Genomic DNA, 107,791 nt, shown 5'->3' with positions numbered 1-107,791 from the left:
CTCCCTTTCTGATGATGGGGGAATTTTTGAACACCGGTGATTGAATGGAGTGTCACAGAGAGTAAAAATTTGGGGTGGGGGAACATACAATCATCCTCATGTCTAAAAAGAGAAGTGAAATATTGGTAAGGGAGGATTGCCTCAAACCTGCCATGGTTATAATCCTTAAGGCAGTGGGATTATATTGCCATTATCCTACAGTTAGTTAAACCCAAATTTTAACATTTTAACCCCAGTGTGCTTTCTGAGTCTAATTATCCCATGGTCACTTTAAAAGTACATGAGGAACATCTGACTCCTTCCCAGGCTTACCTATTAACAGTTTGGAGTTAGCTAGATTTGGATGCTGGATAGAACCGCCCACATTACTGAAATAACTGAATGCTAGCAAGGGAAAGTAAATTGCCGCTGGCTAAGCTGGGGATGGTTTTTGCAAGTTATGGGCAGCATTCACTAGAACAGCAGCTTGGCATCCTGCAATGACCTGAAAATGGGTGAGTACAGGAGAAACTCCCTCATTTGTGCCCATCTCTCTACCTCCTTTTCCTTGCAAAAAGGCTGGTTTTACTCCTGCAGACTGTTAAGATTTCCTGCAGACTGTTAGGATTCCCTCTGCTCCCTCTCTCAAAACCAGGGAAGCAAACAACTACTAGTCAGCCTAGGAAAGCATGACATGCCCAAGTGACAGCAGGAGTGTTCAGGAACTGAGCAGCTGCTTGCACACATAGGAGACAGCTGCCTGCTTTCCAGCACATGGAGAACAACCTGTTTTGACCAAGTCATTTTAGGACAAATTTTTATTCATCAGCACAAAACTAGACCAAGAGAACAAAGTATTTCTCCAGCCTTGCTGTGACTACTTCTCTCTCTTTTCCATGTGTGTTTCAGGTTATTAGAGGAGCCTGTCTCTTTCCTTTTGCTCTCTCAGACTTTCAGAGACAACACTTAATCACATTTTAGCTGGGCTTATTATTCAGGTAGGTCTGCCTGGCTCCGGGTTCTTAGACAAAAGAGCATACAACTGGAACTTATTAGCATAAAACTAAAATGTCCTTTAGAAAAATGTTTATTGGCTATGCAAGATAACATTCTGTATGTTTCCTCTCAGTTGCTAGAGAGAGCATGTGGAATAAGAAAAATAGAGTAACTCCTTCTCAAGGCTATTTGGTGAAAACACACAAGAGACTTGCAATCCACAGCCAACGTTACAACCTAACGCTGTAATTTTATTTTGCCTTCTTTAACCTCAGAGAAAAAAAAAGACACGCTGACCTTCAAGTGAGTGTGACACCTTTTCCAATTAAAAAAAAAATTCTAACGGGGTAACTCAAGCTTGAAACAGATGTCAATTTCCAATCCAAAATTATTATTCTTGTTCTTGCAGTAAAAATTAATTTACTTTACACATTTTATCCTGTGAAACACCTTCAGTGATTACAATTTTTGGCTCTACTTATTCAGCAACAGATGCTCAAGTGACAATTCTCACCAGGCACGCTCCCCAGAATTCAGGTTCCCAGCAGTCACATCAGCTATTACACACATCACCAGCTCGAACAGAGAGTCACACTTCCATCTGGAGCCTGGGGCTGGCCAGATAGGTAGTAGTGCAGATGGCAGGACAGAACAGTATAGGTTTTAGGTATTTTTCTTGGATATTTAGGATACAGATGTGAGCCATCAAACTGTCACAGGCTCCTTTGTGGTCTGACAAGCTTTCAGCATTATGACAATAGCAACTTACTTCCATTTGCTTTTTTTTTTTGTTATTATAGAATCATGGAATCACAGAATGTCAAGGAGTTGGAACAGACCTTAAAGATCATCTAAGCTCATCTCCCCTGCCATGGGCAGGGATACCTCCCACTAGACCAAGCTGCTCAAGGCTTTAGATGCTGCCAGGGATGAGGAATCCACAACATCCCTGGGCAACTGCTTTCAGTGTCTAGCCACCCTCACAGTAAAGAATTTCTTCTTAATGTCTAACTTAAATTTCTCCTCTTTCAATTTGAACCCATTACCCCTTTTGCTATCACTGCAGCTCCTGACAGAGTCCCTCTCCAGGTTCCCTGTAGGCTCCCTTCAGACACAGGAAAGTTGCTACGAGGTCTGCACACAATCTCCCCTTATCCAGGCTGATATCCCCGATCTCCTCAGCATGTTTTCGTAGGGAAGGTGCCCCAAGGCTCTCATACCCTGGTGGCCCTCCTGTGGGCGTGCTGCAGCTGTGCTTGGCTGTGGCACAGGTACGCGAGGAGGAGATGAAGGATGGACGAGTCTCACTTCCTGTGAGCTCCACCTTCCCATATCTAGAAAGCAGCAGCTTTCTCGCAGCAGGGAACCGGAGTGCTCCTGCCGGTCTCTCCCGCAGCCCCGGTAAACTCCGGCCGGGTTCGGCCGCCTCAGGGGCGGCTCCTTAGGCCCGCCATCGCGGCCGGCCCGTCCCCGTCCCCATCCCTGCCCGCCATCGCGGCCGGCCCGTCCCCGGCCCGTGCCCGTCCCCATCCCTGCCCGCCATCGCGGCCGGCCCGTCCCCGGCCCGTGCCCGTCCCGATCCCCGCCCGCCGCACCTGCGCGGAGGCGGGAGCGAGTAACGCGGGGGCAGCGCGGGGGAAGCGCCGCGCTCCGCCCCGGGCCCGCCTCCGCCTCCGCCGCCCCGGCCCGGCCCGGCCCGGCCCAGCCCAGCCCAGCGCAGCTCCGCCCGGCCGAGCCGCAGCCCGGCGGCCGCACCGAGCCATGGCGAGCGCGGCGCTCCCCGCGCAGCCCCGCCGAGCGGAGGCCCCGCAGGAGCGAGGCGCGGCGGCGCCCGCGGAGACGGAGCCGACGGAGGTGTCAGGCGGGGCCGGGGCGGCGGCGGTGCTGGGAGAGACGGGGCTGGCCGTGGGCTGCTGCATCGCGGCGGCGCTCAGCTGGGAGCGGCCCCTCCGCAGCCTGGGCGGCTTCGTCTGCGCCAACCTGCTCTTCTGGTGAGCCAGCCGAGCCGGGGTGGGCGCCGGGGCCGGGGCCGGGGCCGGGGTCGGGACCGCCCCCCGGGACGGGAAAGCCCCCGCCCGGCCGCACCGCACCGCCCCGCCCGAGCCGGGCGTCTCCTCCCCCGCCCCGCGCTGCCCCCAGTGCCCTCAGGCAGGAGCGTTCCGCGTTCCCCTGCCCTGCTGTCCCCACCGGGGAGCTGCCCGCGCCCCCAGCCGAGGAGGCTCCTGCTCTCCGCCTCACCTGCATTCGCGGCGCTCCCTGCCCCCGGCTCCGGGCCCTCAGCTGAGCGCATCTGCTTGGCTTCTCTCACCGCCCGTGTCCGCCCCAGCCCGCACGCACACGGCTGCCCCATAGCCCGCAGCAGGATGCGGGATGGTGATGATGGTGATGATGATGATGATGGTGGTGAGGAGTTTCAGATGGAAGCTGAGCAGGGCGGCTGCAGGACACCCCGCCGAGAACTCGCGTTTGTCACAGCCGAACTGAGCCGCGGCCCCGCATTTCTGTGCAGAGTTCTGAAACCTGCTGAAATCGGGTCCCGAGCCCATCGGCCGTGCTGTGCTGATGCCCTGGTCCATTACTTTAGAGTTAACTTTGGGTATATGTGCTTTTCCAAATTGGCCTACTTAGTGGAGTCTTTGTGAAGTGGGCACAGCCAGAATGTTACTGCAGTGCACCAATTCTCTTTTGGGACTAAGCTTTTTGTAGTTGGAGACGCTTTAGTTGAATAAGTCCCAGAGATTAACATAGGGATGTGTTTATTTTTGTGTTTCTGCTAATTCCTGTAAAGGAATTAAGGAATAAAGGAATTAAAGGAATAAAGTTGTCTTTCTATATGAAACTTCTTCAGGGCTTTCCCATGATCTTAGGTTTTGCCAATGCCTATGTTTTTTTGCTTTCTGATCTAAAATGGTGTTTTATGCCTGCTTGATCATGTAGAGCGCTTGATAAATTAGTGCACTGTCTAATAATACTGCAGAGGCTCCTACTACTGAATAGTGTTTCTTTTCTTGTGGCTACAACTGCCTCCTTTCCTCTTAAGTGAGTAAGAGGTGAACAAGCATTGCTGCTGATTAATAGCAAACTCTTCTTGGTTCTCTATAACCCTAACAGTGTGATGTTTAAACATCAAATCCAAGTCATAGAAAGAAAACTTTCTGGAGCTTTGTGCTGCACAAGAAAACATCTGCAAATATTTTCAAAATAATTTTATCCTTTTTGATCCCAGGAGTAGTGTGTGTGTGGCATCTAATTTAGGTTGACTTTTATTATCCATCTTGCTCTTAGGTATCCATGGTAAATCCTTTTACTGAGAAAGTTACATGGTTTTGCTCTCATTTGCTGCATGCTTCAGAGGTCACCTGTTCTTTCAGCCATTTGGAAGGATCATAATGCTTTATATTTCTTTTCAACGTGGCTCTGATAAAATTTTCAGCATCTAGCAGAATAGATTTCCATGTCTCAAGGAATAGTAGCTGCTGGGCAACCCGTTGCCCATTTTTTTTTTGTGAGATTTGATCAAAAGCAAGGTATACAATACCTGTATTATTTAATGCCTGTAGGAAGTCTCCTTTGGTAGTCTTACTGGCAACTTGTTATGTGACCAATATTTGAAGTTATTTTATCAAAATTTATAGCTCACTCTGTTACTTTCAAGATGAGTTGGAACAGCAGAAGTCAGGGCACAGATTGCTCATTTTAATTTGGTGGTATTTTACCTCAGAAGGAAGCTTGCTATCCTAGTGCCAGGGAGGTTTGAGAAGTGGAGATGGACTAAGAAATGTGTAGAAGCAGGAATGATGACCAGTAAACCAGTAAAATATGGTTTGAGAGCACCAGGAAAGATCTCGTTAACAAACCTATGAAATCTGACACTTAGAAAATCAAACAGTCATTTAAGTTGAAGGTCACATTTCCCTGCTTTGGTATCGGGATTGTGAGTGTTTGCAGCACAGTATGTTTGCTGCTTCTCCTTTTCTTGTTTGAGATCCAACTGGTCAGCCTGGTTTGTGATGGCTCAGACAGTCACTAGTGCTTCAGGACTGGGAACAAGTGTCCACCCCTGCTGCCTGGGAAGTCTCTCCTAGCAGGGCTTTGTGCTGGCTGGAGCCTGTAGGTAGAAGGAACATTTCCTAGCTGCTGTTTCATATGCCTCTTCTTCCTTTGTCATGTGCCTGCAAGTATCCCTGCCCCATAGGGGGACTCCCAGTGCATGCAACCTCTAGTCAGGATATCTTGGAGTTGAGAAGTCTGTACTGCTGGATGGGAGACTTCTCCCACTATAGCAGCAACAGCGCTGGTGGAAGAGGGAGAAAGGAGGTGAATTTTTTGAATTTTGGAAAAGCAGCACCAGGTCCTTCCATCCATTTAATTTTGTTGGGAGTGTTTTTCTCCTGGTTAGTTTTGTTCTTGTATGTATACCCATCAAAATACTCTGTGTGTAAACTGTTGCAGTAGGAGCTGCTGAGAGTGAACTGTTTCTCTGGTGTTGCAGGATTTAGTTTTTTTTAATATATTCCATTGTAGCCTCTTTAGTGTTAAAAATCTCTTAGCTGTTGTATTGTATATAAGTGCATTTTTGGCAGTTACTGCTCAAATATTGTCCTTGTAAGTACAAGAAATTTACTAACTTAATTTCATTCTGATTTCCTTGATTTTTTAAAATATTCCTGACAGATAATTGTGGACCTTTTAACAAGAGGCTAATAAAGGCAGATAAATCTGGCTATTGAAAAAGCATTTTTCAGTTACCACATCCATTATTTTTTCAACATGAACAGCTTTAAGCCTTTTGCCCCAAATGAACCTGACTGAAAATCCTTAAAATGAACAAGAGTTATACATATATATATATAATTTTGCACCTAACTATCTGAAATATGATTTAGATTCTTGTACTCTATATAATTTGAAGACTAAAGTCAAAATAACACAGGAAAATTAGGCTGGGGTATTTTCCCCTCTTTTACAGCCTTTGTACAGAAAAAGTGAGTGAGTGGCCCAAGAGCAGAGAAGCTTTTTGCTGGTGCCAGAAGTTCAGTCCAGGTGTTCTAAGTGTTAGGCTGTTTACTGATAACTTTCAGTCTTGGGTTTAATCTTAGCCAAATATTAACATTCAGTCCTAAATTTTTAAGCTAGCATTCTATCCTAATTATTATTCTCTGTGTGTGGAATAGAGGGGATAGTGGCAGCTTTTTGTTCTCCCAATCTGTAATTTTAAATTTTTACAAGGTCAGGGGGACAACTTTATTTTCAGTAATTCTGTGCTGTTCCATGTGTTTTGTAGTTTGCAGATATCTATTTCAAATATATGTCTTCTATCTGTAGATAAATGTTTCAAACCCAAGTACATTAATGTCTGCAAGGACATTCCTATATACAACAGTTGCATCTGTTCACCAGTTGCCCAATTTCCTGATTTCCCTAGGATTTTATGTGAAGAGAGGTAGAAGAAAGAATGAAATGTAATAGATATTTTTCTCTTCCTGTCTCCTTCTGGAATGAATTTATTGCATTACCCTGTTTGCTGTTCTCTTTACCAGCCCAAAACCACATTTTTCTTTGAGGATTTTAATATAACTTCTGACCCCAGAAGGTTTATTTGCATGTTACTGCAGGTCTGTTCTTAACAATGTTACATGATGTTGTTGTGCTGGCTCAACAAAGTAACTGACCAACTCTGTAAAATACCAGTCCTTGATTTAGACAGGTGTGCAGGCCTAATTTTCCCTTAAAAATAGTCTTTTGTCACCATCCATACCCACATTTTTGTTTGTTTGTTTGGTCTCAGACTGAGTGAATATTTCCATTATCTGAGCAAAGCAGTCAAGAGAGAATACAGTATTGCTTATATCTGAATTGTCTGTTTGCATTGCTTCAGGTTAAGATTGTGTATTTTCCAGGCAGAAAATTTAATTGTTCTTTAAATGTTAGTAACAAAATGCATATTCAGAATTTTGAGACTTGGTGTGTTTTGTTTTTAAGTATCCAATTTGTTTTAGGAGTTGTTATTGAAGTGTTTGATTTTTTTAAAGTATCCAGTTCAGTTTAAGATTTGTTCTTGAAGTGTTTCTTACTTGAAATCTCTGCTTGGCAATGATAAAGTATACCATGAAGAGATTTCAAAGTACTTTTCATTCTTTAATTTATTTTTTCAATGTAAGAAAGGAATACTAAGCTAAGCATTTCTTTCATGTATTTGCATGCATCTTGTAAGTGTTACCACTGCTATACCTCAATGGGCAGCTTGCCTATAAAGCAAGATTTCTGCCCATTTAGAGAGCAGTGTGCATGCACAATGTATGCTTGAATTTTTATTAGTTACAAGAAAGAAACTGACCTTTAAGACATGCAGCAGCCCTGTTTTACATATTTGTGGACTGTATATTTTTGTTCGCTATTGGCACTGACTGTGGCTCTCACTAGAAATGTAGTCTAGGGGAGCTACTCAGACAGACATTCTTGGTGACAAAATGTCTAATTAAGTGAGAATTGGAATAAAAGAAATCTTTGAAACAAAAACATAAAGAAAAATGCATGCAAGTTAAGTGAGTTGAAGTAAGGCAGGTGTTGATATTCTGAGGCCAATTTGTAGTATGTTGGTCTTCAGATCACTTAATTAAATTTGTAACATCTTCCAAGTCAGGAGAACACATACGGATTTTTCCTTATAGCACTCATGTGCTAAATATGGTTTTGAATTTGGGAAATTTTGGGCTTTGGCTGTTTTTGTTACAGGAAATCTTAGAGCTACATTCATAGTTATTTTAGGATTACTTTCCTGAAATCCAGAGTATCAGGATAGCGCACAAGTGAATGCTCCTGCCTGAAATTCTAGTAAGAGTTTATGTCTCTGATCACTCAAGTAGGAATGGTAGAGTAGGTTAAGTATGGGCATTATTATTTTGTAATGATAATACATTCATTATCAGAAAAGAGAAGAAAATTCTGGCATGGACAGTGAATGGGTTTCTTACATGGTTGCTAGTTTGTTTCTTCTAGTCTGATAGTTCTAACTTAATTTGCTGCCTTTTGCTAAGTCTTTCTAATTTACTGGTATTGAGATTTGTTTTATTACAGCTAGCTATAGTATAGCAAATTGCTGATATTTCTTCAAGCTTAAAAAAAAAGTTTGTGGTTTGTTGTTTTTTGCTTCCTAGAAGGTGGTACTCCAAAAATACTCTTTCTCAAGTAAAGCTGAAATTCCGACCTCAGCACAAGTTGTGATAAAATTTAGGGTCTACTTGTTTTCACCCAGGCAGTTTTGGGTTTATGTTCACTTTTCCAGTACAAATTATGAAAACTTTTCAAGACTTTGGAGTAGAAAAGTGGAGCAGAAAGTTACATTAATTTGATTTAGTTAGCAAAAATAATTAAAAGCCATTAACAGCTTTTTAGTGACAGTTTGCATACTTTTGGCTGAGAGATACGTTTACAGGAATGAAAATTGACATTGTTTAAGAGCCAAACAGTGTTACATAAAAACCTGGACAGTTGACAGCATTTTTCAACCAATACGATGAAATCAGGATCAGTCAGAAAAGAAATCAAGTGGGGTAATTGAGGAAAAGCAAGCATTACTAAACAATTTAGGATCAAATCTACGATGTGAACTTTATGGAGGATGGAAATCCTGAACAAAGGAGAATAGAAATGAATTGCAGCATGGCTTGTGTTTATTCTGTCTTGCTGAAACATACGTATGCTGTGTCTAAAGCACTTGTTTCAAGAGAGAAATTATAATTTCTTTGTGCATTGCCTCAAAATAATGAGACCTTTTAAACAGTGAGTAGAATTTTGAGAACAATGGACGTTTTAGGGGGATATGCTGTGCTCCATGGTAGATGTTACAGGACTAATGCGAGCATTAAGGAAAAGGAGATTTAGGGCAGCACGGTAGAGGTGCTACTGCTCAAACTGCTGCTACTGTATGAGAAAATGGGATTAAGATTTCTTCTGTACTTTGCCCGAGCACAGGTTATTTAAGGTCATCTGGGCATTTGTCTGCAAAAACAGAGCAAGCAAGGTTATTTGATGTTATTTGTTTAAATCAAAATAATTCTAACTTCCATGGAAATATCATCCCGTTTTCACTGATGTACCAGTAGAATTTGATGTCACAGTAGACTCAGAATTTATGTAGTTTGTCATTTAAACTTTCTCCTTCTCAGTTGTGTTTTATGTGCCTGTCTGAATGCAACAGGTTGCAGTAAATCTGATCCAAAAGCACAAATATTGAAACATGATTCTAACTGCTGCATTCCTCAAGAGGTTTCCTTGCAAACAACATGAGATAATTTTGCAATATGAAATTATTAACTTAATCCTATTTCCCAGACCACCAATGTACTTCCAAATGTACCCATTTATACATGTTTATCTTTGGTGATTAAATGCAAACCAATGGAAGGATTTTTCTAATGTTTTTTTCTTAGAGACTTATTGTATTTTCAGTTTGATTTAGTCTTATTTTTAAGTTTAAGAGCTGGTTTCTTGAGTTGAGGTAGTTTGACTTCCTATCCTAGGTGTTTATTTAAGTTAGCATTGTCCAGCCATCTTTGCTTTTGCCCTGAAACCTGTGCAAGACTTTCCAGAGACCTACCCCTTCTAAAGATGGCTGTCAAAGTAACAGTAATTTAAATTTCTGGGAGTCTGGTTCGTAGGACAAAAGGTTTATTTATTATTCAATTTTTTTTTCCCTGCTAAGTTCTAGAAGGTTTTCTGAAGAAAAACTGATTTGGTCTGTGCTTTCTGGCTGAATAAATACGATCCTAATCTTTTCAATGCAATAAGCTCTGACAAATAAGCTCTTTGAATAAAAGATTGATGGCTGAGTTTTCTTTGTCTTAACAAAGAAAGAATTTTTTTTAAGTGATGCAAGTTTTAGAACAATAGGCATGCCTTTCTGCTTGAGGGTTCTTTTTTTAATTGCTTGTTTATTCTTATGTACCTAGTGATAGAATTTTTAGATTTCTGGGTTCTATCCAATGGAACACTCTTTTCTAGCTGGCACATAGGTTACAAATTAGCTGCTTTTCAGTGCTTCATTTCTCTCTGTTTGAAATATCTCCAATACCTAAGTTTTTGGATGGAACTCTTATTTAAAGAAAAACTTCAAGTGCAAAATGGTGCTTCTTTCTAATTTATGTCTTTATGGAAGGCTTTTCTCCACTAAATTAAATGTGATCTAAAACATTTTTAATATACATGTTTTTAAGAAGCATTCTGTTACAACATTTCACAGGTTTTCAGCTAAACAGATATACAGCTTTCTAAGTTCAAGGTACCCAGAGTGCTGGTGTGCATATTTTAAATTTTCATTAATATCAGATGTGAAGTAAATGCTTTTGAAATTATTTTTTTTCAACAAATTATGCTTTTTGGAAGGGTGAGGAGGTTTTTTAGACTGAATTTAAGTCTTTGTTCCTTCTAAAATTTTTGACAGCACATATACAGATGTGCTTTTACATGTAATTCCCTCTCTTCAACACAGATGTACCATTTTTGGTGCATTTTTCAGACATACAGCTTGACTGTTAAATATAATATAAATACAATAATATTGTACCAAATTCTCTTCTATAAAGATATTCTACCAAAAGAAGTATAACTTTTTTTATAACTAAAGTAAAACTACATAACTTACTCTGCCTTAAGTGAAAATCTACTTGTTGTGTAGGAATTGGGAAGGGATTTTTGCACTATAATTCTTGAACAGTTATCGAAATACTTTGGCTCAGACCAAGGGTCTTGGTTTCAGCTGGGATGGAATTATTTTTCTTCCTGGTACAGTGTTGCAGTGCTGTAATTTGGATTCAGTATGAGAACAAACTTGATAGCAAACTGATGTTTCAGTTGTTGCTGAGCAGTGTTTACCCTAAGTCAAGGACTTTCCAGTTTTCCAGGCTCTGCCAGTGAGCAGGTGCACAAGAAGCCAGGAAGGAGCTGACCCAAGCTGGCCAGAGGGATATTCCAAACCACAGTGTGTCATGCCCAGTACACAACCTGGGAGGAGCTGGCCAGGAGCTGCCCATCACTGATCAGGTTGGGCTGAGCACTGGTCAGAAGGTGATGAGCAGTGGTATTGGCAATCACTGGTCTTCCTTGGGTTTTAGTTCTCTCTCTTTTTGTTGTATCACACTTCATTTATTATTGCTGTTACTCTATTAACTTTATTTCAGTTATTAAAATGTTCTTAAGCCCTGGCTTTTACTTCTTTCCATTTTCCTTCCCATCTCATCAGGGAAGGAATAAAATGAGAAATCTTAACTGCCAGCTAGTGTTATACCACAACACCAAGACAAAGGAACAATAGGAAAAATACTGGATTATTAAGTTCTGATTTCCAGCGTTTTGAATAGTCGAGACTTGGATTTCTGTATTTGTAGATAAAGCATTTTGATATTTACAGAGGCTTAGTATGAAAATAATTCATATAGAAGAGCAATTCACATAAAAAGTTGTAAATTTTGTAGACATAAAAAACAGGATTTGCAAACCTGCTTTGGGATTGTTTTTCATTTAGGAGAGTCTAAGCATTAAATTACCTGTAAATAAAATAGAGTTGGATATATATTTTTCCTTCTTGATTAACAGGAGGGCAAACAAAATGATTGACCCAGTGATCAGTAAGCTTTCTGATACTACCTTTACAGTGTTTTTCAAAAATGTAGTTCAGACAATCTACTTCATGCTGTAATTAGAAGAAAACAAGCCCTCTTCCCCTTTCCCAGAACTCTTGCTTGAGACAGTCATCAGAATTTATTGCAACCAGACAGGTGTTGATTGCTCCAGCAGTAAGTGTGGAAGAATGGTCCACATTCAGCTCCAAGCAGGAAACAGTTACCACCAGGAAACAGTTATTACCACATCTTTTCCTTACCCAAATGCCTTCACTGTAGATGTTTGTCTGAAACAGTGTTGGGTGGTCCCCCTGCAAGAGCAAAGTACACACAGCTTTGAAATTGGCTGTTCAGTATTCTCAAAATGCTCTAGAAATATTTTCTGTCCACAGGGGAGAGCCATTCTCTATGTGGTTTATGTAAAAGGCTTATCAGTGTCTGATTGGATGAAGGCCAGTTCTACGGAAAGCTCTAGCTGAAAAGTGTCAGTAAATTTTCACCTAAACATTTTGTGAGGAAACAGTTATATACCAACCTGTGCTCTTTAGAACCCCACAGAATTACTCTGCATAGTTTGACCTCTGATTTTAAGATGTAAATATGAGCTTGTGTAACACAGAACTGAAGTCCACAAGTCACTCATGCAGCCAATAAATGTAAAAACTGATGGTAATGCAAAGCTCCATGCTCACATCTGTGTTGGTGACAGCTTTCACTTATTTATGTGATTATCTGTGGAATTCATCTAAGGATAGTGGTTATTAAACATGTATCTGCTAAGGCTTTCCAGAAATAACTAGCACTTGCTGTTGATAGTCTAATTTAATTTTGAATGTTTTCTTATGTTTTGTGTTTACAAAGTACAACTCATTCATAGTTCTAGAATGTGTTGTAAAAACCCCAAAACCTTAACAGCTGAAATAAAATAATAAAATTAATTTATTTAGCATTTGAAACAATTTGGTAGTCTGTGTCTTCCCTGTATCTCATGGTACAATTAAAAATAGCTTTTGTCATGCCCCATAAGTTTTTATTATGTTTACTGACTGCAATACTGTATGATATTGTTAACCTTCAACATTTCTTACCTGGCTCATGACACTTGAATAACTTTGTACAATCCAGCTTTTGCAGTTAATTGTCCCAGGTGCTCTGGGACAATTCTGGTGCACTGTGAGATACCTGCTTTTTGATGCAACAAATAGACAGTATTGACATATGACCATCCTATACCATAAAGAACTGGAGAAAAGAAGGAGAAGGTACCTTAGGCTACTTTTCTATCTTTGGATTCACCATGATACAGTTGAAGAATTTCCACTTTTAATTGTGGAAGTTGTCAAGTTTTGATTCTTACTTGTGCAGTTTAGAATCATTTCATCATCATACACAGCTTCAGTATAACCAGGCCCAGAAACAGAAACTGGTGTGCCTCTAAGTTCTAAGGTCAGCATCTTACTGAAAAATATTTGCCAACCACTTCTACTAGCCTAAAATAATCACAGAATGAAAATACCATTCAGGTTGGTAGGTGCTTCATGAGGTCTTTAGTATGACTTGCAGTTCAAAATAAGATTAGTACTTAATTCAGATCAGATTGCTCAGGGTTTTGTCTTCACAGCCATCAAAGCTGGAAATTCCACAACCTTTGTGGACAGCCACTACTTAATTATCCATTGATATCGCTCCAATTTCATTTTACAAAAATGGTTTCTCAGTCTTCCACAGTGGAGTTGAGTGGCAGGCTTGGTCCATCACACTTGCATTCTTCCTACATAGAAGAACATAGGCTGGAAGGACATCTGGAGATCAGATAGTCTGGCTTGCTCACCTGTGCTCCAGTTGGAACACGTTGCTCAGGTTCTTACTCAGTTAAGCTTTTGGAAGTCCTACTGCATAGTGCTCTACCACCTGCTTAGCATCTCCAGTAACTCTTTCACTTGAGTCCTCTGGACCAGAAGACATCCTTCCCAGCGAGGCCACTTGCCATCAGGGCAGGGGACAGGCATTTCTTGCAGCCTCAAACCCAGATGGGTGTATCCCAGTCCGTGGCACCTCATGACTGGGTTTTTTTGCAGCCCTGCTCTGCCTACAGCAGAATTTCTTGTCCCTTTGTGTGCAAGCTGTCCTGTTAACTGCTGAAGTAGTTATCTAGAATGTGTAATTCTGTACATTGTTTTAATCTTTGCTTTCCTAAACTCCCTGTTCCCCCCAAAAATCATTCACAAAATACTGCAGAATTCAAGAGGGAAACAAGTCTTGGTTATGTCTCTAGTAATGATTTTTATTTCCACACCACTTGTAGGAGAAATTAAAAAATTTGAACTTCAGTCTGTTTTATTTATTGCTTAAAAAAGAGCATGTTCCATAAGCTTCACTTGCATAGTATTCTTCTACAAAACAGAAGGAGTGCAGTATATGAAGATTTCATTCTAGAGCCTTTTATTTTTGTCATATGTATGTGTTAAAATAGACTGTACTCTTAAGCATTTCTTTTTTTAATTTTTTTAAAGAAAGGGGAAAATGCCTTAACTTTTATTAATAAGCAAAAGTACCACATAAGCTGTTATTCTGGTTTCTGTGCACAATGCTGATAATTCCTAGAAAAATTATGAATCCTGACAGTGGTGGTAGCATAATAAGTGGTTTTCAGATTCCTGCATGTTGAACTAACCATTTGATAAGCTTGTGATAGATATATGCCAAAAAAGTACAGGGGGTCCTTATCAGCTTTTCACCAGGAAGAACTTCAAGGACACAGATCTCTGATATATGGCTCACAAACAGTTTTTCTAATCTGTGTTGCTTTGGCACCTGAGGGCTGACACAAGCTGGATGAGTAAATTCGCAAGGGATGGTCTTCCTTGCAAACATCACAGTCTAGATAAAGCACTAGTAATGTTAAGGCATGGGAAGTTCAATCAGAACAATTCAAAGCTCTCCAAAAAAGTGAAGAATTATTCTTTGGTGACTACATTAGCTGCTTCAACTAGATTACAGTTTTTTTTCCTCAAACATTGGAGCAGGGAGACTGCAGTATCAAGAAGGTGGAATGACATGACTTGGAAGCATCTTTCAGAGAGGATGCTACCTTGTTAATCCTTGTTTGCTAATCCTGCTCCGCATTAGTGCAATTGTTTTTAACAGCAGGTGACAGCTGTGATTGCAGTGAAACTAAGTGTGGTTTAGTTGTGAGTATAAAGTAGGTCAAACATGTTCTGTGCATTTTTTGAAAGATACACTAAGCCTTCTTAGTAAGCATCTGATCTTGCCTTGAAAAGCTAGTAAGATATGTGAGTACGTACACATGTGCACACACTTGTCTATCAATTTTGGTATTGATGGATGTATTTGAGACTAATAAAGAGTGGCCAGTGGTAATTTCTAAATCAGGGTATTCTGTGTGATTCTATAAACATTCATGCACAAGCACCATGAAGACCCTATAGAGTAGACATGGTACTAAGCCATGGATTTGAAGGTCTGCGTTTGTTTAGTCTTCTGCTGCCTAGAAGTTGGATGAAAAATTCTTCACTTGATTTTTATACAGCATCACATCTCAAACTTAACACTTACACACAGTCAAAGATGTTTAATGCTGAAAAATATTACCAAGAAAAATAGTAGGACAACTGATGCAAAGCTGTTACAAGTTTTGATTTATTGAGCTATGATTGGGCAGTTTTGATAGAGATTGCCTTGAAATAATTTTTCTCTACACTTCTCTGGTGGTTTTCTTGAGCTGGCTGAATTATACAAAGGTGCTGATTTTATACATTTATTTATTGAATAGTCTTATAATTCATATTCTTTACAGATATAAAAACCCTTTATATTTGGATAAAACCTTCAGAGTGATCTTATGTATTTGCATTGGAATTCATATATTGGTGTGCTCAGGGTGATTGGTATTACGAGTTCATGTTAAATGTGGAAGTTAGTGGCATGGACATTTTCTTTAATACAGTCTTTCTTTTTGAGGTTTTTGAGGAATACTAGAGCAGTTTGCTAATACAGCAGTGTGTCCTGAGCTTGTCAGGAATATTATGAATTAGGTTTTCTTTCTAAAAATCCAAGTGTGCTCAAAGGGTGCCTCTAGGCTTCCTGCAGTGGCCACTTTTGCTACTATTTTCACTCCCCTTCCCCCTCTTTCTTGCAGATAAGCTCTGCAGCAGAAACTCATTGGATAGCCAGCTGCCCTGTTTTCAAATCGGAGAGGTTTCTTGAAAACCTCTCAGCTTTGTTTGATTTTGTTTCTGTTGGTATTCTCATTTGATCCAGTGCCTTGGACAGTGGCTTCTTACTGGTTTTGGCTAACTTCAACTTTTTAAAGTTAATTGCTTTTACTTAAAAAAATTAACTTGTTCACTGTTTCTATTCAGATCTCTGATATAATGTGCTCAAAACCAGCTATTAAAATACTTTAGCTTTTTTATTTACTTAGTTGAATTTTAATGCATTTTTACTTCCCACCCATTTTTTGTGAGTTAGGATATTTGCCAGTAAAACAGATAGAAGAGCTAATCTCCAAACCCACCTGGATAGCAAAGTCAGCAGTGCATGAGATTATAATTAATACTTTCTGAGGCTAGGTCTGTTTGACTTGACTCGACATGTTCTAAAAATTATGTAATTAAAAACAAAATTCATGAAAGCTTGTTATGAAGACAAGTTTTAGTGTTACGCTGTGATATACGATGTGATACATCTTTGTGTTTGAAAGAATGATTTGTATAAAAATCTTGCTTAAACATAGATTCCGTAGGAAACAAAAGAAAATGTTTACCCTTTTTTTGTGCATTGTGCCAAGGTAATTAATTTTAATGACATTTTAATTTTAATGGTAATTTAAAAGTAGTATTTTCTATACAATAATGAAAATATTTTGTTTTCTTTATTTTCTCTGTGAGTAAATGAAAGTATGGACAAAAATCTACTACAAATTCAGTGTTTAATCTTTGTATCTTTGAATGCCATGCTCAAAGCTCTCAATATTTGCTTCTCATGGAAAGGTTGTGGGGAGAAACTGAATTCAGTTATTGCAATCTGAGTCTATTTTTTCCTATTTATTTTCAGTATTAGTAGGAGCTGTCAGTTTTTGCATGCTTCCAATGAGTTTTAAAGTATTCAACATTTATTTCTTTTTTTCATTTTAGGTTTGTTGCATTGACCCCCTGGAGGGTGTATCATCTGACTTCTCTTATAATACTTGGAGTGTTAATTTTTCAGATAATGAAGGATTTGGTATTCTCAAAGCTAAAAGGTAAGTGTACTGCTAGAGTTCTGTGCTTAATTACCTGCAATTTGGAGCATGCCAATTCATTACTAAAGTCACATCAATATTAAGATTATTGTAAAAGTATTAGCTAATTTTAGAGTGTGATAGTAGATCTGTGATGGTCTATTGTCATTTTCAATCAAGTTTTACTGTATTTTATAGAGAGGGCATTAGGATATTTGTTTTAGCATTAGATGAGTGTAATTGTTAGGGGTAGACAGTCATTCTTGTTCCTTAACTGCTAGGTCTGAAAATGCATTCTTTTCTAAAATACGAAGTTTTCCTAAACTTTCATACTTCTTCCAATATTAATAATGTAATTTTTGGAAATTTTGGGACATCCAATATAAATCAGTGAAATTTGTAAATAGATAATTACCTGTCTTATCACAGTTGAAATAAGAAGTGAGCAGTATTTTCTTTTTACTTTGTAAAGTGTTTAGTCTCCAGAGTATAAAAAGTCTTATGTGAATACAACCACTTTTGAAAGGGATTTTGAGTTTGTTGGCTGGTCTGGTGTTTTGGAGGGTTTTTTTTCAATTTCTGTCCCGTCCTTCATTACCATCTTGAATATTTTTTGACAAAATGCTTATCATAAGTTTTTCATTTTCATTGCCATGAAGATTTTTTTTCAATATTCTTATTTTGCCTTTTGTTTATTGTTAAATCCCATGCAAAGTGTTTGAAAAACCATCTGAACATAGTGCAAAGGCAAGAAATAGTGTCAGAGAAGCATGGTATTCCTCTTTGATGTACTAACACGTTGTTTCTGACTGCTAAAGCCTGTTGTTCCCTGCTGAGTTACAGCAAGTATTTACTAACTTTTCTGAAGGATGATTTACTGGCATTCCCTTTTCTGGGAGTCTTGGTTGCCATTCTGTTTCCTGCTTGAGTATTACAAGCCCAGAGGGCAACTTATAAAGCTAGGCAGAATTTGATTTTTTTAAGCTCTGTGCTGTATAAATCACCACAAACATTGAATGCCTTACTAGCTGGAAGCCAATGATTTAGGTAAATTCAGTTGTACCTGTAAATAATATTTTTGTAGTGACCAAATCCAGGATGTATCACTCTCATGTTTCTGTGATTATTTAACCATTCATTTTAGAGATGAGGCTAGATGGAACCAGGTGACATGAGGAAGACTTCTGTTTCCTAGCTCATAGAATAATTATTTACTGTAGTAAACTTATTTATTTTACTATTTTCTTTGATGCCATTGTAGACAGAGTTTAAGAAAAATCAGGCTCTCAAAGTAATACTGCAGGAGTCTTGTGGTAAAGAGTAGAAATCAGGGAAGTGCCACTCCAAAAAGCAGAAAAAATTCCAGTATAACACGTCTGTGTAGCTGCTTCACACTTCCATCCAGCCACTAGATGGCAAGGCTATTACAGATTCATGAGGAATGTAAAGTGGTTGTCAGTGTGTAGAACTACAGGGTATGTTGATGCAAAAGTTATGTTGATTATCATCTTCATGACCTCCCTCCATGTGGAAATATAGCCATAGAAGTTCCTGGCTTTTTCCATTTATGATTTTAACTGTATGTTAACTTACATTAGAAAGCAATTAAAGAACGGTTACTGCAAGATAAAGATAACATAGCTTTCCTGTTTGACTGATGCAGAGAATTCCTTGGTCATTTTTTCCCAGTTCTGAACATGTTCTATGAATAAAACTTAAAATGCTTTCTGATTTAGTGCATTGTGTTTCATCTTACATTCCTACAATTGCAGGTGCGCAGCTTTGGAGGGCCATCACTGGCAAGTAGGTATTTTACTTTTAATGCATGGTTATTTATTACTTAATTTTTTGTAGCTGGCTTGGAATTTTTTTTAAAGTCTGTTTCCTCTAATAAACTGCTGAATTATTTTGGTCTGAAAATATTTTCTAAGTTTATAGCTGCTTGTTCATAGCTTTTAATAAATTCTTTCTTCTGGTTTGAGTTACATGAAATTATAGATTAATATATCAGAATAGTTCTAGAAATGCTTTTTCATACACTAGGATTGCCATGTTTTTTGTTTTCTGAGAATTCTCCTTTCTTTGAAAAGCAGAATAATACTGTGTTGGTCAAGGAGGTAAATTTTAGAACTTCATTATACCAGTGCTGCTGATTGAAAGTAGGTAAGCTTGCTGGGGTTTATCTTTAAATCAACACAGGTAACTGATTGTTATAATTGCCAATAAATATTAGTTTATATCCATATGAATGAAAATTAATAATTCTGAAGCCTGTTGATTTGTCATTGACCTGTCTTAGGCAAATGTTTATGTCACATTAGTGGAGAGTGTATAGTTTATTTAATTTGTGGCAGTTGTCATTGTTCCAGCCAGGACAAGGTTAATTTTTGCAGTAGCAGAGGGGAGTGGCCAGGACCCAGAGGTTATTCTCTACCGCCTCTCCTCATTTTTCAGGGATGGGGGCAGGAGTCCCTTCCAGGTCGAGTAGTGTGACAGCAGGGTCAGGTGTGGTCAGGGGTTTAGACATGGTGTGTGAATCATTCACCTGCCGTGTTCACTCTGATATTGCTGCTGCTGTTGTTCTTTCTCATTGCTGTTTCCCATAATTTTTTCTTATTTCAATCCATGACCTTTACCTTTTTCGTCTCCAGTTCTCCTGTCCAGCCCTCCACAGGGGAAGGGGTGATGGGGGAGTGAGCAAACATTTATGGTTTGGAGTGTTTCAGTGGGAACACTGAATTGGGGAACAGCATTCCCTAAGCACAGCAGCAGTGTAAGCAATGTCTAAACGATTTGCACACAATCAAATTTCAGAAAAAAAGGTTGCATATTTAAAGCATTATTCTTCTAAACAGATCACCAGAATTTATTAGATATCTGACATAATTTGACAGCATATCCACTGCTACACTTTGTATTATAGCCTGACAGTGAAGAAGCAGTAATGCAGAGTTACAAAAGGGAAGATGCCAGGTTTTGTTCTCCTTCTAGAAATGGATACCAGTGTCATAGAAATTACAGAAAGCAGTTCAGATGTTCAGTTGCTATTCAGTTTCAAACCTCTAAACTTCCACAGGTATGAAATCTCTTCAGACTTTCCTATAAACATGAAATAAAGCAATGTGGAATTGACAACAGCTTGGTTCATGAACTGAGCAGAGTAAAATGCTTCTTTTACTATAGCTAGTGCTGCTTTGTCTATCTCTATAGAGTGGTAGTGTTTCAAAAATTTTAATTGAGAAGCTATTGCTGGGGCACAGTAGATTAGTTAGATATATGTTTCATTTCTTCCACCTATAAATTTGCATAAAATGTAATGCTAGGGGTTTTGAATCTGACTTTACCTGTCTGTTTACATTTGAGAAGAGGAAAGCAAAGAAAGTCAAATTACTTGGCAAGTTGAAAGAAACATAGGTTTTTGTCTGCCTTTTGTTTCCATGAAAAATAATTCTGCAGTCTGATACTTTTTTTTTTTTTCTCTTAGCCCCCAGTTCATCAGGTCTCCAAATCAGAATAGCTGATTTTAATGAAAAGACTATAAATAGTACTTTAAATATCTTGGATTCAGGTTTTCAGTTGTTCAGAGTCCTGGACTTGATTTGCTGTTCTGTGAGGAGACAATGCAGAGAGTGTAAAAGTTAATTTGATGAGCTCACCATAGCTCATGCCCTTGGGTAATATAATACAAGCATTGTATGTGTCCATCTAGCCCAAGCATCTGCTCTCTGAAGGGATCCAGCCAGGAGAAACACGACCTTGGGTAATGTCCTGCATTAAAGCAGATAAACTTGCAAGGTTCTCCTGGTGTGCTTTCCCTGAAGCTTCCAGTTGAACCTTACCCCCACCACACCCCCTCAAGCTGTTCTAGGTGGACCTTCTGTGAGTTAGTCTCATTGCTTTTGTTTTTACAAACTTCTGCTGTTGGCAACATCCTCTAGCACAGATATCCACAGCTGAACCACGTGCTTTGTGAACAGTCTTCTGTTTGTTTACTGCTCTATAATAGTTTGTAAGCTCTTCCTACATTTTTTCTTGTTTGAAGAAACTCTGTATTAATATTCTCCAGTAAACTGTGACTTTCATAAACTTCTGTCCTCTCCTGTTTTTTTCAGTTTGTGACTGTTTAATTGTTCCCAAAATAGGGGTTCTCTGAGTTTTGATGTGTTCATTGTGGTTTTCTGCATTTTTCTTCCATATCTGTGCTCCTTTTTGTTGGGGGGACAGAATTACAAATAGCATTCAGTATTCAGGGAGATCCTTGGATTATATGTTGTCCCTCCCTTCTTTTCATGACAAATCCCAACACGTGATTGGGGTTTTTTTTTACCTCTACAGAGCTGAGAGATGATGTTTTCATGGATATATAATCACTTCAAGGTGATACCTAGTAAAGAAGTAGTAGTAGTAGTAGTAAAGATCAGCTTAAAGCCCCTGTGACTTTAAAAGTTTTTGGGTTTTTTTTTTTCTCTTTGCATTTCTTCACATTTCATCTGCCTTTTTGCAAGAGATCATGTGATACTTGATTAAATTCTGCTGTTCCTTGCAACTGGTCTCTGTTTTTACTAGAATAATTCCTCTCATTTCTCATGACTTCTCAAGCTCCATAAAAGCATGAGATATGAGAGACCTTGTTGAAAGCCTTCTCAGAACTACAGGTGCTTTTTATGGATATCAGTGTTCATCTAAAAGCAGGTTCACTTTCTGAAAGGACAGAAGGTTTGTGATGTCCTTTATAGCTTACATTATGACAGGCATGCATGTCCTTTGTTAGTTTTCTGGACAGTTTGTATAGAGCAGAGATGAGTGTTTAGTGGTTTGCAATTTTCTGGCTCTTGCATGCCTTCCCTAAAAATAGATACTGCTTTAGACACTTTACAGTGCTCTGCCTTAAGGCAGCTTTAAGAGACGCTGTTTGACAATAATGAAATTTCAACTTTTGCACCCAACCTTTCATTTGTATCTTTTATACATTCACATAAAGACTTTGCAATTGTTTGCACTGTGGGTGGGTTTTTCTTTTTCTAAATGCTACTATAAATGTGCCTGTTGATCGTGTTGAAATTGAAAGAACTTCTGTAAGATGTGGATGCTAGGTGCATGGTTCCTTTTCATTTTACTCAAAATTGGATATGAAAAGCTGTTTTCATGTTATCATATATGAGCAAGACGTGCCTAGTGTATCCCTATATCTGGCAGAGAATCACCTGCTCTTAAGTAGCTTACAGAGAAAAAATGTGGTAGATCTGTGATACTTTCAGTGAGAGATAACGCCTAATAAATGTCTATTCTAATAAATGTGTGCATGATTTTTCTTTGGCATCATGACTCTACAACCCTGCATCCATAGTTTGTAACTGCCTTAAGGACCATGCAGACTGGCTGTGTGCAGGCAGGAAAGGATTTCTGGCCCATGCCAACTTTGAAACTCCTTTGGATTTTTTTGCCAAGTATTAGTTGGCACCTGCCAAAAATGTTCTAAAAGCTATATTAATGGTTTAACTGCAGAAGTGACCAATTGCCACACACAGTTTGGTTTATCAAAACAGATGTAGATAGAAGGTAACAAAAATTATCTGAACAGACTCATTTCCTGCCCCGCCTTTTTGTTATGTGGTTCTGGTTTTGAAAATTAATATCAGTCAGTTGCTATCACAGTAGGATGTTTCATAAATGATGGTGAAATGGTAAAGTTCTGGTAGTTGGAGGATGAATTACTGACTGTGACTGTTCTGAAACTTGCATTTTTTCAACATTCATATGCACTGTGTATTTCATCTGCTGCATGAACATTCCAAGTATCAGAGATTGAAGTACTTCAATGAAAATACTGTTAATTTGTGGCACTCGTTTTTGGTCCTCCTTCATCTTTGTTGAGCACTGCTGACTAGTCAAAGCAAGCATAGCCTCACTTTTTTAATTGCCATAACTTAAATATAGAATGCTTGCTGTCTCACATGTAAGATGTGTCTGTGTAAGAAGACCTGTGATTGTATTTCTTATGGCATAATTTAGTACTATTTTAAGTTAAAAATTTCAAACAAGATAAGCTGAACCTTCCTTAGGGAAAGTAGCACCATAGCACCCTTTTTTTCCTAAACTGGTTCTGTTTCTGAGGAGCTGCTGTACCGGTGCCTTGCCTTTTTTAAAAAATAGATGACAGCTGTTAAAGGAGCACTGGAAAAGATCACTTGTTAAATTACTCTTCCTAATTATAAAGCTGTTCTATGTCTTCCTATCCTAGTGAGATTTCTTTGAAATTTGATGCGTCTCTAGTCAGTAGTTGTATTAGAATATCCGCAGAAATTGTAGCATACCTTCATTTCTTGAGTGGTCAAACTTAAGAACATCAATATTAATGCAAAATTATTCTTTTATAGCAAGCCTAAAAAAACCCCTAGTGACAGCATGAGAAGGGACTAAGCTGCAGTCCTTTTAAATGTCCATCAGAGTGTGACTGAAGAGATTAAGCCAGAAAGAAAGGAGTTAATGCTCTGAAGACCAGCAGCTCTACATAGTGTGTTTTCAGTCCCCTGTTATGTTTTATCATTTTCTCAAATCAAAGCTACTGACTTCTGGGAGGAGCCTTCTCTGACCAGTCATGGTGTTAAGTTCCCTGCTGCACTAATGGCTGCTTCAGGCACACAGATTGCAGCAGGTGGGTAGTACTTGCTATTGATGCCTTGGATTTTATCTTTTATATTTTTCAGAACCTCTGCTGCTTAGTATGTAATTCTGAAACTTCATATTAGGTGTTAGTAAGTTCTCTTCACAGGGTAGTGAGACAAAACAATTCCTTCTCAGCTGGAGAATCAAGGACAATGGGTACCCAAAGAGAATCAGCAACAGCAAGGGAAAGGGGGCAAGCCAGGGGGCTGAGACTTCACAGACTGGGGCTGTGGTTGGAAAATTGACCCCAATATGTGGATTAATCAAAATTTATAAAAGTGTAAAAACTAGTGGCCGGGATCCATCTCAGATTTGATTTGGGTGTGGCCCCAGCTGGGCTTTTGCACTGCCCAAAGTGTATCCTTTCAACAAATACCTATTTTATTCCTTTTGCTCTGTCTAGTCTCTGTTCCAGGTCAGCCTTTCCAGGCAACACTATATTATTATACATTGAATGTTTTGGATATAATCCTTTGGGCTGTGACAATAAATCCTGAAGGGGTTCTCCTGGCCTTGTAGGTTGAAAGAGATTTTCTTATTCCCACATGTTCTCCTCTGCTCCCAAGAGGAGGGAAAAAATACAAGTGCAGGACCATGAACAGCATGTCTCATCCACTGCCACTCAAATGATCATGTTAATGAAGATTTGGAATGCTGTAAGAAGAAACAGTAACATTTACAAGCTTTTGGTCCAGGCTTTTAACTGCAGCTGTCTTTACTGAAATGCTTTAAGACTTGATGTTGAAAACCATGGGTTAATATGAAGCTCGGTAGTTAGCTAACTGGGATATTTCTGAAATAATAGCTTTCACTGATAGAAGGTTACAAACAGACACACAGAGTTATTTTCTAAGCCCAGGACATTCCTCTTCCTCACCACCTCTCTCCTTCAGTCTCTTCTTTGTAGATTCTTTTTATGAGAGTTAGCTGTGGTGATACTTGTGGACTCCCAGAGCTGCCCACTTCAGGCAAGCGTTACTGTTTGGTAGGTAACAACATCCATTACTGGGTCAGCTGATGTGATGGATCAGATTCAAATTCAGGTCATAGCTTTCCCAGACCTGAATTCATCTTTTGAGCTGCACTGATTTCACACTTGCATCAGCCCAGTTCATAGACATTTGTATGCATTACAATGGTAAGTGTGTTCTGAAGAACAATATTCTGTGCTAGCAACATTCAGAGCTTGACAGACTTCATGTAATGTGTGACTGCTGGGCTTTTGTCCAAGAAGAAAAAAAAATCTTTAGAACCTAATCATAACTCTGTAACTTGTGCAAAATTATTCCTAATATGTCACTGAGAGCAATGAAAAAAACTCTTCTCATGTTGTCCCTAAATATAAATGAGACAGTTGCTCCTTTCATCTAATTACCATGCTTTGTTTATTATATCAGAGGCTTTACATACCTCTGATTTGCATATGTTTTGCCTGCTGGGTTTGCTCAAGACAATCTGCAAGTCATGTGCTTAAATATTTCTGACGTAGTCTGCTTAGTCTAATTGCATGATCAATGGAGAAATATTTTAAATGCTTTATGAGATTTATATCCTGATCTATCTCTTCCCAAACAAATGTCTCTAGGCTGGTCAGATATACTATGTTTTAATGGTGGCTGTTTTTTCCCTTGAATATATAAAGGAAGCCTAGGGTAGTGAGACAACGAAGGCATTTACAGCCCTTGTGTCATTGCTCCCTGTCAATCTGAAGGCCTGTCTGTTTTGGAGATGCCATTGACTGCTGTTTTGGCTACAGTAAGAAGCTGACTCTTGCCACAATGCACAGGATTACCAATCCACAGCAATAATAACTGCAGGGCACAGGAACTTGATTTATTTACCCCTTGTTTCTCTGAAATTACTCTCAGGCACCGTACGACTTTGTATTCAGATCACTCTTGAGACACCAAGGATATGTTGCTTCACTGTACCTCAAAATAAAAGTCCTGTCTTTCAGGGTGTTGCAAAGAGATTTCTTTGCAGATGAGTGGATTAGGAAATAAGAGGTCTTCTTCCATTAGGAACTGCAACCAGATCAAGGCTGTAGCAGAAGTGTTCCTGTTTTACACTTGTTAATCCATTTCCTTGATGTTATAGATAGGAACAAACATAGTGTAGGCCAAGGGTAGTCATGTGGGCCAGTCAGTACCAAAACATGGCTCCATCTGTTCCAGTTTCTGTTATGCAGTCTCTTTGTCTTGTTTTGGTCATCTAGACAGAATCCAATCCTCACACAGCCCTACACAGCTACACAGTCTGGTTACAGACTGAAGAAAACACTTCCTGTGGACCTACAGCAAGGCAGAGGGCAGAATATAGTCTAACAGTTAAATAGAACAAATAGGCTTCAGAGAGCAAATATTTGCTATTATTCAATGTAATCTGAAGGCATCTGGACTACTCAAAGACTTCCAGCCTTGGTATTTTATAGTGGTTGCTGTTCTGTTCATTTCAGCTCATATTTGTATTGAAAGATATATATGGCTGGATAACGTACCTCAAACAATTCTGGTTCAACTAAGGTTCCCTCAAATGTTGCAATCCTTCAGGAAGTGGATGCATACTTATGGAAAGCAAATGGAAATTGAGTTTTATTTGCAGCCTAAACCCATACTTTTTCAGTAGCCACTATACTGTTCAAATACCAGATTGTATTTGTTCTTTGTTTTATATAATGTGTTGCCACAATTCAGATATGCAGCAATATGTGTGGTGGGGCTTTTTCTTAGGTACTTTACACATAAATGATCAAACCTAATGCAGATTGCAGAAAGATTTGTCTACATTGCAAAAACGTCTCCATGCTTCAATTTTAGCTTTTTTTTTAATATTGTGTGACCTTATTCCTGCTTCCTGGCTAGTTATTTCCAAATTGTTGGCTACCTTTCCAAGTAACATATTCTGCTGAGATTGTTTGTTTTGTATTGATACATGATAAAACCAACGTGCTGATAAAGTTTTTTCTTATGGGAGCAAAACCCAATACTTCAGCAGAAACGCTGTGACTTTGGCAAAAGTGTCACACACACTGAAAAATGTTTACTGCCTTTTTCTATGCAATTATACAAAAAAGGTTGGTGGTTGGTTGGTTCTTTTTTTTGTTTACAGGGAGGGGAATGAGGGATGTTGCACAGCATTTGTAGGTGGTAGAAATAGTTGGCTTGTTTGACTTGTTATTTTTCTTATATTTGCCAGAAATAATATGTAGTGCATATAACCAATTTCTTCTCAGAGTGGTTTGCAAACCACTTTGAAGTCCTACTCTCTGTGGTTCTCTAGTAATTTGGTTATATCTCAATTCTGTCTTAGCCATCACAAGGCATTTTCCTCTCTTCCTTCTCCCAAGAAGCTCAACTCACCTTTCATTATGGAGGGTGCACAGAAAAGTTGAGGAGAAAATGTTGGAATCCTCCTATTTCTTTACAATTACCAAACAAATACTGTATTCCTCTTTCTGTAAGCCTTACTTTCTTCTTTCCCTGTTAGTTAAACATAAAGGTTAAACACCATCTTGGCTGCAAGAAGAGAAACTTCTGAAGAAGTAAGGGCAGAAACAAAGGACTAGCAGAATTGTACTGGGGCTGCTTTAACTGTTTTTATACAAGGATACATTCTAACCCAATTATATTTACAGAAACTGTCATTATTTGTGTGTCAGTATCTGCATTGCTCTGAGCATGATGCTTAAACAGAGCAACATCAGTAAACACTTATATCAGTATTATGAAAAAGACATGACTTGTGCTGTATATAGTAAATGTCTTGTAAATGCATCTCAGGCATAGATCTTTTTTTCTAAGACTTGTAGATAACTCAAGTAGAAGCATTCTCCTTTTCCACTGCATTGCTTTTTTAATGAGTTGTTTCCCATTTTGTGTTTATACACTTGGCTTGTCAAATACAGTGGGTCCCTGATGTGTTAAGGTAGTTGGCTTTGTGCCATTTCCCAGTCTGAGCTCCTGTATATTTTGAACTCTGATTCTGTCCTTTCCAATGTCTGCCACTCCTCCTGGGGTATTGCAAGTCACTCATCTGAAGGATTAAGGCAAATACTGAATGAAAATGTTAAGGACATACCAGTCTCATATAACAAGGCACTTCTAATACCCTGTCCTTGCCCTTTGGTGTAGCTTTCTGATTAAATATGAAGGTATGGGGATTGCATAAACGCTGTATTTTTGAAGTTTGCTTTTAAGTGTCATATAGCAGAATTTCAAAAGCTTTGTAGCAGTTGAGATGTATGCTTTCATCTTGTCTTCAGGACAGGCTGTGTACTTCTAAAAAAGAAATACACCTTCTTTTTCCTTTTTTGGATACTGATAATCCTCCTTGACTGCTTTCACAGCTTCTTAGCTTTGTTAGTAACTTGCTCAGTATCTTTATAATATCCAAGTGAGAGCAGTTGATCTAAAATTGCTTTGATAGCCCTTTTTTTCTAGTTTTACTTCATAAACTGTAATTCCTTGAGAAATTTATTACTCTACTTATTTGTCCCACAATCTTGTCCTTTCCTCTACCCTATTGGCTAGTTGAAATCAAAATTATTCAGAATTATTTTAAACTCTTAGTTCTATTTAGAGAGCTCTGAAAGCATTCCATGTTGTTTATTTTGGGGTTCCAGTACTCAGATACTAAGGAATCATTCAGAAGACCATTATAATGTACCTTTGGGAATTTTTTTTCTTCTGTTCTGGTAACAGAAGCGTTCTTATACAAATATTGAATTAAAAATTTTAGATTCCAAAGAACACCTCACATAGTCTTATTTGCCTGTTGTTTTTTGGTCTTGCTAATCTCACAAATAAGTGATTTCAGTTATAATTTCTAAGCATATTGATTGAAAGCTTTTTGGGGTGGGTGTGTGTTCTGTGTGTATTTTCTCAGGGATAAACAAATATTATTCTTTTATTAAGGATTAATTTCATGAAAGAATTCAAGGCAATTTCACGTGGAGGTTTCAAAAGATCCTTATACCTAGTATTGTAGTTGGACTGGATGACCTTGAAAGCCTTTGCCAACCTAAATGATTCTGTGATTTTACCAGTTTGCCTCCATGCTGAAAAAAAAAGTTTATCTGGGTACTGCAAGATGTGTATTTTTACTATACTTAAACAAAATAAGTTTTTTAAATTTTGTAATACTTTGCTCAAGTGAAGTCTCTGCATCCATGATTAAATGTGTGAAATAAATACCTGACATAAGTGCAGTCTGTGCAAACTGCAGGGTATGCTGCATCCTGTGCAAAAGTAGCTCAGTAATTAATTTCCTTTGTTACACACTGGTAAAAATTAAATGCTACATTCAGCTGGAAAATGTGGTCATAGTCTGTGGTGATGGGAGAATGGATACACAGCTTTTGTTCATCATCTTTTGTTTAAACATTGTGCGTTTTTTCTTCAGCAATTTTCAACATAAAGCCAGCTCTATTCCATGTTAAATATTTTAAAGTATGGAGCTGCAGTCACTGTTCAGTTATTTGTGAGAGCTTTGCTTCTGGATCCACTTAGTCTACAATGCAGTTCTGTTAAAGGCGTCTGTGAGTGCAGGCAAGTGGATTTGCCCACTGAAAAACCTAAGAGCTGCTAATTCTGAGCTGACCCAGTTCTGACATGCCCAGTGGCATGTCATGTGCACCCATGTTATCATCACTGGGGAGAAAATGCCACCTCCCCACTGCTGCCTGCCATCATGTCTTTTCTCATGTCTTTTTTCTGTCACTGTGTTTATTGTAATGGTAGAATATTTATTTTGACCACAGCACTAACCAAACATTAGGTAGAAGATACGTAGAATTGAAGGCATTTTTTTTTTTTTATTTAGTTCAGCCTTTTTCTAGCACTATGAAAATAAAAGAACTTCTTAAAGCTGATGGAGTTGAAAGTAAAGTTATAAAGCACATACAGAAAATTGCAGTAAGTACTCAGTAAGGAGTGCTTAAATCTACTCTTCTGTCTTAGACAAGTGCAAGTATGGCAGGTGCTGCATTTGAATTTGCATATTTGGACGGTGTGGTCGCCTGCTGTTTGGCAAGTTTTCCCAGCTTTCAGCAAGGGAGTTTGGATGTGTCCTTCACTTTTTCATACTTTCATATTTCTTACTTATACAGCAATATTGACACCAGTATTTTTTACCAACCAAGCTAAAGCTTTAAAAATCTTAATTACAGGGAAAACAAACTATACTCTCTTCTGTTTTGAGATGTGGGCCACACTTTGGTTATACAATGAAAACTAAAAGCATTTCTTAAAATACTTGCCTGTCCCATCTTCATGGGTGGACTTAAGTCTGTGAACATCTCTGCAGAGAAAATCTATCCAAAAAACTGCAGTACCATCATCTCAGATTACTTTTTCTGTTTTCAGGGACCCATTGTGAAGCAAGCAATTAGTCTTGTTGTGGAGTGCAACACCCCCACAGAGAGTATCAAATGAATTAAAAGGGCAATATCTGGTTACCTCCTGAATCTAATGAAATGTTTTCTGGCTGTTCTTGAGCAGGTCAGCTTTTTCATGCTAACCGTAGTATCTGTTATTCTTTCCCTATTTTTTTTGTCAAAGCTGCTTGGAAATTGTCAGTACTGGCAGGTACACTTACATGTTGTTACCAATTTTGAATATTACTGCACTTTCAGTATAAATGCTTTGCTTTGGTTGGTTGGCTGGGGGTTTTTTGTTGGTTTTTTTTTTTTTTTTTGTCTTTTTTTTGTTTGTTTGGTTTGGTTTTTTTTTTTTTTTTTTTCTGTTTTGGTATTTTTATTTGTTTCTATTTACACATTGTTATTATAAGTAGAATGCTTCAGCACCAGGGTGTAGAAGGATACACTCTTAATTTGGCTGCCAGCCTAAATAGCATTACAGGAAAACCTGTCCAGGGATGTGATTGACGGGTATTTTGTCAATAAGAAAGTGAAACTTGGAATCAAGTGTATGTAGTTGAAAGTGGCAAAGACCCCTCATATCTTAAATAAAGATTCTTCCATTTGAAGGATCCAAGAGGCTTGGACATAATCTTACAAAATGTCAGCCAAAAAGTAATGTCATGTACTTAAACTCATGTGTTGAACTTACTAGGCTCAAGTTACAAGAGCTGCCTCTTGAAGGGTGGCAACAGCTTTCCCAACAGGCTCAGACAGGGAAAGGAGATGACTTGATTCAGTCACATCATTTTGAACAGAACAACTGGTCACTGCCTCTGTCAGGTCTCATCCCAAATATTTATCCCTAATCCATAAAGATTTATGAACAAGTATTCCGTATTCTAGGGTTTTCTAATTTTTGGTGGGAATCCATGTGTCTTGCAATTTGTGGTTGTGACTAGGCAAAAGTAGCTTCATATCAGTACAGTAGAGCTGACAATAAGTTACTGACTGGAGTGCAATCTTTAATTACTTATTTTCAAGTGGAGATACTGTATTCCAAGGCTTTGCAGACAGCACAAACTGGAAAAAGTCAATTCCTTTTAAAGGACATCTGTTTTCTAGGGCAATTCTCCGAGTCAGCAAGGCTATCTTTTCTAGTTCAAAGACTTCTAAGAGCTTAGGCAGGTGTAGTAAGATGTCTAGACAGTCAGACCTTAGCTGCAGATTGTTGGAGGTTTAAATTGGTTAATAGACAGTAATACTTTTTTTAGAGTACCAAGTTATCAAGCCTTGCTAAGGAGAACAGAAACCTTACATACAGTTGAAACATCCTTCTTCTAACTCTTTGTAGGTTTATATATAACTATTGCCTAGTCCAGAAGCAGCCTGTCTGATTACCACAGAGCTGCTGGATATGTTTGCCTGCCTCAGAGATTTGTTTTGCTTGCAAATGTAATGTTGCTATTTTTCACATTTTTTTAAGTATTTTGAAAGGTACTTTTTTCTAGAATTAGGTGGGTTGCATCAAATTAGTGCCTAAAGTAGCAGAATATTGTTACAACAAGTACCAGACAGATCATAAGTAAAGGATGACTGCATTTTTGATGAGTGTAAGAGTGTGAATGGAATGACAGACCTCAAATTTCTGATCAGGAGAGAGGTTCACAAAGCTGACCTTTTCTGAGGGTGGAGAGTAAATTTAAGCAAAAAGAATAATGTTAAAATGGTCATGTCCTGTGCGCTATGTTTGTTCCATTGCACATGTAATATTTTTGCCATCGATGTTTTTATTCTATTCTTACCACTTTCCATTTTAACAGTTGAACAACTGTGAGAGATAACTTGCAATCCTGAAGTCATTTGACTTGTCATCTTAAAGGGTATTTATAAACTTTAGCATTCAGGGAGCCTGCAGTGTTACCTTAAATAGAGAGACTCCTTTTAGCATTAAGAAGAAAATTGGACTGTTTCATTTTGGAATGGCTTTTCTTAAATCTAAGTCTAACGATGGTTGATGAAAAACTCCATAAAAATGGGTAGCAAGCTAAATAATATTCTGAATTTTTAAATTATCACTAAAGACCGTGTGAAAAGCAAATGGAATAGCATATGCTAAACATGTGAAAAAGATGTTTTTCTCCTGCAAATACAAGTAGCTTTTATCCTCTTTTAACATTGGCCTGTATTAACTTTTTCCTGTAGGCAGAACTGGTGCTTTTGCTATTTTATTTTTTTGAGAAAAGTAGGGTTTGTTCTGCACAAGCAACCAAAAAAAAGTGCTGGTCTCCCAACCGTCTACTGAGTTAATTTCTGTCAAATTTTCAAATTCTAAGCAAATTTTAAAGAATAATGAAAATCTGGTAATAAAGAAAAAGAAGCAAGCGACTTTGATTAATTTGAGAACTTGATAAAAGAAGCAAGAAACATTTCTGATCAATGAAACAAGGTGTTTAGAAATATATACTAATTATTGACATGGAGGGAGGAGGACGTCCTTGCTTAGAATATTTAGAATGGTAATGGTCAAGAGAAAGATCAGAAGAAGTAAAGTAGTCAGGTACTTTCTATAGTAGTCAGGTTATGACCTTTAATTGCATCTGGTTTGCCAAATGCAAGCATTAGATTACAAAACGCATGATGGAAATTATTTATAGGGGACACAAGAACATATAGTTGTAGTGGGATTTTTTTTGTTGTTTTTTTTAATGCTGCAGACGTCTGGGTGGTTGTAACATGAGGGTGTGCTTCCCAGCCCAGCATCTGATTAGTCACTAATTTAGTAAGGAATGTCCTGGCACAGTTGTGTTCAAGCATGTGAGCCTATCAGCAGAATAACATATTATATTCTTTTAGGTGTTTCAACATACAGTTGAGTAAAACAGCTCAGCTGTTTTGAAACAAACTTCATGGTATTCCTTCCAAGTCTCATTTTCTTCTCTTATTTCTTATTGACAGGAGAGATGTTGCATGTTTACTTACTGAAATATATTTCATACTTTAAAAATTCTTAATTTAATATTCAAAATGTTTTGGAGTCTAAATAACACCAAAGATAAATTCTAGACAGCTATAATTATTTTATTCTTTCACCAAGGGAAACAGAAAGTAAAATATGCTCATATTCTGCATGTTCTTCCATTTTCCACACTCAGTGAATACAGATGATCAGACATATTAAGGTGACTAGTTTAATTAAAATTTTCAGAAATAAACATTTGCTGTAGCGCAAAACCACGCATTCTTCCAAGTCAACCTGTATGTTATGGCCACAGCACCATATGACACACGTTTCTTTTCCCTAGCTTAGATTTTCCCTAGCTCCTCTTTCAGAAGTTCAGCCTTTTTTTACCAAGTGCTTGGATTAGTAGTATGATTAATAGATCACTGATGCAGTTGTGGCCATTGAGGTTACTGTAGGTCAGTTCCTAGCAAGAGGTAATGCTTAAGAGACTTTCACAGTGAATAAAAAAAATATCCACTAGTTGTGCTGGAACTATTCTGACAAATGTACTCAAAAGGGATTTGAAAAGGCAGTGAATAGTGGGATGGCCAGGTACCAAACCATTCACAAAAATTGTAACAAGGACCAACTATGAAGAATTTCAGAAGATCCTTACGGGATTCTTTCTCAGGAAGATAGCTTCTGAAATTCAGCATAGATAATTGTGAAGTTATGTAGAAATACCACTACTAAATTCACATATAAAATAATAGTGTCTGAAGGTGACTGTAACCACTTGCAAATAAGGTGTGGTCTCACAAAACCAATATTGATTAACAGACTATATCTACTGTTAAATATCAGTAAAAAGGACATGCAGGGAAAAAAGCAATGACAGTCACATGCCACTCTCGTAAACCTATTTTATGTCCAAATCCTGAATACTCTGTGGGACTGATCTGCTACCTTCCAGAAAACGGTACAGGAGAAAAAATAATCCAGAGCACAGCAACAAGGTTGATCAAATGCACAGAACTATTTCCTTATGAAGAACAAGTAAATGAGGTAGGACTTTTGAAAAGAGAAGATGAATAATTAAAGAGAAATACAATAGAGTTCTCTCAAAATAACATGTGCAACATGCCTTCTCTCTCACACTTTTGGAATGAGGAGGCATCAAAATAGCAGACAGAAGGCTGAGGAAAAATAAAAATATGCAATAAGTTTCAGAAATCCTTTACACATGATTGTTTTGAATATTAGAACTATAGATGGATTTTAAATATAAATTACAGGACAGTTTTTTAAAAGAAAATTAATTGAAGGCTTTTAAATAAAAAAATAATCTCTGGCTTTGGAAGTCTCCAAGCTGCAGATTTTTGGAAGCTCTGTTGTATTTTGTGGAGCTATCATTATGTATTACCCTATAGTTTTATTCTGTTGCTTAGGTATCCCCAGGTATTCAGTTTTGGCAAGCATTAAAGACAGGGAACAGGGCTAGATGGGTCTTTGGCAGATCCAGTCTAGCTTGTCTTGGTAATACAAGCATTAAGTTTTTATTCAGTTAAGTGATACAGCAAGATTGAAATAAATGTAGCTATTTATATCTGTATTTGCATATAAATTGTATATAAATGTTAAACTCTGAGAAATCCGAGAAGGGCACGTGAGATAGCTGTTGCCCAATTTTAGATGGAGTGTCTGTTGCTACCAGCACATTCCAAGGAAGTTGCAAGGTCAGTGTGTACCTTAACATTGCGCTTTTATGCATTTAGGCATGAGATCAGAGTAATATAATTAATCAGAGCAACAATATCTGAGGTTTGCATGTCTGATCTTTAAAAAAATACTGTTCTAAACACTTGTAGCTCAGAGCACAAACTGAGATGCGTCTGAATAATAACTGTATGAAGTTCTCATGTCAGGGCTGTAGGGGAACAAGCTGTTTCTATTGTATTCACCATAAGCAGACAATTTCTTTAGAATGTGTACCCTGATAACTTCTGTCCTAACTGGTAAGCTGAATCAGATATTTTTTATTATAATTGAAGTCTCAAAGTTTGGCAATTCAGCTAGAAACTCAATAGGATGATAAGCAGTTTCTGAAAATGACACATAAGTAGAACTTTTTTTGTTAAAGTTTTAATACTTTGCTAAAAATCCTTGTAGATGTACCTTGGAAAATATTTATTTCTTCAATCAGTAATCAAACTCAAAACATACTGAAGAGGCTTTTTTTTTTTTTTTTGTAACGAGTAATTTTAGCAGATGGAAATTAGTCTTTTGGGGCTCTCTTAGTTACTGAAAGGAGGTGAAAGCTCTGCAGGTTACCTGAAAAGCAGTTGAAAAATTATATATTTAAAGTGCTCTGAATGTTTCCCAAATAAATTATTTTTGGGATTGGTGGTTTTTTTTTTGTTTGGTTTTTTTTTGGGTTTTTTTGGGTTGTTTTTTTTTTTGTTTTTTTTTTTTGTTTGTTTGTTTTTGTTTTTGTTTTTTGTTTTTTGTTTTTTTTGTTTGTTTGTTTTGTTAGTTTTTGTTTGTGGGGTTTTTTTGGTTTTTTTTTTTTTGGATTTAGGTTGTTTGGGAGTGTTTTTTTGTGTGTTGTTTATTGGGTTTTCTAATATGAATAAACCACCTCACTGAATTAAAGTAAAAGTCTGAGTAGAGAGGATTTTTTGCCACCCTCCTACTTCCCTTCTGTATAGGAACATCTGCAGGAGTATCCAGGGAGATGGGTTCAATGATCTTTATTCAAGATTCTAAAGGAGACAGCGAAATCTGTGATAAAATATTGTGTGTTTTACCGATGCATATAGATATGTACAAATTTATATATAAGTAACTTCTACATTGAAAGCTTAATATTTCAGTCTTCTAGCAGTGAATTGTACTTTTAAAATGTATTTCATACAGCTTAATAAAAATGATTTTTATGCATCTTTTGATGTCTATTTAAAAATGAGGGAAAAGGAAGTTTTAGTGATGACAGGAGCAGTTGTCGTGCTGTTCAATACAAATGGTCTATGTCTGTGTTCTAAACCACCTTATGAAATGCACTGAATTTAAATAGAAATTAATAGTAAAGGAGGAGGGAATGGCAAATTTGTCTTTGGGACAAAAGCCCAGCTAACTAACTGGAGTTAGTTTTGTCTTCCCAGCAGTTCTGTCAGCAGAATGTCATCCTGTGCTGCGGGTGAAGGTTATCGGGTGCTCAGCCCTGGCTGAGTGCTCTGGCAGCTCTCGCCTGGCCAGCCCGGGGGATTCCTCTCAGTCACAGCTCAGCAGGTGCCCTTGCTGACAAATGGGTTAAGCTGCAGGCCCTCATTGATCATCATCCCTTGTCTGAACCCTTCCTGACTTCTGCTAGCCCAGGCGCATTTGACTGTAGTTTTGGGGGTAGGTGTGAGTGCAGGAGAGCACTGAGGTCTCTCTTGCAGCCCTGGCTGCCTCTTTGCCTTTTCCATGGAGCAGTGTGGTGTTGCATTGGCCTCCCATTGCTTTAAATTTGCAGATGTTTCACAGAGGGCTGGATTATTAAAAGAGCAGAATGGTTGGGTTTGACAAGAATTCACTTTAGAGAAAAACTCTGTAATAATTTGGTTTACTCAGTCACTTCAGGACAAAGTTAGCTTTGTTTTAATCAGTGCACTCAGAATTAACCATTTTACCCAGCTTCTAATTGTGTATGTGTACAAATTGCCATACTGTTGCTTTATATAATGTATTTTGTGCTGCTGCTTCTCCCTATAATCTATCTTACCCTTCTATTTTGTCACAAGTGATAGTATGTAGAACTATTTTCTTTAAGTTTTGATGTTAGTATTTAAGAAATTTGTGTCTGCCTTCTCTCTTCAGCTAGTAGGGCTATAATGTGAAGTCAAAATGTAATATGAACTGTGGTGACAAGTTCCTATATTTTTTTTAAACCAACTGGTTGATTAGCGTACACAAATATGTACCTTCTAAAGTGGCATGCACCCTGACATTTTCTCCCTGATTTTAGTTTGTAGATACTTTAAACTTTGCTTATATAAATGTACATGTTACTGCCGTTCTTATAGTATATCAGAATTGCTAATTTTCTGTTACAAGTGTTGGAGTTGGAAAGTGCCGTCACATGAAAATATGGCCTTGAAACTGAGTCATGTTAGTGACAATTTAATAATCTTTTCTTTTGCTGCAGCTGCACAGTTTTATAAACTACCACAGTGAGACTGAAGAAAGACAATTCTTATGAAAAAAAACCCTCCTTTTAAAGGGAGAGAATATGGTTGTAATTTACCATGGGACATGTAAACACTGGAGAGTTCATCTCTTGTCACATAGTAAGCAATGAATAGATAAGTTGACATTAGTAAGTTGATAAATTTGCAGTAATTTACTCATCTGTCTCACTTCTACTATACAGGCATTGAAAAAGGCTGTGGAGTTTAAGTAATCAAAATTAATCATGCCTACTATGAAAATGTTTGGCTAGCAATTCTGAATATTAATCAAAACTTTGGCTCTTTGTGCTGGGACAGAAGAGTAAGGTTGGTGTCAGTGAAAATTATGAATGATACATAAATGTGTGCTGTGCTTACTATATAACGTACTTGAAGTCCTGCAGTTATTCATCCTTAAGTTTCTAAGGTATAATTCAGAACTGGTGACCTGGACTTGGATCTAGTTATGGCTTTCAATTGCACTAATCCTACTCTGGAGAGATTTTCTTATGCTGCACCAAAGAAGAAATTATACGATTAGGTGGAAAACTGGCTCCTGTCCTCATGTTCATAGTATAATTGCAGCATTGAAGTAATGGTGGGTCATCTAAGCAAATTGTGAGCACACCAGCAACATCTTTTAGACATAGGTGCTCTCAGTATGTGGTCTGAGTATCTTGCTGTATGGTCTGCTTTTCATATAATTCATCTTTTTGTCAAGTAGGAAAAAATGCTGAGAAGAAACAGATTCAGAGTGCTACAAACCAAGAGGCAGGTGTCGCTTGAAACCTTGAGTAGCATGTATGCCCAGGCGAAAAAAAATACATGTTAATGTGACTTGACTGAACTACAGATCATGAGATGAACCAGTACCTTGTAAGAAATATAAAAAAGAAATAATTTCATGAAACAGTATGTAAAAGGTTTCTTGAAATTTTTTGAAAAAATATTCAGCTATCTTTAAAAATGATTGACATCATTGCTAGGTGGGTTTGGGTTTTTTGTTTAGTCTTTTTTTTTTTTTTTGCCTCCAAATATTTGTTTCTTTTATAGCTGCTTAACAAGATTCCATGGCCAAAAAGTCACAGAGCATTTGAGATTTTCACCCTTAGTGGTAAGATCTACCTTCCTGTCTCCAGATCCTTTCTGTTTGTCGCACAAATCCAGCATGATCTGTCATATTTGTAAAGAGCAAGATTTGCTATCTTCATGTGACTAAAATGTAATAATGTGCTTTTAAAACTGCCCTTGAAGTATCTCTTACTTCCTTTAACTCCTCTTTCTGCTTGTGTTTGAAACTTGGGAATACTGTCATGCACCAGGGAGCATTATTATGCGTGGTTTGTGAGCAACACTAAAACCTCATAGTGACAATTCTCTGTTGCTGATACAAGTCAGGTTTTGGTGTCTGTTGATAGTCAGTTTGCTTCCATGCTCAATTTTTAATGATTCTTGAAAAATACATATTCATGTGCTTTGTTCTGCCCAGTGAATATTTCTTGCATGTGATATCTTCTTTAGCTTTTTGAATGTTGCACTACTTTTTTTTTTGTCAAAATGGAATGCTGTTTGTTTGGGGTGTTTTTTTTCTGAAAATGCAGCTTGTGATCTTAGAAATGTTTAACAATTAATTATTTTATCTAGGTACAAATAAGAACCCTGCATAATAGGTAGAATTCCATGAAGAAAGAAAAATTTTCTTGAGCACTTTTTTCCTTTGCTTTTATTTATCTTCGACTATTGAAAGATTTTATTTTTTTCACTTTTTATCCAATTCTGAACTTGGTGCAGCTAAATACCAGACTATGTTTTGTGTATAATAGGTGTCTTCACCTTTTTTATCACACTGCTTACTGCTTGTGGTTGCACCTGGTATAATACCCTAGCACAGAACTGAGTGTGTTCACCAGGTCCAGTTTGAGGATTTTTCATTTACGGTTGTATGAAAGATTTCTTCTCTTTTAAAATCAGCCACCTTTGTATATCTCACAGTGAGACCTCAAATTTAAATAGACATAATAAGTATTTGCAGTTTGAAGTCAGCTTTACATAGAAAGAATCGGGACAGGAAACTTCTAGCAGATTTTGGTTGAAAATACAGGAAAATTGGACATGCCTTTCAAATTGATGAAATATGGTAAAACATGCTTTCATATGTGTGTGCTTATAAATGTACACATGCCTCCACATACACACAAATGTGATCATCTACTTCAGTTTCCCATATTGAAAAAGAAGGGAAATAGTCCATTATGGGGGACTTCATGTACGTTAATTTTTTTTTTCAACAGCATTAAAAGTCCTTTCACATTAATTTTCATCCTAAACATGTCTTTGACAATGATGGTAATTTTTAAACCCATGCTTTTGTTGAAGATAAAATCAGTACAAACCATCTAATTAAAGTAAAATGCTAGATTTTTCCATTCATTCTGGAAATGCAAACGAAACTAGAGGTTCTTTTAGGAGTGGGACATATATATGTATATATATATATATATATATATATATATATATATATATATATATATATATATATATATGTGATTTTTTAAAAATTTGACCATTTTGACCAATTTTTTTATTTTTAAATAAAACCAGTGAGGATTTTTAGGGTGTCTTTAAGTGTACAGTAGGGAGTTCATTATTTTTTCATTCACATTATTGGAAGTGAGAATCATTCATAGCTGAATAATTAGAACCGGGTTATATATCGAAAGCACTGTGTTTCCTTTTAGGTGAAGAGAGCCATAGAAGGCAGCAGTGGTTGTGAGTGGTTCTGGAGCTGGTTGTCCAGCTAAAGCATGCAGCTGGCTGTTTAATTAAAGTTTTTGAAAGCTTGCAGCCTGGGTTGGACATACCACGTATCTCCTAAAACCCTTGAGGATCATCAGTGTCTATCTGAGTGTGTAAAACAGTGTATGTGACACTACTTCCAATCCTTTTATCTTTTCAATGAGAGTGCTTCCTTGTCTCTGGGAAGAACATTGCTTTTATTTCCCTTCTTGTGCTGAAGACTTCTGTAAAAGAAAAGACTTTCTGTAAAAGAAAAATTTTGCATAGATGCCCATCCTCTTTGTGGAAAAGGCCATTTACCTGATAATTATGATACATGTTCATTCCAAGTCTGTACTCAGAAAGAGCAGAATGGTAAGATTCCCTGATCAAGCAATATGTCAGGCAATGTGTCAATCAGATCTGTGTGCCAGCGCATCTTCTGGGGTGTCTTCATACCTGACAGGGAATAGCACTTACTCAACAGCTCTCAAGGAAGTTTTCAGAAAGGCCTAGAAGAGCTTAGCTTAGTTGAAAACAGGATAATGGAGATTTTGATTTTGATTTCAAAACCAAGGTCTTCTGTGTTCCTTTCAGAAGTAATAGCACAAGGAGGAGGAATTCACTGTAAGTTGGAAAGGGTTGTTCTTTTTGTTGAAGAACAAAAAGAACAGAGCCAAAGGGAGGGAAAATTCCAGAAAAAGCTGCAAGAAGTGAGAGAGACACCGCAAGGTTGGATGTACAAAGAAGACAAAGAAGATGCTCAGGGAAGCATGGACTAGTCATGTGAGTTGAGGCCTCAAAAATGGCAAGAAGGAACTTAGGACAGAGAAGAGTTACTCAGGTCCAGTGCAGTTAATGCAGTGCATAGCTGCAACTAAGCAAGGAAATAAGAATCTCCTTGAAAAATAACATGAGTAGGAAAAGACTTTCCTTCCTCATTCTGTCATTTCTAGTCACTTTGAGTTTTCCATATTGGAAAAGTTTAAAACTGATTTTTAGCAATGATAAAAAATGGTAAACTCTTTTCTAAAGAACTTTGTTTTTCAATTTTGCAGTCCCATCAAAAAAACCCCTAACTATAATGATCTGCAAAAACAATAAATCACTTTGAAAAGATAAAGAGAGTTCACTGTGCCATCTGCCTGTTCCAGTATAAGACTTCTTGGAAACCAGTTGAAGTGGCTAGACCAGGGCAGACAATATTGGGTGGGGCTTAGCTGGTTTTTTGTTCCCAAACAGTATGCAGTTAAGCTGCAGATGCCCTTGCCACAAGATATTACAGGTGTTATAATAGGATAGAAATCCACTCGGAGCTGAAAAACAGACATCACAGCTGGCTCAAATCTCCACAAGCTGTAGTCTGTAAGACTATATGTAGAAGACAGCAATGTATTTTTTTTCCTTGGCTTTTCCTTTTGGACACAGAAGATGCCAAAGTCCTTTGGCCTGATTCAGTACAGTACTTCTGTTCACCTGCTGCTGTTCCACCCAAGTGTTCTTGGTGAGGTCATTCCATCTCATGCCACTGTGAAATAATCTGGAACCTGATCTGCAGGAAGCCTCCAGATGGGCCAATACAAATTCTAATTCCCTTGGGTGCAGAAGAATTCGAAATGATCAAAAAAAGATGATTTTTCTAGATAGTCTTCTGTGTAATACCAAGCAAAATACTTCAGTGTGATTGCAATCTTACTAATTATGCACTCATGCTGTTCTCAAATATGATTTTCAAAAGTGATGAGCAGTGATACCAGTAGAAACTAGCCTTTGAGTGTTGAAGTGTTTTATAAATGCTCTAATTCCAAGCTAACAAGTCCTTGACATTTTAGATAGGTACTCATTTAGTAGACAGTTTTGATCCTAATCTTTCCAGGTCTTCCTTATGAATAAGTAAATAAGGTGATATTATCCTCCTTGCCTCAGTGAGGGCTTGGAAGAGTTGTAAGGAATTGTCAGAGTAAATAGTTTTTCTGCTGTAGCAATATCTCTGTGTACAGAGTGTGACCAAGAAATGAACAGTCCAAAGCTTCACTTGAAGACTTTGGAGTACATCAAGTTCCAAGGCTGAAACACAGAGATAGACATGATACTGAAAACTTTTCAACTTCTGAGTGTGGTCATCAAATGCATTGAAATGGAATATTTTGTAAAAGGGCATGTGACATAGTAAATGTATGTGGTTCTGTAAGAGTATATTGCAGTGCATGGAAACTAAAGCAGACGAAGTTGCATAAGGGGTTCAGTTTTGTTTGCTTTCATTTTTGATGCTACATTTAAATTTTGAATGATGCTCCTATGTGTTTGCAGATTTCAATTATTTCTTTTGCTTATTTCCCTAATTAGAAGACATCACAACTTTGATCTGAAGATGAAACTGTTACACATAATTGTTTCAATTAATTAAGTTTTTTGAATTTAGCAGCTCTGTTTGTTTCAGGGTAAGCTTGAAGAAATTAAACTCTTAATTATTTCATCTATAACTTTCAGAAGTAAGAGAAGAAAAAAAAAAAAAAGAAAAGAAAAAAAAGATAAAAACTTATTACTTTGGAATATACAGGTATTGGTGACCATGGAAACTCTCAGTTGTAGGCAGGACATTTATTAATGCTTATATATATAATGCATTGCCTAATTTAGTCAGAGGACTTTACTCCCATTTTTCTAGACCTTACTAGTCCTTTTGAAGAAATTTATATTAAAAAAAAAGGTTAGAATCCTTCATAGTTCTAAAAGTTAAGCAGCTTTCCAGAAATTATGTGTTACTCACAACGCACCATATATAGCTTAGCAAATCAAAGATACACCTTTCTTCCATCTTTGCTTCTTTTTTAAAAATTTTATTTTTAATATGTGAAATCCCCAGAACAATTCTTACTGTCTCATGCAGGACAGGCTGTATAAATCTCACTGGGTTCCTTCCTAGAAAATGAGATTTCTTACATGAAGATCTCAGGATGTAATGTGGATTTGAAAATATATTAACAGGTCAACCAGTTCAATGAAGGAAGGAAGCTGTGAAGGAGCAGTGCTGAGTCATGTGCTGAACGGCAGACATACGGGATCCTTGGAGCCCTGGACTGTGTGACAAAGCTTCACTAGCACAGATAAGGTTGCAGGGGTGTTGAAAATTAATAGAGACATGGCTGGTGTAGCTGGAGTGACAGAATCCTTGTCATGCATGCAGCAATAGGAGGAAAAGCCATAGGAGGAAATCCATATTCACTTTGCCTTCACAGAAGCAATCAGAGTATTTTGTCAGAAAGCCTCCTCCTGCGAGCATACTTCAGTTTTTGAGGACTCCTTCAGCACAGTGTTCTGGTATTCCTATCTAAGATTAGTTGTGGCAGGTGAGCTTGGAATCAGAACTTAAAAGCAATGCAATTAATCATTATTGAAAAGTTGTCTTCCTATTCCTTATTTAAAAGAATTACTAAGTTTTTGTGGATTTATTTCATCTGTGAATTTAGTCATTGGAGAATAATTTGGCTTCTTCTGACAGCTTGTGACTGACACTTTCCAGGGAGGGAAGAAAGGATTTTTTTATAGTTTATAGTTATAAGAGTAAACTCTTTACTGTCATATTTTCAAGCCATTCACTTTATTAAAGTCTGAATTATTTAGCTTCTCATTTGGGTTGCTGCTTACACCTGAGAAAAATGCGACACATTGAGGAAGATTTCCAGTAGAAGCAGAAAAACAAAAGTACTAAATGGGTGGTGATTCTCCCTCACATGACCAGAAGGAAAACAAACTGTTTGGCTTTTGGCTGTGCTTGCTACTAAACACCCTGTCATAGTGTGTGAGGTGAGTCACGACTTGTTTATTTATAGCCACGGCCAATCAAAGCCGACCGCTCTGAACTTCATTCAAGACCAGCAGCACTTAGCATGTCCTGTAAACATTTGCTCTCTGAGCAAGGAGCATTCTTCCTGGAGCAAGCAGCACAGGTGCCTGGCTGGTCGCTCCTAAAACACAAAACAGACTAGAAGATCGTTGCCTGGATTATCTAGATTGGTAGAGAGAGGCTGAGAATTCCCTTTTACATCTGAAATGCCAGACAGTGAGGATCTGGGACAGGATGACAGGTACTGTACTTTGCTTGTGCTGGCTCTCCCGTGCAGTGCAGCAGGACTGAAGCTTCATGTAATTAATCTGTGTGTGCTCCTGAGCACTCAGCCTGAGATCAGCTTTCTCTGCGTTGTAACCAATCTTCTGCTTCTTGTGCTAACCTTCTCTGGAGGGAAGTGTGAGTCTTAATGTCTGACAGAGGGTAAATGGAACATCTCTGAGGTGATTCTTAAACTGAAGCTGAAGGGAAAAATACTGTGTGGTTCCTACCTTGTCACTTTTTCCTTCAAAGCCTCAATATGTCAGGCATGGAAATAGTTTAGTTGGACCCATGCTACTGACAGAACACTAACTCATTTCTGTGAGACAGGGCACTGTGCTCCTTTGAGGTATGCCTGTCTTTCTGAAGTTCAGCTTTTGTTTTAATTAGCTATTAAAACCAACATTCAGGAAAAAACAAAGTAATTGAATCCAAAACTTGATAACAATTTTAAAAATACTGTTTTGTCAAATGTGATCCAACACATTCCTATGAAATAAATGCCCTAATTAAATTTAGTCAAATAGTGTTTAAAATAGGTATTTGAAAAGTAGGTGTTATTGATGTTTGGCTGTGACAGTCTAGATTTCTTAAAGTCCACACGGTTTTTCCATAGTCTTGATGCTAATCAAAATGTTGGCTCTAAAATATTGTTTATGGGATATTTGATGTTGTAAAAAGAGTATTTGTCATGTATGTAGAAATAGGTGCTTTTTTTTTTAGAAGTTAGTGAAAAAATGCTAGAATACAGAGGCAAATCTAAGAAATTAAGCCACTACAGGGATTAGAATTGGGTATTTCATTATGGCTTTTGGGTTCGATTTCTTCTATTTAAATTTAAATCTGAGCATTTATGTGGATGCTTTAGCAGTATGTTTGTCAGTGTGTTGTGAGATGAAATACAGGAGATAGTGCTGGTTGTCTGTTGCAGAGCAGCACTTTCAAGCACAGCCCCTTAACTGGATGAGTGTGGGTGAATGGATCCCAGGGGCAATTGGGTCTCTGCAGGGGTGGGGTCACCTACACATTTCCGTTTGCAGGGATATCTGGGTTGTGCCCTATATATATATGACATAGATTACCATTAATTGTAGTTGCAGGTAGCATTTTTTTTTTACCTAAGGGAAATGTTGACTCATTACTGATAATCACCGAAGCGTTAATTGCTCTTCTTCAAAAAATGTTTGGTGAGGTCTCCACTTTTTCAAGTGTTAATTTTTCAATAAAGAAAAACAGAAATAAGTGTGACCCCATAAAAAAAGCTTTCAGCTTTGCAATAATATCTTATTTATTTTGTTCACAAATCTTTCTCTATAAAGGCTTGCAGCAAGCTTTGGCCGCCAAACAGAAGGCCTAAGACTCTAAGACCTCTTTTTCTATCAAAGTTGGGAGTTTTTGTTTTGGAAGAAAAAAGATGAGCTTTTCTAAAGCCTTAACCTGTAAAAACATAACAGAGCCTGCTCTTCCCATTTATAACTTTTGAAGCTGCCATTAAATTAACTGACCCTGATGCTCATCCCTCATCCTTTTGTGTCTTTGCTATTGAGCAAAAAGGTTTGAGAAAGTAGTTTAATCAAAAGGTTCCAATTTCTTTTTCTGAAATTAATTTGCCTTTTTGTCTTGGTCATTACAAATAGGATATAACTGGAGAACATTGCTGAAGAAGTGCTAATGAGGTTTAGTGGAGCTCAGAATATTTCGGTCCAAGTTAAACAAGAGGGAATAGAATGAGGAGCTATGGGAGCTGTACAGGAGCAATTAATCTTAGAATTGCAAAGAAAGAAATTGTAATGTAAATGTACAGATAATGGTGTAATTTTAGGTGCACACTGAATCAAAGCTTCAGCTTGTATGCATCTAAAAATGGAGAGCAGTACTATTTTTCTGGAAGGTGCAGAATGAGCTTTGATCCCTGATTGTTTTCAGTGCACTTCCCTCCTTGTAGGCCCTTCTCAGATGCAGATGCTTCTTACATCCTCTCTCCTCTCAAGTTCATGTCCTACTTCAGAAAATATGTAATACAGTGTCACAAGTGTATTTCATGAACATTGTTACATCATAGTTAAATATGTGGCATTGGTCAATACTCTGTAGTCATACTGCGAATTAAAATGAAAAATAAGCAAAGGAACAGATGCACAAACACTTCTTAGTAAGGCTAGCCAAAAAGCAAAGAGTTGTGAAGAGCAGGTTCCCACTCATATCTTCTGTTCTGTTTTGGCACATGATCATGGATTGTAACAGATGAAGAACAGTGAGGAAATACATGGCCACAAGTAGAGGATTGAAAACAATTTAGCATAAGGAGATATTTTCCCTCAGTAATTCTTTATCAATGAGTCCACTACAGTTTGGTGTAAAACAATGTAATTGTATTATTTATTTTTGAAAATCGGCATTTTGTGAGGAATATGATAGTCAAAAATGTATAAAAGACACTGTGAATATCGGTCCTGAAGTGGTAGAAACATATGGCTTTAGGAACTCTCAGTAATCCATCAGAGTAGTAAGTGATAACCTACTTGTACAATGAAGTTGTGCACAGAAGAAATTACAGTCATCTTGGTAGGTAACACAGAAAGTAATTAAAAAATATATTCTTTGGCGCTTGAAAATACAGTTTTCCTTTTTTTTTTTTTTTTCTTTGTGCAGCTGTTCTGCACTTCAGGGATTACTAATCTCATCTTTCCTAGCTGTTTGACTTTGAAAGGCCTTGAGCTAGGAATATCCCAGCTGAAGAATGTGGAGGCTGTGAAGGAGGAAAATCAATTGATTTTGTGAAAAAGCACTAAAAGAGTTGTCTGCAAGAGAAAAATAATTCCAAAAGAATTGCTTCCAACAGCTGGGCAGATCTGTTTAAAGTTCTGCAAATAGAACTTCATGGTTTTGTTGCTTAGTAAGGAGTTTTCTTACTTTTCTGAACAAAAAAAATCTCTTTTGTGTTTTTAGCACTTACAAATGGGAACCTGACCTGAAAGATCCCAGCCTTTGGCCCATCTTGGTAAAAGGACAACAGCACATAGTCAATAGCATTATAGTCTTTGCTAAGCAGAAAGCAAGTCAATAATAGTATTTACATGGCACTGAAACACTCAGTTTTCATGCAAGGAAACATTTAAAAAAATCTTAATGACTAAATAGTGAATTAGGACTAATGGCACTTGACTGTTAGATGATGCTTGGAATGACCTCGAACTGCAGTAGTAGCTGGAGTTCTGCTCAGGGGAGCTGGGCGGGAGTAGTACAGCTCACAGGAAGGGTTTCCTGTGAGAGCTGGCCTACCAGTCTGCTCACCAGAGCCTGCCCAGAGGAGCTCAACAATGAAATGCCCCAATTTAGCTGGAGTATGCTTTGTTTTCTTAGCAGGACATTCAGCAAAAAAGTGACAACATTTAATACTGTCGGCTGTATTGAGGAACTTGTATACTGGAATCACCTTCAAAAAAGGCTGGAATTAACCAGATCATGTTTGGTCAGCTGAAGAAATACATTGCAGCTCCTTATTAAGACTTCATAAGATGACTGATGTATTACACCTGAATAGAAGAGATGAACACATGCCCTCCAAAATAAAATCTTGTTAGTAATGGGTAATTTTTTTTATTGAATCAATCTGTTGGACAAGATGAATTGCGCTATCTCTTTGCAGAACACTTCAGTGTATTTTTATAAGTTTGCTTTTCAGAAAACTTTGTTCTCAACTAGTAATATAAGCAAAAAAATTACCTTAATTTATTGGATAGATATTGTTTAGCAGGACACTAGTGGTAAAATGTTCCCATGTCAGTTGACAAGAAGAAAATATAATTATGGCTTTAGTTTAACACTCTGTGCAAGGAGTATATAGACTCAGGGATGAAAGGTTGCTTATCTGTCACATGGCCCCACCAGTCTGCTTTGCAGTGCATTGAGAAAGGCACATCCAACTTCATGAAATGCTGATGATTTAAACATTTTTCTTGTACAGTAATGTTACAAAAAAATCATCTTGTTCAGGAAATGAAAGAGGGAAAGCTGTGATGTAAGACTTTTTTTCAGCTTTTTATTCTACACCTTCCCTTGAAAAAAAAGCCCAAACAGGAACAGCAAATTGGATTAATCCACTCTTAATAAGAAGCACAAAATTGAAGTGTCAGATGGAAACAGAAAAGGCTGGGAAGAAAATACTTTAAGAGTTTGAGAAGCAGTGTTACACAGTATTAAGACAATTAATTTATTTCTTATAAACAATGTATTTGAGCTACTGGAGGTATGATAATTAAAGGAGATTTTTGGATTGGGAAATGTTAGCTACTCTTTAAGGCTGATAACTACATTCTCCAGCTTCCATTTAAGAACAAGATCTGTCTCTATATCTTAGAGATTCCAAGGGTGCCAAAACCAACATTGAAGGGATGGTCAAATGTGATCAGTTAAACAATGTTAGCCACAGTACTACGTGTTAGTGAGCCTAAACCTGTGCAGCATCTGAGGGTTAGCAATGGGAAATAGGATGCATATGGATATCTACAAGTTGAAGAGATTTCTGTTAGAACAGCTTTGTAATATTTGGAGCAAAAAGGCTGTAGAGAACATTCTCCCTGAAGTCTAAGAATGGACTATATTTATAGATGCTTCCTCTTTTTGCATTTTCTTTTGTAGAAGTCTTTCCACAAGGTGCAAAGTGCAAGGACAATTTTACATGGTATCCCAGTGATTCATCTAAATTGCAGGTCTTGATGACTTGGTAATGGCCACATGACACAATTACAATTATTTTAGTATACTTAATGATTGCATGGGATCCAAAAGTGGCACAGGATAGAGCCAAGTTCTACATAGTCACCTTTAAAATTAGCCACATAGGTCATTGGGATGCTGTGCTGTGAGTTTAGTAGCACTGACCATTCTGTCTTTTCACATAGTGCACATAACATTCACAAATGTGCTACGTTGTGTGTCTGTAAGGCTAATCAATAGTGCATTGTGTTCCACCACAGTTCAATAGTAGCTTTTAGAGGTTTTCCCATTGGTACTTTAATGTACTTAACTGTAAAATTTCCTTTTAATACTATTTTATATATTGGAAAGATAAAAGGGTGTTTATTTTCATTTTCAATATATGTATTCCTGATATTTCTATGTTTAAAAAAATTACAGAAAACTTTTTAGTCTAGATACTCTTTTAAATCCCCTATCTCCGTGCCTTAATAATTTAGAAGAAAAATTTCAAGACCTGCTTTTTTTTTTTTTTTTTTTTTTTTTTTTTTTGCATAGGTCTTCAGGTATAAAATGTTTGCTTCAGAGAAAAACTGTGTCATTATAATCACTCCTTTCTTCATTGTGGTGACTTCTTTCTTACAGCAGAAGCCGGTGAAAGCTGTGGACAGGTAGACCTGCTTGATTGGGGTTTGCTAACAGATTATGTGCTGGATTTCATTTGATTAAGTTTCATGATGAACTTCTGGTTGCCTGATTGTCCTTTGATATCCAGATCCCTTTACAGCTGCACTATTCTATGAGTTATATATATTACCTTTTTAAAAACTACCAAATAGCCATATTACCTATATTTCGATTTACATATCTTTGGGAATGCAACTTTCAGTTCTTCCACCTTGACTACTACATTCTAAGTCACCCTGAAAATCACAGAGTGCACAGGCTTCAGATGTGTGTGGCTACAGTTGGGAAATCAAGAGGGTTTAGAAGCTCTATAATTACTAACTCTGTGTTTATGTGGGTGCAGTCCTTCCGATCCACCACATCACAGTGTTCTCTTGTCACTGCTGCAGTTCTGAGTAGTGTATCTGCATGAAGACACATAGAAAACTGTGTACGCATAATTCAAAAAAATCCAGCACATCACGAAGAGATCTTTAAAGCAGTAACATGAGATCTGCTGACCTTTCTGAGAGAAATGTGATGGGGCTTTGCTTGAACAGATGTCTAGCTACGAAATGTGAGCATGACACCATCAGTCATTTTTAGCGAATGTAATGCCACTGGGTCTTCTGGCCAGGGTTTGTGACTGTGATCAGTGGAAGCGTCTGGGTGGTAGAGTGTTTTGGGTAGGTTTTTTTTACAATTACTAGGCAACAGTTTATATATTTGCTCAGTTATGGAAATGATGCAATAGGCAGTCAGAAGGGTGTGAGTAATTTATTTTTTCTGAACACCCTAACCTTATTGATGGTAGTTTTAGGATGAAAGTGTAGCAGTGCATATCACACTAAGGATAAGTGATGGGAGCATAAAATTTTCTTCTTTCTAAATGATCCACAAAGGGCTTTGAAAATATTCAGAGTTGGCTGCTTATCCCCAAAGGAGCACCCAGACAGCAGTCCCCAAAGCTGTTGGGCAGGAAGTACAGAGTTCACATTTAAGTACATTTAACTACATTTAAGTAGTGGGTTTGCAAAGTTTTGAAGAAAATTTCACCTGCACTCTTCTTGCTTGTCTTCTTGCGCATGCACCACATGTGGACCACTGGGCCAAAGCATAGAGCAATATACTTTATCTGCACTGCAGCTCATGCTTTCAAAAACTTGGCTAAAGAAAGCATCACTATCACCAAGCAAAGCAACTGCAGAGGACTTTCCCTGCAAATATGCACTTTTTCTTCATAATTTTCATTTTTAAAAATTGTTGCTAGTTATCCCATTGTGCCTTGTTATAGCTCCTTCTCTTTTATCTATATTGTCTTTATATTAGTGGTTGGCATATCTGAAAATAGTTTGCCTTTTATTGTACTTTATGCTTTCGTCTTTCCCCCCTCTGTTTTTGCTATTAGCTTAAAATTATTAGAGTATCTACAGTTGTACTAGGTATTTCAAAGCTCTAATTTGATAGCAGGCATCAGGCCTGTTCATTTTTGCTTTGTGCTTCCACAAAGTTCTACTTTGATTGTCAACAATTTAAAATAAAGGGTAGGAGTAAAAGTCTGTAAAAGTATTTTGTTATTCAGAGCACTGTCATAATAGTGCTTTTCAGTACTGGAATAAATGGGCAGCTCTTAAAATATTTCTTAGTAATGCTGTAGAATGGTTTACAGAAGCTGGAAGCAGTGTTTCTTTAGGGGAAGTAGCCTATCCATAAAAATTGCAGTTCTCGTAGGCCAAAACCCTTGTAATAATACTTTTCTGAAGCTCTTAATTATCAGAGATGATGGAAATTGAAATCTCTACTGTGGGTGGGATGCAGACAGAAAGTTCTGTGTAACATTGCTCTGTCATGGGCAAATAGCTGCAAAAGTCACCTAGTCCAAGACACAGGGCTCTTATCCTACACATTTCAGGTGCGCTCTTTTAAATACCTCATTGGGTTTTTTTCCTCAAAGGGGAGGAAAAAACCCTCACCCTGACTATTTTGTAATGTAGGAGGAAATCACACCACTGCAACACCATAAATACTATAATGCAGTCAGGAATAGGGCACCACTTTTGGGGTGAAAAAGCTGTGGCTGTGACGGCTGTTTGGCGCAGGTCGCAGTGCCGCGGGCAGTGGGACTGTGTCCCTGCCGGGCAGTGGGACTGTGTCCATGTCCCCGTTGTGTCCCTGCTGGGTAGTGGGACTGTGTCCCTGCCGGGCAGTGTGGCTGTGTCCGTGTCCCCATTGTGTCCCTGCCGAGCAGTGGGACTGTGTCCCCGCTGGGCAGTGTGGCTGTGTCCATATCCCCGTTGTGTCCCTGCCGAGCAGTGGGACTGTGTCCCCGCTGGGCAGTGTGGCTGTGTCCATATCCCCGTTGTGTCCCTGCCGAGCAGTGGGACTGGGTCCCCGCTGGGCAGTGTGGCTGTGTCCATATCCCCGTTGTGTCCCTGCTGGGCAGTGTGGCTGTGTCCGTGTCCCCATTGTGTCCCTGCTGGACAGTGGGACTGTGTCCGTGTCCCCGTTGTGTCCCTGCTGGGCAGTGTGGCTGTGTCCGTGTCCCCGCTGTGTCCCATCCCTGGCTGCTCCCCGCACTGCTGTGCCACCACCTCCTGGTGAACGAGGACAGGGAGGCAGGGAAGGGTCTCCACAGAGCATTTTTGACTGAAACTGTGCGTTTTTACAAAAACGAGGCTGCAGAGACAATGTGTAGCTGATAGGAGTTGGGGGATTGATCTCACCGTCCATGTGTCCCCTTATGGCTGTGCATCAACCCTTGTGCAGTCATTTTTTCATAATGCAGATTTTTATTTATCTTGTAATTCAGTCCACCTGTGACAAAATGTTTACTATTAATGCATTAGACATTTACTATTAATGGATTAGACATGTTATGGGTTATTTGTCTCAGTGAAATGACCAGAACTGCTCATGGCTGGCTTGCGTTTGCTGCGATCAAATCTGTGTGTACTCAGCAGTGCATTATGCAAAAGATAACTCAATAAAGCTGGTGTAGAATTCAGATTCTCAGTGTTTGCAGGTTGGTTCGTCCATTCTTTGTACCAGTTTGACTTGACATTGCCTGGCCTGTGTATGTCTGTATTATTATTTGTTGTTTCATAAAACAGCTTTGTTGTACTCCACAAAGGGTTATGATGTGACCATTTAAGCTCAATATTGGATAAACTGATCAGCCCCAGATGTGATAAACACATATGCTATCCCATGGTTTTCCAAAAATTCTTTGGTACAGGTTTTTTGGGGGGTTGTTATTAAAAGTACTGAACAGTCATAAGATAAGCTTTAGAAATGGTCCTGTCAATATAATAGAAAAACTAAAATTCAGTAGGAAAATTAATGTAAATAGCAAGACTTCAAGAGCAATTTCTTTTTTTCTAGGTTGGGGAGCAATTTCATCAAGCACAAAGATTATATGCATAGAATGAAATGCATTAATATGTGTGGCCATCTTGTGGCAATGGAAAGTACTGTGGTGTATTTTTAAAAGAAGAAATAATATTAAAAAACAAGTTTGGGGTCAGTTGCTTGATTTAGATGACAACTGTGCCTTGAACTCAATGTCTTCATATGACCAGAATGAATAAGCAGTCATTTTTGTATGAACTGAAAATAATACTGCTGAATAGAATTTTTTTTTTTTTTTTGTGTTAAAAAGATTAAATTAGCTCAATATAAAATATGAAGAAACAAGCACAGGTGTCTCTAGCATAGCAACAGCCATTGGATTGCCAGAGGCTAAGGCTTTACATGATGTTTTCAACCAGTTTCAACTTCCAAATGAGCTGTAAACAAAGTTGGGTATTTTTGTTTGTTTTACTCAGCTGGAAAGTCACCGATTCCAGTCAAGACTACAGACCCAGAATAAATCAGTGCATTTCAGAAGCGCTGATGAATTTATTTGTATTTCTTCAAGAAATGTCCCACTTTAAGGAACAAAACCCTGGCAAGGTAAGCACTCCCCCGTAAGATTAACAGTTCTATATGATTTAATAAAAAGGTGAGATAGATTTAGCAAAAAACAAGTGCACAAGCAAAAAACAAAAAAAACAAACAAAAAAAAAAAACCAAACCAAAAACAAAGAAAGAAAGTCATGAGTTTCTGCTGACTTTTTTTTTTTTTCCTGGGAAGAATATGTGTAGGTAGTCAGTGAGATAAGCTGTTCACAGTAAAGTTTATGGCAAAATAGTCCATCCCCTTGCAGCTGTTGGAACTTCACCAGTTATTCCATGGACTTTTTAAAGGAACTTTAAAACAACACAGTTTAATAAAAACTTGAAAAAGCAAAGAAGTAAATAGGCATGTTTCTAAATGTAAACATTGGGGTTTTTTCTCAAATAGCTGTAGTTTTCAGGAATAGCTGCACGAAGAGAGTTCCTCATACCTTATTGTGGCAATTTTTCTCCTATACACTAGTAGTTAGTAATTTTCCTTTTGTTACTGGAAAGACTGAGCTGGAGAGCACAGTTCATGAAGAGGGAAGCAAGAGTAAGGCTTTTTTTCCCTCCAAGTTGGAACAATATTATTATTTAGTTCTAGTCAAAAGTGAAGCAGGTTTGGTTTTTTTCCCAAAGAGAAATATAAATAATAGAAATATATATTATGATAATAATAGATTGCATTTTTATATTTGTATTGCTAAATACATGTTAAAATACAAATTAAAAGAAGACTACAAGACTTTTTATCTTCTTTAAGTTTCTCTTAATTTTGCCAGAATATCTTTCCTGAAAACAGGCCATTCAGAATTAACAAATAGAAAGTATGTAGTACCATACTCAAATATTAGCAGTTTAGTCTGAAAATACAGATGAGCAACTGGATAGAAAAAAAAAGAAAATTATAGAAGAATGAAAATTATCTAGAAAAAGTTAATAAGTTATATAAACAGAAGTTGTGTGTTTGGACAATAGTTATATTTAAAATAAGTAAGTTTATAGTGAAGTAAGGAATTGTAGTATTGGTAATGTGGTAACATGACAGTAACTGTATGTTAAGAGGTATCTAATACTAGTTTAGAAAACATAATTTTGATAGCATGTTTTCCTTTCTTTTCCCTGACCTCATTTTCTAAGCCATGCCATTATTTTCCTGCTATAATTAGAAGCAAATTAGGCAGTAATGCTGTGTGCAAAATTTCTTTGAATTAACCATTTTATTGCAATTCAGCTCCAAAAGCAAATGGATCCCTTCTGCAAACTTTCAACAGATCAGCTGAGCACTGTGCAGATGTGAAAAATATACCGCTATGTCTCATCAAAAAAGCCAAATCTCAAATTTTATACTGAAAATTTGGCTCAGTCTTGTCATTAACAGGGGTGCTAGAGCAGCCAACAAGCATCAAGAGATTGCTTGCCAGCATATGAGAGAAAACAGTTTCACACAGTAGCACAACAGGGGGGAGAGCTGTAGCTAGAAGAAGGATATTTTGCTTTTGTAAGCATACAGCAGGCATGCACTGTAATATTGCAATTAGTGAGTTGGGTTTTTTCCTGCACATAAATTGTCCAGTCTGTTTTCATGCCATGAGGGTATAATTTCTACTAATTTTAGCAATAAACATGAGCTTGTTAAAACTTTACAGTAAATGAATAAAAATAGCATGTTTTTATGGTAGAAGAGGGGATGCATCGGATGCATCTTAATTATCCCAGATGGACTGTTTGATGCTTGTTTTCATCAGAAGTGCTAAAAGTAATTCCCAGTTTTAAAATCAAACTTCAATTTTGCACTGCATTCTAGACTTCAGTAGCATTTTCTTTTACAAAATTATCTAATCATTTAAGTGAAGGTGTTAATGGTGAATTTTAATGTTTTTGCCAGTTTTGCCTACTAGTCTGCAGCATATGTACATTTTTCACTGTCTTGGGAAGTTACATTCCTGGAGTTGTCCTCTCCTATGTCTTGTGTAAGTATGGTCTCTTTTCCAGTCATGATTCATGTATGTGTGTACTGTTCATTATTTGGTCTCTGTATGGGGACTATTTATTTATTTATTTATATACCTGTTTACACACTCGTGCAAGTTTGCAGCAGATACCAATCTCTGTGGTCCTAGTGACCAGTCTGAGGAACAGGATACCATCCAGAGGGACCTGGACAAGCTTGAGAAGTGGGCCCATGAGAACTTCCTGAGGTTTAACAAGACCAAATGCAAAGTGTTTCTCCTGGTTGGGTAAACCCTGGTATCAGCACAGGCTGGGGGATGAACAGATCAGAGCAGCTCTGCCCAGGAGCACTTGGGGTGCTGGAGAGGCTGGACATGACCCAGCCATGTGCACTGGCAGCCCAGAAACCAATCCTGTCCTGGGCTGCATCCAAAGCAGTGTGGGCAGCTGGGTGAGGGAGGGGATCCTGCCCCTCTGCTCTGGTGAGACCCCAATGCAGTGCTGGGTATCCCCAGCACAGGAATGGCATGGACCTGTTGAGTCCAAAGGAGGCACATGGAGATTATCAGGGGCCCTAGCACCTCTCCTATGAAGGCAGGCTGAGTAAGTTGGGGATGTTCAGCCTGGAGAAGAGAACACTTTGGGGAGAGGCCTTTCAGTTCCTAAAGAGGGCTTAGAGAAACCTGGGGACAAACATTTGAGCAGTGCCTGTTGCAATAGCACAAGAGATAATGGTTTTAAACTGAAGGAGGCTCACTTTAAGTTAGATATAATAAAGAATTTTTTTGCAATTTTTTGTTATATGGAAGTCAGCTTATAAGTTAAGTGTGTTGATTCTGGCACATTGTTGCATAGTCATGTTTGTCAAGTTGAGATATCAAAATCAGGCTAAGTCAAGGTAATGATAAATGTTATAATGATAATGACCATAAATCCTATCTTACTGATAGTAAAAAAGATGTCAATTGACTTGATCATAAAGGTATGAGATGAGTAGGAATAGCTCCTGAAAACTGGATTTTACCATAAAAGTGTCTGATATGGGCATTTCACAGTGCTTTTTTATGTAAAACTAACTGTATTATGTAAAATTAATAGTTATCTTCTGCAAAGGCATTGCTTAAGCTTTATTGAGTAACTTCTTGTACAGCAATATTTAAATATGATTTTTTTTCTCTGTCTTCATTTTTATCACAGTATTGTGTGCCTTTTTATGTCCCTTCCTTAAGTGCAATGAATTTGGACAGAAACTGTGCAGCAAAATAAAGGCTTTTCTGATGAAACTAGATTTTGGAATAGTGGAATATATCAACCAGAAGAAAAAAGAAAGATCTGGTGAGTAGTTAATTATAGTCCCATATATTATTAGATAATATTACTACATTTCTGTATGCAGAGCATTTTATTCACCTTGCAGAAAATTTGGGTTGTCCTGAGAAGCCAAGTGAGAGATATTTCTTACTTTGAACGTTGCTACTGTTATTAGCTTTTTAAGGAGTGACAATGTATGTCAAATGTCTGAGTATGATAATAAAGAAATTACTACTTCATGGAAAAAAACAAGGCAAGCATGTGATTTCATATACTGCTTATAAGTTTTCAGAAAAAAACTACTTGCTGTAAGCTTGCAATGTTTATCTCTCTTTAGATGAGACAAACTAGCCCAGCAGAGAGACTCACTCAAGAGTCTCAAAGTAAGTACATAACAGAATTTTCAGTAAGAGACCAAACTCTCTTCCTGTATCTAAATCTGGTATGGTTTCACTCTCTCCAGCAAAAAGAATTTGTTTTCTTCTCCAAATACTCCAAAAGCATATAAGAATTTACACAGAATAGCAGCTACAAATTAATCCAAGTTTCTACATGGAAAGGGGAGAAATCAATTTAAAACAAAATCTTGCCTAGCTCACCCAAAATCTTTCTAATACTGGGAACTTTTAGATTTTAAGCAATAAAGCTATTTCAAGGAAAATCTGTATATGAACAGTGTTTGTTTTTTGTGCATGCTCCAGTTTTGGTAATTAAACCTTTGTAGTGTAGTCACGCTACTTGCAGGTAGCCTACCCTTTTTAATTAGTGCTACATCAGTAGACTTAATATCTGCTTTAAAACATGTATTTCTTGTAACCATTATACAATTCATTATAAAATGTGCTGCTCCTAGACCCAAGGAGAACCACCATGTGTCTTTTCCCCTTCTCTTACATGTAATGGGATAGTAATTGGAAATAAGGAATAATGCATTGGAAATTTTCTTTCATGCATTATTCTACTTGTCAGTTTTTTAAGTAAAACTGGCAGAGAAAAAGATCAGACTATAGTTTAATAAACTTCATAAGACAGCACTGGGAAAATGGTTGAGATTAGATGCATTCTTTCCTGCATCTCATCCTGCAGTTTAATTTAACCCATACAAGTTCTCTACGTTGCTTTGCTCCATGGATTCACCACGTGGGCTCACAAACCGTGTGTTGGCACAAGAGAGGAAAGAGCAAGTTGCAGGATGAAGCAACCAAGAACACTGTGACTGTGTGTTTCATTTCATATTAGTTTAAGAGATTCTCAGACAGAGGAGACAAAATTTGTATCTCTGCTTATCTGTAAAGAGCAACATTCTACCACGCTTCAGAGGATGCTTTGTATGCATATTTGCATATGACTATGAATGCAGGGTAGCTGGGTGTTGGTAGAAGAAGGGGTTTGTGAATGAAGATTACATGCAATTATCAAGAAAATTGCACGTTCTCATATAAAAGTAATGTGGTGGGATAACCACACAGCCTGTTCTAACAGCACATGCATTTTACACCTCTGCATTTTAGCAGCAGTGTAGTCTAAAAGAGAGATACCTATTTCCAGGGCAGATGACATTCTAGTGAGCAACAGACACTCCTGAAGGAAGTACAGTGCAGGGAAATAGACCTACTGGAATGTATTCAGAATAACATTCTTTCTCCCACTTTGGTTGCTGTATATTGATAAGCAGCCAGTCTCTGTCAGTCTTGTTTCCTGGTAGCATAGCACATAAATGATGCACTGTTTCAGCAGGTGGAAGGTTATTGTGCTACACCAGCTGTGTGACAGAGAACACACATTGAACCTGGAAATCTGTTGGCATGAGTAGGATAAAAAATATATCTTTTTTCTTTCAGAAACAGCAAAAACAAAACCCACAGAAGATGACAGTGAATTAGACATATCAGCTCTGTGTCCTAAGGTGACTTTTTTTCAGTCAGCCTTGTCTTGCTTTTAAAATCTGTATAGATAATGGGAGGCTATCTAGATTGCTGTCTAGATAGTTCTTCTTGGAAGACTTTAACCTCCCCAGGAGGCTGTGTTCCTGAACTAAGCAGTATGCTTTAGAAGTGATTCATAGTCTCCACCTTTAGCCTTATACTAATCAACCTACTGCATTTGTGACTTCTGGCCTTCAAGGTAATGCTTTCATTGGCCTACTGAGCTAAGAATGTGTTTATTTTGTATTGGCTGTAGAATGATTACATTAATATTTAAAAGCAAAGGTGGTTATTTTTATTTCCAACAGTGAAATTGCAGTTGATTTTTTTTCAAATTGAAAACAAAAGGGAAACATTAATAGAAAACCTGTGTAATTTGTCAGATATTTTTTAATTGCTTGTCTGATAATTTTCAATGATGGTGCAAATATATATTATATATAAAATCTTTCTAAAGATGTATGAGAACACTCGAATTTCTCATTTTTCTCCTAGTATTCTAAATGACTATATGGCAAAGGTTTTTCTGTTATAATCAGAATACCAGTTGATATTAAAAAATTCTTAATAGGAATTATTATATAGTATTTGATCAGTAGTGTATTAAGCCTGACTTCGAAAGTGATTTCTTCAGAGGTGGTTTTGTGCTGGGGGGAAAAACCCTAAAAACTATATCCCATGGGATAAAAATTTGTAGCTGACATAACTAAATATTGTTCAGTAAATTGGTAAAGGACAATTATTTTTTTTATCACCTAATTTTTGATGATCTTATAGATACTGGGCTGCTTTTTCTGGTCCCAGTTTACTCATTTTGTTACATTATGCATATTTTGTATTTGCAGCCTCATTTTACTTTCATTACAGTATGATTGCTTTCAGAATGAATAACTGGAATTTTCTATGCTTCTTTAGTATAATACAGCTTTTAGTTATTACAAAGAGGGATGCTTCACTTCTAAGCATTGTATAGTATTTTCATGTTTCTTCAATTAAGGCTTAAATAGGAGGTGATTTATGTTGCTATGACATACAAAAGGGATTTTTTTTTTTCAGTCTCTAAGCATTGGCTTTCTGTAGTGTGAGTTTTGTTGGTTTTTTTTAATATAAGAATACATTTATGGGACTGTTTTCTGTGTAGGTTAGTCCTGCAATTGTTGCCAAAGAGCTGTCAGTGTCTGACACAGATGTCTCAGAAGTATCCTGGACCGATAATGGGACCTTTAACTTATCCGAGGGGTATTCTCCACAGACTGACACATCTGATGGTAGGTAACAGCTTCATCTATAGCATCAATGGATTCCACACATGGAAGTTACCTCAAGATTATTAGACAATTTGAGAACAGTTTCAGGGTTGTTACTTTTCTCTTAAAACAAATTTAAGGTTAATTTTAGAGTTTTGTTAGTTTGGGATATACCTTGTGTAAGAACCATCCTCATCTTAAAAATGTTAAAGTACATCAGCAAGTATCTAAATAAATAAGTAGTCCTGGATAAAACCAGCACATTCAATATGTGCCAGATGTAGCACTGTCTTCTACCAAACCTTTTAAGCAAGTAAATCTTTTAAAATTGCTATCAATGCTTTTGTGGGTAAGATAAGCAAATAAAAGCGGAGAAAGAAACAGTGAGTACACTGACTTGTCAAACAGCCAGTAAAATAAAGTATTATCCAGTTTTACTACTAGAAATTAAGACAGGCATCAATGAGCCTAGGAAAAGATTCTCAAGCGCTTGGCTTGATCTTGACCAGAAGACAGTTCTTACTTTCTACAGACCAAGCTATCAGTAAACACTTTGCTGAAATAAAGTTTAAGGACAACAATGGTTTGGTGTCATCTCACCTGTGGATCTGTTGCTCTGCTCATCTTGCATTTCTCCTAGGCAAAGTTCCCTGTAAATAACAAGCAGGATGATACTACAGGCCAAATTAATAATTTCCGTTATTTTCCTAATATTTCAAGTTGTAAATAGACAGCATTGTATCATCACAGAAACGTAAGTTGTAACAGTCATTCATCTCATCTATCTTTCTATCCAAAGCAGTTTCAAAGCTCTTCATTAAAACTTTACAAAGTTTCTCAGGGCTATGACCACTTGGGTTCTGAACACCTCTAGTGGTAGAGATTCAGCAACTTCCCTGGAAAGCCTTTTTCAATATTTGCTTAACCTCATGATGAAAAAATTTTTTTCTTATACTGAGTCAAAATTTCCAGTGTTCCAGTTTGTGTCAGTTTACTCTGATCCTTTCACTGTACACTTTCTAGAAGAGTCAGGCCCATCTTCTCTCTACCTTCCCATTCAGCAGTTACACTGATTCCCCCTTTACCACCTTCTCCTGGGGACAACAAGGCCCATTCTCTCAGTATCTACATACATCCTGTTCTCTACCCCCTAAATAATGATGCTGGCCCTCCAGGGTATTCAATCCTGTATGCCATTGTCTGTCTAGAACAGGAGAGGTCAAAACCGGCCCAAGTACTTCAATGTGTACTCTCGGTTGCTGAATAGAGGAGGAAAATCCCTTCCATTGACTTTCTGCCTTCAATTTTGCTACTACAGCTCAGTGTGTGGTTGGCATTCCTTGCTGCAAGGGCATAACACTGACTTGCTGCCCACAGATCTTATTCTGGAAAGCTGCTTTCTGTCTTGTTGCCTGTACTGCTGCACAGGTTATTCCATCCCAAATGCAAGACTTCACATTTTCTTTTGTTGAATGTCATGATGTTCCTTTTCAGCCTGTTCCTTTCTCCAGCCTGTTGAGGTCCCTCTGAAGGCATCCTGACCTCTAGAATATCAAATACACCTGCCCCACAGCAATTCCTTTCTGCCCATGAACTTGCAGAGTGCACTCCAGCCTGTCATCCAAGTAATTAACAAAAACCTTGAACATGCTGGTTTCAGTGCCTGCGACAGACACCAGTAGCCAGTCTCCAGCTGCCTTTGTGTTGCTGATGAAGCCTTGTGTCACCTCGCAGTCCAGCCAGTTTTCCACCCACCTTACAGTTCCCTTACCCTGTTTACTCACCAGCTTGGCTGTAAGGACCGTGCAGGAAACTCTATTCAAAGCCTTGCTAAGTGAAGAATAACAACATCCACTCTTCTTCCTGATGGAGCATTTCAGCAAATGGAACATACACAAAAGTGCAAGACCAAATGGGATGCATCCGAGGCTCATCTCCTGTCAAAGCTCTGTGCATTCGAGCCACCACTCTGCATGCAGCACAACCCTTCCTCTTAACCCTCCCAGCCTGTCTTTCCTAAAGAAAATGGAGAAAATTACATATGAGTCATTTTTAGGATTCATTTCCTTAACCCTTATGAATGCTCCTACAACAGGCTCCTATTGCTAGTTTTCATAGAAAGTAAGTTCAAACTGATTACTTTTTACCTTCGTGTTCAAACACTTGATGGATATATTTACTTGTGCTTACTTAGGCCTCTTCTACAGGCCATGTACTCTATGATATGTTTTACACATTTCTAATAATAAATATTGTGTCATTCATTAATGCAGCCATTAAAATTTAATGTTTGATGACATCATGCTTTTTATCATCTTGAAAACATGAAACAATTCTGATCATCTGTAGAGTTTCCATTTTCTGTTTCCTTTTTAATACCAGCATTGGCCAAGAAAGAAAAAAGAAATTAGTCTTTTCATTGGTTTTATATCTTTATTTAAACGGATAGATATTCTTTTTATTATTCTATATGCATGTTAAAAGCTTGTAACACATCCTCACATGTTTACATATTTGTAGTTTATATATATTGTGAAGAAAAATAAATTTTAGGACTTCTTGTGGTTTGTATATTTAAAAATAGCTGTGCTGAAGATTTGCATGGATTGTTTCATTACAGACAGATACCTAAAAAAGTTGGCTTAAAAAAGTTATTTTGTTCAAATAATTAGGATCATACCAGTTGATTTGGGGTGCTAGATTTATGACTTCAAAACCATTTTGTTGTAGATGTCACACAAAGCTCCTTCTGTTACAGACTATTAGAGTAGAGATTAGTAAGTGTATTCAGAACACTTGTTACTTGCATTTTTACATATGGCTGCCTTTTGTGAAAAAGGAAACCTTTTGTGTGAGTGCTAACACTGTTTTCTTCTGTTAACCTGTAATAGATTTTGACCGACCTAGTGATCATGAAGAAGCTTTCGCTAGAGATCTTTTAGAGTTCCCCTCTTTAGAAAACGGTGCCGGCACAAACGATGACGACGACTCAAGCATCGGTTTGCCCACCCAGCAAAAGCGAAGGAAAGAGCAAACTGATGGCAAGGCGGATCACGCTTCCAGACAGAGTAAAGAGAGACCATCCACTGCAGGGCTGTCCTTGCCTCTGACCAGTGACCAAACCTTTAACTTAATGAGCGGAATTGCTGGCAATGTCATCACAGCTGCGGTGTCTGCTGCCATCAAAGACCAGCTGCAGTCCCTACAGCAAGCTCCCTCACAGGCAGCGCCCAGTTTGAGCGAGGAGACAGACACAGAGGAAGCTGATGATTTTGAACTGCTTGACCAGTCTGAGCTAGAGCAGATTGAGAAAGAATTGGGACTTTCACAAGGCCAAGAAGCAGAATCCCAGGAAAAGAAAAAGTCTTCAGGCTTCCTTTCAAATCTGCTTGGAAGTCATTAACCTGGAAGTTTCAGAAGAAATTAAACATAAAACACAAAAAAATACCATCAAATGCAAAAAAAAATTTAAAAAAATAAAAAAAGAGAGAGAAGAAAATTCTGAACTGTAAGCTTTAACTATCCCTTTAGATGTGTTGTAATAATTTCCCTAATGCAGAGTGAATTAACTGGATAAATATCAGCTAATACTGATAGTTTAATGTTTCTGGTAGTTATACCTCAGTGTAATAGCATGGAAATGAATTATCTATCCACTGTTTGGTTGCAGATGTGTGGTGGAAGTCGGTTCAAAACAGTTGAGAGAAAGGTTTCTTTTACTTTTTTGCCAACCATCTATTTTGGGGTCCTGAGCCAAATTTTCAATATCAGCAGTTTATTTACTCTAGTTTTCCAATCATGTAATACAATTAATATTGTGAGGGCAAATTATCAGAGGGCTGCAGTGAGATGTACTGCATCTCACCTCCTTCAATCCTACCAGAAAGTAGGGATCCCTGCAGTTAGCATTATGTGTAGTGCATCTACTAGATATGAAACACATTAACTGGCACAACTTGAGTTTAAATATGTGTGCAACACTATAAAACCCCCTAGATTTCATACTTAAAACCTTTGAATTATTTTGGATATGGTGATGCATTTCCAAATTTTTTGCTGTTATAGGCTTGTAGAGTTGTAAAGTGGCATGTTATATGACTGACCACCCGCTGTGTTCCTTGATGGAGTCTGGTCCTTGGCAGTATTGCCCATGTGAAGTCAGCCAATGAATCTTCATGTTTAAAAGTTAATATTGTCTAAACTGAATGACCTTTTTGGGAGCAGGTGAGGGTAGCTATTTTTTGGAGTAGAGATTAGAGATGTAAAAAAAAAGCATAAAGGCTTTTTAGGTGCCACTTCCTTAATTCGAGATTCTGTAGATTTTGGTTTGGCATTTTTTTCCCATGTTAGCTGTTTCCACTTGCAACAAAAGTTGTGTTGCAAGCTGATTATTTTAAGATATTTAGAAGCATTTGGTGAGGTCAGTTGCTAGAGAAGACGCTCAGACTCAGAATCTTCTTCTTGGCATGGAATTTAAGTGTGGTTAAAAAAAGAACTTGTTTAAATTATTTGCCAGTTTAAAGTCCATACATGCTGAGTGAGTGGCATGGGATCTCAAGCAGATAACTTATTTTTCTAAGGCATTTTTGTTCACCTGTGACAAAACTGCATTGTAATACCAAGCAATAGTAATCCAAGAAATAGGAAGAAATAAAGCTAGGTTTTTAATGTGATGTAAACCATTAGCAAAGTTGAGGGACCATGTCAGCTGCTACTACTACTCTAGTAAATTTCCATTTGCTGGCATTTGAAGAGGTAAATACTGTTATTTAGGACCCTCAAAACAGCAACAGATAATAAAAATCTTCCACTAACATATATGTGTAGGTAAACGTGTTTCAAATTAACTTAATTTTGTATTTTTTTTCCTTTTGAGGTAGAAAAATAGGCAGATGGCCAAAAAGAGTATAGCAAAAGGAAGGATGCTGAGATTTGTTGACACTAGCTTTATTGTTGCTTGTGCTTTTTGTGTCAGTAATGCATATTGACCGTGTTTGCTGTCCTTTACCAACAAAAAGGTAAGCCTGTGCCTTCATTATCAAATACATTATGAAATAAGTGGATGCTGGATATAGATCCCACAAGATGCAGCTTTCAAAATTACAATATCTCAACACCTGAGTTTCTGGAAATCATCAGAAAACATGGCCCATATCACTTCCACAGCCTTAGTTGCTAAGTTTCTTCTTTAGCTTTCACCAGCCTGTTGTTCTCATTTGGAAAAAACAAATAAACAAAAAAAATACCCAACCAAACTTAAAAAAAGCTTTTGTTGAAAAATCAGTGAGTTTAAAAAGTTCTCATTTCCTTGCCACATGTTTAGGACAATCTGTACAGTTAAAAGAGTAGAAATCCAAGTTGCTGATGAAACTCTGTAGGATCCCCAAACAAGTGTGTGCTTCCTTGTGCAGGAGTACTGGTGCCAGAAGGGGAAACAGGCTGCAGGACAGGGAGAGGCAGGAGGGAGGGAGCAGTCCTTCACAGGCTTTTCTGGAGCAGATGGGCAGGACAGACTAGCTGGCTGTCAGTGGTGGCATTGTAACAGCGTGCACTTTATTGTTGTTTTATGAAAAATACTCATGGTTATAAAAGTATGTAACACAGGGGCACTCTTATAGAATAATAGATTAGATCAGAAAGAAAAGTAGTTGGAAGAGTTTCTCAGACTTTTTGTAAATTATCCATTTTCTGGTTTGAAGATAACTAAATAGATTGATTTTTCTCCAGTACAACTTTCATTTTTTTTTTTTTTTTTTCAGAAAGAAAAAAAACAACCAAAACTTGAACAAGTAAATCATTAAAGTTAGGGACATAGTTGCTTATCTGAGTGTCTTTAGGATTTTTTTTTTCTGCTGTCATGGTAGTCAAGTCCATTCAAGCCCCCTAAATACTGTGTAATGGGAAAGATGTAATTCTCTAACATTAATATTCTTCCTTAGGTAGTAAAAGTATGTCAGTATTTCTGCAGGAAATTATCTCTTCCCTTCCACACAACCATATGTAAGAAACACTTTGCTTGGACACAATACATTCCATCTGCCAGCAGTTCACCAGCAAAACACTAAGAAAATGTTTCTGTCCTTTGTGGATCCCTCAGTTGGAAATCCCTTGAGAAAAGTCTATTTGCTGTATTATAGCAGCAGCCACGAAATAGCAGTTCCTTAAAACTTCCTGTCATAATGGTCCATAGCATCTTTCCTACCGAGCACTGTGGTCACCTTTCCATCCTTCAGCGCATGGGCAGGAAGACGGGCAAGGGAGTAGAAGGCAGTACACAGCTTTGAAACGTGCGGTTTTCCCACGGGAAGCCTGTTGTGCGTGATCTCCAGCCAAGAGGCACACGGGCAGCACGGAGGGCACAGCGTGAGCCAGTGCCGTGGGGTAACAGCGTGTGATCCTGCCCTGGGGTCGGTGCTGCTTGTGCTGTGTGTGCTCGCAGCTGGCAGCAAAGGGCTCCCCCTCCTGCGCCTTGCAGCGCCTGCCCCACACATCCTGAGGGAAGAAAAGGACGTGTGGCAGGGCAGGGCAGGTCACTCTTTCATACTCAGAAAACTTCCCCTTGTGTCTGTACACGTGAGTGACAGGATCACCATCAGATTGGTGGCCTTAGGCGTGTCAAATCCAGTGCAAAACCACCCGTTTCCAGCACTCCGGGTTTCCATGCGTACCTGCTGACCATTCTTCTGTTTGTTAGTGGAAAAAAATACTGCTCTATGCAGAGGAAGTTAATTAATTGTAACCCAAAGTAACAGGATCTGAAGAAATACTTGTTCTACTTGTTCTGTGTTCGTTCTGCACTTTTTCCAGGCTGTCCCAGCCTTCTGAACAAATCCCTGTAATCTCCGCGTCTGTTCTCAGCACATGAGCGGCGTCACAGTCTGTGAGCTATCCCCACCCGGGCAACCAGAAACTGGAGAATTACAAAATGTCCGTATTTAAGTATTCTGCAGCACTTTACCTGCCTGATCACTGTTTTGTAAACATGGAATTATTATATTGATTGTTTTAATAAATATGTGTTAGTTTTTATCTTTCATCATCTCACTGTGTGTTTGCTTCCAGAAATGGGGAAAAACCCTGTAACAACAAGCGGGGTGACATTATCACCCTCTACAGGAGGTTCCAGCCAGGTGGGGAACCTGTGACAGGACAAGTCATGAGCTGCAACAGGGAAGGTTTAGGTTGGACACTAGGAAGAATTTCTTCACGGAAAGGGTGATCAGATACTGGTATGGGCTGCCTTAGGGAGGTGGTGAGGTCACGGTCCCTGCAGGTGTGTCAGGGAAGACTGGATGCGGCACTCTGCCATGGTCTAGTTGACACCAAGGCGGTGTTGGGCCATAGCCTGGACTCGACGATCGAAGGTATCTTTTCCTAACTGATGTTGTGAAAACAATCAAACAAAACAAAACAAAACAAACAACAAAAAAAAAAAACCAACAAACGCAACCCGACTCGCAGCCCGCAGTGCGCCAGGACACCGCCCCCCGGCTCAGCCCCTCGGCTCCGCTCCCGCCGCTGCCCCGCGCCCTCCGGCCGCCAGGGGGCGGGCGCGGGCCGCTCCCGCCGGAAGCCGCGCGGCCGCTTCCTGCCCGCGCGCCCCGCCCCGCGCCCGGCACCGCCCGCTCCCCCGGCCGAGGTGCGTGTCCCGGGGCTGGGGGGCGGCACGGGACGGGGTGGGACCGGACAGCACGGCACGGCACGGCACGGCACGGCACGGCACGGCACGGCACGGCACGGCACGGCACGGCACGGCACGGCACGGCACGGCACGGCACGGCGAGGATGGGGACCAGGCGGCGTGGCCCGGCCGAGCCGGCCGCGCTCCCTTGGCATGCAAGCTCCCTGTGAGCCCGGCCTGGTCCACGCCTGGCCTGGTGGCTCCCGGCTGCTGCCTACGCCCCGTCTAATCTCTTTTTAAATTTTATTTGTGTTTATTTATCTATAGGTTTTGCTCGAATCTTTGTGTGGTAAACCGGAGGCAGCTGAAAATCAGCCGTAATAAAGAGCCTCAGGGGAGATCGCGATTTGTGTGGAAGGGCTTGGCTGTGCTGCGGCCTTGTGAGTGCCTGGGCTGTCGTTTTCCTGAGCCCCACACAAGGTAGGACTCGGGGCTGCGGTCCTGTGGCCTGAAACGGGAGGGGAAATGCAGGCGGGCCGTGGGAAGGTGTTGTGTAACTACGGGAGATTCCTCTGGTTAATGCAGTTTGAGCTATAAACGTGACTTACGTAGCAGTCAGAGGTGAAGGTTTATGGCTTTATTTTGTCTTAGTTACAAACCTCTTCTTCTGGGCCGCATTCTTTTGGGTGGGGCGGAGCGGGAGGAGGTGGGGTGTTTTTAAATGCCCCCGTGGCAGTGTTCCGTGTAGCTTCTGTCTGTAGTCATGGACCAGAACAGTGTTGTGACTCAGAGTCCTGCAAGGAGTTTGTCACCAAGAGCCAGCGTGGCTGGGTCAGTGCTTTATGGCAAAGGTTGCTGCTTGGGCGGGAGAGGGGCAGGGGGTGAATACTCGGCATCTCTCAGAGGGCAGCAAGTACAAAAAGCATCTGTTACACTGAGTAGATGCTTATAGCACTCCAGATAAAATAATATGGCCTTTATTTTCTGCATCCCCCCTCTCTCTCATGCTGTAGATAGCAGAAGCAATGATAAGTAAGGAGCCCGGTGGTTCCAGGGAATGAGCGTTTCATAATGTGTGCTCTGACTCTATATGTTTATGACTTTTGCCACTGCTTCTGCCTGTTAGTACCTTCAGGGAGGGGCTGCTTTTCCTCCCCTGCTTTCAGACCCTCATCCTGATGTATTATTTCTTTTTTCTCCAGATTAAGTCATAGTTTTTCTAAATCAGTTAAAGGATGATGGCGCTTTCTGTGATCTCCAGACCACGGTTTTTTTGCTCTTTGCTTTTGGACGATTTAGGAGATTCCTTCAACTTCTTAAAAAAAAAAAAAGTCTCCGTTTAATGAATGGTTTTGTAAAGGACAGCATCAGTGGAAGGTCACTGCTCTGCAGTTGTTCTGTACCAGCCCCAGTAACATGGCTCAGCTGGATGGTGGGAAGTGGAGGGAGACCAGGATTAACAGTGGCTTCAGGTGCTAGACCTAGGCATCACAGACTGCATCTCCAGAGGAACAGCTCTGCAGGGTAGAGTGTTGTCAACTCTACATGCACTGCTCCAAAGCAGCTAAGAAAGCTTTATTTCTAAATGCAGTAACTTTTTTTTGCCATTTAATAAGGCTGTGGAAAATAGAAAATAGACCTGTAAGCAGGTTTCCTTTTTTACCCTTATTTCTGAGGAATCACTGGTCTCCTCAAAGTCTTGTTGGCAGAACATGAATTTGTTAAGAACCTTTAGTCACTGATCTTCAGTGTAGAGAGAAAAATGTAGAGCTATTGAAATACTGTTCAGAAGTAGGTGATTAGGGACCGTCTCCTGCATCCCGATCCCAACAGGCACAGTGTTCTGCATCCAGAGCTGGGATGCTCAGCTGCTCTGTGGTACCAGTAAACTCAAAGTCTTTTATTTATAAGTTTTCTCTCTTGCTCCTGCCCGTGAATACTGCACTCTGCTCATGCTGGTGCTAAATAAATTTAATTCTGTGCAAGAACTGTGTGTCTAATACTGCCTCAAAAGAAAGTTGTCAGGATGTTGTGTTGGGGCTTTTTTGTGTTTGTTACTTAATTTTTTTAGCATGATTTGTTTTTTTTGCCACTTCCTAGTAATGGCCACCTACACTTGCATCACTTGCCGTGTGGCTTTCAAGGATGGTGACATTCAGCGTGCCCACTACAAAACCGACTGGCACAGGTACAACCTGAAGCGTAAAGTTGCTGACATGCCTCCTGTCACTGCTGAGAATTTCCAAGAGAGAGTCCTGGCACAGAGAGCAGTAGCAGAGGAGCAGAACAAAATCACTGCCACTTACTGCACAGTGTGTAGCAAGAGGTTCTCCACCTTCAATGCCTATGAGAATCACCTGAAGTCCAAGAAGCACCTGGAGCTGGAGAAGAAAGCTGTTCAAGCTGTCAGCAAGAAGGTGAAAATATTAAATGAGAAAAATCTGGAAAAGGGGCTGGCCCCAGAGAGTGTAAATAAAGATGAAATGAACACAGCTATTCAGCAAGCCATCAGAGCCCAGCCATCTTCGTCTCCAAAGAAGACACCTCTACCTCCCAGTAATGTGAGTAGCTCTCCAGTTTCCAGGGAGAGCGCCAGCTTGTCCCAGAGCAGAGAACGACCAGAAGTACCTCCACGGCTGCAGTGGTTTGAACAGCAAGCAAGGAAGCTGGCTAAGCAACAAGCAGAGGAAGAAGAGGATAATGAAGAAGGTAAGGCAGTAAACACACTGACAGAAGATAGTTTGGGGTAAGCTATGGTTTGAGCAAAAGCTTCTTCCTACTTCTATAGCAGTGCAGCATTTTCCATCACAAAAGATCTTGCTGTTGATTAAATTTTCAGTTTAGCAAAGGAGTAAAGGTTGGCCCATGTTTGCAGTCAAGGACTCTGTCTGAACACCAGCTGTTCAACTTACAGACAGATATTAATGCATATTAAGATTGAAATAAATAGTCATTAGTATAAGCAGTATTTCCCACATAAAGTGACAAAGGAAGTTTCGTTTAAAGAAGGCTAATGTAACAGGTTACCCTAAAACTGCTTCTGAAAAATAAATGAACTAAACTCCAGTTATGATCATTTACCACTGTCCCAACTCATTTCCTGATCTGTTGAAGGGAGGTGAGACTGTGGTTGGTTTTGTTTCCTCTGCCCACCAAGACCAGAGGAGAAAGTTTGCTCTTTAACCTGACTGTGTGGCGTCAGTTCTCAGTGTGCTGATATCTGTGTTAAAATGGGTTTACGAGTTGCCACCCCAGTGGTCTTTTCCTGTGAATACAGCTCTGTGTTGGAGGTCAGCCTGGAAAGCAGACAGCTGAACAGATCAGAGCTTCAGAATTTCCAGAAAAGGGTTATTTTTAACAGGGGTGCTTTCAGGGCTGTAGTTGACAGTGCAGCTCCAAATGCATCTATTGGAGCAATTGAATGGGGTCATTGAGCAAGGGGATAGGTATGAATGAGGGGGAACTTCATTCCAGCTTCTGAAACCCCTGTGTCATGTTACTGCATCTGTTACAGCAGTTTTCTGCTCTTGAAATTTCAGTTGTGGTTCAGTGAATCTGTTCTACACGAGAAGAAACATTTGCCTCTGAGCATACATCATAACACCTAAAGAAGAAGCCAGCTTGCTTGGCTGGTCTAGTATTAATGTGTTAGTCATAAATTGTATTGTGAAAATCTTGGTAGGTTTTTGAATGCTAATTGTTCTTTTAAATGTGTGAACAGGAGTGTGTTTTCCCTCACTGTTGAAAATTAGTATTTTTCTGATGTTACCAGAGTTTTCTTGCTTTCAGTGAGCCATGCTTGTGTTCTTACACTGTGGTGAATTAAATTTGAGGCCTAGAAACAGCACTAAAATGTTAATAGTTGAGAAAATGGAGGGGGAAAAGTATCAGATCTGCCAGTGGTTTTTATGAGCAGCCTTGTTCTTTGCTGTGTGTCTGAAAAAGAAATGTCTTTTACTGGCCATGGTAAATTCTTGCACCTGGAAGTGACTGTGTGGCACTTAGCTGTAAGAACAAAAAATATGTTCTATGATGTTTTTAAGTGTATAAGTTTCTCTAACTTACTTAGGACTTACTTTGCTTTGGAAAAGTATAAAATAATTATCTTTTTTTACAATTTCCTTTAAAAGACTGGGAAGATATGGATTCTGATGAAGACATTGGCTCTGATGAAGACGTTGGCTCTGATGAAGAGATGGAAAGTGTGGGAGAAGAGGAACAACAGGCAGAGGCTGAAAGTGTTCCTGCTGTTGGGGCCATACCAGTTACAGACTGCCTGTTCTGTTCCCATCACTCAAGATCTCTCACAAAAAATGTGGCACATATGACAAAAATCCACAGCTTCTTTATTCCAGACATAGAGTACCTTGTGGATCTCAGAGGACTAATCAAGTATCTTGGTATGACTGAATGTTCTCTAATTTTTTGTCAGGATAATTATATTCTGATAGTGCTTATTTTCATTTGGATATGACACCAAAGGTTCTGGTTTGGGTTGCTTTTTTTGTTGTTTGAGTGCTGTCAGTGTTTTGATCATGAGCAGGACCACAGGCTTTTCAGGGAGAATGAGAAAAAACTTGGATGAGCAAACATGGTCATGTACCCTGTAGGTCTCACATAGTTTACTGATGTTGAGAAAGTTTTTCAGATAATGTGAAATTTGGGACAAAGTTCTGTTTCTAAAGCTTGCATATGAGCTGTGTTGTCTTACTAGTGAGTCACAAGTATTTGTCTCTTTGGTTTACAATGCTTGTGAGAGAGCTGAAAGCTAGGAAAAAAAAAGTATCAACCTTCAAGTCTAAAAATAATGATGAGAATAAAATTACTTCTGAGTATTGAATAGAAAAACACATTGGAAGTGTGAAATTTGTTATTGAGAATACTGAATGGCAAGAAATCTTTAAATAGCCAGACTTGTCCCTGATAGGGCCATATGGTCAAGGCATAGAAACAGCAGGACTATCCTGGAAATTAAGGGCTCAAGGCTCTTCCTTAGTCTCTCTGCCTGCAAGCTGGGAAGGCTTGAAGGCAGAAATGATAATTACTGGCTAGGAAGATTTTGTTCAGACCAAAAGAAGTGCCAATGTTTTCTGCAGGAGAGAAAGTTGGCGTTGGGAAAATCTGCATCTGGTGCAATGAAAAGGGGAAATCCTTCTACTCTACGGAAGCGGTCCAGGCTCATATGAATGATAAAAGCCACTGCAAACTCTTCACAGATGGAGATGCTGCCCTGGAATTTGCAGATTTCTATGATTTTAGGTGAGGTCATTTCTCATTGAGTGGAACACAGGTGGGGACAGACAAAAGAACAGTTAAATATTACATTAGAAACTATTATTTATTCTTAAAATTAAGTGATGTTGTCTTCTTTTGTGACTATTTTTACTGGTCCTACATCAAAGTACATTTTGAATTCTGTTTTGTATGTTTGCTGTTACTGAATTGAGATTTCAGTGCACCAGCAAAGGCCATAAAAGGTCATAACTGTCTTTCCCATTACCTTTTAAGGAGATTGTGGGCTTAACACCTGCTGTGGGTATTTTACATAAGTTTTATTGTGTAGCTGGAGTTGAACAGGACTGCTGTGAGGCCTCTTGTTGAACTTCCTGCAACTTATCCTAAGCTGTGTTTATGTTGGTCAGAAATACCTCATATTATGGTGGCAGGTGGAGTTGCAAAACAGGGTGGAGGAAAGAGGTTCCTTGTCTTTAGGCTTTATTCAGGGCAAGGTCCTGCTATTAGGAATTCTCAGATCAAGGCAGGTGAAACATGGCAATGCTTATGCTTTGCTGTAGCTGTGCATGGTGATTCTTCTGTAGAGTGGGTCTGGATAGCTGTGGCTGCTCACCATGTTTAAACCATGTATTGTTGCTCTTCCACAGGAGCAGTTACCCTGATCATGAGGATGGGAAAGATGTGGAGGATCCTGGAAAGCGCCCAGCAGAGAAAGAGTTGGATTATGATGATGACACCATGGAGCTGATCCTTCCATCAGGTGGGGACAGAGTTTGTGTTGTAACTTACTTTCTCTACGCTTTCCATATCTGCCTCCAGTACCTGCAGCACAGGCCATTGTTGTGTTTCCCTCTGGAAAGGAAGAAGGTAGTTCTGCTTAAGTGTCTTTGGGGTTATGTCCTCACCTTCCATCATTTTCACTGCCAAGTAGTTAAGCTTCTTCAGTACTGATGGATATGTGGACTGTGGCAGTGGGGTGCTTTGCCCATTTTACATCTTCATTATCGTGTGACTCTCATGAGTTTCAAGAGTTTCCATGATTGTTTGAGTACAACTTGGGGAGACTATAACTTAGGTTATCTAGTGTAGGGGTTTTTTTGTAGAGAGCCAGCTCCTACCTAATTCAGTAAACTAGTTCAGTAAATTAAATTATTAAATGGCCTTTCTCTAGTTAAACATTTGGCACTCCTGCTTGCTTTTTTTTTTTTTTTTTTTTTTTTTTTTTTTTGGTGATTTTGGATGAGGGAACCTCAGCCCTTTCATTCTGAAAGTGCTGCCAGCTCTGCAGTTACACAAGTTGTCCTGAATGTGTCAGCAAGTAGCTTCACTGTTTAGTTGAAACAGCATCACCTCTCTTCTCATTCCACTAATTAAAATTTTTCTGATAACTGCCTGCTTGTTATCTGACCTAAGGCCCTCTTGAACAGCAGCATATTTTGTGCTTTTTCCTCAAGCAACTCTTACAGAACTACATTGAGTTCCTAATAATTCTAAAATTTTTAAGGTTCTGGACCTTTTAAAAACATTTCTTAGCAGAGGGGTTTTCCATATTTTTCACAATGTGCTTGAGTACTCCGTTTCAGGAGCTGATTCATGATGAATAATAAGATGTCCCCTGCTGTGAACAGGTGCCAGAGTGGGTCACCGTTCCCTGATGAGGTACTACAAGCAGCGTTTCGGTGTGACAAGAGCCGTGGCTGTTGCCAAGAACAAGAAAGCCGTGGGTCGGGTGCTGCAGCAGTACCGAGCCCTGGGCTGGACGGGGCAGGCAGGTGAGTGACAGTGGGAGGGCTTTGCAGAGGAGGAGGCTCTGGGATGTCAGCATCCTACAATTCCAGAGGTCAACTTTGCTTTACATGTGGGGTTTATGCAGTAGTTTGCCTTCTACTTAGTTCTTTTTAATTCCTGACATCCAAGCAGGTACATGAAGTTTGCTTCTAAACTCCAGTGCAGCTGCTGTGCAGGCTTTTCATTCCATTGTTTCTGATACTTGGTGACTTCCTGAGATTTCTTGGTTTCTGCCTGTCCAAGCCACTATTCTTGCAATTTAATAACATAAATCATGTTTGACAGAATACTTTTCCAGTTGGGGAACAGTGTTGTGGTCTATATCCACTTTTAAAATGTAAGAATCATGCTTGCAATGCAAAACAATCTTTTGCCTTAATCACAGTCATAGATATTTTCTCTGGCTTTGCCCAGAGAAAAGTCAAGAGTGCCAGTATGGAAAGAAAAGCCTATGGGTAACTGCTGAAGAATGTGGGCAGGTCAGCTGTTTTGCATACAAGTTTTAAGAAAGGTGACAGACATTGATCCATCTCTCTTCCTTCTCTCTCCCTGCAGGATCCATCTCTGCTCAGCAGCGGGACATGCAGTACCTGCAGAGGATGAAGTCAAAGTGGATGCTCAAGACAGGAATGAGTAACAATGCTACAAAGCAGATGCATTTCCGGATGCAAGTCAGATTCTGAGTTCCAAAGAGAGCTGCCTACAACTGGTTATGGGAAGGAGGATTTAATGGTTTTGGGGTTGTGGATTCTCTTATTAAAATGGACTTGGTACCTGTCAAATGCTGATGTGTTTCCTGGTGTGCCTTCCTCTGTAAAAAGAAGAACAGCAGGAAACTTGTCTCTTCGGAAATAATGGTGGACCTAACTTAAAAATAAAGTATCTTCAGTGGAACATGTGGCAGAGTAGTCATGTCTATAACTGAAGGCACATGCGTAGTAGTCCTGTGCCCATCTTTGTGTAGCCCATTTATGGGGGGCAGTTGACATTTTCATTTGTCTGAATATCTTCTGTTTCCAATTCTGCTAACTGGTTGAAGGCAAGAGGAAGTCCTAGATCTTCAGATGGAGTGTAATGAATGTTTTCAGTTGTGGTGCCAGACATATTAGCTGGGTGTTTTGGAGTTCTAGCCGGCACTGTTGAGGTGAAAATTTGACAGCAGAGTTTCATGGAAGGTTAAGTAATATTTGTTGGAAGAAATGATGGAAAACATAACTCCAGGATTAATACTGTCCTCAGAAGCTGACGGTGCTTACCTTATGCTCCAGCTCAGGGCTGGATTAATAATCTGCAGTGTAGTTGTTTGACATTGAATGTGATGAATTTTAATTTCCTCAAAACTGCTTAAAATTATCCTAACATTTAGATGAATGTCAGTCAAAATTTTGCATTTCCTGCTTAAAACTGAAGATTTTATGGATGACAGTGCTTTTTGTTCCCACTCAGTACTGGTGTTTGGTTATCATCATGCAGTGACCCAAGACATGTATTGGCTGGAACAGGCAGGCTCTCCCACTTAAAACAGGTGAACTGTTGCAGGCTGATGCAGAGAAAACCTATCAGTGTGTTGAAGAGCTGGTCCTGCTGGTGCAGATGTTAAACATTTCGATAATTTTATCAGTTCTGACCTTCCTGTAAGGAGGTGGCGACCTTCAGAGGCGTGGGCTGGCTCCTGGCTCCCCGAGTTGTCATGTGCTGGACACTGAGCGTGTGCCACAGGAACATGGCTGTTTCCTTGCCTCTCAGTCCATTGGGAAGGCAGCTGTCTACAGCTAAGTTTCAGTTCTGCTTTTAGGATTGCTCTGGATTGCCAAGTCGTGGCTTTCACTGGTGTGATTTTGATACAAGTTTTCTTTCTTGTGAGTGGTGTGTCACTGAGCATAGTAGGGAGAGATTTTGTTAACACTTTGTATTTTGACTTGAAGCAGTTCTCTAGTCCCCCTCCCTAAGAGGTAAGTTCAGAAGAAGCAGAACCATCATCATGTCAGCACTTCTGAGAGAGAAGTGTATTTATGGGACTATTAGGAAAGTGATAATTTCATAGTGGAGGTGCACACTATGTGGGGGTTTTGGTTTTGTGGATATGTCTGGTGTTTTGCTCATTAGTGTTTTTTTGTTTCTTTAGTGAAAGTTCTACTGCCTTGGAAGGTTTTTTTTGCTCTTCCTGCATTTTCTGAGAACAAAGAGCTTGAGCAGTAATGGAGGCTACAGGTTTGGCACAGCACTTAGTAAGTAAACTGGCTAATACATTTTAAAAAGATGCAGATATGAGTGAAGGGAAAACTGAAGCAGAGATAATTTTCAAGAAAGGTGTGTTCACATCCAAAGCCTTAAACTAAAGTTTGATTGATTATTGAGTGCCCCCTTTTTCCTGACAAGGCAGAGTTACTGCCATTGTATATCCCTAGATGGATGTGGTGCACATTTGAATTTATTGTAGAGGGTTTACTTGGGGTTATTCACTCTCAAAGTTAGAGGTAAGACACCTGGTCTCAGGTGACTCAAGCTATGTGAATCTTCAGACACTATATCCCTTATTACAGTCATGACCTGGCCCAGCCTGTAATTATGGTATGGATTTCTAGCACTGAGGGTATACTCTGTTTGTATCTGACAAGTCTTACCATCTGCCCATTGGGAACTGCTTGTGTCTTTTTCTTTGGAGAATTACTATCAAAGGGTCTTTATGTTGATGGGTAAGTTAGATTGTCTTTTCAAATAGGGCAAAATAAAATGCCACAGAAATACAGAAATAGAAGGGTTAAGACTTACTAACCTGAATATTGAAACCTGCAGATCTAGCTCTGAATACCAGAATAAGTCACCAGTGAGAATCAGAGCAGTATGCTGTCTTGAGCTTTTGGAAAACTGCCCATGGAATTTACAAAACTTGCATTAAAGACTAAAGAATTATTCTGGAAGAGTCTTGGGAATAACCTAGTACAATTGCTTAAATCTTAGTGGTTAAGCATTTAAGGAGTCTTGGCAGTGAAGGCAGAAATAAAAGGAGCTAATTGATCCACTGACAAATTACTTTGTGGCCACAAGGTTCAGGTTGAAGGTGCGTGGAGTTTGCCACTCTGCTCAACGTGGAAGGGAACCAAAGGCAACTCCTGTTCTCTGTGCAGACTTGCTCTAAGGAGCCTGCTGTTCATGAAGAGATGGGGATTGCCTGAATTTTCTGAATGGTCTAGTTCAGAAAAAAGGCTGGTAAGTAAACATGAAAATCGGTAGTCATCTTGCAGGTCACAGGGAGGCAGAAGGAAGTAATTGGTATCATTTGCACCTGTGATTCTGTCCTATATATCTTGCTACAGTTTACTCAGAAGAAAATGGAAGAGAGGTATGGGAACCTACCGGTGTTGCACAGGAAGAATTGTAGTACTCAGGGGAAAATGGCTGCCTTGGAAAACCAGCAGAGGGCGTAGGAAAGCTTGTCCCAGAATTATGTTTACTAGGAAAATAAATAAAGCCTAGTAAGAGTGCATTCATGCAGAACAGAGTTAGGGTGAGACTGCAAAGCTCACCATTACCATGAGTCAAGATTAGCAGCAGGCTTCTGTGAGATGAATTGCTATTTACATCTTTATGTAGGTCCTGGAAGGGCGTTGCTGGCACAGGATGGCTGGAGCAAGTATATGGGGGTTGTCAACAGGGTTCAGCTACAGTGCTACAGTCTGCACAGCTTGTAGGTAATTCCAGCTATGTCAAAGTATTTCACAGAATCACACAGATTTTACCTTCCTGTACAAATTATAGCTGAGGGCAATTTTTTGTTTCCTAAGAGAATTCCAAATTATTTTTGTTCCTATCAGGGAGCTGTTTCCAGCTGTGATCCAGCATTGCACTTGTGCTCCCCTGCTCTAACCTTGCATTTTCTGGCTCTTACTCTTAATGAGTAGATTTGAGACTGTCTCTGGATACAGTGGGTACTGTGGAGCAAGAATTTCCTGGTATGATTGTAATTCAGTGGGCATGCTGTTCCCAGGGCAGGAATCATCCCTTCCCGTTCATTGTAGGAAAGGCTGGTAAGAAGTATAGCAAAGGTACCTCATTTTGGACAAGGTTGGTCTTCTGCCTGCCTGTCCATCCATTAACAGCTGGGTATTGAAGTGATCCCAGTGCTGCATCAGGCACTGCATAATGAAACAGCAGAATGAAAGAACTGGTTAAGCTGGTGGAGCACATCTGTACATCTGGCATCTCTTTTTCAAAGCAGTTCTTCAGTTTTGTACACTTTAGTTACATAAATAACCCAAATGCTACTGGGGGGAAAAGCATGTACCTATCATCTGGAAGGAGTGGGCTAGGAAAGAGAGAAGCATATGGATGTAGTGTGGCAGAGACACAGGAGACTCAGAAATGTAAAACAAATTAACAGCTAATTATGCTGAAGCTGCAAGTCAACAAGTATTTAAAAGTAATCAGCCCTTTAGGAGTCCACTGTTGATCCCTGATTGGTTTCTTCAAGGCAAAGATCCTGACGTAAACATGTTGCACTGTTGCCTAGCTGACAGCTGATGCTGGAGGAACATCTCAGGGAGATTCTCCACTGCAGCTCTTAAGAGTTACTTTTGATCTATTAAAACTGAGGCATCCTGTGCTAATGGGCTTCATCTGGTCAGGGCTTGGGCATCTTCCTCCACACTCAGCTCAGTGCTGCTGGTGGGACACTGCACTGCAGGGACTCAAGTGGGTTTATACTATCATGACCTACAATGGATGGAAGCTTATAAATAAGCTTTAGGACACATCTGACTGAAAAGTAAAAATGCATATTAAACTCTTTTAGTCTTAATGTTTAATTGCTTTAATTCAACAGTCTACCATGCTGCAGTTGCAGAATAGCAGTCAGTAGACTATCATCAAATCCTCAGCAGCTGGCAGAGCCTGGATATTTAAAATTACCACCTAAAGGCACTTCTGATTCAGAGGAAATTTCTGTCTCCCACTGCATCCCAAACTCTGTAAGATGCAGAAACTAGGCACTTGAGGAGCCATAGAAGTGGTGACAGGATGCCTGTAACTGGTTTTGTGTAAAGGATTTCTGCACATCTAGTGTACCAGACTAAAAGGCAGAGTGATAAATCCTAGCTGGGTCAGGAAAAGAATCAGAATCACTCTGAAAGTGCTTCCCAGTGTAAAGTTACCTGACTCTTCCCAAAAGCAAACAGCAATCCTTTAGCAGGTTTTTTTAATAATGACATTACCAAGCATGTATGTCTTCATACACTTTTCTCATGCAAGAAGGGTCATCTAACATTGAGACATATCTTCTGTCATTCCTTACACTTCTTGTCTTGCAATCTTATTTTTTACTTTATTTATGTATTCAGCTTTGTATTTGCCAGCAGTTTACAGTGATAAATTCCATAACCTTCATGTGAAAGTAAGAGGCTTGCTCGTCCTGCAGCATGGTAATAGAGGAAAGGGAATGTGTACCAGAACTCAGAATAACTGCATATTCATATCATTAGATAACCTCATACATTAATGTTTCTTTCCTGAAGGACCTTTAGAAAACAGGTCTGGGTAGGGATGAGTGGCAATCATTAACCTGAAAAGCAGACTTAGCAGCAGCAAATGCTATTGATTACAGAAGAGGAAAAGGAAAATCTTTACATTTTGTCTGAGTTCTAGAGGCCACAAAGAATAACCTGATGTTTTACAAAAATGAAATCTGTAGCAAGATACACATCTTCTTGGAACACTTCTTTGTTTATTCTGCCAGCTCAATGAGAACTTTAATATTTAAAGCATGCCAGGAAGATCCAGCAAGAAGTCTACAAAACTGAGTGGCTCAGTAAATAGTCACAAGACCAACAGAAATTGCATTTCTGTAACAAATGGGTAAACCAAGGACTTCAGATGTGTAAGAGCAGTGCAGCAGGATAACCTGTTACTCAGCTCTGGTGACATTTTCAAGCAAGGTGGGGTGGAAGGAGTCTTCTTGAGCATTTTCTCTGTGTCACATGGGCTGCAGTGCTCCAGAGCTTTTGGCCTCTGCAGCACATCCGCATCAGGCTCTGCAGCACGTGGAGGTGCAGCCCTCATCACTAGCTGAAGCTTGAGTGTGCTGTCCATGCCTCAGCTTTCTCTGTTATTTTTGGTTCTTTTAAGCTAGAAAAGAGGGCATACTTGTAAACCTCAGGGCTGATTTGCCTTGCATTGCTCCACCTCAACCAAATTCTCCCATTCAAGAGCAATTTCACATTTCCTACCCCTGCCAATGCCTGTTAATGGTTTGTAAGGTTTATGTAGTCATCTACAGATATGTTGGCTTCTCTTTTTCTGGCTTGGGTAGCTTTCCACCCTTAAATTTCTGCACTTTACAGCCATGAAAACAGCCTGGCTTTCCTAGGCAAGATCTGCATTTGGTCTTTCACTGTTCTGCTGCACTAACACTAATGCCTTAACAGGTAGAGCTCATGATATATGCACTGAAAATCTTGATAAAGTATTCACTGAAGTGTTCCAAAGTCCAGATATTTTGTAACATCTTTCATGGGAGCAGTGATACCTAGTTTACTTAATTCCTTGCAATCACAGTGTTTCAGTAGATCCTGCCATTCAAGTTGCCGTATTTTAACTAAACTATACTGTTCAGGCTTTCCAAATATGGCATTTCAAAATGAAGAATTGTTTCAAGGGGTTTTTCCCACTATGTTCTAAGCATTACCAACTGCTATTACCTTAAAATGGCCATAGGGCAAAGATAAACCCAGACTGTTATTCTAATAATGTTTTAAATTTATTCCACATCCAAGTAAATGACTGGTAAATGGCATTGTCTTTCTTCACCTTCAGTACAGGATGTGGCACTTGCCTCTGCATTCCTACCAGTGGAAGGTTCATTGTCCCACAGAGAAGGAAGGAGTGTGAGGTGCAGAGCTGTGTCCATCACTCTTGGATATTTGAGAGTTTTGTCAACAGGTATTGATAGAAGCCCCATAATTCATTGTAGAGTCTGTCTTGGTTTCCCTCCTTGTCTGCTGAACTCGACCATGCCTGACTTAGCTGCATGAGTGAACAAATTGTGCTTAGGTTTGTCCTTGAGTCTTTGCCATCCAAAGCCATCATGGTTCTTCCTGCAACACGGTTCCTGACAGAAAAATGGCCTTTTATGGAAGAGGGGAGGAGTAGTACAATCATGGCACAGTCCCATAGTCATTTACAGAGCACAGAGAGGATTAGATGGTTCTGCTGTGCCCACACAGTTCTCTAGAAAGGAGCTATCAGGAATTAATCAGCAGGATCTAATGCAACATCTTGCCTTCCCCCAGGTCTGGGCATTTGTCTTGAGTTGTAATCTGAAGCAGAGAGTCCTTTCCTGAGGGCAGATGCTTTTCAAATAGCTGACCAGAACTGACTTGAAGCTTTAAGTACTTGCAGGAGGGTGCCCTCTTCTTAATTAATAGGCCAGCTGTTCAAATTCTTGTTACTAGGCAGCTAAATATAGAAATCAGCAAGATGCCTTTGAAGTTTTGTTTTAAATGACTTGGTCTTTTGGCCCCATGAATCACCCATTTTTTTCTGTACTGTGGCATGGCTCCAAGAAGCGATCCCAGCACAGCCGTCAAGAATAGCTGAGGTACTTTGGGCAGGATTACAGCCAAAGCTGTACGTGCGTTCCAGAGTTACTCAGGGTCAGGAATCAGTGCCAGAAACTGCAGTCAGCCCACCTTGAACATTTATCATGTCCCAACAGCGAGATCGCTCAGACTCAGAAGGTCATGAAGCATTGAATCATTTGGAAATCCACCTGTTCTTTCCATGGTTAGATACCCTTGCATTATGTCCTTGTTTTGCTGCTGTTCTTCTTGTTCCTGGGTCATCTCAAGCTGGCTGGGAGCTCACAGGGCTCAATAGAGTAGTCCCAAATCCATGCCTTGTTCCTTGACACCAGGCCTCAATTAGAAATTTGAGCTCTGAGAAAAGCAAAAGAAGCCACTTGGTAACTCTGGCAAACAACCAAAGGAACTCTGATAGCAAAATAACTTTTTACATTTTTTTTTCCTGCAGTTTGTGTCAGCAGGAGCAGATCTCAGCTCCCATGATCAGCTAAGAGAGGCATTCCAGCATGAAGGTTTCTGAACTCCCCAGCCCATTTATATGCCTGTCTGTGACAGCAGGAGATACTAACAGCAAATCAGTCAAGCAGAAGGAATAAATAAATCCTCTGATGTTCTGTATAATATTTTACTGGCTCACTGGTTGTGGGAAAATACCCCCCTTTTGACTGGCTAGCAGATAGTTTGATGTCTAGTGGCAAGTGCAAGAAGTAGCCATGACTAGGATTGAAGGTCATACTTAATGAAGGCATTAAGTCATGTGTCAGGAGCATTAACTGTGGCCCACCTGCCCACATGGTCAGAAGCTCTTACGAGCAATTTTACCGTAGGCATTTCAAAACTTTACACTCACAAAAAAAAGTCGTAACTGGTTGCCTTGATATTCTTAATCAGATCCCTCTCAGTGTTTTTTGTGTAAAAACATTATGAGAGCAGTTTATGGGCTTGCTTCCCTCCTTAGCATTCCATTGCTGCTAAGACTTTTCACCTTTAATAAATCTTTGTTTCTCAGGGTTTTACTGTGTACCAGTTACATCTTAAATGTGGAGTCTCCTTGTGTGAACAAGGCATGCATTCCTATTAGATATTATCTCAGAGGGAAACTCTTGAGAATTCTGGATATATGCACCTTGATCTTCCCTGTTTTAATTCATTAGTCACCTAACAGCATCTCTCAGGGTTATCAGAGCAAAAAATGGATTCTGCTGCTCAGCTTAAAGGGTTTGGAGGAAAAGAATAAAGTAGTATGATAAGGGGAAAAGGTTTTGTGCAGTCCAAGACCTCTGCATACTGAATGTGTAAAAGTTTGCAGCCTGCAATAAAGGAATCACAATGAACTTTGAAAGGATAATATTTACAGAGTAGTTGCTTAATGTTTTAAAAATCCATTGAAGAGGTAGGTGAGATATTCTTATAAACTAAACAAATGCTTCAGATAAATATGAAATATAGCCACTTCAGCATTTTCCAGATATGGAATTGGTGACTGGTTCTTGGGTAGATGGAATGTATTTGATTTAGTTCCATTTTAACCTTTTTGCTTCTGTTTCGTTGGGTGGGGATTTTTTTTGTTTTTGTTTTTGTTTTGTTTTTTTGTTTTGTTTTGTTTTGTTTTTTGTTGTTGTTTTTTTTGTGCTTTTTTTTTTTTTTTTAGTCACATAGGGCTTTTGCTTTTTTCTCTGTACTGTGCTACAATTAATGACTTTTTTGAGCCATTGACGACTAAACTGGAATTCCTTCAATTATGCAGCAGCATCAATTTATGAATGAGTACCCAGCAGGTTTTGAAATGCCATCTTCCTCCTTGGCCAAGGTGATGATATTGCAAAAAGCCTCAGTATTCCCGCACATCTGTTCATCTTCCTCTCTGATGTGCTCTATCTGGAGTACAAATGCAGATCAAGGTTACACCAAAAAGGAAGTAATATATCCAGACAGAAGGAAAAGGAAATCTTGCAGTAGGCACCAAGGTCTCTTTTACAGTACGGAGAGCCACACAACATTGGGGATATTCTCCTGCAAAACTTAGCTTTTTGTAAGGGCTCTGATTCCAGCTGATATTTTGGCATAACATAATTTGCATTATTTACAAACACAATTTTAGTTGTTCAGTTTCTTTGGCTAACATGGGATGTGTTAACCTGATTGCTTTCCTCTTCCTTCTGTCTGATGTCTGCATGTCCTGAATTTTGATACTAAAATACAGAGAAATGCTGGTTGAGTCATCAGATAGGACCCCCAGGCAGTGATCTCTAAGCTTCCTTCCAGCAATGTCTCCTATCCAGTCACTTGTGGAAGACACTCATCTGCGCAAGGACCCAGCACATTCGGAATGACTTCAAACAGGAAAAACCATTGGATGAGGTTTTTTTCTGTCTTTGGAGACAGAACTTGCTATCTTAGTTTGTTACAGTCTTGATCAGAGGTGTAGAACTTTGAAGATAGTACACCAGCCTGATAGGAAATGCAAACTGTTGTGCACATCCGATAGCAAACACACAAATTGCCTTGGAGTCCAATATGGCCCACACTAGCCACAAGAGGACAGGGCAGGCCATTACTTCTTGTGATACAGTTGCTGTAGTACATCCATTAAAAAGCAAAACCATTTCTGATGCAGGGATCAGTTGCCTCCAGCAGGAAACCACCACGATGTGAATCTCAGCCAGCTGACTGGAAGCAACTCATCCCAGCTACCGGGAGTGTAGGAGCTCCTGTGCTGTACCTTGACAGCTTTCACCACAATCCAGCTATTATCACAGCCTGTTACACTGCAGTGTCTGCCTGAGGGAAAGTGCTGTCTCCTGCAACCCTGGGGAAAACCTGATCCATCTTGTGGAGTTAAGGGGCTTGCATAAGAGATCCCACCTCTGCTTCCCACCTGGCATGTGCATTGAGAGTCTAGTGGAGGCTGTGGCCTAATGCTCAGTCTGTTTGGTCTCAGCTATTTATGCTAGAAGGAGAAAAGAACAGAACTGGCTTCCCTGAACCTTTGCTTGGAGACAGCAACGAGTCATGAGCAAATGTTTTGAGAAATTTTTCCTTCAGAGCCCTGAGGTAAGCTGGTTAAAAAAAAAAAAAAAAAAAAAAAAAAAAAAGAGTATGGGGCAAAAGATGCAAAGAAACAATCACAGCTGGAAAATAACAAGTCTGTGCACTGCGGTAAAAGTCACTTTACCTTTATTCATCCAAGGCAATTGTATTTCTGCCTAGCAGAGGGATACAGCCAAGATTTCTGTCCATTTGCACTGCCTCTTGTAGCTCCACTTACAGACCAAACTATTTGCCACCATAACAGAAAACCAGTCTTTGATAAATAGTGTCACTATGGGTGTTTCAGAAAACATGAACACCGTGGCAAACAATGCTGGCAGGACTCCTGAAGACATAGTGTGCCCTCTGTTCCCTCTGCTTTCACTAGGCTATTCACCCCAGAAATTCCTCCAGCTTTCCCTTGCTTATGTGATGAACTGGGCATATGGCATGTGGGGCCATGTGGATGAAGAGTTTCACATTTGTTAGGAGCAGCCTTGTTGCCTTTCCCTGAGCTGGTACTTCACTCAAGCTGAATGTTTCTAATGTTAGCTCTGGCACCATATGGGTGGGAAGCATGGAGTCTTCCTGCCAGGACCTAGAGGAACATGTTTTAGGTGGTTCATGTATTCCCTCTGGCACCTGCTCTGTGGGACCCTCCACAGCCATGAAGCTCTCCCCACCACTGCCCCCACACTCTTCTGCTTTCACACACTGTGTCTCCATCTGCCCCATCCACTTCTGCTCCTATAGCCCATCCACAGCCACACTTCAGCTCCAGCTCAGTGGTAAGCCCCCAGGATTTTCAGCCAAGACAAAACAAAGGTTAGCCTTTGCATTCCTTGCAGAGCTGTCTGCGGGGTCAGAGAAATAACAAACTGGACCTCATGATTCAAATTCAGTAGTCATAAATTTTGTAATATTAAAGGAAATGGCAGCCTCTGTTCAGCACACCTTTCCAGCCTCCCAGCTGAAGTGCAACAGCTTCTAAATTTGATGCTAAATATCATAGCTTCCCTTTTCACTGTTTTATCTCCTTTAATAGTCATCATCTCTGATTAGATTGTGGTCCATAGTGTCACTGTGTGAGATGTAGATAGTTCAGTAGTACAGTATATTCTGATTTACCTAGGTCTGCATTTTATTTGGCTCCTAATGGCAGGAGCCCAACTCATCAGCTTACAGAGCTCTCTTTACGCTATTCATGACCTGGATTTTTTATCTCACTTGGAGCCACATTCTGTAAGTTAAGATGAACATTAAAATGGTCTGTATTGAGAAGATAGCACTGTAAATCAAAATATTTTTTGCATATTATTAGCTTGGTTAAACAACCTTAAAGAATTTAATGACTTAATGGAGGAGCAGTATGCAGAACATCAGTAATGATGCTAATCTAGCTGATAAGCATGAATTATTTGTGAATGGGAATTGTGCTAAATACCTGTGCAGAATATTGTGAACTGAGTGCTCAGGTGTTCCCTTTTGCCAGTGCCATTTCATTTGTAAAGCACTTGCTATTGTTGGTGGTGTCTTCAATTACCTGGGCAGATAAGAAGGCTCCATACGCAGCTGTAGTGCTTTGTCCACTACTAATCTTTTCCTCTGCATCATTTCTAGAGATGTAGGACAGTATGGGGACTTTCTTTGGGGAAGCAGAAACCAAGAAGTACTGGAGAAATTACTCCATCCAGCATAGGACTTGGTTGTCCTTAAGATCTACAGGAAGTCCTGAAAAGTTTCTTCCTCTGTGGTCTGGGCTGAAGTCAAGAACAAAGCCCAAGACATTTTGCAGCATTTCAGCAGTATTTTGCTTTATTGATGGCTGCTTTGGTAGGTAAACATCCCTAGGAGAGTAACAGATAATGAGGAGTGCCAAAAGAGATGATCATAGATCAGTGGGGCTAAATTAATTGAAGGAATCAGTCTCACTTAGTGAATTACATGTGATGTGCATTTATGTGGAAAGCCTGTTCTTTCACAAATCCACCAACTTAATATGCAACTGGAGGTGTGCCACAGCAAGGGAGAGGAATATTATTTTTCTTGGTAATGCATCTTAAATGATGAGTACAAACTTTAGGTTTTATTTTCCTTTTTAATGGGAAGAACTCCATTCTCTTATCTTAATGTACTAATTAATTCATCCTGTTGAACTTTGTATATTTTGAAAAACATCACTGCAGTACTGGCAGATATTCAATCCTTTCAAAAGAGAGACTACAAAAACTTGCTTTCATCTTCCTCACATCACTGTAGAGACTAATAAACGTTGATATTGCACAGACCAAAGGTGCAGTTCCCTGTCTTGGTGGTGCTGGGCTCAGATGTGTACTGGCAAGAGCAGCTCTCTAGCACCTTCTCCACCCCCCAAATGATATTTTTTAAATTAGGAGAAACTTGCAAGAACCCTTTAAAGTATTTTCATGCATAGTTGGATTAACTTTCCTTTTACAGGACACTGAAAAAAAGAGCCATGAAGAACAGAAGAGGCTCCAGTGCCCCAGAAGCAGGTTTTTATAGGAATTAAGAGTCTTATCTCAGTCCGTGCTGTATGGAATAAACTCTCCCCTACAGCAAAAAGTGGGAAACCCAGCCCTCATATGCTTCCTCCAGAAGGGACTTTTAGGGTGCATATGAATTGAATTTTTAAGCTTCTCTGCAGAGAAGCAAGAGCTTTTATTAACTGTCCCTCACTCCCTGCTAATAATTTCCTTACTACAGTCTACTTGAAAGTGCTTTGGTATTGCAGCTTGAATGATGGATCCAAAATTCAGGTTTTGATTATTTTTCTTTTCAGTGGGAAGAACTCCATGCTTTCATCTTAATGGACTAATCTGTCTGCATACATGACTGCAGAGCTGGATTTGCAGGTTACCCAAGTAACCTCTGTTGATGAGGGTTAAGTGGTGGATATTGTCTACCTGGATTTTTCCAAGGTTTTCAGTACAGTTTCCAACAGCCACCTCCTGTGGTGGGCAGTGTGGTGGGTGAAACCCTCTGATGAGCGGTGGGAAAGAGCTTCTTTTCAGACTGGCAGCCTGGCACACATGGGATCCCCCAGGGATCAATATTGGGCCCAACAGTGTTTAATATCTTTAAAAGTGATCTGGAAGATGGGATCAAGTGTGTTCTGATGAAGTCTGACAATGAAATCAAACTGAGAAGTGGACACTTCCAGAGAGCCACACTGCAGGAAGACCTGGATAGACTGAAAGAGTGGCCTGGTAAGAGCCTTATGAAGTTCAACAAGGACAAGAGTAAGATCTTGCACCTAGGAGAACTTAATCCAGGAGTGCAGCACAGGCTGGGATCTACCTGGCTAGGGAGCAGCTCAGTGCAAATGGACCTGGGGGTCCTGGTGAACAAGTTCAGCATGAGTGAGCAGTGTGCTGCTGAAGCAATGCAAGCCCACGGGATGCTGGGTTGCGTCAACAAGGACACCAGCAGCAGAGATAAAGAAGTCATTGTCCTACTCAGTGCTTGCCAGGCCGTGCTTGGAATACTGTGTTTGGTTTTGGTCCTCACTGTGCAATAAACTGGACAGGATGGAGAGGGTCCAGAGAAGGGCCACGTGTGCCATGTGAGGAAAGGCTGAGAGTTGGGTTTCTTCAGCCTTGAGGAAAGAAGGCTCAAGGGAGACTTTATCACCATGTTCCAGTGTTTATAGGGTGGTTACAAAGATGGAGATTCTCTTTTTACAAGTAGTCATATGGAAAATACAAGAGATAATGGGTAAAAGTCACTCCTGGGGAAATTCCAATTGGACATGAACATTTTCATTATGAGAACAAGCAACCATTGGAATAATTCCCCCCAGAAAAGCAGTGGATTCCCCAGCATTGGACACATTTAAGATCCAGCTGGACAGGGTGCTGGCCTGTCTTGTCTAGACTGTGCTTTTGCCAAGAAAGTTTGGACTAGATGATCCTTGAGGTCCCTTCCAACCTGGTATTTTATGATACTGTGAAGATACTGATGTTTTCCTGCAACTGAAACAGTTCATGAATCTTCTGTTTTAAGGAATAACTAAGGATCAGCCCCCTTTCTCTTCTCTTCCTACCCCCATGCCCTCCCAAAGCTCTAGCAGCTGACTGCATCAGTTTTGCCAGCTTTCCTCCTCAGTCCTAAAGTTTATAACTGGAAATGGCGTCACCTCTAAGGTAAGGACAGACTCCACAAGACATTGAAGGAGAGAGCAGGATTAATGGGAAACCTTTTAAAAGCCTCAAGGTTTTAAACTCTGGCAGCACTGCTCGGTGGGCACAGCAAAAAAGCTGAGCAGTTGTTTGCATAAACAACATGCGATCTTTGTATATGACTTTGACTCATTTTTCCTTATCCAGCTCCCAAATTAACATTGTCAGATTCTCACTAGCATTCCTTCCCTAGTGTCCCACAAGCCTTGAGCATCACTAGACTCCGGTTGTCTTTGACTTCAGCTTCTTAAGTGTGCTTCTTACACTTCTCTTATTTTGTTTTCAAGTAGAGTTCCCCTGTAACTGCTCTGCACAGAGTTTCCTTCCCTCAGCCCAATAGTTTGGGCTGTATCCTATAAGCAGGTCACATCTCCAAGGACAATATGTTGGAGGTTTCTAAGGCTAATTTTAGTTTTCTAAGGCCAGCAGCTTGTGCTAGACTACAGCACCTGTGTTGCTTCCTGCTGTGTCCTGTTTTAGACTCCTGCTTACTAAGGCTAAGACAGTCATTTCGTTCACACTCTGTAAGGCAGACCAGACCTGTGAGTCTGGTTCCCCCTTCCCATCCTCAGCACCTTACCTCAGTGTCCAAAGTCTGTATTAGAAGCAGCTGAATAATAATGATGGCCTTGGGCAGAGGACTCAGGTGTAGCATCCTCCCTTGTCTGACTGTGATTGAGTAGAGTTTGACTCTATGCAGGCTCCTTCATAAAGCTGGGGCAATTGTTTTCATGCACTGCTCTTTTTTTTTGGGTCTGCCCTCCAACCTGGCTTTACACAATGAGGTTGGCTGTAGAATTAGTGCCTCACAAACAAACTGCACATTCTCCTCTGCTGAGTTTTAATATCCCATTTCCAATAGCAGCCACAATGCTGTGGAAAATCCACTTGAACAAATGGCCCATAGAGCCAGCAAAGGCAAAAGAAGACACTATCAGAGGTCTGTGAACCTGGCCATTTTCAATTATCCCTGTTCATGTATCTTCTGCAATCATACCTCTTTTAGCAGCAGCACTAAAGATGCGTTCCTGCTTATTTCGTTTAGCATCTCTCCATAGTCAATGAGTTTGTCCTTGAGTTACTGATCCAGTGTGCCTTCAGAAGCTGCCTGTAGTGAGTTCCAGAGGTTACCTGGGAATAACCTCCACATCTCCAAACTGAAGGTCCAGCCTTGTAAATGTCATCTTACAAAGGCAGGTGCTTATTCACTTGACTTTTTACTAAACCTTCTCCAGCTTTACTCCCTTTCTTCAGATGCGATGAACAGGGCTATAGACAGTACTTAAGATCACTGTAGTTGTGCAAAATCTTGTTAGGGCCAAAAGTCTTGTTCTTTAATGATGATTTTTCACATTTTGTTGGCTCAATGTGCAGCAGTCAGTGAAAAACAGCTTCAGTGAGCTGTCAGTGGTAGCTCCAAAACCCCTCAAGTTACAACTGCAGGTTCCAAGTTCAGCATCATGTACATGTAGGATTAGATTATTTTTCCCTCCAAAATGCATAACATATAGTTTCTGATCCTGAAGCTCATCTATCACCACTTCCACCACACAGACACACATTTTTACAAGTTCCTTGTCATGAGGTGAATATTTTGCTGCTGGAAAGATTCCAACTACCTCCACCATTGTGGAGATTTCAGTGTTCCTTTTCCAGGGAATTGATAAAGACTTTGAAAACAACCGATCTCAGGACTGTTCTTTGGTGAGCCCTTCAGTAGTCTACATCCTAAGAAGTCACCATTAAGCCAACCAATTGCTTTCTATCCTTTAAATCCAAAGAAGGAGCTTTTCTTCAGGACACCCTTTAATACCATCCACATGGAACATTATAAAACAATTTTTGAAAACCCAGGTGAATGAGGCTGACTGGATCTCCTGTATTTATGTGCTTATTGACACCCACACAGATGTCCAGAAGGCTGGACTGGAGGTTTTCCATTATGCAAGCTTTGCTGGTTCTTTCCCAGCTGATTGTGTTCATCTTGTGCTCTGAGAACCTATTTTATAAAGCAGAGTCCTTCTTGCCAGGGGTGGGAGGGAGGGTCACAAGTCTGTGGTTCCCAGAACCTCCTCTGAGCTGTGCTTTGGGATGGGACCAACCCTGGCAGACAGCACTGTGTACGTGCTGCTGTGGTGGTGCAGCATTGCTGGCCAAGCTATGGGATGTGTTGCACAGCCACATTTCCACTGTGTGGGGAGCAGATGTCTCCCCATCCTCTTCATCAGCAAAAGGAAAGAAAAAGTTTAATTGAGCTTCTCTGCTCAATTCTTTTCTTTTTTCTTCCTGAATGTCCTTTCTATACATTGGTCATCTAGCCATCTCACATCTCCCACTGCTTCATGCCTTTGAGTATTTACATAACATTCTTGCTGTCAGCATAAGCATCCATTCCAAAGTGCTTCTCTAGTTCTTACTTTACCCTCTTAATTTCCTGTTTACAGTTGACCTGAATTGCTTTATGGCCATTCTTGTTCTCATTTGAGCATTACCATTTTTAAGTATTGGCTTCTGTTAACCTGTAGTGCATCCATTCTTTACAGATTATTCCTGTCTCCTGGTCTTAACAGGCATAAATCCCTCCTTTCTACCCAAAGACTCATCCACCTACTGGCACTCAGGACACCTACTTGTCCCCAAGGTTTCTCACAAGAAACTAGTATTCTGAAAATGTCAGGGTAGAGGTCTTGGACTGTAGTCTCATTCTTAACAGCAGACCTTATCCTAAGTGTACCATCTTACTCTTCCCTACCATTTGGTGCCAGCATCCCTGCACACCTGGGGTCTCATTCTGGTAACCTTAAGTACCCTCCCTAGGCATCAACTTCACTGCCTTGGTGCCCAGCAAGCAAGTGTCCATGCTGCCCTCTCAGCCACCACAAACCCAGCTGCTTGTTTTCAGGCAGAAACCCACTACCACTACATTCTTCTTTCTGCTCTTGAAGGTCTCCTTTAGCAATGGATTGTATTTGGTCCAAGAGGACACCAATATGAGCTGGAAGCCAAATCTTATCAGTGACAACAGCGCTTTCCTTCCACAAGGCCACTGGTTCTCCTGGAAAAATTTCTAAAAATCCTAACCAGACCAGAGGTGTGCAGGAGAGTAAAAAGAAATCATTTTCATCTGTCCTACAATTAACAGACAGCCAGTGCAGACCACCCATGGTCTTTCATATCCAGGTGAAGAGAGCTGGTTCTCTTCAAATAAAGGCTCTGTGCAGGCTTTCTGGTTTGGATGGAAACACAGTGGTGGTTCTCTCCACTGTTACATCTTCCCAACCTGCACAGCTCAACAGCACCCGGGGCCTACCCCAGAGGAGGTTTTATTTCTCTGACACAGTACATACAAAGTGCTCTTTGACTGATACTTTATTAAATGCTTTTACCATTGTCCTTGATATCCTGCTCTTGCAGAGGAGTCTTGGCAGGAGTTTGGGGTTTTTTTTAATGCAGCTATAGATTTTAGAGACATTAATCTGGCAAATAAAACAAGGAATAATAGAAAATGGGCTTCATAGTCAGGCTGTGCAAAGAAAAGATGTTCTTACACTTTATAAGTGTTTTAATAGTATGGAACCTTTTATTTTCCTTTCTTTAGAGAATTCTGATTTCTCATCTGATAACAAAGCAATGTTTGATCCTCTCTGTGCATTCATCACCATGGTACCAAAGTGCCTTACAGAGAAATACGACAGGTGGTTGGCAGTCTTTTCCTAGAGACTTTCAACAGAAGTGGCCCTTGAAGGACTTTGACAGCCTGCCTGTGTCAACCTATTAGTATTATTAGTATTACATTGGCATATATGCACCAGTGAAACAAACCCAAGGATTTCTAAGCTGCCTGGATGCCATTGTAACAGATGGCCAGGAATAGGAAAATAGCCCAGAAAGCATTTCTGCATGCAGTAGTGCTGCTAGTTGAAACAAACCTGAAAGTGTTTGTTCACCCTGAAGACGTTATCAGATGCTTTAGTGGATGGGACTATCTTTGATAATGTGGCCAAGTTAGTGAAGCACTAAATTATTGGCAGTTTCAGAGATAGATTTCAAATGTCTTGAGTTGAGCTTGTTAATTTACTGAAGAGATTAGCATAGACCTATTGCAGTCTCCCTGAGACTGCCCATCATCTGAGGGAACGAGTTCCTTTGGACTGACAGACAGGACACTCAGCAACATGTGGAAGCACACATTTACATTCATGAAATTCAGTAATCACAGGCCAGGAATTGAGCCTCCAACAACAGATAGGGACACTTTTTAATAAAAAGTAACCTTTCTAATTCTCTTTCTCCTTCACCACATCTCTCCACCCTCCACCCACACCCCCGCCAGCTTTTCCACCCCAGTGGCTTCTGGGGTCATGTGCAATCAGTACACAGAATTTATGTAACTCTTCCCATTCTGCTAATTCCAACTGTTGGCAAGTACATGTGACAACCTCATTCAAAGAGAATTCTGTAATTTATTTTCTGAAAGGACACTTTCTTTCTGCTTTGTGCTCATCTGGCTGAAGGTGGATCTTGAGTTTATAAGTATTTTTATTTATCATTGTCCTCCCCTTTCCATCCTACAGCTGTTTCTTTCCTCCCAGAAGCCACTGTGTGGATTAAGTGCCACAAGATTAAATCTAATGACAGTTCAGTTTCCAGAAGGTGGAAAAAGTTCAGTTTCCAGAGGAAGGTGAATGTACTGCTCTGGTGAAAACAACAATTAGAGAAGAAATGTGCAAGTGTTCATCTGCAAGGTACTTTTTTTTAGTTAAGTAACATCAACACATGTAAGCAGATGCAAGGGAGCAAATACTGTGGATAGTGTTAGGCAACTGATCTGCTATGAAACCTGATCTGCTATGAAATATGGTGAGAAAATAATTAGGAAAACAGAAAATAATCATCTTAAATTTTCAGAGGACTCTTTAAAACCTTGATACCACATCAGGCAGTGTGTGGTATATATTGCAGATATCTCAGTAGCATCTCACAAATGTGTCCTATGGTTTCATTTTTCCACATGCCATTTGGCAACAGCTGGCATGTCGGGTTTTTTCTTTTTTTCTCCCTTACTAATACAAAATTCTTGAGTGGGTTGGCTGTGAATCCCCATCTTTCTAAGCAGAAAGCATCCAATTCTGCTTTTTTTTTCCCACATTTTGAAGAGCTAGACATAAGACACAATGGAACTGGGCTGAGAGAATTAATTTCTGCACTTGATGGGGATCTGAGTTACAGTGAATCTGAGTGGTCCTGTGCAGAGATGAACATCTTCAATATCCCTTCATTAAATGCTGCTTCTCCTTTTGTGAAGGAAAACCCTAGATTCATGGACACAGAATTTACTCTGAATCTCAGGACACTGAGAATCAGACATTTCCATTCCCCCCATGCCATGACAAAGAGGTTGGCACAGAAGCTGGGCAGAAGAACAGGGAGAAATTAGACGGGTTTATAGCAGAATTCCTAACAAATTCCAGTGAAATAATCTGCAGGAATTATTTCTATCTGAAAGAACAGATAAATCTGATAAAATCATGTCTGAGCACAACTAGCTGCCCTTGGTTATGGTCTAGAAGCCCTTAATTGTGTCTCATCCCTGCTACTATCTTGCACATAACAGTGTATCTCCTGCTTTTAATAATTTGTCAGTAATTTTGTTGTTCTTGTTTCAGCTCTGTGGGCGCTGTGCAAATGATGCAAATCAGACTGGATATCCCAACCTTAGCTGAATAAAGATGTATAGGGGAAAAGTGAAGATGGTCAATTGGCTTCAGTGGGGATGTAGAAGTTTGGCACCACTTCAGGTAGAGCAATTGTAAAAACCAGCATTCCAGATCCTGAGGAAGAAGTTACAAATACATTAAGTGAACCAAAATACTAAGGAATGAAACCAGTACTTGGAAAGGGTGGGAAGGGGAGAAGAAGGGAGCCTGCTCCAATACTCAAACTAGATTCACTTTGACAAGTGCTAATCTGGTGAATAGTAAACACAATCATATTTTTAAAGATGAATTTTAAAAGGTCAATGAACATCACAGAAATGTAAGCTTCTTGGTTACTTAGAAACTGAGCTCAGTGATTCAGAGCTGTTTCTTAAGCCAATCTTTTCTTTATACAATCCCTCCAATGCAGGTAATAGAAGAGTGGTTCACTCTGTCTGACACAGACTATCATGGTCTGTACTTAACCCTATTCCTCCCCATCTCCTTCATTTCCTTCTCTGAAGCAATGTTATTTGTGAATCCTTGATTGGATCCCATCCAGGAATATCTGAAAATGCAGTCTCATATTGCCTAAATCCATAAAGAGGAAACTATTCAGACAACTGATGCACCTTTAGGGCAGAACATTAAATTGATCCTTTGGCAAGGAACACCATGTGTAACTTTACACAACAGTTCCCATAAATACTAAGATTATCAGCCACAGCATAGATTATCTTGAGCTGTGGTTGTCTGTTAGGAGCAGCTATGAGAACAGTTTGTACTGTGTGCAGGTACTTGTCCAGTATATATGTTCCCCCCTGCCCACCACCCCAAAATCTGTGCCTTGAGGAGAGCTGGTGACAATGCCTCATCATGTATAGCCAAGGTGACTGCTTTACCAGAGCATGGCAAATCACCCAGTGGAAGTGGTACTGTGGGGTAGTCAGAAGCTCAGATATTCTTCTGCCATGATTGAAGGGAAGTAGCTGTTGCTTCCTATGTCTCCCATGATTTTCTTCAAAGTGTTGAAAGATCTCAGGATAAATTGTGTGGGGTCTTTCTGGGGCAGACAGAGCCTTGATGTCCTTCTTGCATTTTCTCAGCCAAGAGAGGGGCCTTCACTAGAGCACTGTATATTCCAGCTCCCCCTTTTCAATCCCTAGAGATTTTCAGTCAGCTTGCCGTTCTGGTCCAGCACTATATGCAGCTGTGTGTACATGTAGAGTTGCATATGTATTCCCACACACATTCCAGGTCTGAGTTACAGTTTGAACTACAGACCAAACCAGGCCATTTTCTGAGTTGTCTCCATCATTCTGCAGAAAGTTACTGCTCCCAAACCATTTTGCTTGGAATTTAGATGTAGTGTACACAAGCTTTGAAAAGAGCATTTTCCATAATTTTTAAAAGAAAATATTTAAAAATAAGCATATATTATTAGTACCTTTTTCTTTTCTTTGAAAACCCTTCTGGCTGCCACTATGCATGATTTCATGAAATGAGAGTTTTCCTCTCTTGGAAACATAAACAGACTTTTCAGGTTTTTCAGCATAATACTTCTGACCCTATATTCTAATGTACATTTTTACCTCTTGGCCCCTCTTTGGTAACTGGTTACCTGTTAAATCATAGAGTAGCCTTAAGAAATTCACTCTGATGAAACATTCTTTGTGATCAGGATGAGTTAAGTATTCGTTTTAACTCTGGATGCAGGGTACATTTTTGTATATGCTTGGCTATTTTTTCTCTTGTTTTTAAGTTATTTACCAGGCAACAATGACATGCAATGTCATCATCCATAACAACATCTGCTGGTATTGAAACACTCCTCTCAGCAGATGCTTCCACACTGGTATATGGTGGCATAACTTCAGTGAAATCCTTAAGATTCAATGACTTGAGAAGGCAGTTAGATAGGTTTCCTCAGTTCATGTGCATCTCTCTCATATTCATCACTTTACCCCAAGAGATGTAGAAATTTGGATCAAATTCAGCATGGAACTGACTGATCAGAAATCTAGCTGGCACATCACAAAATCTTTCAGTACAGGCTTTCAGTTTTGAGTGGGCTGGTGATATCTGCATTTTCAAATTCCTGCTAGCATTTGAAATCAGGAATAACATTGCTCTGAAATTCCACCTCCAGAGAGCTACCAGATTTCTCCACAAGTACAGCATGAAGGAGGAGGATGCCTCTCCTATTCAGACTGATTCATCCTTCCTTAACACAGGGCTCTGAAGGAGTTAAATCCTCAGTCTAATAACGATTGTGGTTTTGCCAATCTTTTATTTTTTTCTTTTTTTTAAGGTGCCAGACATAAAAATAAAGAAGATGTATCAGCGTACTTCCTTAGAAGCTGAGCTTCCTGATTAAGAATAAATGCAGGATATACAGTGTATTTCATGCTGAAATGCATTCCCTTCTAGAATTTCATGAGTACAATTAGCCATTAGCAAAACCCCCACACACACATAGGACTCAGATCAGGAAATAATACAAACAGCCACATACTGCTAAAATGTGGAGAGGGAGAAAACCACAAAATAAGACCCAACTGTTGTGTTAGTATTGTCCTGGTACTGCTCCATGTCTGTCTCTGGTCAGGCTGAGAAGAGGGAATGTGTGATCATGTTGTACAATGCCCAGCAGGAGCTGTGCTGCAGTGTGTTTGTACTCTCTATCACTCTGCAGTGGTGATGGCTGATTCTGGAATGCTGCATTTCACCAGTTTAGTCCAGGGTACCTATATGTCACTGCTTTTTAGGAGTTCCCTACATTTGGTGCTTCTTGGGACCATCTCAGTGTACAGGGACCTGTCCTTTTTTTTCTTTTGTGGTTTCTTTTCCCCTGCAACTTTTTCCTTATTGGGTGTGGGAAGGAATTCTATTGGATTGATAAGTGCAGCATGTACACGACTACCTGATTCTATTCTCTCCATCTTTACACCTGTGGTGTATAGAGAACCTGGCTGCTACCAGGTTTAAGACATTATTTGGTGCTTTGGTTAGCTTGGGGTTACCTGAATCTGGTGCTTTGAGGAAAGTCTTCTCTATGTACTTTTTATATTCTATTGATTGAATTGCAATGTTTTCCATTTTCATGCCTTATAAAAATAATTATTATGTCTTCCAGCAGAACTTGCAGATATTTCTGACACCCTAGAGAGGAGACAGGCTCTGCGGTGTCAGGGCTAAAATGGATAGATACGTGTTGGATTTGTGACTCTGGAGGTAGCATCATACCTTGGACTGAGTATTGTAAAAGGAAAGATACAGACTGATGCCCAGAACATCATGTGAAGCATCTACTCTGCCTGTTTCAGGTTCAAAGTGGATAGTTTCAGAGGAGTTCCTGATATACAAATAAATATGTACAACTGTCCCATCCTGATCAACAAAGAAACATCTCCAAACATGCTTCAGGATATTTTTAAAATCAGGATTTAATTTTATTGTCTGTGTTTTAGTACTACAGCTGGTTCTTATGCCTGATGCTTTTTTCTTCTCCCACTGAGTCTAATTTCCTCCAAACTGAAACAAATCATATGACTCTCTCCACAATCATGCTGCAATGATGTTGTCATAATTATTTCTATCTTCTCTTGTACAAGCTGTATTAAATAGTGGCTATTATAAGACTTTTCAATTTAGACTTAATTGGTAATCTGAAGCCTACCATTTTTTTGCCATTCATCATAATGACTTTAAAGTGTATTCTGCCTAAATTCTGGACCCAGTAAATCAGGAACAGAGTATAGCTCTAGGAAAAGAAAGAAGCCTAAGGAGGAAAGTAGAACATCTAGGAGGAACCTGCTTGAATCCAGCTGTGTTCCTATGTTGAGGCAAGGATGGGAAGTTTGTTCCCCAGCAATAAATTGCAATGCTCCATTCTAAAAAAAAAAAACTCTTTGTGGACAGATGAGCTGAAGTCATACAGTAAGTGTTTGGGAGAGTTTGTGGCATGTGTTGAGAGTGGACACAGAAGCAGGACCTAGAGCAATGGACCATATGTGCCTTGGTGAATGGGATTATCTGTTTTCACATCCTAGTTACACTCAGAGTATTTGTGCAAGCTAGAAAGGCTGTGTACAGGCTAGTAGTGCCATGCCAATACTCACTAGAAGAAAGCATCAAAGAGGATACCAATTCCTCTCTGAAATATCTTTTTCTGAGCTGGGCTTCAGCCTTTTTTTACTTCAGAATTGCCCCTTCCTTGCTTTTCTGCCTCCTCCCAGAAATGGTGTGCTTCCCATGCTAGTTCTTACTTGGATTACAAGCCTCTGTTTGTTGATTTTCATTCGGATGCTCTCCCCATAAAATTAAATGCAGAGGTCAAGGCCACTGTGTAAAGCAATCATGTTTGCATCTTGAATGGGCACATCTTCTTTAAATGTTCATGATATTGTATAAACATTCATAGCACTAAAATTGCCTGCCTCTGCCGTACCTACCAAGATCAATACATACCAGAAGAAAGAAAGATGCAGGTTTTCTAAAATTTTAGTTACAACTGAAGTTTACCTTAGTTGTCCTGATCTCTGCTTGGCTTATTTAAACCATCCTAACATCAGCTCTCTTTGAGGATTTCTGAAATATATATATTAAAAATATGTATTTTTTAATGTTTCATGGTATGACCTCAAGGCTCAGACCCTTATTTACAGACTCTTTATTCCCTTTTTTTCCAGCAAGTAGATTCTGCATTAGTTTGCTCAAAACCTGAAAGCAACATCAAGGATTAGAGAAATCTAAAATTCATCATCTACAGCTCCTCAAGTGTGAATTTAATATGAGAGAAAGCTGACAGTATTATTGCTGCCAGGGTATATGGCTCTGAAACCATTCAGCAGGGCCAGAATGAATTTGGTTTATATCTGAAAAGGATGCCTGTTGACAAAAATGCATCAGCCCATTTCTCAAGGGAAAATCAAAACCATTCTTTTCCAGGATTCACATTCAGAGCTTTGGAAAGCATTTATTTTACAAACACAACCAGGCATATTGCTTCCTCTCTGTGCTGCACTCATCAACTCAGTATTCTAATAGATTTCAAAAGAGGCCCCAGTAAAACAATGGTTTGACCAGAGCAAATTATTTATAATGAATGCTTACAAATAGATTAATTTAGTCTCATTCCTCTCAAAGTGACTGGTTTCCCTATGGGGGCGTTTCACCCATTGCTAACCATGAAAAAGCCACATTTGAGGACAACTTGAGTGACCAGCTCCATCAGAGGTCACATCCAGAAAGAGTTGTCCATTACACTGCTTCCTACTTCGTCCTATTGCTCTTGGAGTAGTTGCAGAAAAGTACTTGAGATTTTATTATCTGAACTATGGGATCAGTTATAATTAATGTGAATTTGTTTGTTTCCTGGCAGGATGATGCCACGTCTCAGGATGTGGGTAAGCTGATCACGATGATGGTCTCTCCCTTTCGGTGAGGACAACTTGGAAGAAAAGCTGAGGAAGCCACACATGCTTTTATTTTTCCAGTAAATTGTGGCCATTTAGGGCCAGAGAGAGAGCTACAGATCTTAAACTAATAATATTGATTTTCCTTTCTGGAACACACAACCCCTCTACAAAACATTGCTCTGAGAAAAATACTAGACATCTGCTAAGCTGTGCTTAACAGAAGTACTTATGTTGCTCTTCAGCTGAATTAAGCAGGGTGACATATAGCAAATACATAGGAATAGTCATATGATGTACTAATTTTCACCATCACTACACTTATTCTTCTAGCCTTACATAATGAAATTGAAGCACTTCAGCAGAGGCCCTAACATTGTCTCTTAAGCTTTTAGAAGTTACTCTTGTATGTTTCAGAGAGCACGTTTACACACTGAGTTTTTAGACAGATACAAGGATATAGATTCCTGTCTGTACTTCTGGAGATAAAAGTCTTTTTTGCATTTTAAAGAAACTGGATGGTAAAAAAAATTATGTAATAAAAGAGGACCAGATTTCTCCATTTGAGGAATCATGGTCAGGATCTAATGAGCTGTAATATGAGGAAGGATAACTAATGATCAAAGCAGCTGCAAAATTACATGTAAGCCAGAGAATGCAGTTTCAAGGACTCTGATATCTTTAATCTCCTTTTATCATCTCTGGATAGGGTGAGGAGTATTCTCAAGAGCATACCCTCAGCCAGTTTGCTGATGGCACAAACTGGGAAGAGTGGCTGACACCCAGAGGGTTGTGTTGCTATCCAGAGGGATCTGGGCAGGCTGGAGAAATGGGCTGATGGGAACATCATGAAGTTCAACAAGGGGAATTATAAAGTCCTGCACCAGGGAAGGAGCAGCCCCAGCACCAGTACATGCTGAGGGATGCCTAGCTGAAAAGATGTTTTGCAGAACAGGACCAAACACAAGCCAGCAGTGTGTCCTTGCCACTGGGCAGCTAATGGCATGCTGGGCTCCATCAGGGAAAGTGCTGCCAGCAGGTCCAGGGAAGTGATCACCCCCTCTGCTTAGCACTGGGAAGGCCTCACCTGGTGTGCTCTGTCCAGATCTGGGGATCCTCAGTACAAGAGGCCCTAAGACATACCGGGGAGAATCTAATGAAGGGCCACAAATATGACAGAGGGACTGGACCATCTCTCTGTAAGAAAAAGATGAGAGAGCTATGGCTGCTCAGCCTGGGAAAGAGAAGGCTCAGGGGAATTTTATCAATGTGGTAAGTATCCAAAGGGAGGGTGCAAAGAGGACAGAGCCACGCTCTCTTCAGTGGTGCCCAGTCAGAGAACCAGAGGAATGGGCATATATTAAAATACAGGAGGTTCCTTTTGAAGATCAAGAGACTCTTGATCACTTTTTCACTGTGAAGGTGACCAAGCACTGACACAGATTGTCTAGGAGGCTTGTGGAGTCTCCATCCTTGGAAATACCCAAAACTATAGTCTGGACATAGTCCTGGGTAACCAGCTCTGGGTGTCACTTGCTTGAGCAGCAAGGATTTGACCAAAGGACTTGCAGAGGGAGAATCCCAGGCCAGGCTGACATAGTTAGGATTCCAAAACAGTCCCTTGGTTTCCATCTCATTTGAGCAAGTGAATTCTGCTTGAGGGCCTGTTGGGGAAGGTAGAATGGGAGGGAGGAGGAGATCTAAGACTGCAGGAACATCTATGTGTTCTAGACACTAAATCACCTGGTTCTTGGAATGAGAATGAAAAGTGTAGGAGCCTGTGAGAGGTCAAAATTACTGCCAGCAGCTCTAAAGGGAGACAAAAAGAACTGGATAGAGCCTGTCCACAAGGCATACTGAGAAATATTTTCTCATGTGGGTGGTTTCATGAGATCAGATGCCACTTCTCTATACCTTCCCAAACAGCATTATCAGAATGCTTCGGTGATCTCCTGGGTTCTCTGCCTTCAGACTGACCATTTCTTCACTATATTAACTACAAAAGCATATTAAAGGAAGCATCAAGTGCCAGAAAAAAGACTTGTGGGTCATCTGTAGAAGCAGCACTAGAGAAGGTGGCAGCAGGTCATAGAACTTAAACACAAGATGAGGGAGATACAAGATTTTTTTTTTTTTTAAATTAAAAAGTCCCCAGTGTTTGCCCAGGCAAATCCTTCATACTCATCTGAAATCATATGAAACAACAGATTTCAAAGGGTCAGTGGTACAGTGGTTTAAAGAAAAAGGTGCTGCAAACATGTGAGAAGACTTTTTTCACTGAGATGATTAAGAGGACTAAATTGAGAAGAAAAAGAAGTTTTCTAGTTTTGCTACAGATTTTCACTGCTCTGCAGCTTGTTCTGCTCAGGCTGGCTTAGATACCTGATTTGATCTTCATTACCATACTCATTTCCAGTTATCCTATTACTGAAAGCTTCCCAGATGAAAGTCTTATGAATGCAGAGTACTGACCAAGCATACCTCAAGCATACCTGCCTGTGTAAAATACTGCCAGGCCAAGATGGTGGCTTTTAAATTCAAGTCTTTTAATACAAATGTGTCAAATGGCAAGAACTCACCCTTGCACTTTGACATACCAAGATCAACAGTTCAATTAGGACAAAATTTGACAGTAGAACATTATTCTAGCATTAATAACTGTTGTAGCTTGGTGTAACGTGAGATGATATTGCTAGTCATAACATGAAAGTTCCACAAGTCTAACTGGCAGAAGAGAAAACATGCCAGGTTTTTCACCCCATGAATTTTGGGAGAAGAATGAAGAGAATTGGAGAGGGCCTATGAACTGCCTTTGGCAATTACAAGATTAATTGGAGACACATGTCTTAGTTCTATATAGATTTTATCAGTGTACAGAATAGCCCATCAGACTGCATTTTCTACATTTTCATCAATTTTACACATCTTTTTGCAATTAACACATGGTTCAAAGACTGAAATAAAAAATCATTGATATTTTATGTTTATGTGATCTGGCACTCATCCATAATTTCTCTCTGAATTATTCCATGTTGTCTGGGAACAGCATTTGACAACAGCAGTCTTCAAAGGGTTAGTCCTGCAGGAGCTGTGTAAAGCAGATCCTGCAGACTATTACATGGGTAGTCCTGGTTTAGTCAGATTATGATTAACAAGGAGAGCTGATCCAAAACAATTGAGGTAATGTAATGCCTTTTTAATGATTTCATGCTGCTAGGCTGAAATACCTGATTTTGTAGCATAATGCCTAAGAGCTGTGTGTCCATCCCACACCACAGGGTCTTCAGCACCCCACCCAGCCATGTTGCACATGTGCAGGAAAACCTCTTCTACTTATAAGGGACCCTTCCACAAAACTAGTGTCTAAGGATGCAGGAACAATGAAAGATGCAATTTTTCTTACTGTCAGTAACACTGAGATTTTCAGTGTATATTGGCTTGGAGAAATTCTATATTGATACCAAGTATTGATCATAGCTTTTCTAATAAACTTAGATTTCTTACCAATTATAGTGTTCCAGGTGATCTTACATTCCTAAGCCAGTTGAGTCATATTTTTTCTGTCAGTATTCACAGAAAATCAGAAAATAAAGCCAAAGAGAACCATTGTTAAAAAAGTATCTACTCATTGAAGTAGTGGCAAAATTTAGCTTTTTTTTTTTTTAAATAAAGACTATTTATGCATTATTGAATATTGTTATAAATATTATAGTACTGTATTCCTACAAGCAGGAAAGAATTTCTGGAATGTAAAATTTTGATATTATGATGGTGGTTTGTTATTATTTAGCTAAAAGTTATGGCAAATATAAAGAGGGCCAGTCCTATATTGCCATGTATGGTCATAATTCAAGTTTTATGAAATTATATTGAGTGATATCAGCCTCTGGCAAAGCATTATGGATGTGAATATCTGCCTCACATAGTCTGGCACAGCAGCAAAACACTGGGCTGAGGCTCAGCCCAATGTCCATTGTACAACTCTGCTGAAATTACTTGCAAGAAATGATAATGTGCAGCTGCACAGCCCCTCTTTTGTACACCAGCTTAGCTTAGCATTGTGAAACAGGGCATTTCCAGGGGATGTACAGAAGTATTTGTGCCATTGTGAGACACACTGCTTAGGCTTAATCTAGATGTACAATGAAGCCAAGGTACAAAACACGCAAAGAGATCCTCCACAGAGCAGATGTGGCAAACCTGTGTGTTGTGAGCAAAAGCTCTGGCTACACTGCAGGTCCTGCTCTCTGTGGCTGATGGAAGGCTTCCAGCCATACAGACTGTGCTGTCTCGTGTGGCAAGCAGCTCTTGCATCACCTCACAAAGACTGGTGCTGACAAGGTGGGGCAGGTATACAAGGTTACTCCTCGGGAGTAACCCCATTCCTCTCAGGATGAGCCGTGGGTGGTATCTTTCCTGACCTGTATTGTCCTTTGCAAAGACCCAGGAGTGCAGGCAGGAAGGCAGCTGCAGCACACAGCAGTAACACCTTGACCTGAACAAACGCTGGACCAAGAACTGTGAGGCACAAGAGTAAGAAATGCAAACAGTGAGGTTGAAAAATTAGGGCCAATTTTAGCTACTAGTAAGACATTTGCCATCAGGTGTGCACCTAGGTTTCTTGAAAGGTTGGACAAATACAACACAAAGGATGTTCTCTCCTTGCCAGTCTGGGGTAAGTAACAGTAACTCCAGTGCCTCTGCCTGAGGTAAGTCATGCCTCTATTACTCACAGTGTATAAGGCTTAAATTTCTTCAGTGAAAGTATTGGGCAGAAGGTTTAAAATTAAACAAAAATAAATACTTTTTACACACAACTACACTGTAGATTTCAATGCTGCTGCTTGGTGTCAGCTTAAGACCACAAGTGGGTTGATGAGAGCCTTGGAAAATCCATGAGTTCATTAGAAGCTGTCAGCTCTAGAAACCTTTATGAGACTTTAAACAGCTCATAAAAATGGGAAACTGCAACAGAGGCATACAGAGGGACTTTGCATTAGTTTATATGTGTCTTGTTTTTATGGTTAAAGCATTGAGTTAATGAACCTTTAAGAGTATCTCAGATGTATTTGTTCATGTCTGTGAGTATCAGAGCAGACACTTAAAATGGATGTTGAAAGGTTACCATAGTCAGTGTCTTAACTGTATGCTTTCAGCATGTTTTTTTTTCCTAGTTTGTTATTTAAAAACTCAGTTAAGGAGAATGTCACTTGCCTGAGAAGCATTTAGAATCTTTATTCTCAACCTTAGCAGGAAAGATTTCCCAGAGAACTGATTTGCTGCGAGTTTCACTTGAATACTGCTGGACCTTCACAGAACCCATTCAAAACAAACACCCACACTGACTGTGCACCTCAGAAGTCTCTTTGTCTCTCTTTCCAATGTGAGTTGTGACTGTTCTCTTCTAGACTCATCTACATCATGTGTTCTAGTTTGCTAAGATGAATGTCATGACCACCACCATCAAAAGCCTTTCTAAAGTAAAATCATACAATAGCAATTGCTTTTCCTTTGCCTGCAGCATCTGTTACCCATTATAGAACAAAAGTGGATTATTCTGATATAATCTATTCTCAAACACTCACACACACAATTACACTGTTTTTTACTCTCTGTGTGTTATCCTCCAGGTCTGATAGTTACTTGTTCCATTATTTCTGTTTCCAGAAACAGAAGCTTTGCTGATTGGTTGCATTTACTTCCTGGTTTTTTAAAGCTCTCAATGTGTTTACTCTTCCCATTGGATTAAATGCCACCTATTATTCATAAATTGTCAAAAATGATTATTAATAGCACTGAAATTTCATCAGTTGAAGATGTGTCCTAGAATATAAAGGTGCCATGCTTTCCTTGGCACTGACCATTCCACTAACCAAGCTGATTAAGTAGTAAGTCAATCAGCTGTCTGGTGATGGAGAAAGTCTGTGGAGCCTCACTGAGTTTCATTTTTTCATGGATTGATGTATACCAAACAGAGAGTACATTGGAAACACCACCATTGCACCTTTAACTTTCAAAATGTGCACTCTGCTGTTTTGATCATCTGTGCTCTGAGCAACATCTGTAGTTCTAAGTGATTCTTTCCATATGGTGAAAGTTCTGGAAATTGACAGGCTAATTTGTACAACCAGAATGCACTCATATAAATAAGATTACACTAGGATCTTAGGGGCAAGGGGAATTTGCAACGCCATATGTGCTAATTTCTGTGCCAGATAAAATTATTTTAATCCACTGCAATTGTGCATGCTTTGTCCAGGAAAATGATACTCTTGATATCTTATTCTCTCTGCTGCCTTTCTGAACTTCTCAGACAATGAGAATGCTCCCCTGCACTTGAATAAAATCTCATCTATTGTGTTAGTCTCCATCCTTGCTTGCTTGATTACTTAGCATGCCACAAAAGAAGCCTCTTGTAATGTTTGCTCCTGACCAACATTTGCCAAAGAGGATAATGCCAGTTTCAAAATTGGGGTGATTTTTGTTTTTTTTTTTTTTTTGGTGGAAGACAATCATAGTTTTGTGTATTTTAAATAATTTCTGTAAAGAAGGGAAAAGAACAAGACAGACCCATCTGCTTACTGCAAACAGCATTTGAGTTATAATAATGAATTGTGAAGGTGCAAGCTAGAGATTGTGAAACTGTTTGGACTGAGCATGTTAGATATAGGAGGAAAATCCCTTGATTCAAGTTCTCACTGTAAGCTCCCTCCTGATAGCTGAGCAGATGTATGCAGATATTTGACTATTAGGTTTGACAGGAAAGAGAATTGAAAATGACTACTGAACTCTACAAGTACTGAGCATAACATAATATTGGACACTGTCAGTGTCCCTATTAAAAATCTGAAAGTATTGTTGAAGTCAACGCAGGATTTGTGATTTATTTTCCATCAAACACACAGGTGAACAAGTCTTCACAAAGTCACTTTTGACAGTGAGTGTAAAAGCATCTGAAGTGAAGACTGTCAAGATGACTGAAATCCCCTGTAAATCATTGCTTTGGACACCTTTCTCTCCAGCTGGACACCTTCAGAAACTCCTCAGCTTGAAAGAATTATTTTGTCAATTTGTTTCCAAACCTTATTTCTTTTTTTCAGTGTAGCTGCAAATACAATAAACTCCAGCAGAGTGAAATAAACTGGCACTTCAGATTAATGTCAACATCTGTGTGAAAATACTTCCCATCATTGGATAGCACTATTACCTATATCTAGTTTATTTGGGTAGCTGCATTTAGTACTGCAGACTTCTCTTCATTGCAGCTGCAGGCTATTAACCTAGAACATGACCTCTTTTAGTTATTACTTAAGGCAGTAATAGTAGTGATACAGATTACAATGAAGATCCCTTGAGAAAAAGCACAGAAATTAAGCTCTATGTCAGTAGAATTTTTCATGTCCTATAGTGAAGCCAGTGTATTAATAAAAAAAAAAAAAAAAAGGGGAAATAATGTGGAAACACTTAGCTAAAGGAATCTCATTTTTTGGATTGTCTTCCCTCCTAAATATCAAAGATGAGATTAAAGGAGCAGTGTGTGGGGGCAATGAGAAGAGCAAACTCAAAATAGAATGATTTGGGAAAGCAAATCAAATGCTTT

The 107,791-nt window shown here is 39.4% G+C and overlaps 2 protein-coding genes across 5 annotated transcripts; both read left to right on the top strand.

Annotated features, from left to right (window-relative positions):
- The first annotated feature begins 407 nt into the window (after nt 1-407).
- Nucleotides 408-66,665, top strand: RETREG1 (reticulophagy regulator 1). Of its 3 annotated transcripts, none has more exons than XM_056485148.1 (9): nt 408-494; nt 16,751-16,857; nt 18,609-18,639; nt 53,084-53,210; nt 55,084-55,168; nt 56,346-56,483; nt 58,301-58,365; nt 59,526-59,652; nt 62,523-66,665. In XM_056485148.1, exons 2-9 carry the CDS (start codon nt 16,827-16,829, stop codon nt 63,032-63,034), a joined length of 1,116 nt encoding a protein of 371 aa, XP_056341123.1. In that variant the 5' UTR covers nt 408-494; nt 16,751-16,826; the 3' UTR covers nt 63,035-66,665. The 3 variants fall into 3 exon arrangements, with proteins under 3 accessions (XP_056341123.1, XP_056341122.1, XP_056341124.1); XM_056485147.1 differs by lacking the exon at nt 408-494 and adding an exon at nt 2,714-2,966; XM_056485149.1 differs by lacking the exons at nt 408-494; nt 16,751-16,857; nt 18,609-18,639 and adding an exon at nt 43,640-43,872.
- A 549-nt stretch (nt 66,666-67,214) lies between these two features.
- Nucleotides 67,215-75,169, top strand: ZNF622 (zinc finger protein 622). Of its 2 annotated transcripts, none has more exons than XM_056485094.1 (8): nt 67,215-67,270; nt 67,580-67,732; nt 69,353-69,961; nt 71,383-71,652; nt 72,349-72,511; nt 73,135-73,247; nt 74,116-74,259; nt 74,831-75,169. In XM_056485094.1, exons 3-8 carry the CDS (start codon nt 69,355-69,357, stop codon nt 74,956-74,958), a joined length of 1,425 nt encoding a protein of 474 aa, XP_056341069.1. In that variant the 5' UTR covers nt 67,215-67,270; nt 67,580-67,732; nt 69,353-69,354; the 3' UTR covers nt 74,959-75,169. The 2 variants fall into 2 exon arrangements, with proteins under 2 accessions (XP_056341069.1, XP_056341068.1); XM_056485093.1 differs by having other exon boundaries at nt 67,259-67,400.
- Nucleotides 75,170-107,791: the final 32,622 nt, after the last annotated feature.

This window comes from Oenanthe melanoleuca, chromosome 2, assembly GCF_029582105.1.
Source record: "Oenanthe melanoleuca isolate GR-GAL-2019-014 chromosome 2, OMel1.0, whole genome shotgun sequence".
Classification (NCBI taxonomy): domain Eukaryota; kingdom Metazoa; phylum Chordata; class Aves; order Passeriformes; family Muscicapidae; genus Oenanthe; species Oenanthe melanoleuca.
Note: the sequence above shows the minus strand (reverse complement) of the source record. Positions and strands in the feature narration are given on the sequence as shown.

Coding starts and splice junctions, on each gene's coding strand:
- ZNF622 (XM_056485094.1), top strand. CDS start 69,355: ATGGCCACCTACACTTGCATCACTTGCCGTGTGGCTTTCAAGGATGGT. Junction 72,512..73,134: donor GCAGATTTCTATGATTTTAG/GTGAGGTCATTT, acceptor GCTCTTCCACAG/GAGCAGTTACCCTGATCATG. Junction 74,260..74,830: donor GGGCTGGACGGGGCAGGCAG/GTGAGTGACAGT, acceptor CTCTCCCTGCAG/GATCCATCTCTGCTCAGCAG.
- RETREG1 (XM_056485147.1), top strand. CDS start 2,737: ATGGCGAGCGCGGCGCTCCCCGCGCAGCCCCGCCGAGCGGAGGCCCCG. Junction 16,858..18,608: donor GGTATTCTCAAAGCTAAAAG/GTAAGTGTACTG, acceptor CTACAATTGCAG/GTGCGCAGCTTTGGAGGGCC. Junction 18,640..53,083: donor TGGAGGGCCATCACTGGCAA/GTAGGTATTTTA, acceptor TGTTTTACTCAG/CTGGAAAGTCACCGATTCCA.